The following is a 137032-nucleotide window of genomic DNA, read 5'->3' as shown; positions in this document are numbered from 1 at the left end:
GTTTTTTTTTTCTTTTTACTTCTTTTATTTTTATATTGAAAATTTTGTTTGGTTTTGGTGTTTTTAAATGAAAACAGGCTCCCCTTACATTTCAGCTGTCCCCCTTGGGTGAAACAGCCCAATGAGTACATTTAACACGAGGCTGCTGTCCAGGAGTCGGGGCTCTGACAGGTGATGGGGTCCCTGGGGCGGCGTCCAGAGGTGAGAGGTCAGGTGGGAGGTGGGGCTGGGCTGGGGGAGGGAGCCTCTGAGTCCTGCCCTGGTAACGGTCTTCCCAGAGGCAGAGGCCAAGAGGATGCTGGTGACCTGTGGGCTGGTGGAGAGTATGTGCGCCCCCGCCCCCTCTCAGGGCACCTTCTTCTGTGCCCCCAACCCCGTGCCTTTGTGACGTCAGCAGCTTGGAGGCTCCACCTAGGACGGGGAAGCAGGGAGCATGCAGGGTGTCCCGAGTCACATCTAGCACCACCGGTGGCAGGACACCCCACACTCGGGGTCGGGGAGCGTCCCGGAGTGCTCCCTGAGGGGACCCTGGGAAGAACAGGTTGGGGGGCCAGAGCCCAGGGCCCAAGTGGCCCTCTGGGGATGTGCACCCCCGGGTATGCAGGCAGGAATTGCAGCGGACATCGCCTACTCCGCGAGCCTGGAGCTCGCACCAGCGTCTCCCTGTGACCAGGTGTCCTGTGCGGCTGTGGGGTCGTCCTTCTCTCCCTGGGCAATGCTACCCACCGTTGAGGTGCAGGAGGAGCCCCCCACCGAGACCCTGGCTCCTTTGCTGAGGTTGAGCTGGTGCTCCTGCTGGCCAGCGAGGTAGCCTGTGTCGCAGCAGGACGAGGACAGGATAGACACACCCGTGAAGGACAAGGGCCCAGTGCAGTTCGCGGACCGGCCGCCAGGCCCAGCCTGCTCCTGGCTGTCCTCAACTGCCCAGAGCTGCCTTATCTCCCCAGGCCTGGCTGCCAGCACGCGCGAGCACAGCCCCGCTTATCTGGGGGTGCCCGTGTGGGGAGCCTTCCCAACGGCACCTCTGCCCCTGTCGGCCGGCCTGCTGGGGCCGGGCCCTGTGGCCGCCTTCCCGCTGCCCACTTGTGGGACACAGGCCCTGGAGGGCTGCGCGTCCGTGAGGACAGTGGCCACACTGCTGACCCTTGGCACGTCCTCCCCTTACACCCAGGGTCCCAGCATCCCCACCAGACACCCGGCCGCAGCCCCCCTTCTGCAGGTGTCCGGTCCTCAGGCAGAGCAGCTGAGATGCACAGCCAGCAGCGTGGGTCCCTGAGGAATGCGTGTGTTTACTTCAGATTATGTCTCGTTTTGAAACTTTTTACGAGAGGAACGCCATGGAGAAAACTAAAGCATTTGTTTATTTGTCAGCGAAAGTCAGGGAACTTTAAAGTTTCATCAGATACTCAGTTTTTCTTTTTATAAAAGAAATGGATGTTACAAGGTAGCTTTGTTCTGTGAGCAGGTCCCTTCCCCTCCCGCTTGCAGCCCACCTTGCCTTGCCTGTCGGTGCCCTGGGTGCTTTCAATGTGACCTAGAGCTGCGTGTGTGTGTGTGAAGAGAGGCTCTCCGCGCCTGCCGGGCCGGCTGGGGAAAGGTCAGGTGTGGGCACCACGCATTCCTGATGGAGGGGCAGTGGCGTGCAAGGGGAGGGACCCTGGGCCTCTGTCCTGCCACGGTGACCGCCGAGACCAGCACAGCAGTAGCGGGCAACGTGGTAGGACTGACTGCGAGCCGGGAGCTCCGGGCAAGCCTGTTTTACTTCCTGGAGCCGGATTTGTCCCCTGTGAAATGGGGAAAGGGGTGGGAAGACCCCAGAAGAGCAGGGGTGGCGTGCAGGGCTATCCAGAGCTGTGCCCACGTGCCGCTGCCAGGAGACCAGCTTGCCAGGAGCCGCGTGGGGCAGGGTGTCCGGCCTTCCCAGAGCACTGCCTCCCCGTGCTGCTGGGCCACACCTCCCCCACCGGCCCTGCCTCCCTGGGGCATGAATGGGGGTGAATGGGGGAGTGATGCTGCCGGCTGTGGGCCGCCTCCTGCCCGAAGTGCATCTGCATCTGCGCAGAGTGCTGGCCACCTGTGCCTGGCGAGGGGGGCCGGGCCTCTGCGCCAGTACTGGCACACTCCCCCCGTAAGGAAATGTGACGCTGTCTCAGAAAACCCCGGCCCCGCTCTCTCGCTGTGCTGAGGCTCCGGGAATCCGGTGGCAGGAAGGCACGGCCCCAGCCTGGGCTTGCCCTCCCAGGCCCTTCCATGCCGGATCCCAGCCGTGTGGCCAGAGGAATCCATGAGCACAGGACTGAGCGCTCCCCTGGAATCCGAGGACACGGGAGTCCCGCTGCTTCTCCCCCTGCCCTCCACAGTGATGACCGTGGGGCTGCCAGATAGACCGCAGAGACCTCGGTCTCTGTCCTAGGTCTGCCCCCACCATGTTGGGGGCAGGGGGCCACTCTGAGCCTCCGTTTTCTCTTCTGTGTGGAGAATGGCAGTGCTGACGTGGCTGGTACAGGACAGCCATCTCCCTGCTGGTTCTGAGAGCCTGGACCGAACACTCCTGGGGCCACACTGAAGGTCCCCCGGGCCGTCTGCCGCATGCACACTTGAAGCCTTTCCTGGCCAGGCTCAGCTCCTCCTTCACCCCTGTGGTGTGGACACTGAGTCTGGAGCCCCACCTCCCTGTGGCAGCTCCTTTTACTACAGGGCCTGGGAGGGGCGGGTGCAGACCACGGCCCGGGAACCCGGGGCTCCTCCAGGGTCCACGCCGGGCTCAAACACCACTGCTCTTCGCTGCCCTGCCCAGCTCAGGGCACTCCTGAGTGTGTCAGCTCTGGAACGGCAGTGGCTGGTGCTGGACTCCGCTCAGCGTCAGCGAGAAGCACCGTGTCGGTGGCCGTTGAATCAGCCAGAGCCCGGGCGGTGAGGAACGAGGCTGGGGGGAGGGGCGCTATTAAGGCGCCAGTTAATTTCCTGGAGCAAAGAGCAGATGGCAGGGTGAAGCGCCTGGGACAGCTCCTGTTCTCTTCTACCTGAGCTGTTGGATCTTACCCACTCATTAGGGCGGGTTTATTTCTTTGGGCCTTAATTGCTCTAACTGTAAAATTTACCGGTTCACTGTAGTTGGGGAAGAAGCCCCCTGGGGTCTGCCAGTCCTGGGCGGGTTCTGTGTTGGGAAGAGAAAAGATGTGCAGACCTTTCCGGCGCTTCTTAACCTTAACTGCAGCCCTTGGAGAAGCAGTGGGTGTGGGGGGCTCGCGGAGGGGCCCTTCCGAGGTCCAGGCCCTGCGGGTTAAAGTCACAGGACCAGCCTCCAGGAAAGAAGGGCCCCGCTCCGCGCCCTTGCGGGTTTCCTGGTATGAAAGCTCCCTGGCAGGTCACCTCGAGCGGCTTCGGGAGGATGCAGCCCAGCGAGCTCACCCCTCCACCCCGTGCACCCCGGGCGTCCTCCCTCCCGCAGCAGAGCGGCCGAGCGTGCCAGCCACCACTATTGTGCCGGAAGGCCTGAGTGTTGGGGATTTGTTGCCTTTGTCTTAATGCAGTTTGGCTCCATGGGAAGTGGCCACGACGACGGCCAGCTCCCGAGCTCCCTGCACCCTTCCTGCGTCTCCCACACACCCGCTGTCTCACCACACAGATGCCTCCGCTTCGGGTCAGGGCCAGGGGTCTCCCGGGAGCCAGGCAGGGCCTGCTTGTGCACATCTGGGCATATCGGTAGAGCCGGGCTTAGCCGCCCGCCTGTGCCCCCCGACCCCAGTACCACCTCCTCTCCTGTCCCAGTCGGGCGACCCACTGTGATGGGTGTGATTTCCAGTTTTCAGCACATGCGGGTAAAATCCCCAGCTGGGTCTGCTGATGTATTGCCTCTTGCTGACCCCCTCCATTGGCCTGGCCTCTCCTTCAGTCTCCATTTCATGTGTCAGAATGGCCCCCCACGGTCCCAGCACGTGGTTTGTCATATGAATTTATGCTAACTGTACCTCACTTACCTGTTTCCTCTGTGGGATTCTAGAAGGTTCTGTCTGCAGAAAGGGTTTCCCACCTTGGGTAGGCGAGGTGGACTGTGTGGGTTTCCCACCTTGGGTAGGCGAGGTGGACTGTGTGGGCACCTAAGTTGGGCTGAAATGGTGGGAGGAGCCTGTAGGAAGGTAGGATTGTGTCTGTAACCTGCACTCTGAAGATAGGGCCCCAGATGTGCCACAGGTGCAGCAGGGGTGGGGCGGGGCTGTGGGCAGAGGCTGGCAGGGGGTTGAGATTCATTCATTAAAAGTTCTTTGTGGCACAGGGGTTCCTGGGGGGCTCAGTCGGTAAAGCGTCTGCCTTGGGCTCAAGTCGTGATCCCAGGGTCCCAGGATTGAGTTCCGCGTCAGGCAGTGGGGAGCCCTCTCCTTCTGCCGCTCCCCCTGCTCCTGCTCTCTCTCTCTCTCTCTTTTTCTCTCTCTCAAATAAATAAATAAAATCTCTGTGATAACCCAAGGGTGGGTGGGACTGTAGCTGTTCTGGGAGTCAAGAAGCCTGTTCTCAGCCTCTGGCCTTGAACTTGGAGAGCCCAGAGCAGAACCAGGCCTAGAAGCTGGGAACTGCAGAGGCTCTGGGCTCCCCTTCCTGGGGGTGCCGGTGTCCCCTGAGGCCCTGTCCCGTGTCACTCACTGTTGCCCTCTGTCCACAGTGCTGCTCACGGCCGTGAACTGCTACAGCGTGAAGGCCGCCACCCGGGTCCAGGATGCCTTCGCCGCGGCCAAGCTCCTGGCGCTGGCCTTGATCATTCTGCTGGGCTTCATCCAGATCGGGAAGGGTGAGTGCAAGCCCGGGATCCCCGTCCCTAAGTGCCCCTGCCCGGAAGGTTCGGCACTCCAGCACGCACGGTTTCACTTGAGCCGGTCATGCTGTCCGGCAACAGGCACTGACGTCCTTATGGAGACTGAGCAGCGAGTTAAATCCTGAGTGATGGGGAGAAACAGACCCACCCTGGCCCCTCCGAACCCCACTCTCCTACCCACCTGCGAGGGCGGGCGTAGGATGGGGACATGGCCATTTGCAGAGGGGCCTCAGGGCTGCGCCTGGCACACGGAGAGTGAGGGGGTGGAACTGTTACCAAGACAATCACACACGGGGGCCCACATCCCACGTGCACGTTCGGTGGGGGTGGCTGTCTGCCAGGGAGGGTATAGGACCTCCCCCAGCCCCAGCATCTTGCCTGCTGACCCTTCCTGCTGTGGGCCACCACCGTCTGACCCTCTAGGTCGCCCACGCCATGTGCTTGGTGGCAGCGTGTCGTCTCCGTGCTGGGGAGGGACGTACACGGTTTCCCCGGCGGGGTGGTCTCTAGCTGATCTCACAGACCAGTGCCCCGCAGGGTGGTCCTTCAGAGCGGGTCACCACGGGGACGCACAGCTACGTGCACGCAGAGGACACACAGAGGCCCGGCTGGTGCCCCACGGCCTCTGTGGTGGCCTCGCTCCGTGTCCAAGCGCTCTCCAAGCCCTGGGGTGCCGGAAGGCAGCACCTGTGCCTCCGGCTTAGTGGGGTGCTGGTCGCCTGCTTCACCGAGTCTCGGGGTCAGTGGGAGAGCCGGGGCTAGGGCCGGGTCTGTGCCACCCATGGTCGCAGGCCAGCCCAGGGCTGCCCCTCATGCGCAAGCTTCTCAGGCCTCTGTGGGCGTCTTCCCCCCCAGCCCCCACTCTTCACGTGCAGGTTAGCTATGAGTCGAGTGGGTAGAAACCCCGGAACGGCCCCGTGTCTGCCGTGTCCTACAGGCTTCTGCCTGTGATACCCAGAAACCCATTCTTGCCGTTCTCAGCGCCCCTGCTCCCTTCCTGTAGCGGCCACGCAGGGCACCCCACTTTACAGGAACCCAGCGTCCACAGACCATGGCCCATGCAGGGGGGATGTTTGTGATTCAGGAGAATTGGGTGCCCGTGGGCCATCTCTGGGGCCAGAGAGAAGCCCACGTGCTGGTCTGTGTCGGCCTAGTAACATGGCAGGGAGAGTCGGGTAACTGAGGCAGACCATCTTTAGCGGACACGGCCCGGGAGTGAAGGCTTCTCACGTGGCCCCTGCCCCTCACGAGAACCCAGCACCCACGAGCTACGATCAACACCTGATTTCCAGACCCCTTTCTGGAGCAGGTGGGTCACTGCTTTGGGGGCCAGACCTCCTCCCGGGAGCCCGTCTCCGATCACCCAGGAGATCCTTAGTACCCTCCCGGCCTCAGGGGCGCCGACCAGGCAGTGCTGGGGGGTGGGAGCGGCCCCCAGTCGGGGCCGCTGCTGCTCTGGGGCTCCCACCGCACCCCAGGACTCCAGGGTCCAGCATCTCCTTGATAGGACCGTATCTTTTTCCTTATTCCTTGAGTTCTGAGGACCTGGTCAGGGCTTCCCTGTGCAGCATCGTGAGACAGGCCGGGCGGGACCCAGCGGGCCAGACTGTGCGGCTGGGAGACCTCTGATAGATCTGCTCCGGAGGGGATTCGCTTGGCTGCTCTGATTAGCCACAGGCAGATGAGGAACGTGGAGGGGGTGACCTGACTTTTGTAAAAACACATTTTGGTCTGAAAAGCAAAGAGCTTTTGTTGGGCTGGAATACCTAATGTGTTTATGATGTTGATGCTGTTGAAAACACCTCTCCCCGCCCCGGCCCCTTAAGCAGTTCCTTTCTGAACTCGGGATACAGTGCGGCGTCTGCAGAATTCTGCCTCCTGGTTTTCTCCAAGAGCTGTGTGTGTTCCCAGATGAATGCCTCCCCTTCTGGGGGACACATGGTTGTAAAGTGGACCCCCTTCTCCTCCAAGGAGTCTGTGGTCTGACTCTTCTTCCCTCGGGCATCCTGCCCGTCTTCCTGGGTCCCCTTGCTGATGGCTGGCGGGAGGGCCTGGATCCTTGGTGCAGGGGCTCGGCTAGACTGCTTGGCTGTCCCCGGCTGGGTGGTGTCACAGCACAGACCCCACATGCCCTGCTCCCCTAGGCTCTGAGTGCCAGTGTTCTGCCCCAGCCCACCGAGCACCCGGGGGACCCAAGAGCTGCAGAGGGGGTCTGAGTCCAGCTCACCTATGGTCAGCCCCCAGGCCTCAGCTGGTCTCATTCCCTCGAGACCCGTGAGCTGTCTGCCCTTGTTCTTCCCTCTGCCCTTCACTGGAAATCTGAGGCCCCCAGTGTGACTCAGTGCAAAGCCCTGACAAGGACTTGGCCCTGCTGGCCGGGCTCAGCTCTGGGACGGGGGCACCAGACAGCGCAGAAACAGGAGAATTACAGACAGGCAGATGGGGCGCCAGCCCAGACCAGGACTGAGGGCGGGGTGGGGGTGCTGGAAGAAGGCACAGAGCTAGGGAGACAAAGGGGCAGCTCTGCATGGCCCCAGGCTGGGATCTTGGTGTGGGCGCGGCTCAGCTGCCCTGCGGCCGGGGGTGGGAGGCCGCCCTCGGTGTCGGGCATGCGGGCCTGGCGCCACGCAAGGTGCCTGGATTCGCTCCCAGCATTTTCAGGAGGGGATGGAGCTCAGGCCAGCGTTTCAGACCCAGTGGCTCCCATACAAAGCAGGGCAGGCGTCCGACGAGCAGGCAGGCAGGGCGGGCGGAGGCACTAGAGTCCCCTACACGCCCGCGGCCTACACCTGCCTTTGTCCTTTCGGTCTGTGGATTCCTTCTGTGTGTCGCCCCACAGAGACCATGGCCCCGAGGTCGGGCCGTTCCCAAAGCCAAGTAGGCGTTTCTTAGACCAGAGGTGGGAGTGGGGTGCTGAAGGCGCGTCCCTCTGCCCAGGTCCCTCCCAGAGGATGCACAAAGGGACCTTGTGGTTCTGCTCGGGCCGCGGCATGGGTGGGAGAGCGGTTTCAGTGCGGACCGCCCCTCGTGGACCGCCCCTCGTACAGATAAAATGGCCCGCGGAGTGCTGTCCGCCTCCCACGCCGCGTCTGAGCAGGATGTCCTCTGCTGAGGGAGGTCGTGGCAGGCAGAGTCTCCATGAGCCAAGCCCGAGCCCTGCAGCAGCTCGCACGGGTTCACCCCGCTGCCGGGACGTTGGCCCCCAAATGCTGGGGGACATGGGTGTGGTTTGCACGGTGGGCGGAGGCTCCCAAACCCGGCCTTGATTATCTCATAGGCCCGGGCACTGTCCCAGCATGATAGGGGCATCTCGAGCAGGGGACGTGTGGGAGATGGCAGGGCGGGAAGGGCGAGCCCTTGCAGTGAGCAGCACCGAGTGGCCTGTCGCTTCTCTTTGTGCTCCCGGGCCTGGCCTCCCCCGACGGAGACTTCAGGGCCCATTTCCCCAGGGTCGGGGTCCTGCCACGGCCGCAGGGCACTGCAGCGGGGACCGTGCAAGGCTGGGGTTCGGTTCTCTGCTCGGGGCAGCTGGGTCCCAGGACCAGGGAGGGGTCGGGCAGGGCCCTGGGCAGTGTCTGGAGCATCAGGTCACAGGGCTACGGAGGGAAGACTTGTCGTGAAGGGGCCATCGGGACTGGCGTGGTGGTTTTCCCCTGTGGTCGTTCTTTGATAATTTTTTTAGATTTGTTTGAGAAAGGAAATGTGTGCGGGAGAGGGGCAGAGGGCGAATTCCCAGCAGGCTCCCCCCGAGCGCAGTGCCTGTTGCCCGGCCCCATGCCACGACCCTGAGATCAGGATCTGAGCCGAAATCATGAGTCTGATACTCAACCTACTGAGCCCCTGGGTGCCCCATTCTTTGGTCACTTTTACTAGAGGCCTTTCCCCTGGGCCCTCGCGCACCTGCACTAAGTCAGCGCCCGGAATCGGGACAGACTGGCGATCACGTGCTTTGCTCCTGCCATCCAGCCTGAAAGCCAAGTCGGGGCTCTCCCGCCGCAGCCCTCCGCCTGCCCGTGCCCTGGGCCATGGCAGCCCTGGAGGCCTGTGCTGGGCACACTGGTTTCTCAGAGGTCTCTCGCAGCCTGCTCAGTGGGGAGAGGCCCCTCTGCAACTGGGATTTGAGATTCGAAGTAGACCTTGAGGCCAAGGAGCCCATTCCTCCGAGGGTCTGCAAGAGGGTCCCAGGGGCAGACGCCGGCCCGGTGAAGAAGCACCGACCAGCCTCCCAAACCCGGGTTCTTGCCCGGACACCAGGCAGAGACAGGACAGCACCGCCTGCCGGACACGTCCCTCTGGGGGGGGGGCGGGGATGGGAGAGAGGAGCCCACGAGCCGGCTGCAGAAAGCCCCCCTCCTAGCGTGCTGGGCTCTGGCTAGAGCAGGAGACCCATCGCGGTGCTTTCTGCCCAAGCCCGTTAAGGGCACCGGCCACACACAGCCCACTCACCAGGTGGGACAGCCCCAAGGCCCCGGGGCCCCACGCAGGACAGCCTGTCATACAGAGCAGGAGCCTGAGGCCAAACACCATTTACTTGGCCAGTGATGGCAAAGGCGGGACCCAAGGCCACAACTTGTCCCAGTCACGCCCGTGAGGCACAGAGTGGAGACCAGAGCATCTGACCCAGACAGAGTGAGCCCATCAGTCTGTCAGCAGACAGTGTCCTGTTGTCCCCTCGTGGTTCTGGGGAACAGAAGTCCAGACATAGGGCCATACTCTCTCTGAAATTTGTTTGGGGAAGGGGGTCCCTCCTCGTCTGTTCCAGCTTCTGGCGGTCCCTGGCCTTGTGGCTGTGGCACTCGGCCATCTCGGTCTCATCCCTGTGGCCCGTTCCTGTGTCTCTGTGTCTTTCAAGGACACTGGGGGGCTTCGGGGCCTACCCTTATCCGTGATCTCATCTTGTCCTCACCTTGAGTCCGTCTTCAAACCAGGTCACGTTCGGACGTGCCGGGTTAACAGTTCTTGGGGGACCCTGTTCACATCTCATGACATCAGTGACTGCCCCACAGAACCCCGGAGGGATCAAGTGGGAAAAGAAGCAGAAGCTTCCAGCATGGTGGACGTTCCCCAGTTTGGGGCTAGCTTTCTCACAGTGTCCCCATCCCAGGAGGGGTGCCCCAGGGCTGCTCTGCCTGTGGGAAAGCATGGCGAGGGGGTGGGGCCGTCCTGAGGTTCTGGGATTCTCTGCCGCTGCCCCCAACTGTCCATCTCCAGATCGCGGCGTAGACAGGCTCCCGGCGCCCTGGAGAAGCCGAGGTGAGTGTCTGACCAGACCTTCCCCCCTCGCAGAGGCCAGGTCTCAGGGGACACAGGCACTGTGGGTAGCCCTGGTCCTCCCAGCACAGGAGCTGGAAGGCTGGCACATTCCCCTGGTGGGAGGAAGGACCACGCCTGTCCCCACGTGCACAGAGCTGCTGCTGCCTGTGGCTGTGTCTGTGGGACACTGGGCTTTGGGCTTTCCCGGATGGCTGCTCCCTGGGGCCTTGAGCTTTCCCACCCCCGTTACCCCGGTCCGCAAGGGGTCCCAGCGGGTGGGAGGCAGGCCCAGCTTCTGGCTTTGCGCTGACATTCCTGTTCCCAGAGGCCCTTCTGGGAGGGTGCGGTCAGGGGCTGCGTTTGGGGCTAGAATAGGCCAACATGAAAGGCCACGGGTTTGGGGGCTCCTGCAGTGCGGGCAAGCCGAGGGCCGGGACCCAGCCTCAGCTGGCGCGCCGCCTCCCCTTGGGGCAGCAGTTAGAGGTACCTCTGAGGTGTGCAGAGCAGGGGTGGTCCCAGGGTGCCCGCGCCCCCAGTCTTGGAGCCTGCGGGAGGACCTACGCCGTGTCTGCCTGTCACCGTCGTTCTCTGGCCTGCTGTCGGGGATCAGGTAGCTTGGCACATGGTGGCCCTGGAGGACTGTCGTCATTCATCTGTGTCTGAGACACCCCGTCGGGGGCCCAGCACAGTCCGCGTGTCTGCTCTAGCAGTGGGAGCGGTGCCCGTGGGCCCAGCATTGGTCACCCATCTCGTGAGCACAGTTTTGCCCCGTGTCGCTGCCATCTGGGGGAGCCGTGCTCAGCGTCCCAGCGTGCTGAGCGGCACTGCCTGCTCCCCCCACCAGACAGCCCCCACCCGGCCCTGACCAGTCCGCGTGTCTCCAGACACTGCCGCACGTGCCCCGCTGCAGCTGGCGTGGGGGTGGGGGGGGGATGTTGCGACCACACGGAGTCTCCACGTCTCTTCCACGCCTAACCCTCGCTCACCACTGCTGCGACGGCTGGGCAGCTGCTAACACATCCCGACACGGCGGTGTGGCCGTCTCACCCGCCTCCGGCTGGAGCTGGTGGAGACGGGCAGGCGGGCCCTCCTGCCAGCTCACCAGGCCTCCCCGAAGACCACCTGCTGTTCAGGCTCCAGCCCCAGCAGGACCCCAGGATGGCAAGGGCGGGCGCAGCCACGGTCCCTGAGCAGTCACCCCAGCCACGTGGCTCATGGAGCCAGCAGACCCAGTGCCTGCTCCTTGGTGCCCATCAAGAAGGAGGGGGCAGCGTGCTTGGCCGACGTTGGATCAGGAGCCTGGAGAAGCTGCGGGTTTCCCTTCTGGGCTGGCGTCCAGCGCGGTCTGAGTCTGAACAAAGCCGGGAGCCCTGCTGGGGGTGCATGCACACCGCCCACTCAGGACAGGTCACTGTCAGGCCCCTTCCTCTGTCCCCGATGTGCAGTGGGGCACGCTGCATCTAGAGAAGGTGGCAGGGGGCGTGACAGCCCCGAGGAACTGAGCAGAGGGTGGGCTGGCGGCCAGGAGCAGTAGCCGAATCCTTGGCAGAGCTTTGCCAGCTGCCCCCATCCGCCCCAAATCCTCCGCACCAGGAGAGAAGCTGGGTCTGGGGACACTGCGGGATCCGGGTGTGCCGTCCCTCTATGAGCCCGATGTCTGCTTTCCTCCGAGGGACCCTAGGCACTTTGCAGGCAGGAATTGAGGTCTTAGATGGCCAAGGGCGGTCCCAGCAGATGGCCCAGCACACTTGTCCTAGGAGGAGAAGTCTTTGCGGGCTGTTGTGGGGGGCCTGGCCGAGGTCCCCAGTGAGACACTCATCTGTGTTTGGTCAGAGCAGTAGCATCTCCTCGGACTCGCAGACCCTGCAAAATCAGGCTGTAGATCCCAGAAAACGCTGTCGTATGTCAGGAAGTCCAGTCGCTGCATGACCGTCTCGGGGAGATGACCGTGTATCCATGTCCCAGCTTGGAGCTGGTGGCCACAGCGGGAGTGGCACCTGAGGAGGACGTCACGGTTGCGCGGGACTTCGCAGGCTGAAAGCCCCTGGTTCTCACCTGCAGACCACAGGCCGCAGGTCCCACCTTGAACTTTGTCCCCGTCCCGGCACTGCACCCGCAGTTGCCAGGAATCCCGAGCGCCCACATCTCACCCTTCCTGTACCAGCCCGGGTGCTGGCCCCCAAAAGTGACCTCTGCATGGAGTGTCTCCAAGCCGCACGTGTGTGCACAGTGTCACTAACTCTAACGACTGCACCTGCCCGCGCATCTGCGTCACAGCGGAGGGAAGATCTGTAGTTTGAACCATACGTGACACACGCGCGTATGTTCTAGTAGGAAGAGGGGCAGGTTCGTGAGACGGTCTTAGGTTCCAGACACGTGTGCGCCACATGTGAGGGGTCCTTCCGCAAAGCCTCCCGTGCTCCAGAAGCAGCTCCGGGGACCTGCGACCCTCACAAGCTCCTACGGAGGGAGGGTGGTCTCAGCGGGCTCCCCAGGCTCTTAGGGGCACCTCCAGGAGGTGCCGGGTGGTGTGGACTGCACACGCGGTCCCCAGAAGGGAGTCTCCCGTCGTGGTCCTAGATCCCACTGTGGGGATCCGGGGGCAGGTGGCCTGAGCCTCTGGGTCCCTGGCTGCTGGCCAGCAGAAGCACGTGGACAAGGCCGTGGGGTGTGGTGGAGCTCTGCAGACGTGGGGTGCATGGCAGAACCTTCCTGTGGGCGCCACCAGGAGGGAGCCGCGGGGGGCTCCGGGCACTCTCCTGGGTGCTGTTGAATGAAAGGTGTGCCATCCTGAGCCCACTCTCGGCACGGCCCCCGCCCACCCAGCCTGCTGACCACCCTGGGACCAGGCAGTCTGAGGACCTGGGCCTCCAAGACAGGTCACACGCGGGCAGGGGGTGAGGGGGCGGCCGCCCCAGGGCCAAGCAGTCTATCCCGAGACCTCGGCCAGGTACCCCCCCACACACACCTGTGGGGTCAGGACGAACAAGGCCGAGGGCGGAGTCCGGAACATGGAGGAGGTCGGAGCTGCTCTGAAGTGCAGGCTTCTACTGGGTGGGATGACAGGGTGCAACAGCAGCTCCCTTCCTCAGTCCCCTCCACAAGCCCCCTCCCCTGCTGTCATTGTGTCCTGTTCCTGGGGTGACTGAGGCCCCTGGTGGGAAGTGTGGGAGACCTTGGGCTCCTGGGGGTCTGCAGATCCTGGCTTTGGGCTGGGGCCACATCCCTGCCTCACCCTGCGGTGCCTGGGCCGATGGCTTCTTAGCTGGCAGCGCACGGGCCTTCGCAGGCAGAGCCATAAGGACTCTGTTAGAAACGTCCCCGAACTAACGAGCTGTCCACATCCCACCAAGAGTGCAGTACCGCCCCCAGCTGTGTGTGCCTGGCAGGTGGCCACAGCCGGGTGGGCTGAGTGACCGGCCATGTCCCGTGTCCCTGCGGCAGCTGTCCCCAGAGCCGGGGCGCTGGGAGCACTGGAGAAGCATGGGGCTCACAGGCAGTCTGGCCCCTCATTACGGAGCAGGTGGTTCTGGGCCTGAGCATACTAGGCTGAGCGTCAGAAAGAGCCTGATAGCCAGGGTCCCCCCCAAGACCCCCATTCCCTTTCATGTGTGCCAGTGTGGGTGGTGGACCCAAACCACTGTCCCCTGAGACCTGGACCGTGCCCTTAGGTTGAGAAAGGGTCTTCACGGTTGTATTTGAGGAAGTGTGAGACGGGACCATTCTGGTTCGGGATGGGCCCTAAATCCAGTGACATGCATCCCAGTAAGATAGAGGGGAGACCCAGCAGAGAAGCCACAGGAGGATAGGGGCAGACACTGGGGTGGTGTGACCGCACATCAGGGCCCCCTGGGCTGCTCCCGGTGGAAACGGTCAGCAGAGAGGTGGATGGAGCCCCACTGGGCCCTGCTGTCATCTGTCTGGGCAGACACCAAGGCTGCGATGACCCCAGGGATGGCTGTCCGGGAGGTGCCGGCCCTCACAGCCCCATCACTTCGTACCGTCACCATCTCTGGGGCGGGCAGGTTCCAGGGACACATCTGAGTCATCGGCGAGAAGTTTTCTGCTGATGCTTGCCACCAGGTCACACTGTGAACGCTGTCCCACTGCGAGGAACCTGGCTCTAGGGTCAGCAGCCCAAGATCCTCCCAGCACGAAGGGGGCGCCAGGACTGCAGCCCAGGTGTCCCTGACCTGGGGCTCGTGTCATGGGCTCTGCGGGGGGTGTCCTCCGAGATGACCTTGGCTGACCAGCCCCACTTCTGCCCCGATGAACCACAGGTGGGCGCACACGGGCCCCCACCTCCGCTCGTGGGCGTCCTGCCCCTCAGCACATAGTCCACTGGGCTTGGAGTGATTGAGGGTCTGCAGCACTACCTCCTGCTCGCGGGGCGTCTTGGGGGCCATCCCCTGGGTCCCCTGTGCCTGCTCACTCCCGGCCCGAGTGTAAGCGTGGGAGCACTGGCGAGGCAGTTCAGCAGGTGCATCCAATTTGCTGCCCTGGAAAGCCTTCACTCCAGCATTTCTGTTTGTGCCTGAGTTTTGCTCCAGGAACATTCCAGAAGTTGCGGTGTGACCTCCTTGCAGTGCTCTCTAACCCAGCATTCCTTTGTCTGTCGGGCCTTTGCCAGGTGACATGTCCAATCTGGATCCCAAGTTCTCGTTTGAGGGCACCAAGCTGGACGTGGGGAACATCGTGCTGGCGTTGTACAGTGGCCTCTTTGCCTACGGGGGATGGTAGGTTCTAGAATGTCCGGGTCTCTGGGCTTGGGACACACCGGCTGGGTGGGCCCCCAGGTGTCCAGGAATCAGGTCTCTCGGCCGCCCGAGGGCAGTTCCGGGGAACACGGCCAAGGCCGTGGAGCTGCTGCTAGCCCTGCGCGCCCCGGAGAGGCACAGACATGCGCCCGTGCAGCCGTGGGCACTGCTCATGGCGAGCCCACTTCCTGCAGGCGGCCCTCTGCTGACCGGCGTGGAGCACTCAGGCTCCAGGTGCTGGGCTTGGTGGTTCTTGACCGCTCCCCACCAGGAGCGAGGTGCCTGCCTGCAGCTCTGGCCGACGCCTTCTGTCCCCTTGGGTCCCCAGCCATGGCCTCTGCTCTCGGGGCAGGCTGTCCTGAGCCACAAGAGTGGCCGCGGTGGGCGGGCAGGCACAGAAGGTGCCGGAAAGGGTCAGGTAGCAGCCAGGGAAGCCGTGGAACCCGCTCAATGTGGCAGCACTTCCCTGCGGACACGGAGGCCCGTGGGGGCTGCCCTTCGGGTCTCTTTCCCCACGTGGCCCCTGAGCCTGCCCGTGCGTGCTTGGAGTGGACGGAAGAGCTGCAGGTCTGTGTGGGGCGAGGTGCACGGGGTTCCCCTCCCGCCTCGGGCCAGGCTGTGCCTCTGCCTCAGAGACGGTGCTGGCTGCCTGGGGCGGGGAAACAGACTGCACTGGAGGACAGGCCCTGGGGGTGGGCAGTGCTGGCTTCGCTCAGGACCCGGGCCCCCTGCTGCTCACCAGTGGGGGGCCCCGCACATGGGTTGGGGATCCCCACTCCACGGGCCCAGAACAGCCAGGAGGGGCTCCCTTGGGATCGGTGTTGTTTTCCCTAAGCGTTGTGTGAGGGACGTGTGGTGAAATTCTGCTCTCAATTCTAGGAATTACTTGAATTTTGTCACAGAGGAGATGATCAATCCCTACAGGTACGAGCACGCACAGACTTGTGTCACCGTAACGCGAGAGGAGGAGGAAGCCTGGTTATGTCTCAGCCAGCTCCGGGCCGGCCTTGGAGGGGCAGGAGGGTCGCTGGGGCGGGGTGCCGTCCTCACGGTGGCGGTGTGACCTGGAACCAGGCTCCCCCGCGGGCCCGGGGCTGGAGCAGCGGAATCCCTGGCCCAGGTTCACACCACCGCCCGCCTGCCAGTTTCCAGCCCCTTCCACATGCTGGCAGCCGCCTTCCCCGTGCAGCGAGGCTCGGGACCCGGCCCCCCATGTGGTGGAAGGGGCACCCGCTCCTCACCGTCCGGTCCGGCCTGTGCCAGGCTGCCCTTGGATGATGTCCCCCTCCCCTTCCTTGCAGAAACCTGCCCCTGGCCATCATCATCTCCCTCCCCATCGTCACCCTGGTGTACGTGCTGACGAACCTGGCCTACTTCACCACACTGTCCACAGAGCAGATGCTGACGTCGGAGGCTGTGGCCGTGGTAAGATGCCACCCAAGCAGACCAGGCCCCTGCGAACCGCTCCCTCCTCGGGAGGGTTGAGTGGCGCTTTGCCAACCCCCGGAAAGAGTGGGCGCTGGCCCTTAACCCCGGGTCCCCCTGAGACTCGGGGGTCTGCCCCACGCCAGGTCCCGGCCTCCCCCAGGCCACGTGTGGGCCAGCACGACGGAGCCGTCTGGGCGTGGGGGAGGGGTGAGTCCCCGGTGAGCGACACCTCCAACCCTGAGCGCGGGGCGGAGCTGCTGGGAGCCTGAGCCTCCTGCACGGGCGCCGTGGACCCTGGGCTTATTGGATGTGGCATTCCCGGGCCCAGCAGAGGTGGCCCCCAGACCCAGTGGACTCAGCTGTGGCAACACGCAACCCCTTCTTCTGAATAAACACCCAGTTCTGCTCTTGGGCGGCGGGACAGCGCTGGGGGCCCAGCCAGAGATGGCCGCGCTCCTTTCCCTTGAGCGGATGTGCTGGTGTGGGGACACCATGCCCAGGGACCCCCGGCGTCCTGTGGCGGGGACAGGTGCCTGAGGGTATGGATGAGGACTGAGGCGCAGCGCCCCATGCTGACCCAGGTTCTGTCCCTGGGGCTGCCCCCAAGGTCCAGACCCCAGGAGGCCACTCTGAGTACAGACATCTCACGATGAGCCCGTGGGAAGCTGTGTAGGCAGAAGCATGCCGGGGCCCGGCTGTGAGGATGGCCGCATGGCCTGTTGTCCGGGCAGAGAGCTGAGGGCGCTGGGCTGGGGCCCTGGGGCTGAGGGGCTCATGCTCCCCGTCTGCCTAGGACTTCGGGACTTACCACCTGGGCGTCATGTCCTGGATCATCCCCGTCTTTGTGGGCCTGTCCTGCTTCGGCTCCGTCAATGGGTCCCTCTTCACGTCCTCTCGGTGAGCCCCCCCCCGGACCCGCCGCATCCCCCGGGCCCTGGGCGCAGGGAGGCCACCGCATACCACCTTCTGACGTGCGCTCCGAGTCTCACTCTGGCATGTTTGAGGGGTGCAGAAACAAGGGAGCCACGAGCCCCCCTTCCCCCAGCCCCCAGCTAGAGGTAACCCAACCATGTCCTTCTGGACTCTTCCTTGCGTTCATTTAGAAACCCTGGCCAGCTGAGCCCCTCAAGGATGCTGGGAAGCCCCCGCAGGCAGCCCGGCACTTGGGCATGGGCCCTCTCCACTCCCTGCCCTGCCCGGGGGTGTGGGGGGAGGGGGCTAAGCGCCCGCTCCTACGTCCACAGGCTGTTCTTCGTGGGAGCCAGGGAGGGCCACCTGCCCTCCGTCCTCTCCATGATCCACCCCCAGCTCCTGACGCCCATGCCGTCCCTCGTCTTCACGGTAAGTGGGCCGCGCCATCCGCGCCCTGTCTCCATCCGTCCGTCCGGCTCCGCGTGCTGTCCACAGCCTGCACACTTGCCAGAGTGGAGACGTGAATAATTAGCACGAGTGCTTCTTCATGTCACGCTTCGTACATTTTTCTTTTTGAGTTTTTATTTCAAAAATTACGCATAGTAGTTGTGAACCAGAAGGCTTGGCAACGGTGTGGAAGCGTGTGGGGCGGGGTGTCGGAGCTAGCTGTGCGCGGGCCGCTCCCGGGAGCCCCACGCCGTGTCCGCGGGGAGGGGTGTCCACAGGCGGGGAGGGGTGACCACGGGTGGGGAGGGGGGTGACCGCGGGCGGGCCGCGCGCTCCGCGTGTGCTCGTGTCCCAGCCCGGCCTTGCTCTGTTCGCAGTGCATCATGACGCTGCTGTACGCCTTCTCCAGAGACATCTTCTCCGTCATCAACTTCTTCAGCTTCTTCAACTGGCTCTGCGTGGCCCTGGCCATCGCCGGGATGCTATGGCTCCGCTACCGGAAGCCTGAGCTGGAGCGGCCCATCAAGGTGAGCGGCCCACCGGCTGGGGCTCTGCAGCCACGTGGCTCCGTGCCTAGTGGCCCGTGGCCAGGCAGGCTGCCATCCCCCCCTTCTCTCCACCAGTCAGGGGTGAGGGCACTCTCTCCAGAACACCCCGGAGAGGCCCGAGTCAGATCTCTGTGCACGTGCTTCTGAGCTAGACAGGGAGCTAGTTCACGTGGCCGTAACCAAGAACTCTGGGGCCGACCGCGCGCTTCCAGGTGCGGCGGTTCGTCACTGAACAAATGAGACCGTACGTGCCCTAGAGCTACTGTTCCAAGGAGGGCAGAGTGATAAGTGAGACCCCCACATGCCAGGTGGGGGGCTGCCGAGCACCGCAGGGCAGGGGGCCAGGTGAGGCCCCGACCAGCCTGGGAGGACGGGCCCCAGCGCAGGAGGGGAGACCAGCTGGGGTGCGGGTGGAGGTGCCTGCCCTGGCCATGGCCGTCCCAGGAGAAAGCAGGGTGCTGGCCTTTGTCTGCTTAGGCCTCGGGTACGGCTTCCCAAGGGTGACCCTGTCTCTCCCAGGAGGGTAACCATGAAGGCCCCGTGAGCACGTCAGCCATGGCCCAACCCTCTTGTGGCCATTGGGCAGCCGCCGGCCAGCAGCTGCTGTCCCTTGTCCAGTGCGTGCTGGTGCGTGGTCCTCGCAGTGGGCACCTGTCCATGAGCCTCCTCCTTGGCAGAGAGCCTAGCAGGGCCTGGGACGGGTTCTTCTGGGGGGACACAGGCAACCTCAGTGCCTGGGATCAGCTCGGCCCTCGCTTGTGGTGGGGGGCGCTGCCCCACTGGGGCCAGGCGGCCAGGGTGGCATGCCCCGTGGGCTGAGTGGGACCCTCGCTTGTCCCTCATGCTCTAGAGTTTCTTTCAGTGTGTAGACGCTGACGCGTAGACAGCCTGGCAGAAGGCTCGGGGAGCAGACGTGGGGTGAGAGTCCCGGGAGCGGCGGCCAGCTGTGGGTGTGGCTGCGGCTCTGCGGCCTTGAACGCTGTTTGTGGGCCGCGTGCCCATGGGGCACAGACCACAGCCCACCTGCCCACAAAGGGCTCTCTGAGGAGGCGGGTACTGCTGTGGGATTCATGGGCGGCCACGGTCTTCCCAGAAGCGCCGGGCCCCTCCCTTGGGTGACCGTGGGTCAGGGGCTGAGCCAGGCCTCCACCCTGTGATGGAACCAGGAGGCTGACCTTCCCTGACCTCGGGAAGCCTCAAGGGCCCGACCTGGCTGTGTCTGCGCTCCGTGTGCTCGGAGCAGTTCCTGTGTGGCTCTGCACTGAGGGCGGGTGGAGCTCCCCATTGCCGACTCAGAAAACCGTGCAGGTCAGAGCCAGTGGAGGCTAAGGCCAGAACAGGCCCCAGAGGTCAGAGCTGCTCTGAGCTCGGCCGCGACCCAGCGGCGCAGGAGTGACTCAGAGCAGGGCATGCAGGGGGTGCCCGGGGGTGGGGGTCCCAAGGGAAAAGACACCTCCGGCGAGGGTGTGCTTTCGGCAGGGTGGACGGGACTCGGGGCAGCAGGCAGTGGGGGGTGTGGGGTGGGAGGCGGGGGCACAGGCGGCTGGTGTCAGGGCCTGCTCCGTCCCCTTCCAGGTGAACCTGGCCCTCCCGGTGTTCTTCATCCTGGCCTGCCTCTTCCTGATCGCGGTCTCCTTCTGGAAGACCCCCGTGGAGTGTGGCATCGGCTTCACCATAATCCTCAGCGGCCTCCCTGTCTACTTCTTCGGGGTCTGGTGGAAAAACAAGCCCAAGTGGCTTGTCCATGGCATCTGTGAGTGTCTCTGCACCCCAGGGCACCAGGGCTGGCCTCAGCTCCCCCAGCCCCCTGCCCCCACCCCAGACCCCAGAGCAGGGCCGTCTGCAGCTCTGGTCTAACCCCCCCATCCAGGAGCAGAGGAGCTCCCACTGGGCCAGGGTCAGCCAGGGGCGGTGAGGGGTGTGTGAGGCCCTGGCTTTGGGGCCAGCAGTGAGGTGTTCTCGGAGCTTTGGGGTGCTGTGGCGTGCTTGGCGGTGGCGTCCGGCCCACGTATCGCAGGGATTAGGCGCTCAGCGCAGCGCCCGCTAATCTCAGAACAAGGGATTCCCGGGGACGGGGCTGCGTTGGCCGAGTCATGAAATCCCACCAGCTTAAGCACAGCCGGCTGACCTAGAAAGGCAGAGAAGGACAGTGTGGGACCCTGGGATGCTGTCCTGGGCTCCCTTCACCAGCCAAGCTCAGGCCCGTGACTGAAATCACGTCGAATGTGGCGGGCTTCGGGAAAGTCAGGGCGTCCGCAGGCCTGCGCCCTAGTCACCCTGGGCCAGGCGGCCGTTCTGCCTTCTGTCTGGCACCGCCTGCTGGTCATTTGGTGAAGCTTTGCTTCCGGCCCAGCCCATTGGCTCCCTGTCAGTCATCTTCCAGAACACGCCACCCCGGGGGCCTGGAGCAGGAGCCCCCCCATCCAGAAATGAGTGCTTGCAGAGGCTGCGGGCAGTGGGTGTTGGCTGGGCCCCTGGACAGGCCAGCCTGCGAGTGGCGATCACCCCGAGGAGGCCGTGCCCACCCCCTCCACCCCAGTGTGGCTCCCAGGAGCCCCGGGCTCGGACCTGGGCTGAGGCTGAGGTGCCTCGCACAGCATCCTCCGCCTCTCTTCGGGCTGGCGCCCCACAGTGGGGAGACCCGTGGGCCCCGGGCAGCTGTGCGCGCACTAGGAGGTTCCGGAAGGAACTCAGGGTCTCCGGCTGCTCGTGCAGCTGTGGGAGGTGTGGCCATGGGGGACGGGGCGAGCTGCAGCCCATGCCGCCCGCGCCCGGTGCTGTCCCCGAGCTAACTCACGTGTCCCCCGCCTCGCAGTCTCCGCGACAGTCCTCTGCCAGAAGCTCATGCGGGTGGTGCCCCAGGAGACGTAAGCCAGAAGGACCTAGAAGCTGCCGGAAAGAAAACGCACGAAGATGGTGTTGGAGCATCTCACCCCTTGAACAGCGACTCTGGTCCCGTCATCCAGGCAGCTCAGCTGAGTGCCCCACGCTGCCCCTCCACCGGGTCGCGGGCTGGGGCCCCAGTGCAGACTGGTACGACTTTAGTCCCAGAAAGCGAACTTTCGTCTTCACTTCCACGAGCGTAGCGCCAAGAAGAGGCCGGGCCCCTGCCCCACCACGGGCTGTTTGTCCGCTGGGGCCTTGTCCTTTCAGCCTTTGTTTATTTGTATTAATTTTTTAACTTAAATTTGGGGTCAAGTTGACACCACCAAGATGATTATTTTCTAAAGAAATGAGGGGAATGGTGAGAGTTTTGCCCTCCGGCCCCTGCGGCTTGACTTGCCTGCGAGGGCCCCGCGCGTGCGGTGGGCTGCGGTGCCCGGCCCAGCACAGCTTCCAGGAAGGGGGGATCCTGAGTCCGCAGCACTCCAGGCCCAGGAGCAGAGCCACCGAGACTCGGGCCTCACTGTGCAGACCTCCGAGTGGCACTGACCGACGGCAGCCCAGACCGCACGCTCGGCTTTCTTTTGTTGTTGTTGTTGTAGACGTAGTGACTTTAGCAAAAACTAATCTCGGGACTTAGTCTCTTTGCCTTAAAGATCCAAGGGTGGATCCCTCCCCGACCCCCAGAAGAGAAAAGAGAAGGTCACTCGAACAGCTGCCTTCCGAGAGTAACCCCAGCCCCGGCTCAGCGGAAGGCAGGTTCCTGCACCTGGTGTCTGCTGCTGGTGGGGGCCCCGGGCAGAGGTCACGGGCGCCCGGACAATCCCGAGCTCCCACCCGTGTGCGCCGCCTGGGACGGCAGAGCAGGGCCAGCATCTGGGCTAGACCCAGTCACCCGGGACACCCTGGGCTTCCGGCTCCGTACGTCCCGCCCTGGACACCCCCGTGAGCTGAGGCATAACACGGGATGACCCTGGGCTGTTCCATATCCGGTACCGGGACTGAACGAGAGGTTTTCCGGGCAAAGACTCGCCCTGGAAATCTAGAAGTGGCCAGGCAGGAACGGCAGACACCATGATGGGAACGCTGAAGGGCTCTCTAGCCGGGTAGTCCCTCAAGACAGTCTCCTCCCAAGGCCTGAAGAACCAACCCCAGGAAGGCTCCTGCAGCTGGCTGGGGCTCCTGGCGCGGGAGCCCCCCACTCCCCCCTGCATGGCCCTTCCCAGGCCAGACTCCACTGCTGCGAAGCTGCTGTCGCTGCACCTGCTCCCGGGGCTGCCCTGCCTCCTTGGGCTTTTGTCTTTGTGGTGCCCATGGTGCTTTCCAGGGGCGGCCGCTGGGGCCAGTGCGGGCTGTAGCCCAAGATGCCGCTTCAGCCCCCTAGGGCCGCATGAGCTTGGCGTGGTCAGCCTGCCGCCATCTGTCTGGGCTCCAGGACCCAGAGCAGCCTGAGCCGCCCGGGAGGCCGAGAAGTCAGCCTGTTGTCCACCTGTCCTGCTTTGTGCCCGAGCACAGTGCTGGCTCTGGGCGGGGTGCAGGGAGCCCATAGGGGCCTTCCCGGGGTGGCCTGCAGGTGGGTGTGGGGAATCGGGGCATGGTTGCCCCTGCCCCTGGGGGACCCGCCTGCCCTCAGACACCAGGTGGTGCTTCCACGGCGGCCTTGGGCCGAGGCAGAAACTCCACTCCTCCTGTCCCCTTTCTACTGACAGGCGTCCCGGGCACGTGTATCTGTCCAGCTTCGTTTTTTTTCCTTGTAAAGCAAACCCTGCCGTAAGCAGCAAGTGTTTGTCCGTGGTCCTGCTGTTTTCTTCTGTCCTGATGTGTCACTAACTTAAAGGATGCTGTGGCACCTTGTGTATCTCTCTGTGGGGCTGAGGACCAACCCTGCCGCACGGCGTTCCCGCTGTCCTGGCGGCCACGTCAGCCCGGCCGGGACACCTGCTGCAGATCGGCGTGTGTGGCTAACGTCCCTTTTCCCGTCGGTGGCTAACCTTTTGCACTTGGTGGGGAGTTCTAGAGATTTTGTGTGTGGGGTTTTTCGTTGGTTTTTGAAGAAAAACGATCAGAATCTTAAGTTCTGCTTGTGGTTTCCTGTGTCCTTTGTTCGGCGTCAGACCCTGGGTGCGGGGGTGACCCTGGGTGTTGTCCCCACGGGGGTGACCGATCGGGCACCTGTTGGCACACCTTGTTCATTCGCAGACGTGGCCGACAGCATGGGAGGGCCCACCACAGTGGCCGTAGCCCCCTGGCTTGGGACGGGCGGTGAAGGCCAGGAAGGAGGCCGGGGGACGCTGAGCCAGAGTTTGGAGGGGCTGTTGCGGTCGAAATGGGGGAGAGTATGGCCTCCGGCCTCCAGGCGGCTGTGGCTATTGCCAGTCCGACACCGGGAGGGCAGGGGAGGCTCTAGCTTGGGGCCAGGAGGGAGGCCGAGCCCTGGAGCAGAGCAGGACTGAGGGCCGCGGCACTCTCCACGGACCCACGGATGACACGCTGTGTTCTGAGCATCAACATTGGAACAGGGCCTCGAGGACAGGCAGGCGAGGGTCTGCCAAGGTTGAAAGGGCTTTGTGGGGTGGCCACGGCCAGAACCTTGGGACTGCAGGTCTGGGTGCTCAGTGAAGTGTTTCTGCCCCATTCCTCAGACGGGCTCAGCGAGGGGAGTGCGACCCGATCCAACCCAAGAACACCAGGGCTTCCTGACCCCGTGTGGACAGGGCTTCCCAGAGCTGCTGACCCTGCCAGACGCCCTCCCACCCTGCCCCGGGAGGCCAGGTGCCCACAATGGTCCATACCCCCCACACACACACCCACACAATCACTGTGCCCCGCCATCTGCTCCAGGGAGCCCCGCTAAACTCAGCTCATGATGCATCCAGGAGCGCACAGAAATCCCACATCCCTTGCCAGGGGAGCAGGTGGGAAACCTGTGGCTCTGGCCCCAGCCCGGGGACAGCTGTCCTTCCACTGAAGGATGGTTCTCAAGCCAACCCACCACAATGGACCCCACTCTTCCTCTGAGGGGTGAGGAGAGGGACGTGGGGGCAGGGAGACCAGAGGGCAAGGGTTGGAGCAGGGAGAGAGGTCCACGGGGTGGGGGGAGTCCTACTAAGCATCCCCTCCACGCTGGACTTCCTGTGGGCCCCCAATTCCTAGGAAATCCTGCTGGCTCGCCAAATTCTCCAGGTGCTTGTATGGAGAGCTGGCGAGGGGGTTCGGGGGGTCAGACCCGCCTCAGCGAGATGGTTACCCATGCCTGTGGAATTGGCCAGAACCACTGTGGGTGTAGGGTTTCCGCAGGCTGTGGAAATAGGGGTCCGGCGAGGGAAATGGGGATTCTGAGCCAGGTTGGAGGAGATGGGGTGACCTCAGGGCCAGGTGTGAGAGCTCGGGAACCTCGGGGTATCCCCAGGACCCCAGGGAGGGAGTGTGTGCCTGCATCCAGACAAGACCCTTTCTGAACATCCCAAATACAGGACCCTTCTGTGGGCCTGAGTCCCGCAAATCCTTGCCCTGCCCCACAACACCCCCAGGGAACAGGCTCCAGAGATGGCGACGGCGGGTGCGGCACCCATGAAAGCGGCGGACCCTGCCCCCCACGTGCACAAGGGTTGTCCGCACCAGCGGTGTGGCTGGGGACCCAGGCGCCCTCCCGCCGCAGAGCAAAGGCTCTGCATTCCCGCATGCCAAGCACACGAGTGCTGCTCTCTGCGCTACCTGGGGTCCGGTTCAGGCAAGACCCAGAAGCTTCTCTCTCCGCCTGAGGGTGACTTCCTGCCGCCAGCAGGAGCCCGGCCGTGTGATTAAAGTCAGGTTTGCAGCACACACGCCTGCGGCGCCCGGCTGACCCGGTCACTCACAGAACAAGCCTCTACCCATTCCCCCGTCCAGGTCAGAGAGGGCACAGAAGGCTCCAGAAGCTCCCTCTCCCTCAGCAGCCTCTGCAGTGTCTGGAGCATGGTATGAGGCCCCCGGGAGGCTCTTCCCCCCCAGAGGAGGGCTCGGGGCCCAGAGTCAAGGTGTGGGTCCATCCCTGCCCACGTGTGGTCCCACCAGACCCTCCCGGGGGAGGTCACCTTCTGAAGCCCTTTGACAGCCTCCCGCTTGAGGTGGGGAAAGCGGCATGTGGACGTCGCCGACCCCGAGGTCAGCCAGGCCCACTGCCCATCCTCATGAGCCGCTCAGACTGTTAACAACCAGGCAGCTGACTTCAGTCGTCCGGGAGCACTTGCCTGGCCTTCCTGGAGGGCCCAGCTCAGTCCCCCCGGGCAGCCAGGGCAGTGGGAGGGTGTTCCTGGACAGACGGCCGCCCCGTCCCGTTCCTCTTGCCGTGGCGACCTCTCTCCAGGCTGCAGGTCCGTCTGTGTGGAAGGCTCGGCCTCGCTCTCGGGGATCCACTGTGGGGGGTAGGGGACTGCATCCAGACTCCTTCCATTGAAGTGGCTGCTGTTTGATTTCTGGGCTCCACTCAGTCCCTGGCGGACGGCAGCAATCCCACACGGAGGGATTTGTTACATAAAACCCACGTCCGGACTGAGGGAGGGACCGTAATTGGAAGGCCTGCACTGTCGCAATTGGGACTGTGAGCTTCCCGGTACCCAGGGGACAGGCCAGGGCTTCTCTTCTGGAGGGTGACCCCACACCTGCAGGCCGTCCGCTGGCTCGTCCTGAGGAGGACCAGGGTCGGTCTGAGAGGAGGCCCAACCACAGTCTGGTTAAGGAGTTTCGTCCACTGGATCGGTGGGATCAGTACTGCCGAGACACAGAGGGAGTTTGGGGACCTGTGTCCGGCCCATGGGGCTGCGGAGTCCCCCACGCCATGAGCGTTCAGGGCTGAACTGAGAGGCACACGCCCCGCAGGGGAGCAGCAGGCGGGAATCCACAGAAGCTGGCGTGGGGCAGCTCCAAGCACACAGGGGAGGGCAGTGCAGCTGGGACGGCCGACTGTGGGGACAAGTGTGTCCTCACCTCAACTGTGGTGGTGGCGGCACGGCCCCGGTGAGTGTGCCAGGAACCACTGAACTGGGCTCTTTACGTGGTGAATGGTACAGCCTGTGAACAGCACATTGCCGTGTGGGACAGGCAGCCCAGGGAACAGCGACACAGGGTGCCACCAGTTTGATTGAAAAGGTGGAACCAGGGACGCCGGGTGGCTCAGCCAGCGGAGCATCTGCCTTTGGCTCAGGTCATGATCCCAGCGGGACGGAGCCGCACGTCAGTCTCCCTGCTCAGCGGGGAGCCTGCTCCTCCCTTTCCCACTCCCCCTGCTTGTGTCCCCTCTCTCTCTCAAATAAATGAAATAAAATCTTAAAAAGAAAGAAAGAAAGAAAAAGTGGAAAGAGTGTACAAATATATTTCCCTGAGGTCGGAAGATCTCTGGGAGAGTCTGCGGGAATCAGCCAGCCCGGGGAACCTCCAGGTAGGGAACCGGAGGGGCTGGGCGTGCGGCAGGAAAAGGGATGGTCGCCTGCGCCCTTTTGCTCCTTGTGGGACTTGAATCACACGGACGATTCACCCGTTCACAAAAACAATACTTTTTGAATGAGCTTTTACAAATCAAGAGGCTCTCTGGGACGTAGACACTGCTCTGTGTAGTGATCTGGGGGGTGCAAATTCATTGGGCTGTGAAGGATTGCGCCCTTTGTACACAGTGCCCTGGACGTGCGGCTGCCTGGGCTCTGCCTTGGTCTCGCTGCGCCTGCTTGATGTGCCCGCAGACCACAGGATCCGCACCCCCACCTGTGAGGACGGGGCGCTGTCATCCCTTCCTTTCCAGCCCTGGCCACGAACTCCTCGTTCCTCAGAAGCTAGGGGCTTCTGGGGCCTGGGAGGTGGGGTACAAGGGACTCGCTTATGTTGACAGACCCCCAGGCTGGTGGGAAACAGAGCCAGGATTCAGCCCTTCGCAGGTCCTGGGATTCACGTGTGCATTGAACCTTTCTCCCGCTTTCCGAGGCTTGGCTCCTCCCCCGGCAAACCCTCTCCTCGAGGCTGCACCTCTGCTTCCAACCTGATGAGGCCTCCTTGGAGGGGTGGGGAGGGTCGGGACCTCTCGGGGACCTTGCTACGGCCCAGGAGAGGGTCATGGAGCCCCGGCTGGGATGACCTCCAGGCTTCACACCTGTAGGCCCCAGCTTGCCATCCCGGGCAGTCACCCCGGGCCGATGCCTCCGCCTTCTCCCCAAGCGGCTGTCAGCCCTGACCGGACTTGCTTCTGGTGGCCTGACTCATCGGGATTTGGCATGCGTCGGAGGAGGACAAAGATGGCTCCAGGAACTGGCTGCCTCCCCAGGCTACCATGGGTCAGAAGCACAAACTCGGAAAGTCAGTGAGCTGCACCCAGACTGTTTCATGGATGGAGACACTGAGGCAGCCGCCAGAGAGAGCGCGTGACAGCGGGAGGCCCTCGGTCTGGTGAGCGCAACCTCGGCTGGGAGTCAGTCCTCTCCACCCAGCGTGACGCTCCCACCGCTTCCACTCACGGCATCTTCCGGAGCAGCTGCTGGACGCAAATGTGAGCAACTCGGGGGTCCCCAGGTGTGGATGGAAAGCAGGTTCGCAGCCCTCTCCCCGGCTCTCTTCCCAGGATTCCGGGGTCCTTACGGCCTCTGCAGAAGGAGGCAGAGCACACCGGGGGCCACTGACGAGGGACGGTGATGAGGTCAGCGGCGGGCTCTCACAGGCACCTCCCAGGGTCCAGAGAGAAAGAGCTAGAAAGTGCACTCGCCTGTGGAAGGCCGGAAGGAGGGGAGCCGCCCCACGCCGCCCCCCACAGATGCTCTTGGGAAGGGAAGGGGGAGGCCACACCAACCACCGCGTGGGGTCTTTCAGGCGGGGGGAAACGTCCAGAGTGGACTCACGGGGGACAACTGTGTGAGCTCTTACAAAAGGAGGCCATCTGACCTCTAGGGCCAGACCGGGGTTCTCTGTGGGGGCGGGGCGGGTCTGGGGCGGGATTTGTTAGATCGGCGGGTCCCAGCCGTGAGGTAGGGTTAGGTAGGGCGGAGGCGTTCAGGACGCTGGTTTCACGCGTCCTGGTTCCCGAAAGTCAGGAAGACCAGCAGCTGGAAGACCAGGGGCTGGTGAGTTACTGTCAGTCCGTCTGCGGGGTGTGCGGTGCCGGAAGCAAACACGAGGGGTGCAGGATAAAGCACTTTACTGCCTCTGACACGGAGACCCGACTCCTCGAATGCTCCCAGGGCCTCGCACATCGGCCACCTGCCCACTTATCTAAATGTTGCCGGACGACCTCCCCCCCTCTGCATTCCAGCCCATGATGGCCTTCTCTCATTGCTACATTGTTCTGTGCCTGGGGCGCACCTCAGGGCCTTTGCACGCACCGTTTCCACACTAAGCTGCTCTTCCCTGCCTCCTGCCTGCTAAGTCCTGCTCTCCTCCCACCCGTGCGCCTCCAAGGCTCACTGCAGCTGCTCCCCGGATGCAGAGCCTTCTCTCCTCCCCTCCAGCTTTACTGGGTTGTTGGGAATTGGCTTTTGGCTTCTTTTCATTGCTCACGTGTAAGAACATGTTAGATCCTGGAGATTCCTGGAGATGCTTAGATGAAAGCTATAGAATGGGGTAGGCAGTCCTCCCGGGATCTGTGAGGGTCCTGGCCCACCGCTGTCCTGCTACGCAGCTTTGAGCACGTGGCCCCCTCTCCGAGGCTCAGTTTCCCCAGCCGTGATCTCCTAGGTGGTGAGGGTTAAGACAAGAGGTCTCTGCCTCATCCTTCCTCCCCCTTCCCTTCTAGGACATTCTGAGGGCCGCTGACAGGGTGGCCACTTCCCAGGCCTGCTTCAGGAGCCGAGAGCGCGTGGTGCGGGGAGAACTCTGAGGGAGAGACACAGCAGCCGCTGGGGAAGCCTCCCTGCCCGGGCACGTGACTGAGCACGGCAGGAGCAAGAGGCCGATATGCACACAGGGCAGGGCCCAGAGGGGCAGGAGGGGTGCGGAGGGCGGTCAGCAGGGGCACCCCTCCCTCTGGACACAGGGGACAGTGGAGACCGGCTGAGCTGCCGGACGCCGCAGGGCCCTGAAGCCGGGGCTCCTAGTGTGGCTTCGAGCACGAGAGCCCGGCCCAGGACGCTGCGCTAGGAGCCTTCACCATGGCTGTGGAAGCCCCCGCGTGTCCGGGACTGCACGGGGATGACAGGGCTGGTGCCTGGCTGGGCTCGGCCTGCTGGAGTGGACGCTGCCTGGCATGGCCCAGATGTCTTGCAGGGACCGGGTGTCCCCTTCCCGGGGGGGCTGCAGACCGCGCTCACCAGACACATGGACTCGCCCTTGTCCCAGGGTCCGCTTGCTTCTTTGCAGATCGCTGGCGTCCACAGGTGGCCGGACATGCTCGGAGGCCCCTCCGCCCCACCAGGGGTGACTCCTGCAGCCATCCCAGCCCCGAGCTCCTGTGGGGTCAGCTGCAGCCCCTATCATGACCGTGTGCAGCTCAGCATCCCCCTCTGCCCAGCGGAGCACCCCCCCAGCAAGCCCTCCCCTCACATCCCTGTGTCAGAGGCTGCCTCCTGGGAACCCACGCACAAGGGGCCACGCGGGCCAGGGTCACCACCGCGGGAGAAGGGGGAGTCAGTGCGATCCGTCCCTGTACTCTGTTATCTGCTTTGCTAGAACACTGGTACGCTCTGTGTGCAGGAGAAGCCCGAAAAAGCCAGGGAATCGGGATGAAATGGGGTGCCTGATACCACCCTGGGCATAGCAAGGGTGCCGAGATTCCTGGCCTCTCAGACACCAGAGCCGGCGTCCCGCTTCCTTGCCTCGTAGCGGCCTGTTGCCTCCTGCTTCCTCTCTTGGGCTCCAGAGAAACCCGGCCTCGCCCACCCAACGCGGGAGCTCAGGCCCATCCCTGGGACCCCGCAGAGGACAGAGCCCATTCCTGTGGACATTCCGACAGTCCTCCTGCACGGCCTGCGGCCCAGGCCATGGTCGGCATCGTAACTCTTCTAAGCGGGTGTAAACACTCTAGCCCAACAACCTGGACAGCCTTAGCCCAGCTCTGTACGTATTTTTAGAGCTCTGCCGGCAACAAAACCCCATTTGGATGAATGTCCCCTGGGTCCCCGAGTTTCCTGACCCCTGCCCTGTCCCACTCTGCTTTCTGTCCTTGCTTTCGGCCAAGAGGACAAGCGGTGTCAGGTATCAGCAGCGGCCCTGGTTTCCATACCGTGCTATGGGAGGGTGTGTAAATGAGTTCAAGCCTCCAGACATGTTTAGGCAGTGTTTGCTCGCCTGAATCAGCAGTCCCGTCTCTGGGTGTGCGTGTACCCCAGGGCATGTGCGAGACTGTTTGCAGCCGTTCCGGTCCCAGCGGCCCAAAGTGGGAACTGCCCACAAGACCATGAATCCCAGAAAGGAGACATTGTGGTCACGCACTGGGACGATGAGCATTGGTGAGGGTTGATGGGCTGTAGCTAAGCACAGCCATGTGGAGTGCCACAAACCCACAACCCGGGAGAGAAACCTTCAGCGAGAGCTGCCCGCTGCACTATCCTATTCCCAGGACGTCTGAAACTTGGGGCAGAATTAGGGCGTCTGCGTGGCAGGTGGTAGTGGTGGCAGGTGTCAGGGTCCTGGGGCCGCTATAACACATCAGCCCAGGGAGGGGCTTCAGCAACAGATGCTTATCCCCTCGATGTCCTGGGGGCGGGAGCATCTGCAGGGCCGGACTCCCTGCCAAGGCCCAGGGAAGGGACCTTCCTACCTCTTCCAGCTCCCCGGGGGCTCCAGGCATCCCTAGGCGGTGGCCACATCCCTCCATCTCTGCCTCTGTCTTCCCGGGGCCTCTCCTCTGTTCAAATCTCCCTGGCCTTGGGGGGCGTTGGATCTATGGCCCACCCAACCCCAGCAGGACCTCAGTGTATCTTAGTCACGTCTGCGAAGACCCGTTTCCAAATAAGACCACGTTCTGTGGTTGCAGGTGGGGGCTGCCCTTCCCCCCGACACCAGTGTGGAGGACGGCTACGACAGGGGAGCTCCCGGGGGCTCCCGATAGCAGGTGCCAGTCCGGCTCTGGTTCCACAGCCGCGACCTTGCGGATCCCGTCTGGCTGTGCGTGCCGAGGGGGCTCGGAGGGGACAGCGCGTGCGCTACGCTCCAACGGCGCATTCGCAGTGAAGGAGAGGGTGGCGGGAAACCTCAGTCCACAGAGCGGCACCCCATCGTCACTGCTGCTGTAACAAGGGAGCCTGAAACTCGTGGCTTAGACAGAAAGTTCCTATCTTGCAGTCCCGGTGGCCGGGTGTCTGACGCGCGGCTGACAGGACTAACATCAGGGCACGCGCAGGGCGGGCTCCTTCTGGAAGCCCTGGGTGTGGTCCATTTCTTCGCCTCCCAGCTTCTAGAAGCCTCTGGCGTTCCTTGTCTTACAGCCCATCTTCCAAACGCAGAGTGGGCAGCATGGCCCCGTGGCTCCTGTGTGACATCCTGCTTCCCTCCTAGAAGGACCTGTGCAGACACTGGGCCCACGTGGACACCCCCGGACCATCTCCCCATCTCAGGGTTCTGACCTTAATCACACCCGTAACGTCCCCTTTGCTCTGTACCCTACCCCGGGCTCCGGGGACTAGGGCCCGGCTGTCTTGGGTGGGTTATTCTGCCAACCTTTCCGCTACCCTGGGGCCTCTGAGAGAGGGGGGAGTCTGGACAGGTGAGCCACGCCTGAGCCGCCCCTGGCTGGGTCTGGGAGGTGAGGCTGTGTCACCCCAGGGGAGACTGAAGGGGCGGGGCCCCCAGCGGCTCTAAGAGCGGGAGGCGGGATGGCTCTGGATGGCTTGTTACGGAACGGATTCAAACGTCGCGGCCGGGAGCTCTGGGAGCTGTCTGGACCGTGTAGGGCAGGGAGGGTGTGTGCTGGTCAAGGTCCGGATGGTGGGCGCTGGGTCCCTGCCGCTCCTTCTCTTCAGGCTCCAGGGAAATGGGACGTGACCGCTGGGCCGTCAGTGTCCCACCCCACGGCCCTCTGTGGCCGGCCTTCCGTGGGCGGCATCGTCAGTCCTCAGCCGGCCCCTGCCGGGGCTCCCCAGATGGGGCAGAGGGACGTTCAGGGGCAGTGTCAGCCCCCCGAGATGGACACGGACGACGCTGTAAGTTCAGATTCAAGCCACTAGGAAGTGTTGAAACTCTCCCTTGGAGGAGATGGGCAGATAAGCGATGTTTGAGGTGAAGGCGAGAACGTTCAGTGTGTTCTGCTTGTCAACAGCTCCCTTTACTGGAACAGGAGCGTGGACTCATCCTGACCCAGGACGTCTGGCCTGCCCCTCGGCACAGCGGGGGGTGAAGGTGACCTGCTTGAAAATGTCAGCCAGTGAATCCAGACGAGCAGCTCTGCTTGGACTGGGAGGCTGAGGAAGTCACACAGGGTTTCCCCACATGCTCCGGCCCTGCAGGGCAGCCTCGACCACAGGAGAGACCGTCCTGCCAGGAGCTGCGTCCAGGATTGTTCTACGCGGTCAGGCCCGTCGCAAGGACAGCAGAAGAAGCTTTGTTTGCTCTCCGTGGGGAAGCGTAGAGGCCCCGTTGGTCTACACACCCGGTTCTGCTGGAACGAGGGACCACGCACACGGCACTCAGCCCAGACCCGTCCTCGCCTGGGTCCCGCAAGACAGGTCTGAGGTCGAGGTGTCCCCAGGACTGCCACGGCCCCTCAGGATGCTGGGTGGGTGGTCTCAACTGTTCACTGGGGAGCGCGCTGTCAGGCGTGAGCCCTGCAAGCCCGTGTGGTTGTGGGGTGTGGGGCAGCCTCCGCTGACCTGTGGGGCCCGGCCCTCGCCTCCTTTCCACGTGGCTGCCTCTTTCCAGCGGGGATAATGCTTCCGTCCGGCCGGAGGATTAAGGGAGCGCCTGTGACCCGCAGGGGGCAGCAGGCAGCGGGGGCTCCACCGAAGCCAGAGAGAGTTGTAGGCGCCCGTGATCGGTAGGGAGCAGCTGATTCCAGACACGTCCCCCTCTCGGCCGGAGATGTGCTGACCCCTGCCCGGGGCTCTTCCGTACCCGCCACCGCACACAGGAGAGCCTGGGAGGTGGCGAAGACGGCCTGGGCCCGGGGCTCTCCCCCACGACCCCGGGGCCTAAGCAGGTGGGAGGCGGGAGCGTTTTCTGCACGACAGAGCCCTGGGCGTTGGGGACTCCCTCTCCCCTGGTGGGGGGCACCGCCCACGTCCTCCTTCCCCCCAGCTCCCACCGTTCTTGTCTGAGGAAGGGGTCGGGGCATCTGCTGGCCAGAGTCTCAACCTCACGCCTGCCGTGCCCTGGGCTCAGCCTCACGCACGGAGCCATCCCTGTCCCTTCTTCCCCAGTTTCTTTTACAAATATACGTACATATTTTTAAAGGTTCCTTTTAACTGAACTATAAGTGACACAGCACTTTAAAGGGTCCGGCTCCGCAGTACTTAGGAGACTCACCCCCGTGTACCCCCCACTCTACCCGTTGCCCGAGCGGTTCCCTCCCTCCCCGCCAGCCCGGAGCCGGGACCATCGCGGCCTCCCCTCCCCCCGCAATCGAGCGTCTGTTTCCACGGAATCGCCTGTTCCAGACACGTCCTCCGGGTGGAATCACATCCTCGGTGGCCTTCTGCAACCAGCTTCCGTGACTGAACGACACGTGGTCCGAGCGGGTCCACGCGGCAGGTCGTAGCGGGGCTCCCCGCCCCTCCTGCCCCCTGGCTGTGCCCCAACCCACTGCGCGGAGGCGCCGCGTGGACGTGTGTGCCACGGGCACTCCGAGGCCGGTTCAAACACGAAGGTTCCTCTCCTCGGGGCCCGCGCCGGGGAGCGGAGCCGGTGGGTCCCCGGCGTTCCCTGTGGTCTGACTGACGGCCTGGCTCGCAGGGCCAGGTCCCCAGCTGCTCGCTCGAGACCCCGCGGCGGGGAGGGGACATCTCTCACACACAGCCAGGCCGCGGGGGGCAGGGTGTCCCTGACACACAGATCGGGGCCTCGGAGGCGATCCCCAGAGGTGCATCAGGGTCCACAGACCGTGTGTGGACTGGCGCTGAGGGGTCTCTCCAGAACCTCCCGCCCCCGTGAGTCCCACTTCGCCGCCAGTCTGTTTCCAACACCTCCTGACACTCACGCTGTCCTCTGTCTCCGTGGCCCGGCGTTCCCTTCCTTCCATGAACAGCCAGACCCGCGACCCTCTAATGTGGCGTTTCTCCTTGTGTTCACGGCTGGTTTTCCCATTAAGTGAGTCCATTTTAGGAAAAGCGGTAAAAGGACAGCGATGGGGAGCCCCCGGGGTGGCTGAGGTTTGAGACACCTGCAGGGCCCAGGAAGTGGAGACGTGGGCCCTACTTCCAACCACGCATTGCCTTAGTTGTGTCTCCCTTTCCTTCTTCCTTGAGAATGACTCTCGGTGGAGCCCAGGCTTGATGACTCTGGCCGAAGAGAACACGTGCCCTTGGGGACCTCGCACCCCATTGTGATGGAAAACGTTACTACAGAGTTTTGGGGGGGCACCTGGGGGGCTCCGTCAGGTGAGCGTCTGACTCTTGCTTTCTGCTCAGGTCGTGATCTCGGGGCTGTGAGATCGAGCCCCGCATGGGGCTACGCGCTGTGCAGGGGTCTCCCTCTCCCTCTGCTCTTCCCCCCACCCCTCGGGTCAATAAATACATCTTTTAAAAAAAGGTTTTTCGGGGGCGCCTGGGTGGCTCAGTGGGTTAAAGCCATGATCCCAGGGTCCGGGGATCGAGCCCCACATCGGGCTCTCTGCTCAGCGGGGAGCCTGCTTCCTCCTCTCTCTCTGCCTGCCTCTCTGCCTACTTGTGATCTCTGTCAAATGAATAAATAAAATCTAAAAAAAAAAAAAAAAAAGGTTTTTTGGAAAACAAATTCCTGGTCACACCTGCAGGATTCTGGTCTCACAAGGCTTGGGCAGAGTCCCAGGGCCCACAGTTTAAGGGGTTCCCAGAAGGGTGCCGTGGAGAAGCCGGTTGGGAGGTTCTGGTTTGGGGTCGGGATCTGAAGTCCCAAGCAGGGACTCGTTCCTGGGTCCCGTCCCTCCCCCATCCCACGCTGTGTTATCTTCTGCCTCAAGCCCCTCGAGTGTGGGTCCTTGGACAGGTGGGGACTATGACGTCACAGTCTGTGGGACCGGAGCCCGTGCGGTGCCATTTCTTGAGCGGGTGCACCTGCCTTAGGAGCTGGGCCGTCCTCTGATGAGGCACAGAGGCTGCGGGGGGGAAAGCTGGGGCTGCCCGCGCGCCACCGCCAAAACTGTTCCCCACCCCACAGTACTTCCAATTAGCATTTAAAAGTGGGGGATTTCGCATTAAAAAACGACAACAAATTTCTGACTTCTCTCTTTAAAAGAAAAGTCAGCAGTCTAGCAGTTTTGGGCTCCTGGTCCCCTGGAGCGGCCTAGCAGTGGCCCAGGTTCTTGGCGGACCTGGGCGCTGAACCATGGCCTCCCCCTGCCCCTCCCACTCCCCCTCTTCTAGGTCTGGCCCCTGGAACCCTTTGAGACGGCAACTCCTGCCCGTCTAACCACCTTCCCCGAGGAAAAGCCATCCGCAGAAGGCCACCAGATCGCGGAAACCCTGGTTTGCACAGGGTCCAGCGAGCGTCTCTCTGTGCCCGGGGCGAGCAGCACAGAGGCTGTGGGAGCAAAAGGTCTGGAGAGAAACAGCGGAGAGACGGAACGGATTAGCTGCCTCCGTGCAGGACAGTTTGCCAGGTGGGTCTGGGATCAGGTTGGAGCAACAGAGCCTCACTGCACCCCTCCCGGTGCCAAGGGCACACAGAAGCCACAGACGAGCTGCTCCTTTTCTCTCTGATCCTGGGGCTGTGGACGTGTGGGGCCAGATCATGCTTTGTGGATGTGTGTGCTGGGGGCCGTGCGTGCTGGGGGCCGGGTGTGACTTGAAGCGCATGAGCAGCCTCTGGCCCGGCCCCGCGGGACGCCGAGGGCGCCCCTCCCCAAGCTGTCCCCAGACGTGGCCAAGCATCCCTGCTTGGAACTAAGGCCCCATGCCGCTCAGGGCCCCAGCCCGCCAGGTCAGCCCCAGGGGAGCCCCTCTGCCCTCCCTGCCAGGTCCCGGTGTGTGAATTCTGTGAATTCTCTCTCTAGCACCGTGACCCTTTCCAGAACCCTGCTGCCTCCCATGGACGTGCAGATGCCGCACCTCACTCCCGGCGCCCCTGCCCTGGGCCCTGCCTATGCTTCCTCCGGGGGCAGGGGGCGGGGTTACGTGACTCCCAGACCCAGGTTAGGGCAGGCAAGTGTCAGAGCAAGGGTGGCAAGGAGCATCTGGCCCGACCACAACGGCAGCCTCTGGTGACGCAAATGCCCATCTGGGCAGAGAAGGCCGCGGGCTGTGTTGGGAAAGAAACCCCAGGGGCGCTTTCCTTCCCACGCATCTGCGAGCCGGCAGCCAGGTGGAGGCTCCAGCAGCCCGTCCGTCCTCCCCCCACGCCTTGTGCAAAAGGGTGGCTGATGCAAGAGGCCCCCCGGAGTGGCCTGTTCCCCAGAACTGCTGCTCCGGCTGGGGGGAGCGGAACGCAAAGGACAAGTCGACGAGTCACTGGCTCAGAAGGCGGAGGCAGCTGCCAACATGTGGCCGACAGTTAGAGACAGAGGGGCTGTGCCGGGGCTCTGCCGACAGGGAACTAGAAAGGGACCAACGCTGTGGGCACAGATGGCAGGAAGGAAAAGGAGCACCACACACGGCCTCCCCAGCCAGAGACTGCGCGCGCCCGGGTAGGGGGCGGGGCCAGGAGGAGGGGTGACAGCCTGAGGAGGCCCGAAATAGCACGGCCAGTCTTTGGCGGGACCCAGCACTAGGGTTCCTGCCCGGGAACCCCGGGGAGGCTCTGAGGCCCCGCAGCTGCTGCCACAGGGGCCGGCGTGCCAGGAAGGGTGGCCTGGGAGCTGTTTGCTCAGCCCCCGCCTCCTAGCTCTCCGCTGAGTGGGCACCTGGGGGCCGGAGCACAGGAAGTGGCCTCCCTGTGGTCTCTGCCTGGAGGAGGAGGGGACAGTGACGAGGAGGAGGGGACAGTGACGCACAGGAGTCAGGCAGCCGTGCCCTTCGTCTCGGAGTCGCCACACTTGGGGCCAGAGGTCCTCCACGGCGGGGCTGTCCCTTGCGTCGTAGGTTGCCCAGCAGATGCCAGGGCACTCACTTCTCCCCATATTGACGGACGTCACCAAACATCCCCAAGTGTCCCCTGGAGGCACCTTCAACCTTGAGTGAGTGCCAGCCCCAGGGCCCTGAGTGGAGCAAATCCCCAGAAACAGTCCTTCTGTCCTCTGCCCAGCTGAAAGTCCTGTCCCTCCTGTCCCAGCTCTGACATCCGCCGGCCACACCCACCTCTCCCAGTCCCTTGACCCTCTTGGCCCTGGGCTCTTTGGAGGCTGGCCAACCCCTGCCCCCGCTTCTGGTACCCTCTGCTGGGTTGGGCTCCCGGGAAGGACCCCTGCCAACGTGTCCACAGGAGCAGGGAAGCCCCCCCAGCCTCGTCAGACGTGAAGACAGAATCTCCAAGTAGCAGGTGTCACCTGGTCCCTTCAGAGGTCTGCCGGGAGGCCCTCCGATGAGGGGAGACGCACCTGCTTGGGTGTCTGGGACAAAGGGAGAGACTCACTGCGGAGGAGAGGACGGTGTCGCGGCAGCAGGTTCCAAGCAGCGGCTCCCATGGGAGGCTTGGGGTACGAGCCACGCATCCCCCTTGTCACAGCGGGGTGGGGGGAGGCAGGTTTGTGCAGGACGTAGGGCCAGTGCAACGGGGCTCCGCCTGGGGGAGAGAGCTGCGCGCTCCAGGATGGCAGGGGCCCTGGGGTCAGGAGCTGCGAGTTGTGAAGATGAACATGGCGGGGAAGGAGGTTCCAGCTGAACAGAGGACTGGAGAGTCAACATGGCAGTTCTGGCCAAACCGACGTGGCCGGGCTCGTGCTAGCTCCAGGCTCCCGGGGACGGGCCTTGGCAGAGGCCTAGTTGGGAAAGGGTGCAGAGGAACCTACGAGACCCGGGTCAAGGAGCCTTCATCACAGACCGGGACATTATGTTGGTAATTTCTTATTATCCTCCAGGAGGGACTGGGGGTGTGGAGAGGCCCGGTGCCTTGCCAAGTCCCCAGCGCAGGGTCGGGCAGGTGTCAGAGACCAGCACGGCCACATGGGGCCCAGACGATGACCCTGACATGTGGGAGTCTGGTGAGGGAGCGTGAGGCATGGTTCCCCTTTTCTGCAGCACGTGCTGTCCCCATCGGACCCCGAAGACATGGGGTAAAGGGGTCAACTGTCTCTGGGGCAGTGCCTTTCTGAGGCCCCTACTTTTGGGGGATTTTTGAGTCAGAGGAAGGATGGAAGCCTTCTCATGTATTGTTCAAACCAGCTTGCTTTCCCTTTAATCCCGCGCCGGCGGGGTCTCGGGGGACAGGCAGCCCCCAACGGCTGCTGAGGAACTAGTCACCAAGATGAAGGTCGTGACGCTGGCAAGGCCAGGAGCCGGGACCGCCCAGGTTAGGATCGCCCCGAGATTCCCGTGGCTGTGGGAGGGCTGCCTGGTAGTGCTCCCGGGGACACGCAGCCCCACCCCGCAGGAAGGGCCCCAACACGTCTTTCTCTGGCATCCTTGTCCCTCCAGCATCAGCCTCCGGGCTCCCGCGGTAGCGTCCCCATTGGTCGAATCCAGCCGGCAGCCAGAGGGCAACAGAGTGGGGAGCTGGCCATCCAGAGCAGCCTTGGGGTGCAGGACGGGGGACACGTGGGGGGGGGCACGGCAGAGGGAGGCCCTGGAGGGGCCCCAGGCGGCGGCTTGGGTGCTTTCAGGCCCGGGCAGAGCAGGCTGGATTATGATGGTAGGTGGCTCCAGGCAGGCTGGGGTCACAGCGGAAGAGGTGGGAGAGGCCCATCCGCTTCCAGCAGAGCCAGCCAAGGATTAGAGGGGCGGGGGTGGGTGCTCTGTTCCGGATCAGGGCCCAGGGCCCTGTGATCATCCCCAGCCGCGGACTTCAAAAGGGCTCTTGTCAGGTGAGCTCTTGTCAGGTTGCTCCCGGCTAGACAAGCAACGACTAGAGACCGAACCCGGGAGGTGGGGTCAAGACCCGATCCTAGAGCCTTGCTGGCACCTACCCGGCACCTCGTCTGAGCTCTCCTGGCACCTGGACCTGCTTCTATCAGAGCATTCCTCCAGGTCCCTACTTTGCTGAGCTCCCCAGTAGCCAAAATTGGCCGGCTGGGGGAGGGGGCCCACTGCGACTGAGCGATGAACACAAGGTTGCTGTGAGGAGGAACAGCGGCGGATCACGCGCCTGAAATAGATACTTCCTACCTCCTCCTGTTGGTAGTGAGGCCTCTGCACAGGGCTGCCACGTACAGTTGCACAGTTTGTACACTGCACAAAGGCACATGGCACTGGCCCATGCTCCATGTGCACCCTGTGTACTTGCCTAGGCCTCCTCCAGCTTGAAGACGGGGCATCTGCTTCTTTGCACAGAATCCCATCCAATAGCTGAGACATCCACTGCGCCCACCCAGAGGGAATACTTTTGAACAGTGTGTCCCCCGCCAAGAGGGGAAGACTTTTTTCCATTCTCGCCAAACCACCTGCTCCACCAGTCGCTAGGCAACAAGTCAGCCAAAAGTTAGTGTCTTAAGACAATTCATCATGAGGCTCACGGCTCTGGAGAGTTGGATTCAACTGGACGGTTCCTGAAGAGGTCTCACAGGCAGCCGGGGTCAGAGGACAGCTAGGTCTAGAGTTCAGGTCAGGGACTCTTGGTCTCCACGTCTGGCCCCTAGGCTGGAATGGCTGGAGCTTCGAGGGCCGGTCAGGCACGTCTCTGTCCATGCGCCTCTCCATGGGACTGATGCGGGGAGAGCCTCAGCCTGCCAGTTTCTCCGTGGTTCTTCGGTGGGAATTCTAGGCTCCGGGAAGGACTGTTCCGAGAGACCAGAAGGGGAATCTGCCAGCCTCCCGAGGCCCGGCCCGAAGCTGGCAGAGCATCGGAGTTGTGGGCCGCACCCCTGGATACGAAGAGCCCCAAAGCCTCTGTCCAGCCATTTCAGTCCACGACAGTAGCCCAAGGCAGGACCTCGGACTTGGAGCTGGAGGGACCCCCAAAATGAGTAAAATCCCACTCCTGCTTTCTGGGAGCACCCCCCAGCCTTGTTGGGCAGCTGAGTGAAGCACACCATGGGCAGGGCTTGGTGACCCATGAAGAGGACCCCAAGGAAAGTGAAGCGTATGTCCTATCTCTAGGCTTTCCACATCTGCATGGTCAGCTGGGAGGGACTGAACCTCACACCTTCCCATGTGTCAAGGGCATGGCTCAGGAGCTGCCTCCCATGTGCAGAGTGTAGTGGAGGCTTTGCAGCAGACAAGTCCGGAGCCTTAGGGAGCCACTCGGAGGGTCAGCCTTCAGTTCTCTTCAGGCTTTCAACTGATTAGATGAGGCCCACCATCATTACAGAGCACAGTATGCGTTGCTCAGTCTACCGATTTTAACATTAATCTCACCCAAAACTTTCCTCACAGAAATGCTCAGAATATCGTTTGACCACCTATCAGGGCACCCTGTGAGCCTGCCACGTTGACACATAAAATATATCACACACCTCTTGTGTCTTCTAGGGTCTGGTGGCTCCGGGCCCCCCCAGGCCTGTGGTCACCTCCCTCCACTCTCTGTCTCTGTTCTCCCATGACCTCTCCCTGTGTCCCTACATCCCAGATCTCTCTCTCCTGTCACCTTCAAGGAGATTCAACATCGATTTTTGTAAACTAATCACATCTGCAAAGATCTTATTTCCAAATAAGGTCATATCCATAGGGCGCAGGAGTTAGGACTTAGACATATCTTTCTGGAGGGTCGTTTTTCAACTCACCACTTCACACTGGATGAACATGGCCCTAAAGCCAACCACGGCTGTCTTTGTTTTTTTTTTTTTAAGATTTATTTATTTATTTATTTGACAGAGATTGCAAGAGGCAGAGAGGCAGGCAGAGAGTGGGGGGGAAGCAGGCTCCCCGCTGAGCAGAGAGCCTGATCGGGACTCGATCCCAGGACCCTGAGATCATGACCCGAGCTGATGGCAGAGGCTTAACTCCCCAAGCCCCCCAGGCGCCCTTCCACTGCTGTCTTCGTATGAAGACACGTGAAGACACAGAGAGAAGCCCATGCGAAGGCAAGCAGAGCCGGGCATGAAGCTGCCACAGGCCAAGGAATATCAGGCACTGCCGGCCACCACAGGGTTGAGAGGAGAGCCTCCCAGAGCCTTCGGAGGGAGCATAGCCCCACCAGCACATTGATTTTGGACGACTGGCTTCCAGAGCTGTGAGACAATAGATTTCTGTGTTTCGCCCCCTTGCCCTCCACATACACTTTGTGGCAGTTTGTTATCATGGCCCCAGGACACTTGCACACCCTGTTGGTTCCTATCTCTAATACACTGAAGCAAGGCACCCACCTGTTTGTCCCACATTTTCCTTGCCATTGGTTTCTGTCTTGATTTATCATGAAATCAGGCTACTAGGAAAGTAGCTGCAAAGTCCCCTCTGTCCCCCCAGTAGGGTCACATAACCACAGAGTCCTCCTGGGAATCAGAACCGGGTGACCCTGCTGCCCTCACTGTCTGTCCCTCAGCTCACAGGGGCTACAGTGCTCTTTCTCTAAAGGGTGGGTCTCTTCCAGTCACTGCCCTGCTTAGTACCCACCAACAGCTCCTGTGGTGCTTAGAACAAAATCCAGATGCCTCCCGGTGCTCACAACCCCAGAGGAGGGGGCCCTGTCTCTCCACCCACCCTCCCCCACCCCAAGGCAGCCCTAACACCCTCAGCACTCCGCCCCTCCTCCAGAGTGTTCCCACCCTCCCACGGAGGAAGCTTTCCTGCATACCGCGCTGTCCTGCTTAATTTGTTCACACACTTGTCATTGTCCAAACCCATCCGTGATTCCGTTCACTTGTCTCCCGTCCGTGTCACCTCCAGAAGCAGAGTTCCCCAGCCGAGGGTCCGGGGACCCTGAGCAGGCCTAGCGCACAGTGGGCACTCGAGGATATTTGTTAAACGCCGAGGCATTCCGGGAGACGCCAAGGAGTTAAAGCCAGCCCTGTCGTCTGTTTCTTGGCACGGGCTCGTCGTCTAGTTCCCAGCCAGGGATTCAGACGCACAAAGCGCTCTTGGCCTGGGCTGGGGAGACAGAGGGCACAGTGTTGTGGCAGAGACGCCCGAGTCTCTGGGCTCTGGGCCCCCATTGTGTCCCTTGAGCAGATGAACTTCCTGCGACGGTGAGGAAGCGGCCGCGGATCAGGGAGCTGGGCTCCTCTGCGGGCCCTTCTCCACCCGTGATCTGGGAGCCCTGCTTCTGGAACCCCCACTTCCAAATCCCAGTCTGGCCTTGGCTTTCGGCCACGGGGAACAGTATTCGTTGGCAGGAAGCCTCTGCCTGGCTGGGCTGTGGGACCACAAGATAAACGATGCCCCGAATCTTGGCAGGAGGGCATGGATTGTTCCTTCTGGGCCGGAGAGCCTCGGGGAACGAGGAAGGTGCTGACACAGAGACCAGCACAGCCAAGCCCGGGGGGCAAGAAGCGCAGCGGCATCTTGGCCCATTTGCCGGCCTGCGCCACGCGGCGGGATCCTCTGCTCGGTGCTGGCGTGGTTGTTAATGACAGAAATCCGCAATGATCTCCGGAGAATGAGAGCATTGCATGATTTTGCCCAGGGCTGGAAAGATGCATCCACTCACCAAGTAGAAAGAAGGCCAATGGAGCAAGAGTCTTTTCCGGATGAATAAAAAAGGTGACCCTGACATGTGTTCGTTTCCATTTGATCCCCCAGGGAGGAGCCCTCTGAAGACCCCGGAGACCCCAAAGACCAAAGCAAAGAGCCAAAAGCAAACACTCGAGGCGGGGGCAGCGGCCCACTCTATGGGGAAGGGTCCAGAGTGTCCACAGGGTCACACAGAACTTCTGCAACCACAGCCATGGGATGGGGCTGCGGTGGGGCGTGGACCCTCAGGAGCCTCCCCACCCATAACACCCTTCCTGGCGCCCGTGCCGAGCCACAGTTTGCCCGGCAAATTTCTGCACATTTGTGAAGCCGGTGTTTGTATCAGGCGACGTACAGTCCAACCAACTGCTGACCATCCCGGGGGTGGAGGGACCCGGCACGGCAGCTGGAGCCTTGTGTGCGCAGAGCAGCACGCCCCTGTCCCATCCCCGGGACCGCGGCCCCGGACGCTCAGGGCACATCCCGTCCGCTCTTCTGGATTTGTTTGTCGAGACCTGCAGGATCCTGTATGTTAATTCCCAAGGAATGAAGCCGCTGGAGCGACCCAAGAATTGCTGGGCTCCTACTCCACCAGATTAATGGGTTCCCTAACACGACCCAACAAGCCTAGGGAGCTGCTTCCTACCAACCTGACTTTCGTCCTGGCCTTTCATTCATCCTGTCCTTTTTTGACAGCCGGCCAAAGCTTTCCGGTGGTGCATGCATCTCGGTTCAGAAAGAAGGGAAAATGCCAAGTGCCGACTTGTGGGCCATTTCCATAATGCCTCCCCCGAGGAGAGAACACCAGCAGCTCCCGACCTGGCTCTGTGGCCCGAAGATTCATTAGTCATTTGTTTTTTCAAATGGATACGGCAAACAAGAGCTCGTTCTGCTTTGCATTTTGCCTTGTCCTTCTCAGTCCTTGGCATTTCCGTTTACGTGTTAGAATCAGCTTCTCGGTTTGTGAGCGCACACGTTTGGGTCCGCAGAAAGCCCCCTGGGATTTTGAGGAAATGTTGCTGAATCTGTAAGTCATGGCGGGGAGATTGAAACCTTTCCAGCGGCGAGTCTCGCCTCGTCTCTCAGACCTCTGTCTCCATATGCGGGTCTGCTAAGTTTTCTCCTCAGTGGTGCCCTGTAGTCTCCAGGGCAAGGTCTAACCCATCTCCCGCTCCCTCTGCTCCGAGGTATTTGGTCGTTTCTGGTGCTCTAATTAATGGTAACTTCTAAAGATTTTTTATTTTGTATTTATTTGTGATTGGTCTGTAAAAAAAAAAGAAAAACAACAAAAAACCACCTGTTTCTGTATGTTGATCTTGTATCCAGCAACCTCGCTAAGTTTACCTCTTTAATTTGAATAGATCATTGGGAGATGCCTTTGGCTTTTTTTTTATTCCATGCTCTGTGTGAATAAGGACAGTTTAGCCTGCCCTTTCTCAAACCTTGTGCCTTTTGTCTGTTTTCTCCCGCCTGTTTGCGTGGCCGGCCTGCCTTTGCCGTGTTAGAGCGACATGGTGAGGGGATGCTGGGGCTTCACCTCCTTCGAACCTCCTTCCTTCATCAAAGAGCCTACGAAGGATTCTGGAGAGATGGCCATGGTGGCCTGGTTTTCGGCTATTCCAAAGCCCCACGTAAAACATGGCACCACTGGAAAGAAAAGTAAAATTTCCAAGAACTCTCGTAAGTGTGCAGTGGAGTTTTCCAGAGGCCAGGGACATGCTACGCCTGACAGATGAAACGCACAGGCAGGAATGAGAAGTTCATCCGTTGTCTACGAAGCCAGACACCAAGACCTCTGAAGAAACACCAAATCATGTGAGCTCTGTCTGTCAAATAAATAAATAAATAAAATCTTAAAAAAAAAAAAAGAAACACCAAATCATGCTCGTCTTTTCACAGAACGTTGTCACTTTTGATTAAAAAGAAATACAGGGGCATCTGGGTGGCCGTCGGTTGAGTGTCTGCCTTCAGCTCTGGTCGTGATCCCAGGGTCTTGGGATTGAGCCCCACATAGTTCCCTGCTTGGTGGGAGTCTGTTTCTTCCTCTGAACCTCCTCCCTCTCATGCTCTCTCTCACTCACTCACTTTCTCAAATAAATAAATAAAATCTTAAAAAAAAAAGAAAAAAGAAATGTAGTTGCTTTTCATGAATAGTAGGTAGTTTATGTTAACGGGTAATAAGATGATTATTGCTGTTTTAAATGAATTAATAAATAAATTGTTTAAAATAAGGAATATCCGGGGCGCCTGGGTGGCTCAGTGGGTTAAGCCGCTGCCTTCAGCTCAGGTCACGGTCTCAGGGTCCTGGGATCGAGCCCCACATCGGGCTCTCTGCTCAGCGGGGAGCCTGCTTCCTCCTCTCTCTCTCTGCCTGCCTCTCTGCCTACTTGTGATCTCTGTCTGTCAAATAAATAAATAAAATCTTAAAAAAAAAACAAAATAAAATAAGAAATATCCACAGACAACATCTACACAGAACTAGGAAGTGTGGTGTCTGCACATCTCAGAGTCCCAGTGGGTGGGGCTGAGTCACGGGGAGGCACCGAGTGCGGGTGTTGGGTCTGTGTAGGGAGAGTGGGGGATGTGTGTGTGACAAACCTGAGTGTCAGGGGGCATGAGTGCCCACAAGTATGCCCTGGACGGCATGGAGTCTGACGGCAGCAGGTGAAGTGGACAGCGGGTTGTGGCAGAAGGAGCGGGGCAGGGTGACCTGGTCATGTCTCACGGGGATGGACAGTGCAGCCTCTGGTGGTTCTTTCAGGACAAAGCCCCACACAGAGGGAAAACTGCTGGGTCAGCACCAAGCAGGACAGGGACAAGAGAGACCAGCGAGGGAGAGCTGCGGACAAGCGCAGGAAGGGGGCAGCGTCAGTGACCCTGCTCGTTAAAGCCCCGGGGGTCACAGTGTGCTCGGGAGAGTGACAGGAGAGGGCTGTCGGGGAAATGAGAAAAGCTGTAACCCGTGTTCTTCAAGAGGCTCAAGAGCCTTAAATTGACATTGAGCAACAGAAAAGCATCAGGGGTAAATCCCATGCAAAGCTACTGCCAGAAACATGAGAGTGTGCCACAGAGCGGCGCTCCTTACAGAGAGGAAGCACAGCAGAAGGACGTGCTCAAAACAAACAAAAAAAGGAAACATCAAAATTGCAACATGCTGTTCCAGAATAAACTAAAAATGAGAAAATGATAGAAAACCTAGCGGGGGGAAGCCGGCACCACGAGTTAATGTTTAAAACTCAGAAGTGAGGTGAGACACTCAAGCAAGGAATGGAAAACAAAAGAACGATTATTTCATAAATGTAGATGAAACAGAGAGAACTCAAGAGTTGAAGGCAGCACGAGGACATGATGCCTTCAGGGGTTGAGGAGATGAAAAGGAGAAACAGTTTAAAATTCAAAAGAAGAAAAAAACCACGATTCGAAGGATGTCAAAGAAACTTTGAAATTGTGAAAATTGGCAAAAAAATTCCAACAGACAGATAACAGGGCTCTTTGAGGAAGGCGCCAACGCAAGACAGCAGAACAAATTCTGAGGCCCGTATTCAAGGAAAGTTGCCTGAAATCCAGCCCAGAATGACCAATGCCAAGACATATGTTAGCAAAATGACTGGTACTTGAAGAAAAACAAAAAATCCTTGGGGCCTCTAGGTAAAAAGAGAGCTCTGGCTTAGAAGAGACAGAAACCGAGATTCTCACACAACTTTTCCACAGCAGCCCTTGATGCCAGGACAGGGGAGTCACGCCTGGAAGGTACTAGAAACCAGAGCCTGAGATTTTTATACCCAGCAAAATGGATCTTCCCACGCAGAGCACAGAAAGTGCTTGTGCCATGTAAGAACGCAGGCTCGCAGGAGCCTCCTGGGACGCCTGCTAGACGGGGTTTCATGTGCCCCACACAGCATGGACACACATCATACGAATGTGGGCAGCGTGGACTCGGCTGTTCTGAGAGCACCACATGCAGGGTGTGGACAAAGCCGATGGGTGGCCAGGGAGAGTCTAGCTCTGTCATCCCAGGTGTCCTTACGCCGCACCATTCCCAGGGATGAAGATGGGGTATGAAGGAAGTCAAGGGAAACCTTCCCACACGCACCGGGTGCCACTACAGCCTGGACCGTGGTCTTAAGGTACCATGTTTGCTCCCAGCCCACTCCTCCTCTCACTCCCTCCCCATAAACCAAAAAGGCAGGGCTCGGGGAAGTTGTGGATTCTAGGTCTGGGCACAGGCAAGTCTGAAACATCTTGACACACCAGCGACTGAGGCGTCAGACACTGCAGGAGCGGGGGGCCGGCCCTGGGGGGCTCCTGCTGGCTGAAGTTGGGGTGATCGGACCTTCAGTAACGTGAAGACGTGCACTGACACCGACACCCCTCGGATGCATCTGAATCCGTGCATTCGTGAGGGCATGAAGGCAAATGGATGCGCTCGTCAGTCACACTCTGAGGATGACAGAGAGCCTGTTATCTCGCACACCAGGCAAATAAAGCAAAGCACCGAGAATATGTCCCGGCTGTCCTCAAAGAAATATACCCCCGTAAGCGAGCAGTAGACCAGGCCTTCCAGAGAGGTCCGGCTCGCCGGGCTTCCAGCCTCCTGATGGGAACGACGTGATGGGATTAGTGAAGAGAGCAGGAAGGCCCCGAGCATTCCGGACCCCGGCATCACCTAGAGAGAGAAAGAGAGAGAGAACATGAGCACAAGCACAGAGTCATGTGGCTCCGAAGGCAAGAATTGTATCTCTGCAAAATTCACACGTGGAAGAGCCAAGCCCCATCTCCTTCTGCAAGTCCCCTCCATCGGAGATAGGGTCCCCCAAGAGGGGTTGGTTAACATGGCATTAGCTGATCCCTTAACCTGAAATCTCACGGTGGCACAGAACAATGACTCCGTGAAGCCCTGGGACTGGGCAGGCCAAGGAGGGACCCGCCAGAGGACCCGCCCACAGCTCGGCCTCAGCCTTCCTGCCTTCAGCCCTGGGAGAGCGGGTCTGTCCCTGCTGTGGTGCATGGCCCTGGCAGCCTGAGCAGGAGACTGTGCGGTGGGCGTGGGGGGACCCTCAGGCCCAGAGGGCTGCATGGGCCCTGCCAGCATGTGGTGTCCTGCCCTTAAAGAAACCGTGCTGTCCACCCCCTGCGGGCATGGAGGGGGAGAGAGGTGACGTTTGCCCCAAGGGCACAGGACCCCCAGCCCCATGGGAACAGCACCAGCCAAGCTACAGAGACTTGCCTTGATTTTTTTAATTTTTAAAAAAATTTTATGGACTTTACTTTTTTGGAGCAGTAACGGGCTACCGTCAGAGCCTACAGCAACACGTCGCCGTCGCCCAGCCCCCTCTGTGCTCCCAAGAACGGGTTTACTCTCCCTGGGTTTACTCTCACACCGCTGCTGGGGCCAGAAGGCGTTTGTTCTGGTCTCTTTGTGCAGAACACGGAGCGGTGATGGTTGGAGAGGGTTAGCCGTGGGGGGAGCCCGAGGGGACCGTGGGTGCTGGCAGGGAATGTTCCTGGGTGGAGGGGACACAGCCACCTGAGCACACGCGGCACGTCTGGCCTGAGGGCTGGGAGGAGGTACAGGACCCCTCCCCTCCGCATCCCCGCTGCCCGCAGCCTCCTGAAACCGCGCTTCCTTTCTTTGTGCTCAGTCCCCTGATTTGCAAAACGAAGCAGGGGCTTTCCGGAAGCCTGCAAGGGGCCTGGGGTGGGGCGGGGGGAGGCCGAAGGCACTCGTCTAGAACTAACTGTGTCTCTGCGGGGTTGGGAGCGGGGGAGCAGGGAACCGGCCTAGCCTAGGCCAGGGACAGGGACAGGGAGGCCAGCCCCCATCGCCCTGGTGCCCCATCAGGGCCATGAGAGCTCACACTGGTTGTGGGTTCCCTGTGCCGGGCTCTCCGGACAGCGCATCCCCCTTGTCACTTGCTCCAGGCTCTGCTCTCAGATCCTCCCTCAGGCTCTTCAGCGACCCTGTGACCCTGGGGGTCAGGAGGATGTCCTGTTTTTGCACTTGAGGCCGGCAGGGCGGGGCAGCGTTGGGTACACAGTTCTGCCCTGCCCAGGGATGGCCCCACGGGTTATCGGCTTTACTGTGATCCCTGACTCGGACAGCAGTCTCCTCTGGTGACCGGCACAGCTCGGAGCCCCAAACGTTCTGGCCCCATTGCGCTGTCATGGTGAAACAGAGTGACCTCGTGAACGAAATCACGGACCCGTGTGCTCCGGGGCCCCTGGGAGCAGAAACCAGTGCTGGGAGTCCTGGGTGCACGGCTGGAAGACATTCGGGTTTCTGCATCTTACCCCTGAGTTCCTTTGGATGTTTTGAGCTGAACCCAATGATTTAGGGGTAGTTGGACAAAGACATGGGGTTGCTAGGATACAGGTCCTCAGGATGGCCCGGCCTCTGTACGAAGAGATTGTCCTTAGTCTTTTGGAGCGAAGAGCTCCTCCTGCCAGCCTCTATGTGGGGCTTGGAAGGGAGTCTCCGATGACATCCTGCATCAGTGCGTTGACTGTGAGGTCTGGGGAAGCATCCAGTGGGTAGGCAGCTGCTAGCCAAAAGTTCTGTAGGGAGATGCTTTGATATGTTACTTTGGGCATCCTGTGGGGCGGAAAAGGACAGTCACAGAAGGACAGAGGGGACTCTAAGTAAGGAGAGTCTCAAAGAGGCTTTAATCCCTACTTCTACGCAGGATTCTAGATGAGTCTCACCCCCAGAGGACTCTGCATCTGCCCATCTCAGCGAGGTGAGGCTTGGTAGCCTGTGGTTTATATACTAAGTAGTGAAAGACTGATACTTCGAATCTTGAGAGCAGGGCAACTGGCGTGATAAGGACGCCAGTGGTTCCCTAAAAGGATGGAGGAAAAGTTCTTACAGGGGAGAGGGTAGGGAGAATGGCAAATGAATGCCCACAGCCACCTTCACCCATAGCCCAGCAGCACCCAAGGGATGCTGGGAATTGCCACGCAGGGGGATGTTGTCGCCCAAAAGCGGCAGTTGGAGCCCCCAGGCCCAGGACCCACGCGGGGTGGGACGGGTGAGGGGTTGCTCTCGGAGAAGCGAGCTGTACCTGAACATAGTGCCGTCTCCAGCGTGGGGTCGCAGTGGAGACCAGACCAAGGACGTTTGTGGATGGGCCAGCAACATCCAGATGAGGTCGGGAGTGCGGCGGACAGTCAGGCCCCAGTGGGCGTTTCTCCTTCTGACCCACTCACTGTGGTAGAGGGAGATGAGCACACAAGGACTCTTGGAAGGTCTCAGCAACTTGTCGGAAGTCTAAAATGACCGCAAACGAGAACACGGGCATCTGATGGGAAACGAACGCAGGGCAGCAGGAACAAAAGCGCTGGTGGAGCCGCAGGTGGAAGTGCTGGAGGGCTGGGGCAAGGGGAGGGGGCCGGCGGGCGAGCAGAGGGCGGAAGGCGCCAGAAAGCCCCGGGAGGCGGGCGGAGAAGGGCGTGTGGCTGCCGCTGGGAGCTGCGTCCTCCCAGCAGAGCCGGAGCACTGTGAAGACGGAGACGCTAATGGGGACGGTCAGGATCACCCCGCCAACAGCCTCGGGGAGCCCTCGGCCTGCGCTCTCCTCACCGGTTGGGAGCCTTTCTGCACCGCTTGGCTTCAGAACAGTTGAGCAAACAGTAATCCACAGGCTTGCACAGCCACCGGGCAGTGGTGACGGAAGGGACAGCAGGGACGGCAAACATCCTGGGATCTGGTTGCTGCCCTTTTCCCAGACGCTCCCCGGGCCCAGGGCTGCAGCCAAGCACCCCCTCCCCCATCCACCACCGGCAGCCTCTACTTCCTCCCTCAGTTAACCCCGGAAACGCGGGTGAAGTCTGCCCCAAGCCCCTCTCAAAGCACAAAGGGAAACCGAGATGCGGCTTCTAACACACGGTTCATCCAGGAGGTCCAACTCGGACACTGGGAAAAGCCACTTTTCCTGGCTATCCCCGGCGGGGACCCCTCCCGGCCGGCCTGCAGGTGAGGTCCCCGGGCGCACCGAGGACCTCTGGCGTGAGTGCCACCGCAGGCCGCACGCGCACCCGGGAAGGCTGCACTGGCCGGACGCCTGTCCTGCTGCGGGGACAGCGCACGTGGGAGCTGATGCAAGGTTCGCAGCACGCGGTGCCGGGGCCGCCGTCCGCGGCGCAGGGCCGCCCTCTCGTGGCCGCTCGTGGCGTTGCAGGCTTGGGGCTCATTAGCAAACTTGAATGGGTGTTGCATCATCTGCGGAGGGCGGGGTGGCGCGGCGGGCTCCAGGCGCGTGTGACCGGGACCACCGCCCCCCGCAAGGGCCTTTCAAGGCTGCTGGGTTGTAAGGTGCAGGTGGTGGGGTGATGCTCGCCTCCCAGGCTTCTTTGTCATTGTCGTGGGGACTGTGTCCACAGTCCCCTAGCCCTGGGCCTGGCTGGGAGCCGCGGGAGCAGGGGGTCCACTAGGAACATGGCCTGCTCATCATCTCCAAGGAAGCCCTATCTGCTTTTGCTGCTCTACCTCTGCTGACGTCCTGTCCCTCCACCCTTTTTGCCCACGACCTTGGCCCAAAACGGTCAGGTTGTCTCTGGGCAGTGGCCCCGGGGGTCACAGACCAGAGTGATCTGACGTCAAGAGGAAATGAGACACCCCACCTTCCACCTTCAAGAACGCTGGGGCAGCAAATGCAGACCCCTGGGACTTCCCTGTGGGAGCTGGGGCCGGGGGACTGGGCAGGGACAAGGGTCAGAAATGGGGAGGGGTGGGGCAGAGACAAAGATGTCCAGTTCTCATAATCCCTGGTTATTTTATTTCATTTTATATTGTATTTGTTTGGGAGAGAGCAGGCAAACCCGTGCACAGGGTGGGGGGGGTGAGGGGGGAGGGGAAGCTCTCAGCAGGGAGCCGGATGGCGGGCTCAATTCCAGGACCCGGGGATCATGACCTGAAGGCAGACGCTTCACTGACGGAGCCACCCAGGTGTCCCAGTCCCGGGTAATTTTATTTTATTTTATTTATTTATTTTTTAAAGATTTTATTTATTTATTTGACAGAGATCACAAGTAGGCAGAGAGGCAGGCAGAGAGAGGAGGAAGCAGGCTCCTTGCTGAGCAGAGAGTCCGATGTGGGGCTCGATCCCAGGACCCTGGGATCATGACCCAAGCGGAAGGCAGAGGCTTTAACCCACTGAGCCACCCAGGCGCCCCCCGGGTAATTTTAAAGTGAGGGCATGCTTTTTTCTTCTTTGCTAGTTTTTATATCTCTTTTTTCTTATTGTGTTTATTAAATATATACATTTTAAGTTTTATTTTTAAGTAATCGCTACGCCCAACATGGGGCTTGAACTCCCCACCCTGAGATCAAGAGTGACACGCCCCACTGCACGTCCCTACGTTTATTAAATAGAAATCAATGTGAGCGCGGCCCCGGTGCCTGCGGGCAGAGCCGGTTTTCCCCGGGAGGGGTCGTCTTCGCCCCCTGCTGGCCGCGCAGCCTGGCGGGCGTTTCCTTGTCTGGAAACCTCAGCTAAATCCGGGACGCGGGCTTTGCCCGCCGGGAAGCAACCTTTAAGACGCATGAGTAACAACCGGTCAGTGAGCAGCTCGTAATGACTCCAAGAGCCTTGCGTGCCGGCCCTGGGAGCCTGCAGTGGGACTGTGTCCCCTGACCCTACTTTCCCGGATCCTGGCACTGGCGGCTGAGCCCCCACCTGTTGTACCCCCACCTGCTGTACCGACTCCCAGCCCTGGTCATACAGGCCGGCTACTTGGTTTTGAATGCACTGGGGATAGTAACGTTAGCTGCATCGCTGCCACGCAAAGGGGGCTCCGCATCCCTGCCGGCATCTGGTGCCGGCTGTGTCTGGATGCTGTTCTAATGGGCGTGAGATGATGCTGTCTCCTCGGTTTACTTTGCATTTCCCCGATGACCTATGACGTGGGGCAATCTTCATTATGTATAAAGTCCTGAACTAACTGTGTCTTTGTAGAGAGAGGACATTAAGAGCCTAAGACCTGGGACCCGCTTGGAGGGGATGCAAGGGGCCCGGAGCGGAGGCCCTCGTGGGAGGGTCCCCGGGGCAGAGCACGAGCGTGAGGACCTCATGTGGCTTCACACCGATGTCACTGGCATTAGGGTTTTGTCTTGGATCTGCTTCCACCCATTTTCCAGGAGGACTAATTGGTGTGTTTGTTTTCAGCACTAACCATCTCCTGTTGCTGCTAAATTCCCCTCTAAGGCCTTCCTTCTCCCACTCGGGCAAAACATAAACAGGGAAGGGGGGGGTAGAAAGGAAGGAAGGGAAATGAGAGGCCTGGTTCAGAGAGCTGACGGCAGAGCTGGCAAGGGATGGAAATAAAGGTTGGAAACCATCAAGTCTCACGCAAAGTCCATTCACGGGGAAGATGGGATTTGCATTTTACTCAAAACTCAACAGGGTTTTTGTGGGCTTCTCTCTCATTCTAGCAACTGTGAATTCATTCAGTGACCCTATGTTCCTCTGCTGCACCTTCCTAAATCCCCACCCACACCTCACCCGAGTTCCCAACATGGGCCCTTCTTATTCTTCGGGAACAGATGATCTGTGTCTAGTGCGGCTTGCTATTCTAGAACGTTTGAAATCCTCCCCTCGTCTGCCCGAGCTGGACAACGCTTTCCGCAGCCCTTGTCCGTCACGAGGGGACTTTATGCATTCACCGTTTACTCAGTTTGTGAACATTTAACAAAGAGTGTGACCTTGCCATCTGGGGATAGGAAAGTGAACAAGGCAAGGCAGAAGGGAGATTAAATCTAGGGGAAGAGAGCTACAGCGTGTGGGTGATTCTAACACAGTGGGTTTCTAGTGAATTCTCAGGACCATTGGAGGAAGCGCGATAGTGGGAAAACCCTGACTTACCTGGAAATCAGATACTCTGACTGTTATTCCTGGCGTGTCATTGAGAAACTGGGCAAGATGACACCAGTTCGCCGGTCGTCACGGGGCACATCTTAGGACAGACCAGTCCTCAGAGTCTCTGACGGAGAAGGCCTTTCTTTAATCGCACATGTTTTCTATGAATTGCATCATTCACTAGTGTGGACAAGGGAAGGAGGATGTGGTGAGCTCCGTGCCCAGAATGCAGTTTTCACAACCATGCTTCCGTAAAGGGTGAACACCTGCCTCTGCCAGATGGCCTGAGATCAGAGCCATGTGGATGAACAACGACAGAAAAAGCCCTTCTTGAGAGCAAGGAGGTTTTAGTGGGTGTGACTGAACTTAATAGCCAGGCAGCTGGAATGTAAGGGGATACCACGAGCAGCCCTTGGTATAAGTCGTTGCCTACGAGGTGAGTGAGTTTGCAAACAGCTGGTTCCTGGATTCAAGGGCCAGACGCTCAGCGTAGTGATATTACCATGATTTTATTTTTATTTTTTTTACTGGGATTTAAAAAAAATCAAGTTCCTTTAGGAATCACCAGTGTCTCCAACTATTTGGCAAAGGAGTTTTACCTTCTTAAAATCAAATATATCACTAGGGACAGATTGGCACTGTTTTCTCTGACTGTATTTTCTCTTGTCTGCTGTCTCTGACCACTGTGTTCAGGAAAGCTGACTCTGGGCTGTGTCTGGGTAGGCTGATGGGACACACTCACCACGGAATGGATGGGACTTACAGGCTCACGTGGGTGACATGCACGGGCCTGCTCGCCGACCCCTCGCTGCCCCTGTGATGTTAAAGTTGCTTCCGTGCTTGCAATGACCATAGCCAGCGTGACTGCCGTCTTCTGTTCCATTTCCTGTGCTATCGTCCAGGTTTCCGTGTTTCCTTCTCCCCGGTGTCTACATCTAACGACTTACGGACCGTTCTAGATCTTCATGTGATGCTCTGAGATCCAGGGATAAAGAAGACACGGGAAAAGCAAGAGAAGCAAGAGTGAAGGAGGTCTCCCACACAAGAGCTAAGCAGGTGAGGGAAAGACAACGAAGACCCTTGCTGGCCATCAGTCAATAGGAAAGTCCACAGATGCAGAGAGTGGTTGCATGTGGGAGGGAAGCCCGTGGGCGACTTTGAAGTTTCCTTCTTAGACCTGTGTTTTCCAAATTTCAAAAATCAGTATGTGTTAATTACATACTGAAAAGTACCATTTAAAAAAAGGAAGCAAGGCTGTAACACGGGAGACCGGGTTATGTGAACCAACCTTCCCATTCAAAGCGACTAAAAATGCTGGATCAGTTGTAATGAGTTTCTTAAAGACACTTCAGAGCTAACAAGTAGAGCGCCACCAAATTGGAACCCAACAGAAAGAACAACAAAAAAACTGGGTAGAAACTAGGTTCTGTGAATGGCTTTTGCTTCCAGGCATGAGCAAGGGTTGCCATGTTTGACTTTGGTTTTGACAGCCTCAAAGGGTAAGAAAAAATGTCATCAAGTCCAAGGCTGCCCAGGTGGGATCTAGAAGGGTAAGAGGATCTCCGATGAAGCTCAGGCCCTAAGGGCTGCGTCTGAAGGCGAGAGTAGAGCAGAAGCAACACCGCCCTCTGGTACTTGGGGCCACAAGGACATCACCTTGGTGCTGAGCAGGGTGAGAATGAAAGATCCTGGGGTACTGGAACTATATCCCAGCACTTCCTTGGACTTTCAGCCTAAATTCTCACTACCTGGGCTGTCAGAAAGACATTGGATGGAGCTGGGCAAAGAGCCTACGGACTAGTATGTAAAGCAGAAAGAATTATCCAGAATGCAGCACAGAGACAAACAAATGGAAAATGGGGAAAATTGGTGAAGAGACCTGGAAGAGAGACTGAGAAGGGATGTCATGTAGTTAATTAGAGCTCCAGGAGAAGAGCAGTGAAAGAACTGCATTCTCTGAAAACGAGAGAGCCATCCCTAGCTTCACGAAGCCTACTGAACCCCAAACACGATAAATAAAAAGAAATTAACATCCAAATGCACCTTAATGAAACTACAGGCAATAAGATTGAAGATAAAATCGTATAAGCAGTTAAGAGGAAAAACAAAAACTTTTCAGAAAGATCTTCGGAAAATCTCCAAATATCTGGAAACGAAAGAGCACATTTCTAAGTAACTCGGGGATATGAGAAGAATTCAAAAGGGAAATTAGGAAGTATCTTGAACAGAATGAAAAATCAAAACAGAGCATATTAAAATTTGTAAGATGCACCTGAAGCAGCATTTAGAGGGAGAGCGAGAGCACTAAACTCTCAGAGATCTCAGGTAAGTGAAATAAATATTAAAAAATAACAAAAAGGTCCCCAAACATTTGGAAATTAAACACCACATTTTAACTCCAAAGAGGAGAGAATTTTGCATTCAAAGCAACATTCAATGTGGCATTCAAAGCAAAGCATTCAATGTGGCAACGACACTGGGTTTTTCCCCTTGGATGTCCGGATCGCTAGATGAATGTGTGAAACAATGGTTTGATTTCCCTTATTCCCTTCCTTCCTCAGTCCCTCCTCATTCCTTGCTTTGTTTCAAAAAGCATCTGAGGGGCGACATCACATGTATCTGACGTTTATCTGTCTTGTTAGAAGGACGCTCCTGGAAGCCAGTGGCGGGTTTGTGTTCCGATACAATGTTCGTGCGGAAGTTGACATTGTTACCTTACCTGTCCTGCTCTCGGCCGCTCAAATTCATGACTTCACAGCACAGGAATCTCCTAAATTTGTATTTTGCTAAACTTTTCTAAGCTTTTTTTGTTATTTTGCTTGATTCTTCCAAGAATGCTGTGCAGGAGGAAGGCTGGTAAACACTCATTTTTCCGGATGGGAAACAGGCAAATAACCGCACCATCCATTCCACACGTGGGAGAATCTCCCAGGCACACGGATTATTTGCGGCCCGCGCCCGGGTTCGGCATTTCTTCTCTCCTGGGTCCTGGCTCGAAGGCCGCAGAGGGCGCCTGACCGCAGGAAAAGCTACACTGTAACAGTTCACGATCTCTTCGTTGTTACGATAACCCATCAAAGTTTCAAAAACGCGATTTCTCTGAAATAGGACCACGTAGTTAATCTTACTATTTCCGGATTCTGGTCTCCTTTCAAGTGTTCCGGCTTCTCTCCGGGTAACGAGAGCTTCAACCTCCCGTTAACCACCGAACCCCACCGGGAGCTTCAACTCGCTTCGCGACGCTTTCGGGTGACAAAGCATTAACCCTGCATCTACCGGACGCTCCTGAGTTCCAAGAGCGACCGCGCTCCCCTCCTCAGCCCCCTGGAGCCCCGCGGGAACGAATGTCCCACAAACGCTCCGCGACGCAAGGGCCACTCGGCCGCGAGCGTGTCGCCTCCAGGGTGCTCAATCTCAGGAAAGCAGAAGAGGGTCGGGCGCGCTCCTTCCTGAGTCTCACTGACGCGTCGGACAGACGGATCACACGCCGGCAGGGGGACGCAGCTCCCCGTCCCAGCAGAGAGCCCGACGCGGGCTCGACCCCCGGACCCGGACCACGACCCTAGCGAGGGCGCCCCGAGGCCGGGGCGCTCCCAGGGCCACGCCGCGCGGGCAGGAGACGGCGACCGCGACACCCCGCGGCTGCTCCCCGGCGCCCGCGCGTCCTCCGCCCGCGCGCTCGAGGCTCCTGCAGGCGGCCGGGCCCCGCCGCGCCTCCCGCGCTCCCTGCACGGCGCGGGGCTCCGGAACAGCCCGGAGAGCACGGTCGTTCCGCGGGCCGCGGCGGAGGAGCCGGCGTCCCGGACGCGCAGGCGGGGCGCGGCGAGTTCCGCGGGCGAGGGGCGGGCGCCGTCCGGGGGGGCCGCAGGAGGCCGGGACGGCCGTCCGCCTCGGGGCCCGCGGGGGTGAGCCCGGAGCGCGGGGGACTTCGCGGCGGCCGGCGCCCTCCCCCGTGGGGCCCCGGCGGCCGGCCCTTCCGGTGACCGCGCTTCCAGCCTCTGCGCCGCGCTTCGGCGTTTCCCTTCCGGGATCTCCACCGCCCGCGGCCACGTGAGTGCGCACTCGCCGGCCAGAAGAGGGCGCGCGCGCGGGGCGGAAGTGACGCGTTCCGCGCGCCGGCCCGGCGAGCGCGTATTTCCGGCGCGCCGCGCTGCGCTGCCCGCCGCTCGGAGAGTCCCGGTACCACCGCGGACCGGCGCGATGGGCAAGAAGGGCAAGAAGGAGAAGAAAGGCCGCGGGGCCGAGAAGACCGCCGCCAAAATGGAGAAGAAGGTGTCGAAGCGCTCGCGGAAGGAGGAGGTGAGCGGGGGTGAGCGGGGCCGGCTGCCAGGCTCCGTGCGCCAGCCGCCCGCCGCCGGGGTCCCGGGTCCCGTCGGGCTCCGTCGGCCGGGAGGCGCCGCGCGGTCTGCGGCGAGGGTCGCAGTCTCCGGGCCTCCTTCCCCATCCCTCGAGAGGGGGTGGGCGAGCCGCACTGCAGCCGGAGCCGCGGGCTTCCGAGGGCGCGTGCCGCCAGGTGCCGCGACCGCCGCAGCGTCTCTCCCGCGCCGTCTCCTTTCCGTCTCTCCCGGTCTCGGCGTCCTGCCCCGGCCGGGTCTGCGGAGGGGCCGGGCTGAGCTCAGCTCCCCGCGCCCCGCTCCCTGTGGCGGTGCTTTCCGACGGCCCGGGCTTCGGTCCGCACCGCGAGCTGGCGCGGCAGCTGGGGCGCGCGGGCTGACGGCGGGACTCAGCGGCGAGTCAGCGGGGACGCGGCGCCCAGCGGCCGTGCGACCAGGTGTCCCTGGGTCCCAGCTCCGACTCCGCGCTGCCCCTTCTTCAGAGCCGCTCCTGTCTGCGTCTCCCCGTCTGTGGAATAACGGGATCGGCTTTTCCTTCGGCCTCCGCCGCTTTTGGCGGACGGTTCCTCGCCGGTCGCCTGCACGGGCCCTGCAGCCCCAGGCATGGGTTTGTACCTCCTCTCCGCCGCAGCTGGCTGGAAAGCCTCGGAGGAGCATGACTGTCGGTGCAACCTACGCGTCTCAGTGTCCCACGGGGCACCGCACGGGCCTGCATGGGGTCGTGGCACGGAAGATAGTTAGGTTGTGGGGCACCTTTAGAGATTATTTATTTATGTATTGGACAGAGAGATCACAAGCAGGCAGAGAGGCAGGCAGAGAGAGAGGAGGAAGCAGGCTCCCCGCTGAGCAGAGAGCCCGATGCGGGGCTCGATCCCAGGACCCTGGGACCATGACCTGAGCCGAAGGCAGAGGCTTCACCCGCTGAGCCACCCAGGCACCGCATGTGGGGCACCTTTATAACACTGCTTGGCACAAAGCAAGTGCTGTGACTGGTGGATGCTTTTCGCTCCTGTTCCCGTCTCTCTGCGGAGCCCCGTACTTGGGGGATGACAGTGGCTCCCCTGTGGACAGAGAGAGCCTGTCAGGTCTGGGGCCATGGGACTTTGCATGGTGCCTTCGTCCGTCCTCAGAACAGATCTTGAAAATCGCTGGTCATCTGGTTAGGTCAGGCCCACAGAGGATCTTCTCCCTTTCTTAAAGTCAGTTGTGTTACATACATAATCTCATCACGAGTGTGCGTCCCATCATTTCCTGGCTGGGGCCTGAGGGGAGCATCTTGGGGACAGCTGGGAGTTCTGCCTCCCGCAGAACTCATGTGAACCTGGTGACAACTTCACTTGGGTCTCACACACATTCCTCCCGCTTCTACGCTGCGTGTGTTGAAGGTGCTCTATGAAGGACACTGGGCCAGGTGCTCTGGAGTAACGTGACTCCCGACGGGCAGTCCCTTCAGCCAGCTCTCCGTAACGTCCCAGTGGGTCAGCAGTTTGCCCTGCCGGCCCACGGCACCGGTTTTGCACAGGGGATGTGGTGGTTGGTAGGAGGCCTTCAGGCATCTGCTCACATAGACGTGGCGGGATAGTGGGTGCTTCTGAAGACCGCCGTGAGGGCGAAAATTGGCAGAGCCCCTTTGGACCCTAGTTTGTCTCTATCGAGAAAAGTGAGCTGCCACGAAGCAGTTACGCACTTGAAGGCTTACCTTGGAGAAACTTCCAGCTACACAAAGACATTTCACAAAAATGACCACGGTAGTGTTTGTGAAAACAAACCATTGGATTTGCCCCAGATGTTCAGCAGCAGCAGGATGAGTGGAGAAGCTGGGCTGGCGCGGTACCTCTGCCACAGTGAACAGGAATGCAGTCGGGGCGTCCGACTTCATTCCGCAGCATCGAGCCACGTAGCAGGTTGCAGGCGAGTTCGCACTCTGATGCTGGTGACGTGAAGTTGAAACGTGTGAAACGATAATTCATACATGTCACTTTGGGGTGTGTTTACGTACCGTAAGAGTATAAGGAAATGCGTGAGAGTAAGGCGCCCTCTGTCCCAGAAAGTGGGTGCTTCCTTGGGTTCAGGGGTACACACAGGGGAGGCGGAGGGCTGCAGCGGGTGTTAAGGCTGAGGAACGTGGCGGTTTTTTTTTTTTTTTTAAGATTTTATTTATTTATTTATTTGACAGACAGAGATCACAAGTAGGCAAGACTCAGGCAGAGAGAGAGAGAGAGAGGAGGAACAGGCTCCCTGCCGAGCAGAGAGCCCGATACGGGGCTCGATCCCAGCATCCTGGGATCATGACCTGAGCCGAAGGCAGAGGCTTTAAGCCACCCAGGCGCCCCAGGAACGTGGCGTTTTGATGAAAGGAACTGAGGCAGCCTGTGCACTTGGAGCCAGGAGGTGGGGTGGGAGATGAAGTGGGCAGGATGGGTTTTAGGTTCAGGAAGGACATTGTGGAAGCTGGAACTGGGGCATGAAGGCTGGGGGTTGGAGGGAGAGAGAAGCAGGGAAGGAGGAGGCGGGGACACGTAGATGCCTGCATGAGCGAGGGGAGGAGAGCGCGTTGAAGAAGAGCATGAGGATGGAAGGGAGCTTCCCCATGATGCACGGGTCACACTCGCCCGCGTGTGTGACCACCGGCAGATGCAGGGTGGGACTCGACTGGGCGTAGGAAGGCCGGGTTTCGGTGCCGTCCTGCCGGGCAGGTAGATTGGCGTCCTCCCTTCTAAGTCTGCTCCGGCAGCTGTAGGAACGGAGCCCTTCGGACCCAGCTCGGCAGCGGCTGCGGCGCTCGCCGTGCAGGCGCGGTTCTCGGTAGACGTCTTGCTTGCAGATTGCCTTTTATCACTTGGTGGGAGGGAGGCGGGGGCAGAGTGGGTGAGTGAGCAGGGGGCTCTCAGACGCCGCGTGCGGCGGGGTGGCCAGGCGTGGCCGTGTGAGAAGGTGCTGGCAGAAGTCGGGGAGGGCTTGTCTGAAGGGGAGGCCCTTGGCGGGGACTCTGAGGGTTTGGAATGAGGTGGTACATGCAGTGTGTGTGCCTCTCTGTGTGCTTCCGAGACAGTTGCCCGTAGGGTCAAGCTCTGAGTGTTTTTGCAGGTGTCAGAGTCCGTGTCCCTGATATGGGGGCACGTGTTCTCATTTCCGGATGTGACTGGACCCTGGGCGGGTCAGACGGGGCGGGCAGGTTGGCGCGAGTTTAAAACCATGTCTTAAGTGGGACTGTTTGTCTGTCTACAGGAAGACCTCGAAGCTCTGATCGCCCATTTCCAGACCCTGGACGCCGCAAAGACTCAGATCGTGGAGACCCCGTGCCCCCCACCTTCACCAAGGTACGTCGGCAGGACTCTTCGAGCAGCTGACAGATTTCTTGCCTATATTGGAAAATCACTTTAAATTGGCACCGTGTTTTCTTTATTTTTTTAAAGATCTTATCTATTTATTTGACAGACACACAGCAAGAGAGGGAACACAAGCAGGGGGAGTGGGGGAGGCAGAACCACCCAGCGGGCAGCCTGACAACACGGGGCTCGATCCCAGGACCCTGGGATCGTGACCTGAGCTGAAGGCAGCCGCTTAATGACTGAGCCCCTCCAGGCACCCTGGGACTGTGTTTCCCATAAATAACCAGGCACGTGGAATGTTTTCTTCATTAAACCTGTTCCCATTCCAGACAAGTTCCCATAACACGGTTTTTCACTTTCCTCCTGAAGAATGGGAGTAAGGCTTTTCAGCTCTTTTGTCACAGGAAACACAGAAACGGGGTCCCCCCTCGGCTGCTCTGCAGGGAGTGCCACTAGAGAGCTGTCCAGCTGGTCAGAGTCACGCACGGGAGCGTTGCCCCAGCGAGCTCTTAGGTTCTTGAAACGTTGCAGAAGTGTCACAGGCATAGTCTCTTGTTGCTGTTTGTTCGTAACAACAGGTGTGATTTTCAAACATAAGCGTGTACCAGCCATTTCAAATGAATTTTTTTAAAAGATTTTATTTATTTATTTGACAGACAGAGATCACAAGCAGGCGGAGAGGCAGGCGGAGAGAGAGAAGCAGGCTCCCCGCGGAGCAGAGCCCGATGCGGGGCTCGATCCCAGGACCCTGGGATCATGACCTGAGCCGAAGGCAGAGGCTTTAACCCACTGAGCCACCCAGACACCCCTTTTTTTGGTTAGATCCCCTCTCTTTTTCTTGCCTGATTGCTGTGTCTAGAACTTCTAATACTATGTTGAATAGCAGTGGAGAAAATCGGCATCTTTGTCTTTTTTTTTTTTTTTTAAAGACTTCATTTATTTATTTGACAGACAGAGATCACAAGTAGGCAGAGAGGCAGGCAGAGAGAGAGGAGGAAGCAGGCTTCCCGCTGAGCAGAGAGCCCGATGTGGGGCTCGATCCCAGGACCCTGAGATCATGACCTGGGCCGAAGGCAGAGGCTCGACCCATGGAGCCACCCAGGCGCCCCCAAATGAATTTATAAATTATGTGGAGAACTCGAGAGTCTTCTGCAGGATTTCACATACTTGGAATGAGCCAGAATGAGCTTTGGTTTTCCTCTTTCTTACTCTTTGGTGTCAGTTCTTGTCCTGCTGGCTTCTGAGCTGCAGCTCTGTTACAGGTGGACTTGGGGCCTGTAATTCTTGTATTTGCTGCTGACGCGCTAGCAGGGAAAACCCGGAACGCATTGAGTCAGGAATTGGGAAAGGCCAAACAACCCTAGAAGAGATGCCATGTTCTTCAGAGAAGGGGAAAAACGTTAACTTCACAAGCACACGAGACTGTTTGGTTTGGTTGAAAAATGATTTGCTTCCTTTCTCTCAGAATAAAAATTAATCTCACTAGTATTGTTGTCAGAAATGAGATTAATCTTGGGGCGCCTGGGTGGCTCCGTTGGTTAAGCGACTGCCTTCGGCTCAGGTCGTGATCCTGGAGGATCAAGCCCTGCATCGGGTGCCCAGCTCCGTGGGGAGTCTGCTTCTCCCTCTGACCTTCTACTCTCTCGTGCTCTCTCTAACTCACTCTCTCTCTGAAGTAAATAAATACGATCTTCAAAAAGAAAAAAGAAATGAGATGAATCTTACTGGAGCTGCCACCAGCCCGAGCAGAGGCCCGGGGTCCAGCACATCAGGAGGGGCCGCCGGCTGTGCCTCTGGGGTTAGTCTCCCCCTGTCCAGCAGCGCCCCGAGTTGTGTGATGTCCCTGTCTTCATCTAAGAGCAGCATCAGGGAGCGGGGCGCACTCTTCCGGTGTCTGGCTTCTTACCCCAGGGCCACACAGCACTTACCACGTGGTCGACGCACGCCGTCCTCGGAGTGGCAAAGGCGAGTGAGTCCGAGAAATGGTGGAGGCTTCATGCCTACGGCACCCCCGAGGGAAGCCATTCTGAATGTGAATCGGCTCCCAACCCCCCGCCTTTTGCTGACCATTAAAAACTGTTCCTGAGGTAATGTGCCTAAAAAGCCAGGTTTAGTGTTAGGATATAATTAGGAACCTTGGTGCTTCCCTGTCAGCCGGGAATTGTTTGTGATGGAGCTGGGATAAAGTGAGACTTTTCAGTCAGTCAGCGTGGTAACGTCCCTCCTCCTCCTCCATCACGTTCTAGGAAAAACCGTAAACTTGCTGGGTTTTGTGAGTGCACGTGTCCCTGCGTATTGGCGGCAATGGAGTTGAGTGGGGAAGCAAGGGCTGTAGACCAGGTGCAGCAGAGGGGCAGGTGCAGGGCTGAAGGGGTGGGCGTGGCCTGCTGTGGGGGGCAGGGACCCTGCGGGCACCCTGTGGCCGCTGTGGCCCTCACTTGGGTTATGGTTTCCCAGCTGTGCTTGTTAATTTTACGTAGAAAATTTTAATACGTGTTAAGGGAAAAAAGATTTGGGGTTAAATACCTTTAGGAAACAGATGGTTTTCTTTTGAAATTAAAAAAAAATTGTGGTAAAATATATCTAACATAGAATTTTCCATCTCATCCGTTTTTAACTGTGCAGTCACTGGGATTCCTTACAGTCACGATGCTCTGGACCCAGGGATGTCTCTCCCCACACGCCTCCTCTCGGACCCCGAGAGCCCTGACGTCCCAGTTTCTGATAGAAGTGGGATCACACAACGGCCCTCCTTTTGTGTCTGGCTTCTTTCCCTTAGCGCAACGTCCTCAAGGTTCATGCTGTCGTAGCGTGAATCTGAACTCTGTTCCTTTTTTTTTTTTTTTTTTTTTTAAAGATTTTATTTATTTATTTGTCAGAGAGAGAGAGGGAGAGAGAGCAAGCACAGGCAGACAGAATGGCAGGCAGAGGGAGAGGGAGAAGCAGGCTCCCCGATGAGCAAGGAGCCCGATGCGGGACTCGATCCCAGGACGCCGGGATCATGACCTGAGCCGAAGGCAGCTGCTCAACCAACTGAGCCACCCAGGTGCCCTGAACTCTGTTCCTTTTTAAGACTGAGTAGTGTTCCGCTATACGGATGTACCACGTCCATGTGTTGACAGACGGACAGGCACGCTGTACTGAACGTCGGCGTGCAGGCTTCTGCTCCGGTCCACGTTCGCAGGGTTCTCTGCGTGTACCCAGGAGTGGAATTGCTGGGTCGTGTGCTAATTCTGTGTTTTTAACTGTCAGACTGCTTTCCACAGCATAGTCCCCACCCCCCTTTTTTAAAGATTTATCGGGGCGCCTGGATGGCTCAGTCATGAGGCGTCTGCCTTCAGCCCAGGTCATGATCCCAGAGTGCTGGGATCGAGCCCCACATGGGACTCCCTGCTCAGCGGGAAGCCTGCTTCTCCCTCTCCAGTCCCCTGTGCTTGTGTTCCCTCTCTTGTGGTCTCTCTCTGTCATAAGCAAATAAAATCTTAAAAAAAAAAAAAAAAAAAGATTTATTTATTTTAGGGAGAGAGAGCATGAGCAGGGGAAGGGGCGGAGGGGAGAGAGAGAATCTCAAGCAGACTCCACATGGAGCACAGGGCTCGATCTCACAACCCTGAGATCGTGACCCGAGCTGAAGGCAGACGCTTAACAACTGAGCCACTGAGGCGCCCTGTCGAACAGTTTTGATTGTGACTTAAGGGGACGGGCCCGTGAAACGGGTCAGCTGTGGGAAACGTGGCACGTACGTTAGGGGCACCTGGACTCCTCACTGCTTGATGGTTTTTACCCAAAAGCTGTGTGAGTCACCCAGCTCGGGGGGGCCCCCTCGTACTGTGGCCGCGAGGTTGATTTTAAGGGATGGGGGCCTTAGTTTCCATTCCCGTTGCCAGGCTTGTCTTTCACAGAAGTCTGGGGAGGTGATGCGGCCTCTGGCGGGAGGGAGGCGGCTCTGGGCTGGGCACTCGGGGCCGGATTGTGTGGTGAACCGCTGCCTCTGTCTCTCGCAGGTTACACGCCTCCCTCTCTGCTCATCCCGAGAAAGACGAGTTAATCCTTTTCGGAGGTGAATATTTCAATGGCCAAAAAGTAAAGTATATATTATATTTTTTTTCTTTCCTCCTCAAATTTTCGCGGGTCTCATTTTGAGTAAAATTAGTTTAAAGTGGTGATAGCAAATTTGCACTGGTCCCACTGTCCTGAGCCTGCAGGACTGACACGTGACCTTGTCCTTGAGAGGCCACCAGGCTCCTTCCGCGAGCTTCCAAGTCTCTGCTCTGCTGCCCCTTTGGGTTGATGATTCGTGAGCTCGTGATGGGGCTCAGAGTTGTTTGGGAAAGTGGAGGAGAGTGCGGTAGAGTGAAGAGCTCAGCTTCATTTCCGAGCGGGCCAGACAGGCCTGCGTTTCAGAATCGCGTGTGAAGCCTTAGGAAAGCGCGGGTGGGCTTCCTCTGCGCGAGGATCCCAGTGAGCCCGACTCCTCCTGCCCGCGTCCGCTCCGAACTCGCATGCCTTTAAGAACCGGCTGGACTCTGAGAGGCGACTTGCCGGGCAGCAAAGGATCTGGGTACCGTAGGTGCTACTGGGCATAACTGTCATTATCCCAGGGACCCAAGGGGCCCAGCCGCAGGCTTCCCGCACTGGTGGGATTTACGTGGCTTTAGGAAATGCGTTTCCTGGGGAAAGCTGGTGATTGAGGTCCCACTTTCCACTTACTGTCGCTTGGTTGGAGGCTTCACAGATGACACGGAGTCCCTCTTCCTTCGCAGACGTTTATGTATAATGACCTGTACACCTATAACATCAGGAAGGACGCCTGGACCCGAGTGGACATCCCCAACCCACCTCCAAGACGCTGTGCGCACCAGGTATGTGTCCGCACTGACGCTCCGCCTTCTTCTTTCCCTGGGAGCCTTGTGTTTTGTGCTCGTGGGGTTGGCGGACGACACGCGGCCTGGTTCGGAAGGGTGGGGACTGACACGCGGGTGTGCTTGCTGTCACCGTTTGGACGCGTCGAGAAGCTTCTGCTCTTCGGCGTGTTCACTTATGAGACGGCATTGAGCACCTTCTCCAGGCGGCCGAAGAGCTCGGGAAAGAGGCCTGGTCGGTCTGCCTCGTGTGGTGCCCAGCACGCCGCAGCCACACGGCAGAACACCCGTCCTCTGTCGGAGTGAGAGGCTCCCGCGGGCCCCAGACCTGGTGGCCAGAGAGAGGAGTTCCTCGGGAGAAGCCGAGTGTTCCGACATCGTTGCTGAGGAGCGAATCGTAACCAGAGATCACGAAGCGGCTGACGTCGGCTTGTTGTCACTGGCTTCTGCTCACCCCGGGAGCTCTGCCAGAGCTGCTGCTGTCCGGTTCTGTAACTCCACGAGCAAGGGCCCTTGGTCTTTCCTGTTACTGTCCTAAGCCCGGACTTGGACCAGTGTCAGGGGGCAGAGAATAATTTGAATGAGTGATGTGTTTTCAGCCTGGAGAGAGAAGGTTGTGCAAGCCTGCCATGGTGCGAGGGAAGCATCCCTCACAGCACGTGGGGGTCCTTTCTCGGGTTCTCTGTTCACGGGCACCCGCGGGTCTGAAACCGGTTCTGAGAGGAGGACTTGGCCACCTGAGCTGCACCCGAGACCTGTAGGCGTTTGGACGGGTCCGTCTTGTGGAAAAGAAGGGTGTGCTTGCGGGTTTAGCTGTCAGGTCTTAGTAAGCTTGGGTTTTAATAAGGAATGCATTTTTTTTTCTTTTGAAGCTTTTATTTATTTGGCAGAGAGAGAGAGCACAGGTGGGGGAGTGGTAGGCGGAGCGAGAAGCAGGCCCCCCGCTGAGCAGGGAGCCTAAAGCAGGACTTGATCCCAGAACCCTGGGGTCATGACCTAAGGCAAAGGCAGATGCTTAACTGACTGAGCCCCCCAGGCACCCCTAGGTCATGGATGTTGACGTTTGATCCGTTTGCCAGAGACCCTCAGTTCTTGAGAACGCGTGATCTGCCCCAGGCCTCCAGGCTGAGGACGAGTCCTGTCCCGTCCCAGCCGTGGTCTCTCCATGTCCCCAGCCCTCCCACGTACCTCCGTGGTTTCCTGAACCCGCAGACCGCTCAAATTCTGATGGGGCAGTCCCACTCTGGCCCGCATCCCGTGATGTGGGCTCGGGCTTCTTTTGCGTTTGTTTTCTTAGCTGTTTTAACCACAGTTATTAACGGCATTCTTGAAGAATCAGTGTAAAAGCCTTCGCAATTTTTAAATGCAGTGACTTGGCCGGAGTGCTGGGCAGGCTCTGATTCATGTGCGTGCCTGAGGAGGACTTTGCTAGTCTGGGACTAAATAATGTCTTTGTAGTTAAGCTTGGTTTGCTGTTTTCTCCGAATTTCCCAATGAAGTAGAGCCACAGGAAACAGAAAATTGGTTGTAAAGTCTTTGGCCTGAAGGTCATTACAGTCCGAGTTCTACAACATTGAATTCCGAGACCTAGAACCTTCCTTCTTACAGACTCGTTCGGTGTGATGTCAGAGGCCACGCTCTTTGTCTTCTTTTTCACTGTGGCAGGGAGTGTGGGGAGAGGAAGGCCGCACACACACTCTTCTTTCTCTTCTCCTGGGTTCTGGAGTTCTGCAGGGTGAGGTTGACTTCAGTGTGTAATTGGAGACCCTGTGTGACTTTTCTGTGGGAACACAGCCCAGCGAGAGGTAGGAAAGGGCTGTGGTGCTGCTGGGTGTGTGGCCGGACGTGTGCAGGCTTCAGTGGCTCACTCCTCAGCACCCCGTTCCCTGGAGGAGGGGAGGGCGCATTCACACGGCTGCGCCTAGACCGTGAGGCTGTCACCGCCAGCAGGAGGGGCCACTGAGAACTGCGGGGACAGGTGGCAGGGAGGTGGCGGTCGTGAGATCATGTCTTCTTGGTCCCCGGCTGGTTTCTGCCAAAGTCGTAGCTGAAACGCACACAAAACACAGGTGTTCTCGCCTAAAGTAGCAGACAGAGACGGTTAAAACGTCAGCCTAGCGCGCTAGTGAGCAGCAGGTAATTTCTGGAGAGAGGTTAATACACGGGAAGCCTTTCTCCTGAGACGGCCGAAGTCACGTTGGCCCCTGGAGCTCAGAAAGGGCCGGCCTCCGTGTGAGTAGTGGCCGCGTCCCCGACCGGGTGAGCGGGCACTGCGGGGGTCCCGGCTGGCTCCCACAGGAAGCAGGAGGCGTCTTTCACCTGCGAGGCGCCCTTCTGGGGCTGGGATGCGGCGACAGAAAAGAACAATCTGCCTTTCCTGATGATGATGTCCTGTGTCTCGTGTTTCTCTGATCCTGAGGGCGTCGTGCGTTTTTCGGACTCGCGCTTTCACGAAGCCGAAGCTGCTGTAACGTCCCTTCGGAGTCTGATCCTTTGGGTTCTGACGGGCTTGTTTTTGGCATTTGGAGGTGGGAGAGTGGGGAACTCGGGGTTTTCCCGACACGACTCCCTTCCAGGTAATGCAGCAGTAAGCATGCCTCATGGGACAGGTCAGAGCGCGGTGCAGGCAAGGCCGGCCTCGCCTTGCGCCCGGAGCAGGGTGCCGTGCTGTCCGCCCGTCAGCGGCCCGGCTTCGTCTTCGTGAGGCCCGGGCGACGGCTTCAGCAGTTCCCTCCGGGCCGCTGTGTGTATGTGCGCGCCAGCCGGCCAGGCCTGTCCTGAGGAGCTGCCCGGCGGTCCAGCCTCTGCCTCAATGTCTTCCGTGAGAGGACTCCGTATCTTAGGCTGTCACAGGAGGTCATTTCGTTAGTGCTAGACTTCTTTGCAAAACGTAAACTCTGGAAGATCTCCTTACTGGGTACTGAACATACTATTTTTGTGTTATGTTTTGTTCTTTTTTTTTTTTTTTTTTTTAGATTTTTTTTTTTACTTGACACAGAGAGAGAGATCACAAGTAGGCAGAGAGGCAGGCAGAGAAAGAGAGGGGAGGAGGCAGGCTCCTCGCGGAGCAGAGAGCCCGATGCGGGGCTCGATCCCAGGACTCTGGGATCACGACCTGAGCCAAAGGCAGAGGCTTTAACCCACTGAGCCACCCAGGCGCCCCTGTGTTATGTTTTGACGTGAATGTGCATTTTATGGCTGTCTTCTGGGAAATGCATTTTTTTCTTCTGCTGCGGGACATTTTAGAGTACGGCGTGTTTATTCTGCGAACAGCTCTAACTGGCAGTGACCCTCACGAGAATCCATTCTTGGGGAGATGTGGCACAGATCGTGACCTGGATTAGACCCCTTTCCGAAGCAGTTTCCCTGTCACTCACTCAACAGTTACGAAACAGAAAGAGATTGGAAATTTGACTTGATGAGACGGAAACTTCTGGGCAGGAATTGTAAGATCCTGTCGCGAACTCCCGAACGAGCCACTTCGCTCCTTACTCTTTCCGTAGCCAAGAAACTTTTCTGTTTTCATTTTTCCCTGGTTGCTTTGATACAGACCTGTGGGTTGTTCTTCCTCACCATCGATGAGAATGTGCGAGTGCGGCAGGTTATTTGAAACGACGGGACTTGTGAGCACGCCTGGCTGAGGGTGTATCTGTGCCGTCGTGTGACTTCCTTGCTGTGCACTTCGGTGCAGGCGTGCCCTCGGGTCGCCCGTAGAAAACCCTGTTAGGATGGTTCGGTCTCAGCAGCATCAGTAACGCGCCGGAGCACCTCCCGACGGCACTGCACAGACTTTTTTTCTTTCCCAGAAGAGGGAAAAAAGGAAGATGAATTTAGTTTGCCCTAAAACCCATTTTCTTCATCTTTAGGGGTGGCAAGCGAAGGGAGATTTTCTTTATTATCTTTTTTCTTAAGAACCTAAAAAAAAAGTAGTTCAGCAGGAAGTGCAGATGTAGAATTGACCTTGCTTTGTCTGTAACTGGTGCCCTGGAAGGGCTTCTCTCTGGGGCTGCGCATGCTGGTGGGAGCCGGCGGCGCGGGGCCTGCGTGTATGAGCGGCAACCCTGGGACTTGCCCTTTGCTTCTTTTCTTTGACTTGAATTTCCTCATTTTTTAGGATGACTGGGGTTGTGTTAGGTTCTAGTCTTTGAAGGCTGGGTCTGGTTTGAGGTTGGTAGGAAAGTGATTTGCTTAGTACTTCTCATGTAGTCATTTTGAAATCATCCTTAAAAGGTGGGGAAGGTTTGTGTGACTAAAGGAATCTCACTGATTTGTTTCTCTTAATTTACACATTTGTCTAAATGTTTATGCGTTTTTCTTTTTTTAAGATTTTATTTATTTGACAGAGAGAGATCACAAGTGGGTAGAGAGGCAGGCAGAGAGAGAGGAAGGGAAGCAGGCTCCCCACTGAGCAGAGAGCCCGATATGGGGCTCGATCTCAGGACCCTGAGATCATGACCTGAGCTGAAGGCAGAGGCTTTAACCCACTGAGCTACCCAGGCGCCCTTCAGCTTTATTTCTGAGTGGAAATGTCTTTGTTTTACTTTGGTTTTACACGATATGCGTGCTAGATACAGAACTCTAGGCCGAGAGCCCAGAGAGATGTTCCGTTTTCTGGCTTCCATCGCTCCAGCGAGAGGTTACTGGTCATTTTTGTCTTTGCTCTCCCGTAGCTAATGTGTCTGTTTCCTCCTCTAAGTCTGCTTAAATGATTTTCTCTTTGCTGTTGGCGTTTTAACAGCTGGGTTTGGAGGTCCCTCGTGGCGCTCTGGGGGTCCGGTGAGGTGTGCGTTAGGCTGCTTCCCGCTCCTGGCGGTCAGTCAGTCTGTGCCTCTGGCAGCCTTTTTCTGTTTGGCTTCATTTTGGGTCGTGGTTCTTGCCCTTCCCAGTGGATGTGCCGTGAACTTGAGCAGTTTTCGTTTCACAAATGGTGTTTTTCACCGAGAGGGTGTTTGGTTTTGATGACCTTTCCCATGTCTGTTTGTTCTGTTCGTTTTTCCTTTAAATCCTTGGGCATATTTGTAACTGCTCTGCGTCCTCGGGTACTCATTCTCTCATCTCGCTTCCGGGCCTCTTTCTGCTCTGACTTTTCTTCTAACGGGTTCCGTTTTCCTCCTAGGAATGTGTGGTCAGCTACTGGTCGGACGCCAGAGGGTGCTCTTGGCGCGCGGCAGCAGCTGGGTAGATGGGCGCACGCTACCCGCTGGCTGTCTGGGTTTTGTCCTCCTGTCAGTGAAGGACGAGGTCGGTCCTGGCCCGTGGTTCTGTCACCCGCAGATCGCCGTGATCTTTTGAGGCTTTCCGTCTGGCTGGCCTAGCTCCAGGCTGTGGCCTTTCCGGGGTCTCCACTGAATGCCCTGGTGTTCAGTGACATGTTTCGCTCTGTCTGGTTGGAACTTGCTGGGCCCCGAGCCCCTGGTAAGCTCAGGCTGTTTGCAGGCGTTCAGCTTTGCGGCTGCCCGGCCGCCTGCGGTCTGGCCCTGCAGCTGTGCTGCTTGGGTTGGAAGGCCCCAGTGGGGTCCCCGTGTGGATTCACAGCGTGCTCTCTCCCCAGCTCCCTGCCCTGCAGACCAGCAGCCCTCAGCATCCCTGAACTCTGACCTTTGTCTCCTCGGCTCAGGAAGACCACCTGTCCTGGTGGGCTGCTTTCCCTGCAGCAGGGGCAGAAAGCGCCCCCAGAGTCGACGTGCTCGTCCTGCCTGATCGCAGACTCTTGGGAGCACAGCCTGCCCCTCCTGTCGCCTGGTTACAGCTGCTTCGTGGATGGTCCAGTGCTTCCCTTGCGGATGGCGTGGGGGAAGTGGGACTGCCCCGCTGCACGGTGGTCCGTCGGGTTAGAAGGGCGGGTTTAACACCTGGGTGGTTAGAGCCGTAGCCTGCTCTTGGCCGTGTGCGAGCTCTCCTCGTGGTGCCCACAGTCTTCGAGGAACGGCTTAAATGTGACTCCGAGGTCACGGACCGTGAGCCTGCCTCTGTGCAGCCTCCAGGGTTCCCACTGGGCTGGGCCTGCCGTCGCGGGTGAGTGGGGACACGGCGTGAAAGACTGAGCTCTACTTGCCCGGACTTTGACTTCTTTTTCTTTCCAAAATGGCAGAAAAAAGTGAGGCGCCTGGCTGGCTCAGTCGGTTAAGTGTCTGACTCTTGATTTTGGCACAGGTCATGATCCTTGGGGTTGTGGGATTGAGCCCCTCATTGGGCTCTGCCCTTGGTGGGGTCTGCTTGGGATTTTTTCCCTCTGCCCCATGTGCACAGATGCTTTCTCAAGCAGATGATTTATTTATCAACACACCATGTATACTTGTTTCAGGGGTACAGGTCTGTGATTCACCAGTCTTACACAGCTCACGGCGCTCCCGATAGCACACACGCTCCCCAAAGTCCCTCCCCCATCCCTCCCACCCCCTCCCCTCCAGCAGCCCTCACTTTGTGTCCTGAGACCAAGAGTGACTCATGGTTGGTCTCCCTCTCCAGTTTCCCCTTGTTTCATTTTCCCTCCCTTCCCCTGTGACCCTCTGTCTCTTTCTCAGACTCCGCATATCGGTGTCAAATAGATCTTTTAAAAAGTAGATTAAAAAAACTTACTATATAAGTAATAAAGATACGTTATGAAAAAATGAAAAGAATTAAAAAGTTGAGTAAGTCCATTGTCCATTTTTGCATCTCTTGTCTAAACACCTGACTTGGGGACAGCTGGTGGCTCGGTTGGTGAAGCGTCTGCCTTGAGCTCAGGTCATGATCCCGGGTCCTGAAATCGAGTCCTGCGTCGGGCTCCCTGCTCCGCGGGGAGTCTGCCTCTCCATCGTCCCGGCTTGTGCCCACACCACGTGTGTGCGCGTGCGCTCTCTCTCTTTCTCTCAAATAAAGAAAATCTTTAAAAAAACAGACACACGTTCCTGCACATCTGTACTTCCTGTTGGCTGGCCCCGCCGTCAGCCCCGCGGGGTGTGCACTGTCTGTAATGTGGAAGCTCGAGGCGCTGTTGTGATGTGCAGCCTCACGGGCCCGCTAACCCCACTAACTCCGAAAATTGTCAGATTTGGGCCTCAGCGGATCAGGACGTCTGCTCTAATGATTGGAAACGGTCAGTGTCTTCCCCGCACATGCACTGGTGTTTCAGAGTGTGAGGAAGCGGGCTTGTCTCTTCACACGGTGGTCCTCTGTGTGGAGACGGGTGCTGTGTCGCCCTAACTACGTCCGCAGGACTCCCCAGTTAGTGCAGGGCCACAGTGGCTTGGTGACAGGGCCACGGCTCTGCTGCGTCCTGGAGTGGCTCAGGGCGCTGCCGCAGGAGCTCTGGGGTGCTCCGTGGGTGCCCGGGGACAGAGCCTGCTGGGAGCCACCGCCCGACCCGGCCAGTGAGCGCTTTCTTTCCGGACCTAGTCCCCCCTTGCCGCATGGCCTGCCACGGTGGCCCCTGCTTTGGAGCTCCCGGGCCAGAGAGCCCCCCTGGTGTGACGGATGCTCCTGTGGTGTCGACTTTGTGGCCGAGTGCCCGTGGTTGGTGATGGCAGGAGACCGGCCCGGCCTCCGCTCTGCCACAGCCCAGGTTTGCAGGGTGTGTGCACAGCCTGCTTCTGGGAAGTCGTCCCCTCAGCCACACTGTTTGCAGACCGGCGCACCGCACCCTGCAGTCTGCCGGGTCGCCACGGTCCTTGGAACCGTGCCGCCTCTCCGGTGGAGCGTCATCGGACTAGAGCTCAGGGGGGCAGGACTCCCCGTCACTGGGCGGCCACGGGGGTGGCTGTCGCGGGTTCAGGCGGTCGTGGTCGATGGCACGTGGCCTGCAGCAAACTCGCAGAGAGGCCAGGCGTTCTGAGGTGGGGCGCGGCTGTGGGGGCAGGGTGTCCCCCGGGCGAGAAGGGGGCGCGGGTTCTGGGCTTCTGGGCTCCGGCTTCTGGGGTCACTTGCAGCGCGAGTCCGTCTGCGCCGGAGCTTGTGTTCAGAGCGCGGCCCGCTCCCTCGCGCACAGCCAGCCCAGAGCTCGAGAGCCCTGGACCACGTCGTCCAGAGACCGCCTTTAACCCTCCGAACTGGTGTGCGTTTGCGTCTGTACGGGTCGTTTTCCAGGGGCGGTGTTCGCTCTTCGTTTAGCTACCTGGAGCACATGCCCTTCCACGGTCGAGTCCCTTTTCTGGAAAACCCGAAGGCGTGGACTTGCTTTGACACGTGCTTTCTAATTACAGGATTTGCCTCGCTTTTTCCGCTCTTGTGGGGGGGCCCAGGACGGTGGTCCCGGTCTGCCGTGGCCGAGCGTGTGCTTTCCTGCTGCTATTTCGGGGTGCTGGGTATTCCTCGATGTCGTTGAGGTGGTGACCTCGGGCATGTGAGTGACCTGAGCCCTGGAGTTCGCGTCCTCACTCTGCTCTCCCCTCAGCTGGGCACGTGGGTGTATGAGATGTGCCCGGGGACCACTGCTCTGAGAGCTTTGATACTCTGCTAAGCCCAACCACGCTTTTTTTTTTTTTTTTAAGATTTTATTTATTTATTTGAGAGAAAGCAGGTGGGGGAGAGAGAGAGAGAAGGAGCAGAAGTGGGGAGAGGGAGAAGCAGGGAGCCCAGTGCGGGGCTCCATCCCAGGACCCCGGGACCTCAACTCTAGCCGCAGGCAGACGCTTCCCCGACGGAGCCGCCCAGACGCCCCAGCCCAGTGACGGTTTGAAATACGCCGTCGTCAGTCTTCTTGCGTCGTGTCACACTTGCTCCCCTCGCTCCGTCCTCTCCCGGGCCCTTGGCTGTGCGGCTGCCGAGCCTCTGGGATGTGCGGCCCCAAGGGCACCGTTGTCCCCGCTTTCGCTTGCCTTTGCTGTTGTGTGTCTGTCCCTTAGAGGTACGTGTCGGTAAGCGGTGGGCGTCCCGCGCGGGTTCGGTTTGTCGGTGGGGCTGTAGATGCTCGTGCCACACGGCTGGGGAAGGGGTTAACGCGCACGGCCCAGCAGCTTTAGCATCCGTATTTGAGAGGGAGAAGGTACTCTGTCCGCTCAGGGTAGGGCCCTTGCGAGCATCTGGCGCCGCTGGGTCCGCTTGAACGGGACCTGGGCTTGCCTGCGTCCCTTTTGCCTCCTAGGAATTCCCGGACGGGAGGTGGGTGTGGCACTGCGGAGGATCTGCCGAATGCGGGGTTTCTGAGGCTTCCTCCCTCAGACCGGGGAAGAGGATCACTGAGCACGGGGGTTGGCTGCGGCCACCGGGTGTGGTGCTCTGGGCCGTCCTGGGGACGCGGACCCAGCTGAGAGCTGCACAGCGGCCCTGACCTCTCTCTCTCTTCTGCCAGGCGGTGGTGCTTCCTCAGGGCGGAGGACAGCTGTGGGCATTTGGAGGGGAGTTTGCTTCCCCCGACGGAGAGCGGTTCTTCCACTACAAGGACCTGTGGGTGCTGCACTTAGCTGCCAAGACCTGGGAGCAAGTGAGGTGAGGTGCTGGGTGGCGAGCTCGACCTCTGGGCCTGGCTCCGGTCCTGCGCCGGCGTCCTGCGCTCACGGTGATGCGGCTCCAGCCCTAGGAGTTCCGGGGTTCCGAGCAGCATGACTGCAGAGCCGCGAGCGGCCAGTCCCGCTGGTACCTGAAGGCAGGCAAGAGCTCGCCTTTTCCGTGAGCCGTTCTCGGAGAAGCCCGGCCCGGCGATAGCTCCCTGACCGCCTGACTTTGTTGAAGGCGTTGCTGGGCTCGCTGGGACAGCGCGGTATCCCTGCTTGCTCTCCTGTCTGCCCTCCGGGGCACCTACGGCAGCGTCTGGCACGCAGTCCCCCTCCCGGGACATCTGTGGATCGCCTTGGAGGCAGCACTGGGTGTCTGCTTGCTGGCAGTGGACCGTGGTCATCACTACAAGGGACAGTCTTCTTAGGTCTGGTGGACCTAGACGTAGCGGAGCTCGGATGAGGGGAGGAAGGACGGGGAGAGAGCGTCCTTGCTGCTCTTCAGCAAACCAGGCTCCACGGTCGTTGGTGTTGGGTTTCTGCCCCGTCGGGGACATTGACGATGGGTTTGTCGCATCTGGACTGCACGTTCACCGCCGGTCAGAGTTGCACGTCGGCAGAACAACCGCGGGACGACAGATGGGAAGTAGGGTGCGTTGGCTTTATTCTTCGGTGTCGGGGGTCATGTGCCCCGTGGCTGGGGCCATGCACAGCGCAATCTCCGGGCCCTGGCTTTGCTGTGGTAGCCTCGGGCCAGAGCTCCCTTGCGTGCCGGAGCAGGCGGCTGGATCGCAGAGTTCAGTCACGGGGCAGCACCCTTTTCGGGGCCTGGGACTTGGATGGGAAGGGAACCCCACTCCCCAGAGGCTGTGGCGAGTGGTGTGAGGAGGCTGCTGATGGGCTGTGCAGGCCGGCTCTGACCGGCTCCGGGCCTGGGCTGGTAGCTCGGTGGAGGCTGCTGTGTGCGAGGAGAGCGCGTGTGGCCCCGGCTCAGCGAAGCCGCCACGGGGTTCGAGTTCATCGTACCGAAGTGGGAACTGGGGAGCCTTGTGAGCGCGGCCGAGGACTGATGTCCTTTCTGGTCCCCTCGCTTGCTCTGGGAGATGTTCATCGCCTCGGCGGGCACAGGGTTCAGTCACGTTCGTATCAAAAGTGGTTTTGTCGGGCACATGTGGAAACTGGTTATTTGTCCTCAGTTTAAAGCGTTTTCGGGCCCAGGGTGCCCGCCCGTGTTCCTCGTGCCGGCTCGGTTGTTAACTTAACGCTCGTCTGTCCGTCTTTGGGGAATTGATTCACCATATTTTCTTCACCTTTTTATCAGTTTGAGTAGCTTTTTGTCCATAATTCTTGGCTGGGTGAGGGGCAGTGCTCAGCTCCACGAGAGAATGCGGCCCCCTTGGCGGGCTCCGCGGGGCTGGGGCTGGGGCTGGTGGCGGGGGTGGGGCCGTCCTCAGCTGCTTCGCGGGGTGCGCGTTTTCTCGTGGCCTTCAGCCCTGCCTGCTTCTGCGGCGTGTACTGTGGGTGGAACACGGAAGCCGGGGCACTAGGGACACGTGGCCACTCGGGGATGTGCCCTTTGAGGGGCTCGCTGTGGCCACTGTCTCCCAGCCAGCCCGGGACAGCCACCCTCGCCTCCGTGCGCCCCGGGCTGTCAGCCCCAGCACATGGGCATGGCATTCGCGGCTTGTGTCCTGGGTCGGAAGTGGTCTCTGCGAAACAGGCGCCCGCGGTTTGGAGGCTTTCTGTGACCGTGATGCCAGAGTTTGTGGAAAGCGCGTCGCAGAGCGCGTTAGAGGCGACAGGGAACTGCGCGGTGCCTCCCGTTGGCGTTCTTAACCCGTGCTGGTCCGGGGGGAGTGGCGGGCCTGGGACAGGCCGGGCTGCTCTGTTTTACTTCGTGTCTGAGTTCATCCAGCCTTCCTCCCGGTAAGGGCCCCGGGTCTGGCGGCTGAGCGTCGCGCAGGCTGCCCGACAGGCCGTGTGGGAGTGTGCTCCTGACTAGGAGGTCGGCCTGCGAGGCAGGAGAGGGAGGCTTCTGTCCCCAGCCCTGCTTCCGATTCTGTGTGCCACGAGCTTCTGAACGAGTGGCTGGATTTCTGTGTTTTGCTGCTTCACGCATTTTTCGTTGAGCTGTTTTCTGTCCTGAGTGGCTGATGAGAAGCAGAAAGTCCTAAGTGGCGTTCAGGAGGCATTATGTGATGGCCGTTGCCCACATCCGTGTCCTCGATGGCTCCCATGCTGTATCATCTTGGGCACTGAGCTCTGCCTTCCTATAACGCTGGGTGCTCTGACCGCCCGCAGGCTGCAGCCCTGCCCCCGCCCTGCCTGCCCCAGAGGTGGTTCTGAGACGAGGAGGGAAGTGCTCCCTGAGCCGCCCCCTCTCCTGCCCTCCCGGCTTCCCACAGCCCTCCGTGGGGCGGGGAACGCGCAGATCTGCAGAAGGGTTTCCCACTGCTCCAGAAGCCACGAGAGCTGACTCACGTGACCATGGGACCCGTTGGTTTTGCAGGGGAGATGGTGCCACGAGGACACAGAGGGCGGGGACCGGCAGGGAGACGGGGCACGAGTGCGTATTCCCACGGAGACCGTAGAGGAGCGAGCCCAGAGCCCCACGCGGCCCCGGGGGAGGCTGCGCAGGGGTGAAGGCAGGTGCCGCTCAGGGGGCGGGGGGGAGGCGGACGAGCAGGACAACCCCCCCCAGCCAGGATGTCGATGCATCGGTCAGCCCCGTGCGGCTTTACATGGGCCTCGGCCCCAAGTGCATTTCTAGGAACGTGCTCTAAGGAAATACTCTCGTTTTATACCGAGAAATGTACCAAAAAACCACGTGGCGGAACAGTCCGTGCCTGAGAACAAAGCCCGAGTGTGTACACACGCGTGTGTGCCCACCAGGAGAGCCATGCCTGCGCCGGCCAGGTCTGTGCTTGTCTGGGATCGCTCCCTGTCTTCGTCCCTGCAGCCGTCCGGTGTGTTCTGAGAGCCGGAGGGCTTTGCTCATTTACTGAAAACCTTGCTTTGCTGTGTGTTTTTTCATACGAATTCCAGAATCAGTTTTTCAGGTGGTATTTTTAAAAAATCCCGGCAGGATTTTGATGAGGCTTCTCTTGCTTGTAGCCTGCACGCCGGGGAGCAGACGTCTTTCCGATGCGGTCTTCCCACCCGCAGCGCTGCACTTGTCTCCAGTTAGGTTTATGGCTCGCCCGTCCGTAGAATTTGCAGCCACCTCGGAGGAGCACTGCGGAGTCAGAGGCCAGCTGTGCCTCCGGGATTCTCCCCTCGTGTCTGTTCCTGCAGAGACTTGAGCCACGCTCCCTCCTAGCTGGGAGGACGCCTGTCCCTGGCGCTGAGCGGGTGCTCCGTGTTTGGTGGTCTCTGGACCCTTCCTTCTCTGTGGAGCAGCTCCTCAATGGCGGGCAGCAGCCCTGTAAGTCATTTCCTGTCCGCACTTGGACTTGGGAAGGGTTCCCCAGAGAATGGTTGTGGTGTCCCAGCGAGACTCGGTGGTGTCGTGGCTGGGAGACCTGTGGCCCAGAGCTGAGGTCACACCTCTGTTCGTGCTTCTCGGGCTCTCACCTCCCTGCCCGCCTCTGGTTCAGAGCACGTTTCAAATGGGGCTTGGGAATCGGCCCTTCACTTAAGTCCTCCCCGCCCCATTCAGTGATCCTGACCGAGGTGGGCCTCGGCCACAGTTGGGGCCACTGGCCTTGGTGACTGGTGGGTTTAGTGCTTATTTAGGGCCCTGCTCGCGGATGTGCACATGGAACATGTCAGTTGCCGTTTCCGAAGTAAGAAAACTCGGGTAAAATTTCTTAGCTCCTTTTTTTGTTTTTTTTTTTTAAGATTTTATTTACTTATTTGAGATACAGAGGGAGCACGAGCAGGTGAAGGGGTAGAGAGAGGGAGAAGCAGGCTTCCCGCTGAGCAAGGAGCCAGACGTGGGACTTGAGCCCACAACCCTGGCTGGGATCGTGACCTGAGCTGAAGGCAGACGCCCAACTGACTGACCACCCAGGCGCCCAGTTCCTTAGCTCCTTAGGCAGTAAAATGGACCAGCTAGTGCTTCTGTAATGTATCGCTTACGGCAGACCGCGAGCACCCCACGGCCTGTTTGCCGGCCTCCCGGCTGGGCTGCGCACACCTGCCGTGGCCGCGAAGGAGAGCCTGTCTGCTGAGTCCCCGGGGGCCGAGGCGCTGCTCCTGGGCATGGGACTGGGCTGTTCCCGCCCAGGCACAGTGGCTGCTGTGGAGCGGGGACCCCTGGTGGCCGTGTGGCCTCCGTAATCTCGTCTTCTCATCTCAGAGAAAGGTGGGGAGATTCATTCAAAATGCGGACTGAGTTCCCCTTTCCCGGGAAGGCCTCTGAGGCCAGGAGAGCCCACATCGCTCGGGAGACACAGGCAGAGCCCGCGGCGAGCTCGAGCGAGCTTTCTGCCCAGGATTCGGCCCAGCGCTTGGTTCGTTTCTCACTCCCGTGGGGGTAGCTTTCTGGTTGGGGCTTCCAGAGAAGGGTCAAGGCCGGCTTTGGCTGTATTAAATCGGCATGTAGCGTGTATTGAACCCTTCCTGGCTTTCCAGCAGGTTTTCCCTTTGGGAGGGCAGGGCGATTCCCTCTCGCTGGCCGACTTCTGACGATCTGAGACAGCGGGTGTGCCGGCCCATCCTTGCGTGCAGGGGCTGGTCTGGAGAACGGACCTTTGGGGAAGCGAGTTCTGCTTGCCGGGGAGAAGAGTCGGGGCCTGCAGAGGGTCAGGGAAGAGCCGCTGTGCCGAGGTCTGCAGTCAGGTCCCTGAGAGGGGTGCCTTGATCGGCCAGCGTCTGCATGTTCCCTTGTCTCCGGCCGTGCTGTGCCCCGGACGCCCCGGCCCGGAGTCCCGTCCCACCACGCGCCTGGTTCTGCCAGCCGAGGCCGCGGGGCCTGAGCCGGTGCACCAGGGCCCCGCGTGCTGTCCGTACCCGCGGTGGGGGCGCTGCTGGGGACCGCCTTGCAGCCACCTCTGCTAGAGGACGGCCTCGCCGCGTGCTGCTGCTGGCTCCAAAGGGACCGAATGCCAGCTTGGATTGGGGAAGGTGCCGTTTTAAAAATGATGCTGGGATGAATTTACATAGTTCTGTGCAGCTCGATGAATCCGTGGAAGCAAACACCCTCTGCGCTTAGGCCCAGAAAAGCGTGTTATTGCTGTGCCCGCAACCCCTGTGCGCCCGGAGTGCAGGGAGGGAGTCTTGCCTCCCCTGGCTTCCTGAGCGTCGCTGCCAGGAGCCCGGGCCGCGCGGCTTGCGGCAGAAACCGGCTCACTGGGAGCTCTGCGGCGCGCTCAGAGGGACACAGGGCGCTGCGTGGGCGCTGGGCGGGCGTCAGGAAGCCACCGGGTTCCGGTAGGTGCAGAGGGGTCTGCCGTCCGCACGCCCGCACACATGCTGGGACGCGCGTCCGTGTGTTTCTGTCGGGTGTGTCGAGGCGGAGTGAGGTGGGGGTGCCTGAGGCTCGTGCACGTCCAGCTGCGGCCCACGCTGGCGCACGCATCTGCACGCTGTGGCGCCGCTTCCGTCGCACACTGGACACCGAGTGGACTCCACTGTCGTTTCGGGTCTTGCCTGCTCCCATTAGCGTTGCTAGCGGCAGACGCCCGCTCGACCTCATGACGGTGCGGGACGAGAAGACGGCAGGGTTGCTGACCTCAGGAAGGCTGCGGTAGGTGGCCTCAGGGGCGCGTGAGACCAGCTTTCCCAGATGTTTTGAGATTTCCTTCAGTCTCTGTCTTCCCCGGGGGATGCCTGCACACCTGCTCTGCCCCCGAACAGAATCGTCACCCTCTTGTAGGATGGGCGCCCACGGTGGGTCACCAAGGGGACAGAGATTTCGGCATCCCTTTTCTATTGATTTCTGAATCTGGGGCCGCCCCAGCAGTTCCCTGTGACTCGAAACCCAGAGGGAGGCCGGGCTACTTAGAGCTCTGTGTGTTCAGAGGTCATTCGCGTGCCAGGAGGTCACCCTTTCTCCACGTATGGCTCACAGAGTCGTGCCGCCGTCGCCGCCAGCTCACGTAGAGCAGAGAGAAGCTCCGCTCCCGTTACCACTCCCCCCAGTCAGCCCTCATCTACCCTCTGTCTGTGCGTCTGTCTCTCTCAGGTCTTTCACACAACCGCAGGCCTGCAGCTGCTGCGCTCTTGGGACCGACTTTCCCTGCGCATAGTCTCTAAGGCCCACTCTGTGTCGGTAGTTGGTGCTTTTTTTTATTTTTTTAAGATTTTATTTATTTATTTGACAGACAGAGATCACAAGCAGGCAGAAAGGCAGGCAGAGAGAGAGGGAGAAGCAGGCTCCCCGCTGAGCAGAGAGCTCAATGTGGGGCTCAATCCCAGGACCCTGAGATCATGACCTGAGCCGAGGGCAGAGGCTTAACCCACTGAGCCACTCAGGCGCCCCGGTTGGTGCTTTTTTATGACCAAATAATATTCCGTTGTACAGACGGGGAACATTGCGCTCATCCATTCGTTCGTGACGGACGTGTGGGCTGTGGCACTTTTCCATTCTGCGAGTAATGCTGCCAGGAACGTTCGCGTACAACTCAGGCACTTCTGTGTGCGTCTGAGCACTTAGTAGATGAGCAATAGAAATGGTTGAATGAAAAAATAGAAATGTGTGTGCACATTTTCTCTTGATTTGCGAACAGCACGGACATTGGTCCTCAGACCTCCGTAGTGTGTGTGTGTTAATGCTGCATCTGAGACACACGGGACACATGAGCACCCCAAGAGAGGAGGACCGTTAGCAGCACTTTTTGTCTGATCTGGTTGTGAGGACCATGCCGTGTCGTTTGGAAGAGTGTGAGTTTTGGGACCTGAAATGCATGTGGAAGTGAACACACATGTCTCCTGCTCTCCAGGGTCTGCTGGGAGCTGTGAGCTTGGGGGCTGCACGCTCTCCGGCCTCCTTCGCAGCTGGGTGTGAGCCCGGCACCTGGAGAACTGGGAGCAGGAGTGCGTGTAGACTCCCTGCTCCTGCCCTGCTGGCTGACTGTCGCTCTGGACCTGCTCGGGCAAGGAGGAGGGTCCAGCACACAGAGGGTGGGGAGTGCAGACACTGTCCCGGGGGTCGGTGCTCAGGTCTACTGACGCATAGATTGTTCTGTGCTCAGACCTCCGGCTTCATCTGGGGTGGCTTTATGTCTTAACTGGTGGTTGCACTTGTGCGTTCTGGGGCAGACCGTGTCCTTTCAGTTCTGGTTCTACCATTGGCCAGCCTAGTGTGTTTCTTGACTTCTAGGTCTTGTTGTTCTCATCTGTAAAATGGGATTGAGGATGGTACCTGCCCATCTGGTTGTTGTTACGAATGAGAGCCCATAAAAGGAGCATGCCTAGTGTAAGATAAACACCGCAGAGACAGTAGTTTTATCATTCATAGTAATAGTTAAAATAAAAGTAAAACAAGGATATAGTGCCTTAGGTTGCCTGGGTTCTAGAGACTGGTACCGATTCTTCTTTTTTTTTTTTTTTAATATTTTATTTATTTATTCGACACAGATATCACAAGTAGGCAGAGAGGCAGGCAGAGAGAGAAAGGGGGAAGCAGGCTCCCCGGTGAGCAGAGAGCCCGATGTGGGGCTCAATCCCAGGAACCTGGGATCATGACCTGAGCTGAAGGCAGAGGCTTAACCCACTGAGCCACCCAGGCGCCCCTGGTACCGATTATTCTGTACGATGCAGCTGAATACCTTATACTTACTTTGCCCAGAATCTGTTGATCCTTGGAAAAGTGGGGCCGAATTCCAGAGGTACATTGTTTGAAATGAAAAGGGAGATGCTCTTGTACGTGTTTCATTTCCTCCTCAGGCCATGTTATAACCATTCTTGGAGGAGGGGCTTTTTCTATTCTGAGGATGAGTCACGAGACTAAGTTCGCTGTTGGGTCTCCCTGTGTGACCTTGAATCTCAGGGATTGTGAGAGAAATGGTTCCTTTGCTTCCCAGACTTTGCATACCAGTCTTGGGGCTGCCTGGTATGGCGTGCTGCTAGAGCGTATCATTTCGCAAGGTGTACACTTTAAAGTAACTCAGGGAATCACTGGCCTACCAGGTGCTTAGCACTGTTTGTGCTGGAGCTGCGGAGTGAGCTGATGCTCGTATGTGTCCTGGAGACGTCACCGCGGCGGCCTCCGGAGGGTGGGTGACGAGAGCGCCGGCTTGCCCTGTTGGATGCCGTTCTGCACGGAGCTCAGATGCGTTTAAAAGCACTCACTCCCACAGTGTTACACACGTGTTTTTGTGCCACATATAGATCTGGCTGAGTAGGACTTGTTAATTTTCTAAGACTCCATATTTAGGAGTGACGGCAATTGAAATGTGCCCGTTGGAGATTCAGATATAAACAGGCTCTTTTGGTTGCTTTATTTTTCTAAAGGGGTATATAGAGTCTTTTTATAGAAAAATTTTCTCTTTTTGGTTACAAAACAGTGATACTTGGCTGCTGCCAGAAAAAGGGAATTGGTGTTTCATGCCTGCCTCCCCAGAGGAGCAAGCACCCCTGGGATGCGTGGGCAGGAGGCTGAGCGAGGGCCTTGGACCTGCAGCCTTCCAGCTGCCGGGCGTCCTCGGGCCATGACAGCCGTTAGGTTCACGTAGCATTCGGGTCTCCACGTAACTCTTTTTAAAGTAGAATCGGAAGCACTGTACTGGCTTAGTTGTTGAACGAAAATTCGTTCCCGGGGTTGTACTTTGAAAGTATCGTATGAGAAGATCTCTCAGAAGGGAGAGTCCTTGTCCCCAGCGTGCAAGGTGTTTTTCTTCTTACTCGGCTTCTGTCATGTGCTGCCGTGCAGGGTGGCCCATCTCCTCAGCAGCCGGCACAGTGGGGACAGAAGTGGCTGCACGCTGTTGCCGTGACGTCAGAGTGCCAGTCGAGGTCGGTGCCCAGCCACTGCAGGCATCTGTGGGTGGCGGCATCCTGGTGGGCCCAGACCCCCCTTCAGAGCCGTGTTCATTTGGTATCTTTATCAGGAATTTGGACTTAAAAATATGCTTACTAAATTTGTGGGTGATACAAAGCTGGAAGGGAGAGCAAATAAGTTGGTTGACAAAGTCAGCATCCAAAATTAACCTTTGTGGACCAAATCCAGCAAGATGAGATTGAAGTGGGAGAAGTGTCCCTTGTGGGTTGCACGTAAATATAGGATTAAAACAGTTGACTATAAAAAGCTGCCCCTGCTAGTAGAAGAGGAGGGTTTAGTGATTCGGAACGCTGGTTGGCATCAGCGCATGGCGAGGCTGCCCAAAGGCTAATGCGTAAAGGTTGCATTAACAGGGTCTGGCCTCCAGGAACAGGTACGGATTACTTGTGGTTGACTTTCCCCTGACGAGTATGGTGGTCGTTGTAAGTAACACGTTCCCTGGGACGTTAATGAACTGAGGGCCTTAGGGGAGAGAGACCCCGTGACCAGGCATTTGGGGAAAGTGGGGAGAACGGAATTGGTTCTGGATTGGAATAGGGAAGACCCTGGCCGTCCTCACGGCGGTGTGCGATGAGGCTCCTCATCTGGAAACACGGGGCCGTTTGAACATTGTTTTCATTTTGAGATTCTGTGTGTTGATGGTTTTTTCGTTTGTTTGTTTTGTTTTTAAGATTTATTTATTTAGGGGCGCCTGGGTGGCTCAGTGAGTTAAGCTTCTGCCTTCGGCTCAGGTCATGATCTCAGGGTCCTGGGATCCAGCCCCATGTCCAGCTCTCTGCTCAGCGGGGGGCCTGCTTCCCCCTCTCTCTCTCTGCCTCCATGTGATCTTTGTCTGTCAAATAAATAAATAAAATCTTAAAAAAAGATTTATTTATTTATTTGAGAGCACGTGGGAACATAAGCAGGAGGGACAGAGGGAGAGGGAGAGAGAATTGCAAGCAGACCGCACGCTGAGTGTGGAGCCAGATGTGGGGCTCTGTCTCATGACCTTGAGATCATGACCTGAGCTGAAACCAAGAGTCGGACCTTAAGTGACTGCGCCACCCAGCTGCCGCTGTTAATGTATTTTTTGCGGCACCTAGTTTTGGGGGAAACTGTGTATAATGCACAAAAATAAGCGGAAAGAACACGTTGTATAGGAAGTGCTGGGCTGCGTGGTTCAGGTCGCAGCCGTCCTTTGCAGCCTGGAGCTACCGAGGCTTTGTGGGCTGGACTGGACCGAGTTCTCTCAGGTCGGGGAGCCGGGCCGTGGGAGCCACGCAGCAGCGTGCGGGAAGCGGAGGCACCTAGAGCCCAGTTCTCACACAGGAGCTGAGCTTGTAATCGGTAAGAATCCAGGAAGCACACCCACGCGTCAGCTCTTTTACAATCCGGTTGTTTTCTCGTTGTCGAGTTTGAGGAGTTCCTTGTAGATTTTGATCCTTTCTCAGATGTGTCACCTGCAAATGTTTTCTCCCAGGCTGTGGCTTCTGGTTGTCCTGTGAGCGCCTTCTGCAGAGGAGACGTTTTAAAGGTCAGCGACGTCCAGGTTATCGGTGGTTTCACAGCTCGCTCTGTCGTCCACGCCTGTGGAGGACAGACGGGCTGCCTCTAGGCTCGTGTTTTGACACGTGGGTGTCCGGCCGTTCTAGCGCCGTGTGTCGGCGTCTTCTCGTCGCTCTGTCGCGTGGCTTTTCGCCTTCAGTAAAGAACGGTTGACTGTGTTTCTGGGTGCCTGATCCCGGGCTTTCTGTGTTCCCTGAGCGGCCTGCTTACTCCGCAGTGGCACGACGCTGTCTTGATTACGTAGCTTTATAGCAAGTCTTAAAGTCAGGTAGGTCAGTCTTCGACTTTGATCTTTTCAATATTGTGTTGGTTATTTGGGGTCTTTTTAAAAAAAATATTGTATTTATTTATTTATTTGACACAGAGAGAGAGACCCGGCGAGAGAGGGAACACAGGCAAGGGGCGTGGGAGAGGGAGAAGCAGGCTTCCCGCCAAGCAGGGAGCCCGATGCAGGGCTCGATCCCAGGACTCTGGGATCATGACCCACGCCAAAGGCAGATGCTTAACGACTGAGCCCCCCAGGCACCCCTATTTGGGGTCTTTCACCTGTCCGTGTGAACTGTAGAATCCGTTTGTCCGTACCCATAAAGCAGTTCGTGGGATTGTAGTTGAGGTCGCGTTGGCTCCGTAGATCCAGGTGGGAGGAACTGGCATCGTGACGATACCGCGTCTTCCGTACACAAACGTGGACTGTCCCTCTGTTTATTTAGGTCTTTGATTGTGTCTGTCATAGTGACATAGTTTTCCCCAAATAGATTTATAAATCTCGTAGACTTACACTTGGTGTTTCATGTTGGGGGTGTTAATATAAATGGTAATTTTGTTTTTAATTTCAAATCTCAGTTGTTTGCTGCTGGTGTGTAGGAAAGTGGCTGACTTTCGTGTGTTAGTCTTGTTGCCTGCGGTGCCGCTGTCGCCACTACTAGCTCCCGGAGCTTTTGGTTAGTTCTCTCGGATGTTATACATAGATCATGTCAATTGCAGACACTTTTATATCTTCCTTCACAATATTTATAGTTTTTATTTCCTTCACCCCCCGTATCTCATTATGAGAACTTCTAACGCAACGTTGAAAGAGTTGGCAAGAGGGGACATCCCTGCCCTGTACCTAATCTTCGTGGGAAAGCTTTCAGTTTTCATTATCGAGTACAGTATTAGCTGCGGGTTTTTGCAGATCTTTATCAAGTTCAGAAAACTCCCCTCAATTCCTAGATTGCTGAGAGAGTTTATCCTGAATGGGTGTAAGATTTTGACAAAGGCTTTTCCTCCATCTGTTGGTATGACCGTGTGACTTTTCTATCTTAGTCTGTTAATGTGCTGGGTTATAACCATGGATTTCAGAATGTGGAACCAGCCTTGCACATCTGCATAAATCCCACTTGGTCACAGTGTGTACTTCTCTTTAGACTTTTCTTGGATTCAGTTTGTTAATATTGAGGATTTTGTGCATCTGTGTTTGTGAGAGGCACTGATCTGTAGTCTTTTTTTTTTTTTTTAAGATTTTATTTATTTATTTGACAGAGAGAGATCACAAGCAGGCAGAGAGGCAGGCAGAGGGACAGGGAGAAGCAGGCTCTCTGCAGAGCAGAGATCCCGATGTGGGGCTCGATCCCAGGACCCTGGGATCATGACCTGAGCCGAAGGCAGAGGCTTTAACCCACTGAGCCACCCAGGCGCCCCGATCTGTAGTCTTTTTTTGTAATGTCTTTATTTGGTTTTGGTGTTAGGGTAGTGCTGGAGGGATGACAGAAGCTGTGCTCTGAAAGAGATTATAGAGGATTGGTATCATTTTTTCCTTAAATATTTGGTAGAATTTGCCAGTGAACCCCTCTGCATGTGGTGCTTTCCGTTTTGGAAGATTATCAATTATTAATTCAATGTCTTTAGTAGATGTAAGCCTATTCAGATTGTCTACTTCTTACGGATTTTGGTAAATTCTCTCTTTGAAGGAATTGGTCCACTTTATCCAGGTTATCAAATTCGTGGGCATAGTGTTGTTAGTAGTATTGCTTTTTAAAATCATTTTAATTTCCATAGGATCTGTAGTGGTGTCCCCTCTTTCATTTTTAATTAATAGTAATTTGTATTTTCTCTCTCTCTCTTTTTTTTTTTTTTAGCTTGGCTAGAGGCTTATCAATATTTATTTATTTGACAGATTTTATTTATTTATTTGACAGACAGAGGTCACAAGTAGGCAGAGAGGCAGGCAGAGAGAGAGAGGGAAGCAGGCTCCCTGCTGAGAAGAGAGCTCGATGTGGGGCTCAATCCCAGGACCCTGAGATCATGACCTGAGCTGAAGGCAGAGGCTTTAACCCACTGAGCCCCCCAGGCGCCCCTTCTGCTCTCATTCTTATTATTTCTTTTCTTCTGCTTACTTCTTTTTCAAGTTTCCTGGGGTGGAAAATTAGATTATTGACTTGAGATATTTTTTCTTTTCTAATTAGTACATTTGGTCCTACAAATTTCCTTCTAAGCACTTGATTTCACTGCATCCCACAAATTTTGATAAATTGTTTTCATTTTCATTTAGTTGAAAATAGTCTTAAATTTTTCCTATTTTTTCTTTGACCCACATGTTATTTTTAAGAATATTGTTTAACCTCTGTGTGTTTGGGACTTTTCCCAGCAATCTTTTACTGGTTTCTAGTTTATTCCTACTGTGGTCTAAAAGCAGACATTGTCTTAGTTCTGTTATTTTCAGTTCATTATGGTATGTTTTGTGGCCCAGAATGTGGTCTCTCATGGTGAACGTTCTAAGTGAGCTTGAGAAGAATGTTTTTGCCCATTGTTGGATGAAGTGGTCTATGGATGTCAGTTATATCCTGTTGATGGATGGCGGGGTTGAGTTCAGCTCTATCCTTCTCGGTTTCCGCTGCTGTGTCCATTTTTGAGAGAGGGTCATTGAGTTTTCCCACCGCAACAGCAGATAAGTCTGTTTCTCTTTGCAATTCTGTTAGTTTTTGCCTCACATAGTTCGACATTCTGTCGGTTGGCATTCTGTTGTTGGATTTGTACGTGGTAAGAACCTTTCCGTCTTTTTGGAGGGTTCATCCCCTGTGTACTTAGGTGGCGCCCGCTTAAATCCCTGGTAACTTTCCTTGCTTTGACGTCTGCTCTCTCTGAAATGCAGTTACTCTGGTTTTTCTTTGGTTGGCTGGGGGCGTGTGCGTCTTCTCCGTGTGTGTCCTCCACTGTGTGTGTCTCCATGTTTGGGGTGGGCTCCTTGTACAATATGGCTGGGGCTTGTGTTTTGATCCGCTCTGGCGCTCTCGGTCATTAAATGGTGGGTTTAGACCTTAGCGCTCACCGTCGTTGTCGGCAGACTGGATCACAGTCTACCGTGTTGTCACTGTCCTGTTGGTCGCCCTTGTCCTTTGTTCTTGTTTGTCTTTTGACTTTTTGGGGTGTTTTTTGTGGTTTTAATCGATCATGTGGTAGGATTCCAGCTTTCTCCTTTCTTAGTATATCCGTTATACCAGCGTTTCTGCTGTTTTGGGTGGCTGCCCTGCGGTTGGCCGTGTACGTGTACAACTGACCCAAGTCCACCTTCCGATAACGTGGTACCACTTCATGAGTTGTGCGGATGCACTGAGATAGCGACATAATCTTAATTCCTTCCCTGTCCCTTGTGTCATTGCTGTCTTCTCTCCCCCAAGAGCGAGCTTAAGAACACGTGTGAAGCACACACAGTCAGACACGTCGCTGCTGCTGTCACTGTGTACCAGTTGTTATTTGTGAGGTGAAGAATCCGGAAAAGAAAACTTTTTTATTTTACCTTCACTTTATCCCTTCTTCAGTCCGTTTCCTTCCTGTGTGTGGATTCGAGTTTCCGACGCACACACACACGGTCTTTCACTCTCTCTCTCAAAGACTGTCAAACATTTCTTGTGAGGCAGGTCTGTTGGCACCAAGTCCGTTAATCTTGGTTTGTCGGGGAGAGTCCTGCCTCTCCTTTGCTCGTGAAGGACCCTCTCGCAGAGCGTGGAGTCGGGTGCTGGTGGGGTTTTCTCCCACCGCTGTAACTCCTTGTCCACTGTCCTTGCTGCCCCGGTTTCTGAGCAGGAGTTGGACTGGATTCTCATCTTTGTCTCTCTGTAGGTAAGGTGTCGCTTCCCCATGGCTCCTTTTGGGATTTTTTATTTACCTTTGGTTTTCTGTAATTTGAAAATGACAGGCCTTGGTATCCTTTCTTGGCATTTAGTCCACTTCGTGTCCGCAGACCTGCATCGGGCTTTGATGTCAGAGTTCAGTCTGGGGAACTTCTCACCGTTGCGTGTTGTTCTTCTGTCCCTCTGTCTTCTCCTTCCAGCCCATCCTGCTTCTGTTTTGCCTATAACACAATTGCCCCACGGCCCTTGGGTACTGTCCTCTGTTTTTTCCCGGTCTTGGTTCCCCGTGCTCTGGGGTTTTCCAGCTTTTCCTTGCTGTATCCTCTGGCTCTGGGGCTCTTAGCCGTGTCGGGCTGCTCGTGAGCCCGTCGGAGCCGTTCTGGGCCCCCACGCTTCTGTTAGTAGTTTGATCTCTCGTATTTCTTTCTGGTTCTTTCTTAGGCTTTGTGTCTCGCCGCTTTCGTTGCCCGCCTGTCCCTGCATGTCGTCTGCTTTACCCGTCGCAGCCCTAAGTGTGTTCCTCACAGTTGCTTTAAGATCCTGTGTCGCGGTCCCAGCACCCCTGCCTGTCTGCTTCTGGTGCTTGCTCTGAACCCGCGGGCAGATTTTTACCTTTCGCCGCGCCTCGTACGCGTCCCCTCGCTCGCGGGCTGGGATTATCGGCCGGGATGAGGCGTGTGAGCGGGCCGGTGCGCGTCCAGGGAGGAGGGCTCGGCTCCCTCCTGGAACTTCCCAGGGCTTCTCGCTTTCTCTCCTCCCTTCGTAGGTGGGCCGCAAGCCCAGACGGAGCTGGAGCCGGCCATCTCCCTTCCTCGGGTCCGTGCGCCTCTGGTACCACTGCACCCCGTGGTGGGCCCTGGGTCGCTGCTTGCCCCTGAGGGTACAGATGCTCGGTGCCCCCGTCCCCTGCCGCTGTCGGAAGCACGAGGGGTTGTTCGGTGGCACTTCCGTGGGAGGACGATTGAGCCCCTCGGGTAAGGGACCCTGTGACCAGGTCCCCCTGGAGCGTCCCACCCCGTGCGTGGCCGCACTGAGCCTCCTGCAGAGTGTCTGTCTGGTGCAGGTTTTCCTGACAGCATCTGCCCGCGAGCTCCTGCTTCCAGAAGCCTCCTGTGCTCGTCCGCTGGCCTTTACTTCGGGGCCCGCAGTTCGACCTGTGTGTGAGTCAGGAAGAGTGGCCGACTTGCAGTCTGCTCAGCGTCCCGCTTGCTGGGACCGCGTGGTGCCTTCCAGGTCCTTTGATGCCAGACCAGAGCTCAGAGGCCCCGTCTCTCGGTGCTTTATCACGTGTGTTTGTATGTCGGGTTTATTGAGATGAAATCACATTCTGTAAGATGACGGCCTTGTAGCTGGACGGTTAGAGAGGAGTTTCCGCTAATACACAGACCTGCCTGGCCACCGCCGTGCTCGGGACAGATGAGGTGTGCGTCCGTCCTGAAAGTTCTCTCCTGCCCACTTGCTGTCAGTCCCCTTGTACTCTTTGGCCCTAGGCAGCTACTCTCATCACCATGGATGGACTTTTGCCTTTTTAAGAACCTCCTAGGGGCGCCGGAGTGGCCCAGTCAGTGAAGCGTCCGCCTTCGGCTCAGGTCATGATCTCGGGGTCCAGGGATGGAGCCCGGCGTCTGGCTCCTGGCTCAGCGGGGAGCCTGCTTCTCCCAGTCCCTCTGCCTGCTTGTGCTCTCTCATTCCGTGTGCCAAATACAGAAACAGAATATTAATAAAAAAAGACTCTCCTGGGCACAGAATCCCACAGTACGCGCTCTTCGGCTGCCGGCTTCTGTTGGGCGTGGTGTCTGAGACCTGTCCACGTGGCATGTCTCGGCACCGTCCTCCTCTGTTGCCGAGAAGTAGTCCATCGTAATGAATGCACCACGCTCGATGCACTCCCTTGTCGAGGCACATCTGGGCCGCTTCCGGTGTTTGACAGGAGTAAAGCTTCTCTCAGTGTATGTGTAGGTCTTTGTAATCACTTGTGTTTTCAGATCTGAGTGAGGATCTGGCATCCCATCGCCAGGTCATGGGCCAAGCACGTCTCCTGGTATAAGGAACAGTCGCGGTGGTCGTGCCACCTTGCCCCTGCCGCTGTGCTGTGCGAACGAGCCGGCTCTCGGCCCGTGGTTTCAGGAGAACTTGAGCCTGTCGTTGGGTTTTGGCTGCTAGTGGCCTGGGTAGGGAGCACACTGTGCTTTGGGCTTTCGCTCCCAGCGACTGATGGCGGAGGCAGGTGACCGTCTCTTGCTGTCTTTGTTGGCTGTTCGTGTGTCTTTTCTTTCCTGTTTTTGTCTCAGACTTCTGTTCTGTCTTCGCCTGTAATTGTATTGGGTTTATCTTACTCAAAACATACAAGAGTTCTTTCACATATTCTGGGCACAAGTCGTTGGTCCGGTGAGTGCAGAAATCCCCCCCCGACTTTCCGTCTCCTGTCGTTTGATTCTGTAATGGTTTATTTTGAAGAGCTGAGGTTTTCGGTTTTAACCGAGTCCAGTTTCTGTTAAGGCCCTGTTTGTGCTCAGCTGGCTTTACTCCAGGGTCATGGAGACGGTCTCCTGTTTGGTTCTCCATGTTTGTAGGAGCTAGTAGACTCAGGATGGTCTGGGTTACCTGTGGTCAAGTTAGATGGTTCTCGGTAAGTGCTCAAGAAACAGAACTCGGTGTAAAAAGTGGTCTCTTTCTTCCCCATTTCAGAGCATCGGGAGGCCCTTCGGGCCGGAGCGGACATCGGATGGTGGCCTGGAAGAGACAGTTAGTCCTCTTTGGTGGCTTCCATGAGAGTACAAGGTTGGTACCACCCGGAGATATCTTTCTTTCCTGGGACAGTAAGGAGCGGACTTTTTGTGGGAAGAACCACTCGGAACACGCACGGGAAGTGCTGCCCGTCCCGAAAACCGGAGCCAGCTCCATGGATACGCAGTGAAGCAGCAGCCCCCGCGCTCTGCTCTCAGTGTCTTGAAGTCCGTAGTACTGAGCAGCAGCTCTGCGTCCTTGTTTTACACTGAGACCTGGAAGTGATAGGGCCGATCCTGTGTAACTCAGGATGTTCCGCCTTTACCCTGGTACCGACTCGCCCGGAGGACTTGTGGAAAGTCCGGTTGCCGGGTCGCCCCTCTGCTTTCCGACTCGGTAGGGGCGGGGTCTGAGAATCTGCCTTTCAGCAAAGGTGCGGGTGGCGCTGGTGCTGCTGGCCGGGGGACCCCACTCTGAGAGCCTCTGGGCTAAGATTGAACTTGTCTGTGTTGGGGACCATGGCGAGAGCAGTGCTGTCTGAGAGGGGCCTCCCGTGTGCCTGTGTGGCCATGTTGGTACGAGCAACCGTGATCGTGTGTCCGTGTGTGCTCACGCCAGGCTGTGGCTGTCCATGACACGACGCCAGAACACCGCGTCCTCGAGCCGCTGCTTCCCCTGCACGAGCTCCTGCTCACGGTCCTGTCTGTGCTCAAGTCCTTTGCCACTAAAGTCCCAGGAGCACTAGGCAGGGCACAGCGGCAAGGCCCCCTTACTGCTGCCCAGCTGCTGGGCTCCGGGCACGGGCCTGTAGGCACGCCAGTTTCAGGATGCTCAGCCTGGCTCAGGGTTTCCACCCAGCTCTAGCGCAGCTCTGAGTGTCTCCTTCCTGAGTATGCACTTGGCTCTGTAGAATTACACACATGGTAACCTAATGTAATGATTTGCAAGATTGTGATTTTGTAAACTTTGTAAGGAAGTTTGGTATGACTTTCGGGCTAAAAAGGCTTTCAGCTCTAGGCAAATTACCGTGTTTCCCTAAGGTGGCATTACCTCTAGTTCCCAGATGCAAACTCACATATGCCCATGGTCCCTTTGTGTGGATTTAAACTTTAATGAAACCAGTAACTTACTACAAATGGCAGAAAATTTACCTTTAATTTGAATCAGGTTCACTTTCTAATGTCCCCACCTCCTTGTTTCTGTCCCTGTGTTATAACCAGAGATTACATCTACTACAATGACGTGTATTCCTTTAACCTGGACACGTTCACGTGGAGCAGACTGTCCCCATCAGGGGCTGGGCCCACACCTCGATCGGGCTGCCAGATGTCCGTCACCCCTCAAGGTAGCATTGTCGTCTACGGGGGCTACTCGAAACAGGTAAGGATGCGGCAGGAACCAGGAGCTCCTCTCTGGCCTTTTTCACTGTCACCAGGAATGGAAACTTCCAAATAGGATTGTGAATTGGTTTATTAGAAACACTTTCTGTTGAAGTGGAAATGGATGCAGTGTTCCCCTGTTCCCCCGTGAATGTACGAAGACTCCTTCAGCCGTATTAAGCCACACTGTGTGGTGACGCACGTGGCCGGCTTGCCGCAGCGTGCGTGATTCCGTCTGGGGGGTGCGGGGGCTCTTCATGCTGAGCCCCAGACGCCAGCTCCTGCGGTCCAGCAACTGTGGCGGTAGAGCCGCCGGCGTGGGCAGTGCAGGTGGGCAGGCGTGAGCGCCCCTGTGTCCCTCTCGGGGACGTGCCTCCCGCCTGGCATCTGTGCCTGCCCGAGGCCCCGCCCCAGCTGGCACGTGCCTCGGAGCCCCAGAGGGCTGAGCCGGTGTCTCACTGCAGACTTTTTCTTAGTCTTTAGGGTTTGAAATGTCTCCAGCGCAAAGTGACTTAAAAGAATTAGTGAGCCCTTAACGCCCGCCCACCCAGACGTCTGTAGTTAGCGCTCTGCTGTCCTCGCGTCCGCCGCCATCGTTCTGGGCCTATTTCAGGGAAAACTGCAGCATCAGGCCCTTCCCCCTGAACGCCGGAGCGCGCATAGCAGCGCGTGGAGGTCAGCAGTCAAGTTTGTTTAACTTTATTTATTTTATATTCTCTCTGCATCTGTCAGGGGCTCGCACTCGTGACCCCGAGATCGAGAGGCACATGTTCCTCTGGCTGAGCCCGTTGGGCACCACTCCAAGTCCCATTTTGAATGTATGGTTTCTCTGCCGTGATGCACTCGTTTTAAGTGTGTACCTGCCGGTCGCAGAGGCGAGCGTGTCGGGGCTGGGGAGCCCTCTTCTGCTGTGCCCTTCCCCCACCCAGAGGCAGGTGCTGGGGTCTGCTTTGTCCCCCCCTTGTCCTCAGTGTGTCTGTTCTGGGACTTCCGACAGATGTGCTCGGTGGAGGAAGACATCCTTCCTTCATCGTGCTTTTGAAGTCCGACCCTGTGGCACATTGAGTCACTCACTGCTTCATGCCAAGCAGGTCCCACCACGGCAGTTTCTCGGCTCTCTGCTGGTGGCCACCGGGCAGTTTCTCGGCTCTCTGCTGGTGACCATCAGGCTGTTTCCAGCTTTTGACCATTAGGAACAAAGCTGCTCTGAGCGTTCTTGTGCAGGTCACTGTGTGGCTCTGCCTTCTGGTTTCTTGGGAAAATATCCAGGAGTGGGACTGCTGGGTCACAGGGTGGAGCGTGTCGCGGCCTTTCCTGCACCGGTCGCCCACACCCTTGGCCACCCTTGATGCTGCCAGTCTTTTTTGTTCTTGGCCATTCTGGTGGATGTGTGGTGTCTCACTGTGGTTTTCGATTTCATTTCCACACGATGGAATGGGCCCTCTGACTTGGGGGCTGAGCAGGTCACCTGTGGGTGGTTGGGATGGCACAGGCAAGGAGTCTGTCCCGCAGTGGGGCAGCGTCCCGCTTCTGCCTTCTTCCCCCCGCCTCGCCCCAGTGAGTCACGGCTCTGCCACTCAGGTAGTGGTCGGCCTTTGTTCTGAAAAGAGGGCCTAGGTTGGTTCTCTGGCCTCAGCCAGGTGGTCGACGGGAGGCCCAGGAAACAGGTTGTTTCGGCCGGAAGCTTGCGCCCACGTCGTGTTCTTCACGGTCGCCTGAGTGGGATGCAGAAGGGACTCACGTGACTCTCACGACTCTTGGAAGAGCCGCGCTGCCTGCTCCCAGCAGGGCTTCTCAGCAGCCGCTTTCTCCACGGGTCTCTGTGGACCCGCCAAGGCCCTTCCCTCAGGCCCCTTGCGCCAGGCCTCTGGGGTTTGCGTCCCTGTGGAGAACTTCTGTTTGGCCACGTGGGGTTGATCACAGTCGGGGAAGACTGAGTTCTGGCTGCTGTGAAATACTAGAGTCGTTCCGAGTGGGTGGCGGGCTGCCTGAGCCCTGACTGGAGCCCACGTCCAGGTCCCGGAGCCTGCACTGGCGGAGTGCTCCTTCCTGCCCCGAGCCCCCACCCCGGGCAGGCGCCGTTGGGCACCATGGCGGTGAGCTGAGCGGACAGCGCAGATGCCCTGGAGCAGTTTGAGGCGGCCTGCGGACAGGCTCTGAACTTGTGTGGTGGGAGAGACGGCCTCTTCGTGGTTTCCTGCACTGCAGACGGCCACCTGAGCACCACAGCCATTCCCGGACGGCGTCGAGAGCTCTTGGCTGTTGTGAATCCGGGGAACTGGGATGAGTTTGCGCTGACTTTATGAAGGGACCTCCCGTTGCCTCGATGCTGAGGCGGCCGGTTGGCAACCCTGGCTGCTTGGAGGGGGCAGGGCCTTCTGCCCCGTGTCAGGCCGGTGAGCCGGCCTTTGTGCCTGGTTTCAAAGTCGCTCCTCCTGCCGTCGGGGAGGATAGCTCTGGACACGGGCTCGTTTCTGTGGTGGTTCCATGCCGGTTCTCCGCCGTCGGGGCAGGAACAATGAGGCCGTGGGCCCCCCTGCCCCGCTGTGCCCCCCTTCTCCCTGGGAGCTGCGGGAGCACCTTCTCCCAAGGGCATGTGGGGTCTTCCTTTGTCTCCGCAGGCCCAGGTCGGGGTGTGCTGAGGAGACTGTGGCCCTGGGAACACGGGTTCCTTGAAGGTGCTTCTCCCACGTGGTCCTTTTCATGTTGTTTGACTCGCGACCTGGTTGCAGGCACTGTGTGGACCCCTCCCCACCTGGGGACAAGCTGTTTTACGGGAGGAATCGGGGAGCTGGTGGGGCGGGCAGCCCCAGGGCCAGTGCGCTCTGATCCAAAGGCGTGCGACGCATCTCCTCCAGCCAGAGCCCTGGCCTGTGTGCCGGCCTGCCCCAAAGCCGTGGCCCCGGGCTTGTGGCTTCACCCTTCTCGGGAAGGGATCTGGCTGGGGGGTCTGGAGAGGAGGCATTTAATCGGTGCAGCATGGAGCAGGTTCTGACCACTGCCGGCAGCCCAACGGCACGCAGGTCAGCAGGTACAGCAGTGCGGGGGCTGCGGCCCAGCCGTGGTGTGTGTCTGCCCCAGGTGGAGTAGTCCCTGAGCTCCTTCCAGGTCCCCCCGGCGGGCGGGGCCTCTGCGTGTGAATGCCGCTCCTGCGGGTGTCGGGCCTTTTGGTGTGAAATGACGGCCCCTCCTGCCGTGCAGACCGGCTTGAGAAAGGGAGCGTGTTGCCTGAGTAGCCAGCGTGCAGACATCGCCTCACTTGAATCCTGCGCGTGTGTCTGGAGGGAGCACCGGAGAGGCACACCCAGTTCCCTTTTCCGGAGACGCGGGCTGGTTCCCTTGCACGGCTGATCCGAACCTCCTGCAGGTCACACGTCCCGTCTGTGGACAGTTGGATCGTGGCTTTGTCTCCCAGAAGGAAACCAGCTTTTCCCCGCTGTAGTACACGCACACCCGTGTTTGAGAGGAGAAGGCATGCACGTGTCTCCTGATCTTATCTTGCATTTGGTGGAGAAGTTGGGGTGTGTGTAGCAGCAGCAGCGAGCACTCCTGGCGCCCAGATCTTGGTTTCTGACCATCTCCAGTGAAAGGACCCGGGGCTCCTTGGGGAAATGGCTGATTGTAGGCCTGGGTCAAAAAATGTAGGGATGAGGCTGGAGGGTCTTGTGCTCTCCCCTCCCATGGAAGGGCTCACAGGAAACCCGCATAAGGGGGCATGTCGGATGGACACAGGAGCCCCTGAAAGGATTCCCGTGGCCAAAGCTGGAACTGTTTAAGCAACAAAGGTAAGGAAAGCAGCTTTGATTATAGCTCAGGGTGTGACGTAAAAATCCGTGAGTCCGTTTGATTACATGTAAGCCGACAACTGAGTGAATAAACGAGTCAGGGGCGAGGGGCAATTCCTCCTGAGCTGTGGGGCTGACTCTGCCCTTGGTGGGGGGAGCATGCTGCCCTCTCCGCACCTGCCCTGGAGGACTGGAGAGCTGCAGGCTGGGGGCGTGGGGGGTGGGCGTGACAGCCCAGTGACCAGGATCAGCAGCAGTGGTGAGTCAGGGAGCCAGCGTGCCCCGCTGGCGTGCTGCGAGAGAAGGCGCGTCATCTGTGAGCGCGTAGCCCCGTGCAGTGCCGAGAGAAGTGTCGGGATGTGTGGGGAGACGGGAGACGCATCATACCAGCTGCGACCTCTCCACTCCAGAGGGTCACTGGAGCCGGGGGGGCCTGGGGCCGTACGGCCGATGGGGCAGAGAAACCTTGGTTTCGTCGTTGGAGATGCTCAGGAAAGTTGTGAACTGGTAGCGACTGGCTGGCTGGACGGTGTGTGATTTTGCGGGGAAGCCGGAGCACGTGGATTGAAAGATGGTGGTGCGGGGGACACGCGGGAACTGCGATGGAACTTTCCAGTGGCCTTGGGGGAGGGGCTCCTCCACCTACAACAGGGTCGCTGCAGAGCCGCAGACGCTCCCGCAAGAGCGCGCTGGAGTGTCCCTGCCATGATGGTGCTGGTTAAGAATGGGGAGTTTGTAGCAGAGTCCATTCTTGGTTAGTAAATCATACCAGCATTTTTTATCATAATCTGCTCCATGAGGTCAGAATTGAACTGGTTGTGGGTCCGGTATTTTGGGGTGCTGGTCCAAAGGAAGGCTCTGGAGGTATCCTCGCCGCACCCCGACAGGAAGCCAGACCGTGAGCTTGAGGGGGCTGTGCGGGGCGCCAGAGGTAGTGCCCAGCCGGTTCTCACATGGCTCCCTGTTTCTCTTGCAGAGAGTCAAGAAGGATGTGGACAGAGGCACCCAGCATTCAGATATGTTCCTGTTGCAGCCCGAGGATGGAAGAGAAGGTATAGGCACTGGGCCGTGGGCGTGGGCCATGGGCGTGGGCCCCAGGCTCCTACAGGAAGCAGGGCAGAGATTTGAGAGCCCGCCTGCCCCGTGGAGGGGGCACTGGGGTCTGGGGGGTGGCAGTGAGCCCCGCGCACTGTGCCGAGTCACGAGCGAGTCCTTGCCTGAGCAGGCAGGCCGGGGGCTCCATGAATAACCCCAGGAGTCTGCGTGGCGGGGACCATCGAGGTGTGCTTGCCCTCGGGTGTTGGGGACGGCCAGTACGAGCAGCGCTGACCCAGGAGCTCCCCTCAGAGCCGGTGGAAGCCATTTCCTATCTGCCGTTGCCTGGCTTGTCCTCACTCCAGAGCAGGGGCTGCCGGGATGTGGGATCTGGGCATGGTTCTTATGGGCCACTGGCCCCCACGTTTGCTTTCTAAAGCTCAGAAAGTCTGGTAGTGGCCTGTCTGTGAGTCTTGGGGTGAGCCGGCTGCGCTGGACCCCGGCGGTGCTGCTGGTCCTGGGTCTGCCCCCGGACTGGCAGGGCACAGTGCCTCTCCTTCCCCCCCTGTCCTGACTTCTGTGAAGCCGGGCGCTTCGCAGGAAGCCAGCGCTGCGGCCCCTCAGTGACCAAGGAGGACATCTGCCTTTTCCCCTGTGGGCACCAAGGTTTGGAGCCGAGGAGAAACCCGCCTGGTGTGCACATCTGGGAGCCAGAGCTGGATCTGGACTATGTTCGAGGCACCAGCCCCTGAGCCCATGGGCTCAGCCTGTGCACCCGGGCGTCAGGCTCCGGACCGCCGGTGTGGGGCACCGCGTTCACCAGGCGCTGAGAGTGAGCGTGTTGGCTGCGGGGGAGCCTGTGGTTCTGAGGCTCCTGCGTGGAGCAGCTGCCTCGGGTCCGCGGTCCCGCCAGGCAGGGCATGGCGCGGCGCGAGGCTCTCCTGTCACCACGGCCTGCCCGCCTCGCTCCGGTGCGGCCTCAGAGCCCCCACTGGGGCGTGCTTGGCTGGGGGGCTCTTGGAGAGCACGTGGGAATACTACTCAGTGCATGCAGGAGCGGGGTGAAACTCTGGGGCGTGATGAACTGTGTTGTCTCCACGGAGGGCTCCGCACGAGTGAACTGGTGGCCTTTTGCCTGCGGTTCTGCGTTTCCGCCTGTCCCAGTCACTGGGGTCGGGCGATCCCGGCTGCACCTGCGTTAGCTCCCCCAACCCCGCGTTCCCTCTCTTCCAACAGGCAAGTGGGTGTGGACCCGGATTAATCCTGCGGGGGCCAAGCCTACTCCACGGTCTGGCTTCGCGGTGGCCGTGACCCCAAACCATCAGACGCTGCTCTTCGGGGGCGTCTGTGACAGGGAGGAGGAGGAGAGCCTGGAGGGGGACTTCCTCAATGACCTGCACTTCTACGACGCCGCCAAGAACCGCTGGTTTGCAGCGCAGCTGAAGGTAGAGCCGGGCCCGGAGCGTGCAGCCCGTGCTTTCCCTCCGTCGCGTCGGCCGGGTCTTCTGGCGAGGCTTCGGGTTGCCGGGGCCTCCCGGGTCCCATGGTGTGTGGGGCCCCGTGGGTGCTCCGCCCGCCCATGCCACAGTGGGTCCCCAGGTGGCCATGCCCGCGGTGGGGTCCCCCTGGGGCTTCAGGTCTAGATGAGTGCATGGGGCCGGCGGCCCACTCCGGCAGGGACTCCCTGTGGTTGCAGAGCCTCTGCAGCTGACTGCGTAGACGTGCGGCCAGTGTCTGGACGCCTGGGCTCTCTGCCTTTCTCTCAGGGGTCACACCCGGTCGGGGCTGCAGGCTGAACTACAGCAGGGGCTCTCCGGTGTGGCCCAGCCCCCCTTGGGACTTGAGGACGCTGCCTGCTCCCCGCTGTCTGTGGGTAAAACACATGGCCTTGCTTTTTATCAACAGGGACCCAAGTCAGAGAAGAGGAAACGTAGGCGGGGCAAAACCACAGAGCCCGAAAGTGCTGACAAGCAGGAGTGTGGGGGGGCTGGAGCCCAGGGGCCCCTGGAGGTGGTCAGAGAGGTGGTCACAGAGGATGGGACTGTGGTCACCATCAGACAGACGTTGGCTGCCCCGGGCTCGGCTGGACGGCCGCCGTCCGATGAGGAGGACAGCCCCGACAACGCCAGTGGCCCCGTGGTGGGGCCGAGCCCCCGCTCGAACGCCATGCTGGCCGTGAAGCACGGGCGGCTCTACCTCTACGGGGGCATGTTCGAGGCAGGTGACCGCCAGGTCACGCTTGGTGACCTGTACTGCCTGGACCTGCACAAGATGCAAGAGTGGACGGCTTTGGTGGAGATGGATCCAGGTGAGCCGGACCGGGGGGGCACTCCTCCTCGTGGTGGGGCGGGGACCTCGTCAAAGCGCCTCTGCCACCTCTGCCTGCAAGCAGCGCCCCCCCACATCTGCCCTGTGCCACAGAGCCCACCTGCCCCTCCCCTCGTTGGGCCCCAGTCACCCTGTCCTGGGGGCGGAAGGGGCTGGGCCGCCGGCCCCAGCGCTGCGAGGAGCCTCACATCTGTCCTGGCGCTGCTCCGAGGGGCGATGCAGGAACAGACCTCCCAGAGTCCCCGGTCCGAGGATCGCCGCGTCCCGGCTGTGACATGGGGGAGCCTCCAGCTGCCCCTGCTCCGGTCCGCACTGCTCCGTCCCTCACCTCCACGTCCTACACAGGCAGCTGCTGGACGCAAGCCGCTGCTCCTTTCTTTAAGGCTGGAGACTAGGAATAAACTTAAAAGTCACACTTTTGGGGAAGTTACTCCGTGGCTCTGAGACTCCTCCGTCTTCCTGCAAGACCAACCTAGACCCGGGGAGCACGAGAGAACGCGATGCGGTCTCGCATCTTCGCCGGTCCATCTCCTTTCACCCGCCTCCACTCGGACACCGAGAGACAACGCGTTTCCTCCGAGCGTACAGCAGTGCCAGGGCTCAGCCGCGTCTACACCGAGTCCCGTGAGCGGGCTGCCCCACCACGCCGACGCTCAGAACGTGCACTCTTGCTTCCCAGGAGCTCAGGAGTGGCTGGAGGACACAGATTCCGAAGAGGACAGCAGTGAGGGCGAGAGTGCTGAGGGCGGGGACGAGGACGAGGACAGCGGCGAGAGCGGCGCGGAGGCTGGGGGTGAGTGTGGCGTGTGTGCCGGCGAGGGGTGGCAGGAGGCCCTTGGCCGCGCCGCTCCAGAGCCAAGTGCCCCACGCCAGACCCAGAGCTCAGGGGTCGCTTGGCTCCCACAGTCCTGATTTTTACTGGTAACGAGAGACTTTCGTGCTTTACTCCAGCTGCAGTGAAGTTTGGTTTTGCTTCGTAGGTGCGCTCTCAGGGGACACCTGTTTGTGAAGGGACGTTTATGTGTGGAGTGCGGCGCGCTGGTGTCTGGGACGGAGTGAAGAGTGCCCTCGCCGCACGACGGCTGTACCTGGGGTGCTCCCGTGCTCATCCTGCCACGCGGGGAGGGCCTCTGGAGCTGCCTGACCCGGGCCTCCATCCTGGGCTCGATGTGCTTCCCTCCTGCCCCCTCCTGCCCCCTCCTGCCCTCTCCTGCCCGCTCCTGCCCCACGGAGCTGCTCCCACACGCACGGTGCTGCCCGCTGAGCAGCTTGTGCATGGCCTGCCCGGCCCCAGCAGTAGCGGGCGCAGCTCTCCCTGGACGACGCTGGGCCTCACGTCGAGAGGAGAGCCGCTCACGCTGTGGCAAACGCTTTGTGTGGCGACTCCCACGACGACCCCTGGAGTTAACCTGAGCGAGATGCGGTTCCTTCCCCTCCGTGTCACTGGGACTGGGTGTGATTTCCAATATGCCAGCCTTGGGGTGAAGCCGCGGCAGAGGTGATGTTCTGTGCGGCCCCCGGGGGTGCCAGCGGGGCCCCCACGCTGCAGGCAGCACCTAGAAGACGAGGTAGAAGGCGGGGTGCGGGGTGGGTGGTTTCCCCCTGCGAGACTAGGGGCCGCGTGCTCCGGCGGACGCCGTGTCGTCGGCCTGCGGGCCCCGCTGTGATTTCCGAAAGTCATCGGTGGCATCCCCCCAGCCACCTTCACGCTGTCTCTGCCAGTCTTCGAAATAAAGTTGTGTTGGCCGGGGGGCTGTGCGTGTTCTGTGCTGCTGGCTGTGCTCGGGCCTCGGAGGGACCGTCCCCGACTCCTCAGACCTGCCCCCCCGTGGGTTTCAGGAGGAGACGCTAGAGCCGCCCTGCGCTCTTTCCCTCTAGGTTGTTGTTGGCAGAGGGACAGGAGGATGGGAGGCCCGGGCTCCGGGACTCCACCGTCTCCACGTGGTGTTGCTGTCTGGCACCCGTGCGGCGTGGGGCCACCGCGGTGGCAGCCTCAGGCGCCTGCACGTCCACACTGGTGCCCGCTCCGGGCTGCATGGCTGGAGACCAGTTCTCATTGTGTAGTTGGGGTCAGAAGTTGGGCCTTGAAGTCCCAGTGGGCACCTTTCTTCATCTTCAGCATCCCCTACAGCGAGAATGCGGTACTGCTGGTCTGTGGAGACACGGCCGGCTCCTCTTCGTTCCCCGCGGTAGGCCGTCCCCATCATTGCAGGGACGCTGACAGACGAGAGTGGCGCTGCCCACCTGTGGCAGAGCGGGACCTGGCCCGGAAGGTGTTTGTGGAGGGTGAGGGCTGACCTGCCCCAGAAGCAGCCCCTTGCTCCCCTAGCCTGCTCACCTGCTCAGCCCCAGCAGCTTCGACAGTGGGACCTCAGCCCGTCAGACTGGCGCGCCTCTGGAACGGAGCCTGGGGGCATTTTAGCAGACAAAAATCGGAAGCTGTCCCCTGGCTGTAGTGTGTGGACAGGCCGTCGCAGGGGCCGGGCCAGGGGCCGGGCAGCACAGTACCCTTCCAGTCGATGTGGGGTGGGTTTGGAGGAAAAGCTGAGCGCTCCGGCCCCAGGGGCGTGTCTGTGCCCCTTTCCTTGGACGCTGGGGCAGGCCGGGTCTTCCTCGGACACACGGGGGGCAGTCCTGCTGGATGGCCCTCAGGCACGGCTGGTGGGGGGCCGGGGCTGGGGTGCGGGACCTCCCGGGTCCTCCAGGTGCCCATTGTGCCCTCTCCTGACACGTGGCCCTCGGCCCCGGCTGTGCGGCTGCTTTCCGGGGAGGTCCTCGAAGAGCTTGTCAGCTGTGCCTCCGCGTTCTGTTGTCAGAGACCAGGGTGTTCTTTCTGATCGTCTCTAGGATAGAGCAGGTCTGGGGGAGGAGGCTGTTTTGCAGTCAGCCCAGTCGAGAAAGAAGTCCCAATCCCCCTGAAGAAACTGTGTACAAACAAGTCTCCGTTTCTGCCGTCATGTCCGCAGGGTCATTGCTGGGACACATGAGTGGACCAAGAGGATGAATAAAGAAGCTTCCGGAGAAGGAGCCGCCCCCGCTGCTGCATTCCTGAGCCTGGAACTCCAGACAGACACACCCGAGGTGTTCAGCGGGCGGAGAGGTGGCCGTGCGCTCTGGGATGGCGGGGGCCCCCAGGAGCAGGACCCGCCCGCCCGCCCTGCTCTCTGTCGGTGACGGCTGTGCCCCACCGAAGGTTCTGGACACCCTGATGGCCGCCACGGGCAGGAGTGGCCGGTACGAAGCCCAAGGGCCCCATTCCCCGTGTTGCTGGAGCCAAAACAGCTGGAAACAGCTGTGTTCCGGGTCAGCAAGGACCCTGCGGTTACACCCTGTCTCGTCTGCTCCTCGGATGGCTGAGTTGTTGGTGAGCCCCGTGCCGCGGCCCGCTGCTGGGTCTGCGCCTTTCGCGCACGGTGCTCCTCCGCTGGCTGTGCCGTCTTGGACGCCTGCAGAGCTCCTTGAGGGGCGTGGGGGGTGTGGGGTGTGAGGACTTCTGCCGAGCCCCGGGGCGGCCCATGCTGCAGGAAGGCGGGTTCCAAAGGGCTGCCCCGAGGGGGTAGATTTCTGGGATTGGCTTGAATGGAACAAATGTCCTTACGTTCACAGTGGTTTTCCATTTCTCTCTAAAAGGCTGGAAGAGTGGTATTTATTGCAGTTGGACACGTTTTGCGTTTTTTATCAAGTTGTACAGGAGGGAGTCAGCGGCTAGCTGGCAGTAGAGACACACTGAGGGGCTAGAGGCTGGCCAGGGCCTGCTGGTGACAGATGGTCTCGTCAGGGCTGTCCCCTGGGGCTCAAAGGGACCTCAGGCTGCCACCCAGGGGAGTTCAGGCATAAGGTTGGGTTTAGATCGGGTGACCCAAGTGAGGCTCCCAGTTGGGAACTAGTCCCCCCACGTGTGTTGGGGTGAGCAGGAGGGGACACGGTGTTGCCTGGGGGCTGGGGAGGGGCAGCTGCTCCCTAGTACGGGGCCGGGGGGATGTGACTCCCTTTGGCTCATGTGAGCAAGAAACCCATCTGCTGTCCACTGCTTACTTCCCTGAGCACTGAAGGAGCTTTCTAGAAACCGCTGCTTCCCTGTGCGCTCTGAACCGGGAGGCAGGCTGTGTGCAGGCCTCGGCCACCATAGGCCCGTGTTGTCTCACGGGCCCAGGCAGCTCCCGAGTATGGAGCAGCGGCGTCTGCGTTTCTGTTTCGCGAGAGCCTTGGCAGTGCCGCGTTCAGGTGGGGCCTGGTTGTCCACCCGTGGTCTGACCGTGGTGTCCCGCGGGAAGCTGCGGTGCCGACCCGCGTAGCCAGTGGCCGCGGACATCAGGCAGCGGGGCCCGAGGAGCCTCCGTGGGCACAGGCCGCGCTGGGCCTGGTTTCCCCTTGCTGAGTGGGCGTGGGACCTTCGGGACCAGACCTGCTTGTGGAGCTCGACAGCCGTGCGCCAGGGCTCTGGACCGGGGAGGAGGCCTGGAGAGACTCCAGTGTGTCAGGAGGGGGTCCTCAGATGGGAAAGCTCTCTCGGGGCCCCCCCAGGAGAAGTGAGATCCAACTAGGTTGAGCACAGAGGTGCCGTGAGGCCCTTGGGGCAGAGCCCGTGGAAGGGAGTGGGCACGGCTGGCGGGCCCGGCTCGGGGTAGGGGTGCGCTTTGGGCTGGGCTCCCAGAGCCCTCCCGCCGGGGACCAAGGCTGCAGGGCTGCCATCGAGGCGACACGGGCTCTGCCCCGGGAAGGAATCCGTTTCTCTGAAAATTTGGGCTTGAGGAGGCTTCAGTGAAGACCCTGGGCTGTAATGACACGATGCAGGGACCCAGAGTTTTCACACGATGACGTTTATTACTAAAAGGAGCAAAAGTGTTGTAAATCTTGACAGTGTCCCTTGCTCTCACAGAGCGAGATACATAATAATGGTATGACTTCGAGTGTTACATTCATCAAGGAGAAGGTCTTAATTTTCACTTTGTGAGTGAGGAAGCTATTTTCCGGCTAAAAGGTAAAATAGCGAGGTAACATACTTAGCTGCTTCATCGGTCAGAAAAATCAAAACACAGTCAACATTCCCTTTTTGTCAATGCACGAACGATTGCGCTGTAGTGACGTTTACATGCACCGGGGGGAAGCGTGGGAAAGCAAAATGCAGACCGCGACCGATTTCCGTTAGAATTCACGGAAAGGCATCTCTGTCAGGGTGCGCGGCCTCGGTCTGGTGGGAGGGCGAGTGCACACAGCTGCTCCCCCGCCCGGTGAGGGCCACTGGGACTTCCATCGGGCTGCGGCGGGCCTCGTTTCTCTGGACACGGTGCAGGTGAGCTGAGTCCGGCTGTCGGGGTTGGCCCTGTGGTCAGGGGGACCCCGGCCACACGTGAGCTGCCGATGCCCGCCGCCTGCGCCCAGACCCGTCTTCTCCCCGAGCGGCACCCCACCCCGCCGTGTGGAAGCCCCCGCTGGGTGACTGGAGGGCAGCCCTCTCCCTCGCGAAGGGCAGGCGGGTGGCGTGGGTGCCGCTCGCTGAGGAGCACTGGGCTGCGTGGTGTGGGCTGCCCCGCGCCTGACGGTGTTAGGGAGGGAGACCCCCTTAGTGCGCTTGGCCTCGCGGTTGGCCTCGTGGTGGAAAGCCCTTCCTCTGTGACTTGTGTTCTCTCGAGGGAAGCCCTGGGGGCGGTGACGCTCATCTTACGGGACTGGGACGCTCCAGCCGGCTCATCTCTTGGTAGCAGGCGTGCGAGGGATCGCCGGGGCAGGTCAGCCAGTGTGCTGGGGACAAGCAGGGGCCCCGCCAGCACCTGTTCCGCCACCCCTTGGGGCCTCCTGCCCTTCATGGGTTCAGGCTGCTGCTGTCCCTGTGTCCCCACGCAGTGGCGGCACAGCCAGGGCGGGCGTGCGCAGACGCAGCGGTGAGCTGTGTGTCAGGTCTGCAGCAGGTGGGAGTGGTGGGGGCAGACAGAAGTGAGGTAGGTATGCGGTGTGCTGCTCTCCGCCTTTCCTGCCGTCCCTGAAGCCCCGGGTCCCGGCCGCACACCCCGACTGGCCCCGGGCTGCTCGCGGCCGGGCCGCCTGCTTCTCGGAGGCCGAGGAACAAGCTGGAATGACGCGTGTTTGTCCTTTTGTATCTCAGGCATCTCCGTGTTGGGGTTTCACGCAGAGGCACCCTTCCTCCTTAGTGGGTGCTCTCGTGGAGAAGGCGCAGCCGTCTTGGGGGTCTTCTGCGTCCAGGGGCACGCGTGCTGGTGTCTTCTGTCTGTTGCTTTTTGAGGTGCCCAGCGCTCCCCCCCAACCTTCCTCAGATGCTTTCAGTGCCTGCGACCCTCGACTCCCAGAGCTTTCAGACTGTAAAAATGCAGCGCTGTTCTTCTGTTTTGGAGCAAAGGTAACTGCACTTTTTCCTGATGCTCTTAAGGCTGTTAGCGACACTTCTTGGGAACGGATCTCGGGGGCAGATCATGTTCCCAGTCTGCTTGCTGGCAGTAGCGTGTGACACGTGGCCGGGCCTGGGCAGGGGAGAAACTATAACAAGACCCCTTGTTTGCCGAGAGCACGTCACCCCTACTCCTTATTTCTCGTCTGGAATTCTGGTCTTGTTGCTTCTCGTTTATGCTGGACTGACGTGAGCAAGTCCTGTCCCAGGCAGGACACCACGGAAACGCGAAACGTCCGCGCTCCTCAGTGCTGGCTGTAGAGTGGGGGGCCCGACAGCACGTGCGGCTGTGGACTAGAGGCTGAAAATCTAGTAGGCACCTTTATGATAAGTTTCTGAGACCGAAGGCAAGAAAAACCGGAAGACGAGACCTGCGGGAGTCGAGGAAGGTCAGCTTCATCCGAGCCGAGGCTGGCGCTCTTCGACCGTGAGCCGTGTCTTCCTGCGCCCTCCAGCGAGCCCCTGCCCCTGGAGGAAGGCACCGCGGGCGTCCGGAGCGTGTCCCCCCGTGGGTGCAAGTGAAACCTGCCTCAAGAGGGACCCCAACACTAGTGCTGATTCAGGAGGGGGATGAGAAAAGGTCAAAACACCCGAACTAAAAAATGCGAGAAACCACTTCCTTCAGTGCCCAGATGTTCGTCTGCGTCAGGCTGTACATAGCGTCTCGTCCCTGCCCTGGGCTTTCGGTGACATCCCTTGGCTTAAAGCGGGGACGGATTGTCCCCACTTAATGGATTATCCAAATGGGGACGCTCTTGAAAGGGAAAGGGAGCACCTTTAGGACCAGGATGTGGGGCTGCCCTTTGTGTCCCCTCTTGGTGTGGGCACCAGACATGGTTCCCGAGGGGTGGCCGTGGGCTGCGGGACCCGCCCGTGTTCTTCCTGCTTTGCTGGGGAGTCTGGGTGGTTCAAGTGGCAGGGAGCCGTTACCCTACAGTTACGTGTGCGCGCACAGCCCTTGCGGTCATTTCGACGCAGACGGGAGCTTGTCGGCTGTAACTGTGGTTGTGGACTTCTGGGGACAGCGGTTTTGGTAACGGGTGTTGTACTTCTGTGGCTACCGGAAGTTTCCTCCACATCCGTCCTCTCGCTGCCAGTCACTTAGGCTCCTGTGTTGCCTCCCTGCTCTGTGTCTTTGGGATCCCGTGTGCTAATGATTAGTGAAGCTTAGACATGTGGGTGACTTTCCATGTGCTTGACATTGTTCCAAGCACATCACAGGCCCTGAGCAGGTTTCGGAAAGCACAGCCCGCCTCCTAAGTTTCCTCGGCTTTCTGGTAATGCAGCAGGTGCTTTGTGTGCACAGACGAGCGCACCTACGGACCCCAGAGGGCAGTGTCCTTCCCAGGTCTTTTGGGGTGAGGTGTGAGTGCAGGTTTCCCAGCCCGGGGAGGGGGGCAGCAGGAGCTGGGCATGGACCGGGGACCTGTTCGCCCCACCTCCCCATGGTTCCCAGGCTCAGGGCTCCGGTCACTCAGTTTCTCTGCCTCCGGCTTTCACATCTAGAGTGTGGAAGCAGTTGTCATGGGAGAAGAGGACTCTCGCGAGGTTGCTCTGGGAGTAATTAAAACGTGTCAGCACTTCGAACCACGGGGGCCGGCCCTGACCTGCTCGCCTGTGCTTCCCGATGGGCCTGTGGGGCCTGGTCTAGCTCTGCGTGTGTGCCCTCCGGGAGCGCTCAGGAGAGAAGCGGGTTAGCTGCCCTGGCCCCATGGTAGGACCGGCACCTGCTGGGGGAGCTGGAGGCTCTGGGCCGGGAGGAGAAGCCAGCCCGGCGAGCAGAAGTGCCAAGCTGACTGGTCCTAATCGGTTGGGAAACCAGGGAAGCAGCAGCTTCTGGAGTCCCTCAGCCCAGGACATTGTGGCTGTGGTGGAATCCACGGGGAACCCCCGGGTGTGCAGGGAAGGGTGGGCCGTGTGGTGTCACGGCTGTGGTCACAGGGCCGGTGTGTAATGGGATACGAGCCCCTTGTCATGACACCAGTCCTGCCTTCACGGGGTGGCAGCTTGTGTTTCTCCGCTCCTCCCCGGTCAGTGCCATGTGTGTGTGCGTGCGTGTGTGACCTGCCGCTCCAGGCCCCGTTTTGTGTCCTGCTGTCCCCGGAATGTACGGAAGTCTGTCATCTTTGCCAAGAGGCACAGACAGAACTCTCAGACCCACGTCCCAGCACGGAGGGCTCTGAGCCGCCAGGAACCGGAGTCTCTGGTTCACCTCGGGTCCGAGCAGAAAGCACGGAAGGTAAGATGTGCAAAAAGATGTCATTTCCCATTAGGAAGCGACATCATCAGCAGTGCATTTCTTAATGGATCCTTGCTCTCCTCTGTCCCCAGGCCCCCAAGAAAGACTCCCGAACTAAGACAAGATGAGAAGAAAGGGGGCGTGAATGTGGGACGGAACAAACGATGCTGGGTTTAACTGGAACATGCTCTAATCTTGAGTTTATTTCTGGTTAAAAATATAGCAATCCAGTGCAGTGTAGTAAAGAAATCTGCTCGAAAGGTAGCAGAGAAACAGCTAGAGATAAGCAAAGCAAGGCAGAGTCCATAGCCGGGCTGTGTCCAGGACGGCTGTGGAAGCTCACGGTCAGGACCGTCCCACGCGGGAGCGCGGCGGCCTGTGTATGGACGTGGCCGTGCCCCACAGACACGTCCATACCCACGGGCTGGGGCTGGCTCCGGCGCTAGGACCACAGGGCGCCCAAACCTTCCGGAACCTTGTTCTTTCATTTGGATGACGGAGCGACACCGGTGGAGAAGGCAGAACTGACTGAAACCAGTAACGTGGTGTGGGGAGGGGGAGGGGACAGGCCACAGCTGCTCAGGAATTTTAAGCCACTGGGTTTCGCCCACATTCCTGTCCTGGGACCAGACCAGCTCCGGAGCATGAACGAGGCATCTGGAAGGAGTGTGCACATCTGGGGGTGCGGAGTGGAGGCTGGCACAGGACAGAGATGTGAGAACCCGTGTGCTTAGTGACCGCGAGAAAGGATGGTGTCGCTGCCATGACGTCTGAGGGGGACAAGGGGCCTGGGTACGCTTTCTGCATGCCACGTGTACAAATGCCACACTCCGAGCCAGCTGTGCTGGCTGCGTGAGCCCACAATGCTCCCCGCCCTCTGTCCCCTCCGCAGCCCTGCTTCCTGGGGTCGGGGCGGGGCGGGGGCGGGGCGGACCGGAGGCGGGAGTATTAGGACTCTGCATTCAGACTTGGTGGGCAGCTGGCCTCGCTGTGAAGGCCAGAGGAAGCTGAGGGCCGGGGGGGGAAGGGAAGGGGCGGCAGGTCCCCGCTTCCTCAAGCACACGGCACAGATTCCGACAGAGGCCCAGCTGCTGCTGGGGTGGGGGACGGCGCGCCCTCTTCCCCCGCCGCGCGCCCACCCGGTCACTCGCTTCTCCCAGGACCCGGGGGACAAGCAGAGGTGGCAGATTCCCGCGCTCAGCCTCGCAGCAGCTGCTTCCCGGTCTGCCGGGCGCGGCTGGACGCGCAGGGGCTTCCTCCGGCAGCCTCCTTCTCCAGTCCCAGGCGGGGGGTGGCGGCGGCGAGGACCGTGGCTGTCTCAGTTTGTGGCCATTGATTTGCTGGGATCCCTTTCCTTCCACACCAAGCTGGAGGGTCGGGGTGCTGGCCTCCTTCTGCCATGCCACACAGCATCGTGTTATACAAGCAAAGAATTTTGGCTAAAATCCAAAAAACATTACCCAGAAAAAAAGGCAAACTGTGAGTAATACCCAGTCACGTTCTGTGAAAAGACTCAGAGTGGTGGTCGGGCCGTCCGAGTTACGATCCTTCCCTGTTGTCGTGGGTTCGTCCCTTTTGTACACCAGCCGTTGTCTTCGTAATGTGACGTCCCGTCAGATGAAAAAGTTAATAAACAAAATGGCGACTCCGATGTTGAGTAAGATCACCATGGCCACGAGGATGGGGGCGGAGCCCTGCGGCGGGAGGGGACAGGAGAGGTGAGCCCGCACCCCGCCCGCCCCCCCCCCCCCCCGCCCCAGCCAGGAGCCGGTCCTCTTGCTTCCCGGGCTCCAGTGACTGGTCCTGGAATCCCCTCCCAGCACCGGGTCACCTTAAGTAAGTGTCCTCTGCGGCTGGGACAAAATACCGTCCCTGGGGTTCCCGATGTGGCCCACCCAGAAAGGCCCCAGCCTGAGGGCCAAGGCCCCAAACCTGCTGACGTCCAAGCCCTCGCACAGGCGTCCCGTCAGCTGCTCTCGTGCCCCTCTTGCTGTCCCTGTGCAGCCTCGGGCTGCCTCCGAGCCTTTGCTGCCCCTGGAGTGGAGGCTGCAGCGAGCCTTCCTGGGGCTGTCCTTGGAGCCTCACTGCTGAGGGGAGCAGAGGCCACTGAGCTGCACCTGGGGGCGGGGTCAGCGGAGGAAATACAGCCGCACCCCCACCCCCAGGGCTTCATCTCACAGCACCAATTTAGGGAAGGAGGACACGGGTCGAACCTTCTCCCCTGTCTCCCACCTGTCCATCTTCTAGCTTCCACCATAAACCACACGTGCCCCGTGCACATGTGCGTGCACATGGGTACACACACTGTAGGGCGTGCACGTGTTTCTGGCTGCTGGGATGGGACACGGGGCTGTGCTACAAGCTAGTCCTGCCCCAGTGGGCACTCAGAGGGCTGTGCTCTGGTGGGATCTGGCATGCGGGGAGCAGGAGCACTAAGGAACCGGCCCACTGACCGGAGGCTCACAGTGGTTTCAAGGGGAGGGCCCCTACCCCCAGCGTCTCTTCCCAGGAGCATGGAGCCCTGACCTGCCAGACGGTGCCGCTCCTGCAGGGTACAGGCATGGACGCTGACCCTGCCCGGCCACACTGCTGGGTCCCAGAGGTGGCCGAGGTGCTGCGTGCCCTGTGGGGCCGGTGCGTGGCCCTCCAGGGGCAGGGAAGCAAGCCCTCGTGGGTGGGTGCTGCAGGCTATGGCATAGAGTGTGCAGGGGCGTGAGCCCGGGCTGGGGCTGAGAAGCTGTCGGGCCAGGGACGCCGGCAATGTCTGTCCCTGGTTTGCAGCCTCCAGCTGAAGGGTCCCAGAAGGTCCCTCCTGTGTGTGAGAGCTCATCCGGCCCCACAGTCCAGCCTAGGGGCCTCCATTCTAAGCTCCGAACTGCCTGCCATGGGAGGCATACGCACATACGAGGACCCATGAGTGAACCCCAGTGCCCCCTGCCCCCGGTGACCTGGAGCCCGGCTGCCCCCATGTGGCTAAATTCCCGAGATGGGTGAGCTAGAGAGGCTGCAACTCTGCGAGCGAGGGAAGCTCGGTGTGGACGCCTTCACCAAATTTTATCCTCTGTCCATCTTGCCTGTGAGTGGGCCTCGTGGAGAGCCCCAGCGCCTGGCCCTCAAGTGAGAGGTGTGGCCGGAGCCAGTTCCCAGCCCCATGCCCCAGTGGCTCGGGCTGACCCTCCGTGCTCTTCTCCGACACCCGGGACCATCCTTGAACCCAAGGACGGCAAGGTCTCCTCACCAGGGCAGGGGAGGACCTTCCTGGGCCCGGGTCGGGGAGGACAGGGTCCTGCTATGGCCCAATTTCTTTTGGGAGCGTCCAGAATGGTCCAAGTGCGTTCGCTGCTAGGGTCAAGCCTGGGAGTGACCCTCTCTTGGTTCTAAAGTAAGGGGGACTCTGTCCCCCACAGAAGCTTCCTATGGGGAAGGTCCCTTTCCTCGGGAAGAAGTTGCTGCCCCCTCGCCAGCGGCCGGCGACCACTTACCGTGCTGGCCTTGAGCTCGTCCCCGTTCTCCTCGTCTGACTCCAGCGCCACTGGTGAGGACTTCTGCGGCGGGGAGAAGGCCAAGTCCCAGCGCAGCAGCCGGGGCTCAGCCCGGTCCCCCAGCCGCAGGCTCTCCAGCCTCTGCACCGCGGGCTCCGCGCAGGGCGCCGGCCGGGCACTGTCCTTGTTCTGGGACTTGGACCGCAGTCTCTGTGCCCCGAAGCCCCGGTCGTCGGTGCGGTGGTCCTCCCCCAGGCCCCGGCAGGCCGCCCCCTTGCTGTAGCGTCTCTTCTGGGGGTGGGCCTCCTGCGCGTACGAGTCTACCCTCAGCAACGGCTTCATCTCCATCTCGTAGTTGCTCAGCTTCTCCTCATCCAGCTCCAGCAGCTTGGCGCCCCCGGAGCTGGGATTGCTGGCCCGGTGGTGCGAAGTCCAGGAGAACGTCGGGGGTGACTCCGTCCGCCGCTCCCGGGACTTGGGGTTGCCGGGCTGCTTGTGGCCCGAGCCCCGGCAGCGGAAGTCGTCCGTGGGCTGGCCGCTCCGGAGGCCGCTGCCGCGGATGCCCCTGGAGCCGCCGGCCTTCTCCTCGCCCCAGCTGTTGCGGGCGTAGTCCCCGCCCCGGCCCTCCAGGAGCATCTGGATGTCCCCGCTTCGCTCCTCGTCCACCGAGACCTGCCGGGAGAAGTGGGCAACCTTGTTCCGTGAGGCAGGGGCCGGGGGCGGGGTGGCCGTAGGGCTTGCGGGGAAGCTGTGCAGGGGGCTGTCGTCGGGGGTCAGGTCCGAGGGGGTGGTGCCTTTGCGGTACAGCTCGGGGCTCTCCTGCTGTAGGGGTGTCCCCGTGGAGGCCGCCTCGATGTCACTGCTGGAAATTGGGTGCTTCGGCCGCTGGTACTCGAGCCCTTTATGGAGGGGCAGGAAGCACACAGAGGTCGGGTTACTCAGACCCTCTGTGTCGCATGAGGCCTGATCTTACCAGAGGAGCGCAGGAGACCAGGACTGGGCCTGGGCCCTGGAGGGCAGTGGCCAAGGCCAGGGCGCTCGCCGTTCCCCTGTGGGGTGCAGGCACGGTGGTTCCCAGAACCCTTTGTGTAGAACCCCAAGCCTCCCACCGGAAGGGCACTTGGAGGGTGACCAGGTCCCCAGGCGCAGCAGTGAACAGAGGCTCTGGGCTGCCCATCCCTCTCCCTGGCTACACCGGAGCCCCAGGCCTCAACATGCAAGTGCGTGCACCGGCCTGGTTCCTGCTCTCGGGTCCCCCGTCCCCACCCAGTTCCCTCCGGAAAGTGGAAGGAAGCCTCTGGTTTCGGGCAGCCTTCTGCAGGGCCTCGGGGCCTCCCCGGGGGCAGTGTGTAGAACAGGGGTGGTCTCCCCTCTCCACTTCTCTGCTGGGGCTTTGAGCTGGGGCAGGAAGGGCTGCAGGGGCCCCGGGCCCCACGGCCCAGCAGGGAGAAGCGCACCGTGCTATTGCCGCCGTGCACGTGGCGGCCCCAGGGTCCCCCTCTTGCATCTGGGGATTCCGAGACGGGGCCGTGAGCAGCACCAGCCCCAGCTTCGGACGCCTGGCTGCTCATGGAAGGGTGACGAAGGGAGGCCCATGGGCCCCAGGGAGTAGGGCTCTCAGACTGGTGAGTGACGGGCTAAATGGTCAGCCCTCCCCGCCCCCCTAGTCCATGCACACTCCATCCGGCATGTGAGGGCCAGGATGCTGGGGTGGCAGTGCACCCCTTCAAGCATGGGGTCAGAGGCACTGGGTGCCCGACCACAGGAGGCCAAAGATCACAGCCTGACCTGTCCTACTTGTGCCTGGGACGTCCTCGGGGCCAGTGCACGCCCATACACCACACCCCCTGGACAGGCCAGGGGGTGGCCAGTCCAACTGCCGTATGGACTCCGCACACTGCGGGAGGCCTGTGCCCTCCTGTTCGGCGCCAGCACCTCGACGGCCAGTGCCACCGCCCGGGAGCTGATGCTCAGCCCAGACCCGTTCCAGATCACGAGCCCTTCCTGGGGGCGTCACCGTCAAAACCACCGTCAAAAAATGGGGCGGCGATGGCAGTGGGACTCCAACACCTGTGCCCTGTCTTGGGTTCTGGGCAGGTCCAGGGCCACTCAGGTCCCCCTGCCCCCTGAGAGCAGGCCTGGCGTCTCTGGGCCGCCCAGAAGGCCAGAACCCGTCCCAGGGAGGCCTAGAGCCATGGGCTCCAGGAGAGCCTGGGGTGGTCTGGGAACAGCGGCTTCTCTCTTCTGGGCCCCGACCTTTCGTGGCTCTGGAGCTTCCAGGAGTGGAGGAAGCTCCCAGCTGGGGATGAACGGGTGACAGGGGAGGGGGTGACGGGCGACAAGTCCTGCCCGAGGGCCTCCCCAGCCTCTGGTCGTCACTAACACGCTGCAGGCCTCCCGGCTGGCTCTGCTTGTTTCGAGGCTGACGGGGCTCGCCTGAGGGAAGGAGGAGGGTCGTGGTCTGGCTGCTGTTCCGGGGGCGGCTAGCTCCTGCCAGAGTGCCTGGCGGGAGCGCCTCCCTGGGGAAGAGCCGCGCTGTCCCGCCCGGCCAGCCATCCCGTGTCTCCCACAACAGTCACGCAGTGGAAAAACAGAGCCCTCGTTCCTCAGTGGGCCGGAGAGCCCCCCATGGGACAGAGAGGTTCAGCAGAAAGCTCTAGGCCACGGGAGTGGACGGTCCCCTGGAGAGCAGGACAGTCCCCTGGAGAGCAGGAGCAGCGCACAGACTGAGTGTGGGGTGCGGGGTCGGAGCTGCTGTGGCCCCGCAGCCCAGCGGGCGCCGGAGGGAGGCGCCCACCTGGGCAGACGCGCACTCACCGTTTTCCCGGGGCCGGAAGGAGGGAGAGAACTCTCTGGCAGTGATTCTGGCGACGCGTGCCTCCTCCTGGGCCTTCTGTGCTGCGGTGAGGGCCGCCTCAGCCTTGGCCCGGGAGTGGGAAGTCCTGGCAGGGGGAGGCAGGGCGGGCGGTCAGGGTGGCGGAAGCCTGGCTGAGGGCCGCAGGCTTCCGGATCTCATGCTTTCGTCTCTGCAGCCAACCTGCCGCCCAGCGGGTAGCCCGCCCGAGTGCCTGCCAGGGCCTCGGGGCACAGGGCACACCCTAGCGAGGGCAGGGCCTGGCCGAGGACGGACGTCTGTGCCCACAGGAGAGCTCTCAGCCCAGGCGAGCCCCAGGTCCTGTTGAAGGAGCTTCCCTCCCCCCGGGGTCACGTCCACACGCCAGAGAACTAAATGCACAGCCGTCTCGTCTCTGAGCCTCCAGACACAAGCAGGAGCTTGATGCTGCTCTGCCCGGGAAGGAGGAGTCGGGGGGCAGCTGCGCCCAGCCCCACATGTGGGGTGAGCAAGTGGCTGGCCGGGCTCTGGAGCAGGAATGGGGCCAGCTAGATGCCCGGACCAGTCGGCTGTCTGAAGGTCCAAGGGCATAAGGAACAGAAGGCACCTTCCCCAGGCCCAGGGCGGACACCGGCTGGCCGTGCTGGACACCGTGTCAGAGCCGGACCTGCCTCCCAGGACAGCGCCAGCCCAGCAGCCGCTGGGCCGCCCAGTGCCTCTGCCCCCTGCCCTTCACATGGCCCGTTGGGGCCCTGGGGAAGGATGCCGGGGTGCAGGGCTGACATGCTGTGGCTGGTCCCTCTTGCCCGTCCCCGGCACCTGTGGAAGCTGCTGGCACAGGCTCTGTACTTGTGGAGGAGACCAGCACAGAGCGGAGAGCTTTCTCCAAGTCAGCACGAAGCGTGGCCTCCAGATGCCGCGAGAAATCACGTCTGTGTCCCATGGGCTCGCCCAGGGAGGAGGCCCTGCTCCCACTGTCACTTAACTCAGGGCGACTGCCCGACGGAGCAGACATACTTCTCTGTGACTTGGTTTCCCCCCTTGGTCCCACGGATGCCAGCGGCACTGACCTCATGTGTGGGGCCTCGAGTCGCTAAGCTCAGGCACGACTGGGAGACTCCGCACGCGCTGACAGCCCCTGCCCCGAGGATGCCACCCCCCAGCGAGGACGCTGCCTTGCACCTGCTAGCAGGACGACCCCATGGTGTGTCCATGCAGGCCCACACGAGACCCAGCCCCCTCGGTGGGACGGGGCTAGAGCCGCTGCCTCTTGCCGGCCCGGCACCCTGGCTCCAGAGCGCCGCCTCCCAACCCCGGCAAGACCGGCGTGCCACAGCCTGTCCCTGAGAGGGGCCGCGTATCACCAAGGACAGATCACATGATAAGTGGTCGCTGCTGCCCGGGACCCTCCTTGTGCGCCGGGGGCTGCCAGGAGCCCCGGAGAAGCCACTTCCGCTCCTGCCTGCCCAGCCTCTGGGTTGCAGTCCCGGCCCCCGACGTCCCGGCCCCGACGTCCCGCCCCAGCCGCGTCCATGGCCTTCACCAGACTGTGACCCGTGGCCCGAACAGACGCACAAGCCAGGCCCCGCCACCGGCCCGGCGAGGAGGGGCGCTCCTCTCGGCACGAGCCCAGACCGGCGCAGTGGTGGAGTGAGGCTCTGGGAAACGGTGCGGATTGCCCAGAACGCCCCGTGGGCTGGGGTGCTCTGCCGCGGTGACCCTGTTGTCAAGTGGTAACTCACGTGCCCAGCGGGTCACCCCGGTAACGCCCAGCGCAGTGGTTTCTGGAGTCTTCATGGCACGTACCCGCACGGCGCTCCTTCTAGAATGGCTTCCGTGCCCCCGCCCTGCACCTCCAGTGACCCCCCTTGCCCGGCCCCGCCCACAGACCTCGGCAGGCCTGCTCTGACTTCCCTGCCCAGCTGGTTCTCGCTGAAGGTCACACACAGAGTCAGAAGTGTGCCAGTGGCCCACGCACGTTCCCAGGCCGCGCAGCAAGTGTTTCCAGCACCCGCAGGAGGCCCAGCCCCGGAACAGCGCCCCCCCACTCCCACCTTGCCCCAGCGCGGGGGCTTCTCTGCTTCTCTGCGGCCACTGGGTGTTGACCAAGCACCGGCCCTGGTCGCGGGCCTGGCTGCACGTGGCCGCTGCAACACTGGTGCCCCCGTCCTGGGACCGGCGAACTCGGCTGGCCAGCACGCACGTCTGGAGGGGACCCGAGCAGCCGGCGACCACCCTAGCCCCCTGGACACCTTCACGCACCAGGTCTGGAAAGGCCCGTCCCTCGGGCACGCCACACGCTCCATCCTCGCTGGAATGCTGAAGGAGGAGTCGTGCGGGCCGCGGACGCAGGGTCCCGCACCCAGCGGGCTCGCTCACCAGCCGACCAGATGAAGGGGACGCTGAGCGGGGTCTGACGCACGGCGTGCCGGAGGGCTCGGGCTCCCTGGAGGCCAGGCCAAGCAGGGGAACGTCATGGATGCCCTTCAGGGCACACGTGAGACACCAGCCTGGGGCTCAGGAGAGGGACGGCCAGGCTCTGGACCTGAAAGCTCCTTCTCAGCCTCACAGGGGGACCCTCGATGCAGGCTGCTGGGGCCGTGCAGGGTGAGTTCAGGGAGAGCGGCCCGAAGACCAGCATCGAGGGTCTGGCACAGGGCCCAGTGCTTCCGCCGTGGTTCCTTCTCCAAGTTCAGCTTGAATGGCTCAGGGCAGACCCCTCCCCGGGAACGAGGGAACGGGCCCGCTCACGACGGCTCGCCCCTTCCTAATTACACCGCCGACCAGGTGAACGCGGGCGGCGTGTACCCACGCGCTCTCGACCCGGAGACGCGGGGCAGAGTGTGGCCACGCGAGGAAATGCCGCGAGGGTGAGGGGCGGTACGGGCGGCTGTCGGAGCAGAGCTCAGCCCTTTCGGAGCCACAGCCCAGCGGACTGGAGTGGACAAGGCTGCCCAGAGAATGGAGTTGCAGGAGGACACGCGTGAGGCTCGGTGTCGGTTAAAGCAGCAAGTTCGGGGTTCCTTGTCCCAAGGAGCAGCGTGAGCGCGCATCTGTCCTACGGGCGCCCCCCCCTCACGTCTGTGCTACGGGCGCCCCCCTTTGCAGGACCCCGCCTGAGTCGCCCCAGCTGTCGGGCTGGAAGCATTTCTGCCCACGCAGCCCTGAGGGCGTGCGTGTCGACACAGGGGGCCACCCCTCCAGGGCCTGACACATGGCTCGGCCACGGCAGCCTCTCCCACGGGGGGGTCTCCCTTCTGTTTCTGTCCCAAACCCAGCAAACAAAGTCACTGGGCTCCCAACCCCCTTCCCCACCCCCGCCCTCCCCTGGGGAGACCCGGCTGCCGCCACGGAGAATCTGCACCTCGCTGGTGGGGCCCGGGCCCCGGTGGACGGCGACAGCCAGGTCCCTGCCTTCAGACTGTGCCGTGGGCACCGCGGCCGTCCTCTAGGCCACATGGTGGGGTACAGCGCCCTGATCCCACACGGACCCTCCCACGGCGGGCGGGCTCCCGGGAGCCGGGCGCACGCACCCTGGAGTGGCCACTGTTCAGTTTCCACATCTTCGCTTTGTAAAATACCACAGACGTTAATTCACCAACATCGTACGTGTGTTTACATACACACGCTCACACATAGGGAAGGACGGTCTGTGCCAATCCTAAAATAAACCTGAATCAAGGAGAGCGCGTTTAATAGGGAAGGAAACCTCACGGCACCTCCCGAGGGCTGAATGGGACTCGGACTCTCTGGGGGAGGAGGTGGGGGCTGCCTGAGCCCGACAACCCATGCAGGGACCCTAAGGCATGGCGGGCAGGAAGCCGCGGCCCCGGGCTCCCTCCCACACGTCAACCACGGCGGAAGCCCAGGACAGGACATAGGGTGACCTGCCCGTGTCCACCCCCTGTCCCCAATTCCACCGCTGGCGCTTGTGCTGGACCCTGTCCCCGGCCCGCCCCCACCCGCCCGGCTCTCTTGGCTGGCCTGGAAGTCTGCATTCCCGATGCTCCCAGGTGACGCTGCGGGTGCTCCTGGGACCTTGCTCTGAGAACCCGCGCGCCAGAAGCTGGACGCCCTAGATGACCACCTGACCTGGGCCCGCTGCCCCCGTGCCTGGCTGCTGTTCTGCGTCCAGCCCTTCCTCCTGGATGGTCCCCACATTCCGTCCCCTCCGCACCTGATCCACAGCCGGCCAGCGGCCCACTGCCCTGCCCTGGATTGAGGGTGTCCTGCGCCCCAGCACCGTCCCAGCCCAGACCAGTGGGGGCGTGTGACCCAGTGCAGGCTCCCCCGCTCTTGGGTCTCCAGCCATGCCAGACCCTCCCCACCCAGTTCAGAATGTGGTTTTCTTCCCAGTCCGCTGTCCCTTGTTACTCCCTGAGGGCAGATCTCCTCACAGTTACTATCTCGGGTCCCCATAGGGTGTCACCGCGGGGCACCCAGCTGTCACCAGCGCTGGTAACTGGGGAGCTAAAGTGGGCCTCCGTGGGGAACGAGGGGCCCTGGGGGAGGTCTTTGTTGGTGCACAGAGGTGGGCCGAGGGGGCCGTGCTACAGGGGCTCTCCCCTTGCCGGCCCTTGACCAGGGGTCAGGGGCCTTACACATCACCACAGGACGCCTGCCTCGTGTTTATAGGGGTTCAATGTCACATCCCGGACAGACGGGGACACTGAGGCACAGACATCTGGGCTTCCACACGCTTTGATGGTCTCGCCCGACGACCCTGGCTCCCCAGCTCAACACCGCACCACGAGTCTCTGAGAAGTGGCTCAGGCTGCCACCTTCCTAGCGCATCCGCTTTGGGAAGGGGCCTGGAGGGGATGCACGCCACCCCCAGCCCCAAATTCACATCCACGCAGAACCAATGAATGTGACCTCCTCCGGAAATATGGTCTTTGCAGGGGTCTTTAGTTCCCAGGAGGTCCTACTGGATTACAGGAGTCCTACGTCCCATGAACGGAGTCCCATAAGGGGGGACACAGCCCATGGTGCAGGAGGCCACGGGAGGATGGCAGAGGGATAGGGCAGCGACAGAGGGATGGGGCCAGCAGATGCCAGAAGAGCCGGGACGGACCCTCCCCTCCAGCCTGCGGAGGGCACAGGTACACAGGACTCCGAGCTGGACGGTAAATGTCCCTTGTTTTTGTCCTTGGCTAGCACTGTCCCAGGACACTACGTCAGGCCAGGGGCAGGTCCTGGGGGTGCTACTGGAGGGCTGTAGCCAGAAGGGAGTGAGACACACACGTTCATTGACCCACATGTGAGCTCGTCTTTCAAGAGGGGAGACGCCACGGGCACCTTTAGGAAGGCTCCAAACGCGTCAGGTGCTAACGAGACCCTGAGCTGCCCAGTCCCTCCTCGCCCGTGGGGACCCCGCAGGGACTCAAGCCTCGGTGCAGAGGACACCTCCCTGACACCAGGGCACCTGCCCCTCCCACTCAGGGCCACGTGTGGGACATCCCTGTGTGGACAGAGACGACACCAGCCCTGCCCCAGAGCCTGCAAGGTGGGGCCCCCAGCTCCCGATAGGTGACCACGGACAGGTCACGTCAGAGATGGCACCCAGCCACTATCACTGTTGCCCGCGCCGTCTCTGCCACCACATACCACACGGGTCACCTTTGTACAAAGCAGGGCCTTTTAGCACGTCCCCAGAGCTGTGCGACCGTCACTGCAAATTTGAATTCTTGACCATCTCCAGCTCCTCCAGACCCCCGACCCCGTCAGCGGTCACCCCTACCCACCGACCCCTCCTCCCCCCCCGCAGCCGCGCTCTGCCTTCCGACTCGGGCCCCTTCCGGTGACCGGGTCCGCAACACGCCAGCATCCGAGTCTGAGGTCCGCCGCGCTGGGCCCAGGGAAGGACGAGCATCTCTGGGGCAGGACCCGGAGCAAAGCTGGGGTCCAGGGATAAGCAACGTGGAATGATCACTTCACAGTCACGCCAGATCCCTCCTTCCCCAGGCCGCGTGCTGGCGCCCTGAGCCCCGTTCCTATGAGCCCGCCGGCCACTAGTGGGTCTCCACAACCAGTCCCAGTCCGTGAACGGACACGCTAGGGGCTGGCCCGTGACAGCAGCGCTCCCTCTACGGAGAATCCCGTTCCTGCACATTCCCCCAGCACTCCTGTCCAAGTTGGAGCACCACTCGGGGTCCCCCCCATGTGTGCCACCGCCCAGGGTCTGGGGTTGTGGCCTCCAGTGCGTTCGGGCTCCATGCACTGTCACCTGTCCCCCGACCCCAGGCCCCAGCTGTCCTTGTGGCCCTACACAGAGAGGAGAGGGTGCGCTGGGCCCCAGGTGGCAGAGACCAGGGCACGGATGATGGGGGGGGTCCTGCATTTTTAAGGAGGGGCCTGACGTTGCTGAACAGCCGCACAGTCCCACGTGCCGCATGGTCCGTCCCCCGGCCTGCCACGTGCCCCTGGCTCGAGGTCTTGCCCCCCTCCCACTCACGGCTGTGTCCCCGGCCCTGGAGCACAGGGGTGGCCGGGTGGCGGCAGGAACAGACAGGCCGTGGCACGGAGGCGTGCCTGTGGGGCGACCGGGGAAGCAGGTCCGCTTCAGACCCTGTGTGACCAAGCCGCTCTCCTGTAGCCCCCGCAGGCACGGCGGGCTTCCCTCCCGGTGCGGACACGCAGCTTCTGTCTTTCTCGGGCCCGGGAGGCACTCAGCCCCACAGAGGACATGTGCATAGGCTAAGGGCTGAGTGGTGTCCCCAGGAGACGCACTGGGTCCTAACCCAGGAACCAGTGCGTGTGACCATGTTCGGGAGGATGTGGCGTGAAGACGTGGCTGTCGGCGTGCCCCCCGCCCAGGGAGCGGGCACTGGGGCACAGACACACGCCCGGGAGAGCGGCCTCAGGAGGAGCCGAGCTGCCCACACGGCCCTGAGGTGTCCGCCCCCGGGACCCGAGGTGAAACGGTCTGCTTAGCTGCCCTGGCCATGGTGCTTGGGGACACCGCCGGAGCTGACACGGCGTGTGGTTTCTTCCCACGCGCGAGCCCCTGCTGCGCCCCATCTCTTCTTTGTCAGCCTTCGCTGGTCCCCGAGTCACACTCGGGCCTTTGGTTCGAGCCAGGCCCACCAGTCCAGGGGCCCAGGGACGCACATCATGGGGAAGGGGGCTGCGGCCGTGAGTCAGCCCTTGTCCCCCGCTGCCCCAGGCCCCGAGCTGGGGGGGAGCAGGCCCCGGGCAGGCCCGTAGACCCCTAGGCCCAGAGCTGACCCTAGCCACTACCATGGTCGGGCCACCCACGAGGTGGGCAGGGAGGGGGTGTCAGAAAGAGCTGCCCTGGCTTCGGCAGAGAGCGAGGCCCCGGTTCCTGGCTCTGGCGATCCTGGGCTGGGTCCAGGGCCTGTCCTCCTGTTTGCAACCAGAACGTCCCTTCCTGCCAGAACCCCAAGGCTGATTTCGGGGAGCACACGGGCACCCATGCTGAGTGCAGCCCCAGAAACCAGACGAGTCCTCGGCTGGAGGCCGCTCCCACACGCCCTCCAGCGTGGACAACACTCGGTGCTCTCTGCGTCCCTTCCGGGGTCTCCAGCCATGGCCCGGGAACCCGCTCTCTGTCCCCAGCCACCCTGGGCCGCCACCCGTCAGCTGACAAACAGAACCGTGAGCCGCCCCTGCTGCTGTGCCCAGCCCGATGGCCCTGACCGCGTCGCAGATGGCACACTGAGGGACCACTCGCCCCCCCAACCCCAGACCCGCCCCCACCAGAAAGGGACAGGCCCGTGGGAGGACGAGCCGCCTGCCACGAGGTCCCAGGACCTGAAGCCTGTCACTGGGGGCCACAGAAGGGCCAATTCTCAGGCCCACCAAGCCCTGCCGACTCAGGGGTGCCCCGCCCGACTGCAGCCCTGATGAGGCCACCCGTGGGGCATGGGAGGAGCCAGCACCCCCGGGCCCCAAAGCCAGCGGGGCCGGAGGCTTCTCAGAGACAGAGACTATAAGATGCCCACGAGCGTGTGTGGTCAGGGCCCTCCCAGCTGAGCCTCACGGTTCCTGGGACCCGCCCCCAGGGCAGGGGTGCAGCGGGGGCCACGGTGGGGGGAGGTGAAGGCAGGCAGGGCCGTGGCGGGACCCAATCCCCGGATGGAGCTGAGCCACCAGGTTGCTGTAGGAGTCTCTGCTTCCCCGGGAGGGAGAGGGGCTGCCGCGGGTGGGCCCTGCGCTTCCCCAGGCTGGCCAGGCGCTCTGTCCAGGCAGGGCTGCTGAACACCACTGGGGGGACAGTCCCGCAGGCCTGGGGCTCTTCGGAGAGCTGGGTGCCTGACCCAGGGCCCCTGGCGTGCACCCGAGGGGACAAGTCACCACAGGCCTTCTGCATTTGTCCTACACGCCGTGTCGTCCCGCCCTGTGGACAGCCGTCCAGGAAGCCAGAGAACGTTCCAGATCAAACACAGCAGCAGGCTTCTCTTTCCCCATCATGCCTCTCCCTACCCCCATTTTTTTCCTATTAAAAATTCTCGAAGAAAGAAAAACACCCCAAGCTAAGGAAGGACATGCTGCCCCATGCGCCGAGGGGGTCGAGGGAGGCTGAGTCACAAAGGCAGCAGGACGCCGACGGGGGTCACAGAGGCGCCATCACAGAGGGACAGTCAGCCGCCAGCACTCTGCACACCAGCCCAGAAATGGCCAGTGCCTGATGCAGAGACTGTGCCCGGGGGGGGCTTGGGGCCGTGCCAGTGTCCTGGGGCCACAGTAACGACAAAGCCGTGTCCTCTCCCAGCTCTGGGGACTGGAAGCCACAATCGCGGGGCTGGGCTCCCAGAGGGCTCCAGGGAGGAGCAGCCCCCACCAGGCCCCAAGCACAGCGTCACCGCTGTCCCTTGTGCTCCTTGGCTGGCACACATGCCACCCTGATCTCTGTGTCTGGCTTCCCTGTCTCTCCCTTTCTCGTCGCTGCATGTAGGCCCATGTCATCCGGGAGGACCTCATCTCCAGGTCCTCAGTGACACGCTACCTCCTTCCAGACAAGGCCAGTCTGAGGCTGCGCTGGACAGGTCTTCTGAGGTCCAGCGCCCCACCTGTGACAGGGCGTGAGGGCTCCGCCCGTCAGGACCCTCCATCCCCGGCCAGATTCACCCCAGGAAGTGGCCCTGACCCCCCTCCACAAACAGCCCCCACCTTTCCTAGGATCACGTTCTAGGATCAGGAACCACGGGGGGCAGTGCGCCACCCCCCGTGATGTCATCTGGGCCCGGTTGGGCCGCTGTGAGCCTCCGTTCACTGCAGAGTGGGTACACTAGGGTCCCAGCAAGGGGGTCTCTCCGGAGCGGGAGGAGCGACGGCACACACCGCACCCAGCCCGCCGCTTCCCGCCGCTTCCCGTTAGTGGCGATTTCGTGGGCTTCATTTCTGAGCAGCTCTATCGAGATACAGTTCGTAGACCGCAACGCCCTCCTGTTTGAAGGGAACCGTTCCGTGTGTTTAGTGAGCGTGGAGCTGTGCAGCCGTCACCATAAGCTAATTTTATAACCTCGCCCCTACGAGAAAGCTCAGGCCCGTCAGCGCTCGCTCCCGGCCCCTCCCGCCCCAACTCCGGCACCTGCTCCGCAGCTCTGGCTTTGGTGGCTGTGTTGAAAGTACTTCTTGCACGCAGGAGCTGAGGGGCGAGGGCTGGGGCCGTGGTGCCACCTTGGAGAGCCTCCCACCCCACTGTCCCACAGCACCCTGGTCGCCTCCCACCTGGCGTCATCAGAGCTCCTGTTTGAGGTCAAAGCAATTCTTAGCCATAAAAGCAGACTAGACTCTAGAGAACCACCCTCCCGGAAGGGCTCAGAAGGCAGAAGGGGGGTTAACACTCACCCCAGACACAGAAGCACCCTGCAGCGGCGTGGGTCAGAGAGCCACCAGCCACCCCACCAGGCGCACTCATCGGCCAAATGCTGGTAGTGGGGACTCAGCATGAGGCGGGTCCTGCCTTGAGGAGATGGCACGTCTGACGGTGGATGGCTAATGTATTAACAGTGGCTGGGGAGGGGGCACGGGCATCCTTGGGGTGGATATGGGCATCCCTGAGCTGGAGGTGAGGAGGCGTTGGCCAGGCGAAGAGTTCCGAGTCAAAGGGAGAGCGAGTGCAAAGGCCCAGGGGCAGGAAGCGAGCAGCGACAGCATATCAGAAAACAGGGAGGTGAGGTGGGAGGCAGCAGCCTCTGCCGTGGAGGGGGAGAGGGGGTGACGGAAACAGCTCTCAAGCCTGCGGGTCTGAAACCCTCTGCGTCAGGCTTTGTGGCTGGATATACACATTTCTAAATTTACAAAAACAAGATGGATTCTTTAAGCAATCATTTCCCAGTGTGGACGGTGAATGTAAGTCTCCCCTCCCGACTGTGCAGCTCATCAGTGTCCCCCAGAAGACCACGCTCAGTCCTGCGGGCTCCCGTTCACCTCAAGGTCCATGTCCTCAAAGGCGCGCGTCTCATCTCCAGAACCTCAACGGCTCCAGCGTCTACGCGAGTTTCCCCCTCGTGGTGTTTGCCCCAGCGCGTCCCGGACCGTGTGCAGCTCTCGCCACCGCAGACCTCGGACCCAGATGTCCGCACTCCGCGCGCAGCTCTGCCTCTCGCCTTTCTGCCGTTGGGTTTTTTTTTTTTGTTTTTTTTTTTTTTACCCCAACGCTGTGTCTTGGAGATTGTCCCACACCAGCAAACACAGAGCTTGCTTGTTCCTTTTAATGGATTTTTGTTTCCCCGAAATAAACCACGCCTGGCCCGCCGATGGGCCCGGAGGCCGTTCTCCGCTGTTTTCACGCGCCACTGTCCTGCCGTCTGCTTCGCACAGACGCACATCTGTCTTTGAGGCAGCCTGTCTGCGCACATCTGCTCTAGTCCGGTGATGGTCCGCGTTTTAAAAAACCCTCCCCAAGCAGACAGTGATTCAACCTCGTTCTAATCTGCAGTTTTGCTACTGAGAGTGAGGCTGGGTTTCTCCCCCTTCACGAAGACAGAGGGAGGACGTCCCCCATTTCACAGGCGGGAACACTGAGGCTCCTGCAGGGAGGTGCCCCCCACCCAGGGCTCGCTGGCCCCCTGCAGGGGGACACGCTGCCAGAATGCCTTGGGGCGGGGGGGTGGGGGTTGTCGCGGTTGCCATGGCAACCCCCAGGCGCCTCTCCTCTCCCAGGGAGCTGGTTCTCCAGCATCACTGCCCTTCTCCCCACTGCCTCGCCGCCCCCCGGCCGTGGTCTATGTTTAGACCGAGCGCCCCCTCTTCTCCTCCCGCACCCCACACCCGAGCCCCCGCACGCCAGGAATAGCGCGCGAACCGCCACCCTGCGAGTAGCCTACATCCCCACTGAGCAAGTGGAAAGACGGCTAATTCAGGCGCTGCGGTTCCACCGCAGGACGGGCCACCTCTGCCTGTGACCGTCGGTGCCAGATGGGGCGGGGGCACGGGGGGGGGGGGGTCAGGGGGGGGGGGGGGGGCCGGGGGAGGGGGGGGCGGGGGGAGGGAGGGCTGGGGGTGGGGGGATAGGGGCCAGGGCTGGGGGAGCAGGGAGCTGGGGAGGCAGAGGGGTGGGGGCAGGGGGGTGGGGGGCTGGGCACGGGCATATCCCGAACACATGAAGAGCTAACACACGTGGTGGGGTCGTCCTTCCTCCTCAGGCACAGAAGGCCAGGCTGGGAGGAGCCTCCCCCCCAGACCAGATTTACCCTAAACCCAGCTGGAGAAGCTCATGCCTGGTCCTCTGTGGTTTGCCAACCTAAGGCCCTGCCCAAAACCCGCTCTTTGAAATAACGCTTGGGCATGTTTCGTTAGCAAAGGAGCCTGTTTGGCCGTGATGTCTGGGCCGGGCCCAGGACCACTGGCCTCGGCGGGTCGGGAGGAAGGGTGCGCTCCCCAGGAACCCTGGCCAGCAGCACCGCGGTGTGGGGGCCCAGCTCGGTGCGGTCTGGGGCCACGTGCGGCGTCCAGCAGGGCCAAGTCAACAGGGCAGCAAAGGGGATCATGCCCGGACGTCCCTGCTGGGGGCCCGTGCGGTCACTCTCCCCTCCTGGGGTCTGCGCTCCGGCCTCCAGTGGACTGGCGAGCGGGAAGGCAAGGCTCCTTGCTCCGATGTGCCACTATCTGATGGGGAACTAGGGACCCCTGCCATGGGGCCCCCAAACGTGCTGTGACCCCATTGGCTCATGGTGACCCCGAGTGCACAGGGCCCCCAAGGGCAGTGGTGGAACATGGGCTCCCTCACCCACACGACCTGGTCACCACCGAGGGGTCGGGGCTGGCAGCCAAGCCCCTGTCCCACGGGAGCCGAGGTTCCAAGACTGTGACTTGTGGTTCCCTCAGGCCACATTTACATGACACGGCCACCGAGGCTGGAATTTCAAGATGGGCAGCCGGGCCCTGAGCCCCCGGAGCAGGGCCCCTGTGGGCGTGGGGCTGCAAGGGCACCGTCCTCACACCCTGAACCCACCCCGATGACCGCCTCGCCACCCCCTGGTGATGTCATGCTGTCTCCGACTCACGAAGGGCCAGGATTCATCCCATGGGCCACTCCGTCTCTGAGCGGGCAGTTCTCCTGGCAAGTCTCTCCCACCTGATCCCCCTCCCAGGCTGGGGCAGGTCCCCGCCCACTCCCCACCCTGCTTAGAAGCTCCCAGACCCTCGGAGGCTCTCGGTGGCTCTCCCCGGCTCTCCCCAGCTCTTCCCTCCTAGCTCATAGTTAGCGCGGCAGGAGACCGTGGATCTCATCCGGCACAAGTGCAGGCGATGGCACGGGGCGGCCAACACAGACACTTGTCAAACCCACCAATGAGTTCATCTCTGTGCTTTCCCAGGAACATCTCCGTCCCTCAGCTTCTCTGGAGCAGGACTGGGACCGTCCAGGAGTAGGCGGTCTGGTGCACGGTGGGCACCCGCGAGATACCCGTGCCCGGAAGGGAGGACGGAACAGCACAGCCAAAGGCAGGCAGAGGCTGACGGGTGCTCACTGAGCTCGCCCTTCGCATGACACTTGTCTGGGATCCACCCACGCGGGTCCTGGCATCCAGCATCTCACTGCTCACACGGCACAATCAACACGCTTGTTGACAGGATACGTAAGGCCCGGCCAGGCCCGCGGGGATCCCTGGAGGCAGGGACACCCATTGGGGCCATGCTCTGGGCTCCCACCTGCGCCCCTGTGGGTCTCCCCCGTGGGCCAGCGGCTCCCAGCAGCTCAGCAACAGGACAAATGAAGGCAAAGGCCATTTACAGCCCGGCCCTCCTGCGGCCTCCATCCCTGCTGCAGGGCTCCCGTGGCGGGCCCCCACCCATGCCCGTCCAGACCCTCGTCAGCCCCGCATCCTTCCTGTGGGGGGGGGGCACTGGTCTTGGTCAGGGCTTCGGGCTTCTAGCAACCAGCTGTCAGGGGCGTGGGCCTGGCGCCCACTGACACAGCCCCGCAGAATGCTCTCCATGTCCGTGACCCCGTCCCTGGAAGGGCAGAGAGCTCTGGAGCCTGGCACCTGGGCTGGCCCAGCGGGAGCCCCAGGCAGCCCCGGGGGAGGCTGGGTTCCACATGCAGCTGGACGCAGAACACGGGGGATCCCGGGAGTCCGCACACACGGCCCGCAGCGAGCCCAGCCTGGTCTCCCCTCCCCACACACTGGGTGGTCTCAGACACCCGCCACTTGGCCCCAGCACACCCCCACCCCGGAGCCAGCCGGAGCTCTCACCCCAGGCCGCATTCCGCTAGCTCCCTGCCCTTTCCACATGGCCCCCACCTAGGCACCTGCTGTGTGATCATCCCATGTTATAGAAAAGGACCCCAACGCCTGGGTGGCTCAGTGGGTTAAGCCGCTGCCTTCGGCTCAGGTCATGATCCCAGGGTCCTGGGATCGAGCCCCGCATCGGGCTCTCTGCTCGGCGGGGAGCCTGCTTCCTCCTCTCTCTCTGCCTGCCTCTCTGCCTACTTGTGATCTCTGTCTGTCAAATAAAATAAAATAAAATCTTAAAAAAAAAAAAAAAGGACCCCAAAACACAGAAAGTTAGGCAACCTGCCCGAGGGGGCAGGTGAGTGGCCCAGGGGCCTGCTCTTCTCCACCACGATGGGGCACCGGTCCCAGCACAAGCATGAGCCCCAAGGGACCCAGCTCCCCCCTTTCTTCAGCCCTCCCCGAGTCAGGCAAGGAGCAGATCTGACACCTGTGGGCGCTCAGCCTGACCAGCCCACCCGGCCAGCAGGGGCATCACGGGTCCCACACCCGTCTCCCACTGACACGACAGGATCTCCTGCAGGGGTGGAGGGGAGCCAAGACCCGGGCCGCGCCGCTGTGGGGGCCCAGGGCAGACCCTCCGCTGCACCCCCCACCCCACCTGGCCCGAGACAGCAGTGTCTGCAGCACGCCGCGGCTCCCCGGCCCACCTTGGAAGCTGGGAAAGGCTTCTGTGCACGTCTCTGGATAACCTCCCGGGACACGGGGGTATCGAGGACACGTTTGCGAAGGGTCTGGGGCCCCCTGGAGACCGGGTCCGGCCGTGTGCAAGGAGCGAGCTGGATGGAGGAGCTCGGCCGAGCACGGCATCCAGGGTCCCTGCCTTGTGGTGGAGAAGGGCGGGGAGGGGCCCCCAGAGCCCAGTTTCTTGGTCTGCAGTGGGGAGAGCCTGATGGGCCGGCCACAAAAGACCCCTCAGTGGCCGATCATCGAGCCAACCGGACAGGGAAGTGGGGAACAGGCCCCGCCAGGCTGCGAGCGTCGCCGGCCCCGATCAGCAGCCGTGACTGCCCCAGACACACAGGGCAGGGCAGGGGTGTCCTCCCGCCTCACAGCAGGGGAAGCCCTCTGCAGGGAGGCAGGTCTGGCCTGTCAGGGCATGCTCCGCACAGAGGGAACCCTCCCCCACGCCGCGAGATGTTGTCTTTTCCTCCACCGGCATCTGCAGTGACACCGTTCAGGCAGCAAAGGCAGGGGGTCTGGGGTGGGGACACCAGGAGGACTTCCCGGAGGAAGCGTGGCTGATGAGGCACAGGCTGGTGTTGCAGGAGCAGAGGCGGCCTGGGTGCTTGGCTCGGGTGCGGTACAAGAAAGGGGAGCCCCAAAGCAAAAGTGACCCTCGGGGACCGGGCAGGGGTCTGCTGCTCCGGCTGGGGGCGGACGTAGCCCATGGCCTCGAGAGAGGAGTACAGCTCAGCTCGCCCTCTGAGGGGCTGTGGAAGAAAGGGGGCGTCCTCTGTACCCGAGACCCCAGAGCTGGCAAAGCCTGAGACGCTTCCCTCCATGCCCTGTCCAGAAGGCATGGACCCGACCAAGGGGCCCTCCGTGAGTCAGTGTCCAACCTCCGCACCTGTGGAGCTCCGAGAGGGTGGTGCCTCGGCCAAGACCACCAGCTGTCACCAGGCAGAACCCAGGCCAGGCTTCCCGGGTCCAGGCCCCGCCTGCGATTCCATCCTATGCCCCCTGTGACCACAAGACGGATCAGCACACCCTGACCCCAGCCTGGGGGGAGCACCCTTCCTTCCTTCTTTGCTGGGGTTTGGGGGGCGGTGGACAGGGGATCGAGAGGAGGCCTTTAGATCAGATGTGACCTCTCCTCTGCCCACACTCGGAGGGTGGGCCCTGGGCAGCACGCCACCACTGTGGGTCAAGGGCTGACCCCGTTTGGGAAGACGGTCTTTGCAGACACCGTTACGTTAAGGGTGTCGAGATCAAAGACTATCCTGGGTTACGGGGTAGGGTCCAAATGCCATCATGAGTGTCCTTAGAAGAGGGGAAGGACACACACGGCCACGGAGGCGAGGGTTGGAGGGAGGGGCCGCAGCCACGAATGCCTGGGGAGGGGCTGCATTTGGCACTCCGGCCCCTAGTGCCCCACCACGGGGCCAAGGGGACAGAGTCACTCACGCAGCTGTCACTGGCACCCAAGGGTTGTCGCCAGGCCTCCTGGGCTCAGTCTCAGCCGAGCAGAGCTGTCGGGGGTCCCAGCCCCCTTGGCCTCCGTTGCCCTATCTGCAGAATGTAATACGCTTCCTGCTTTCCCAGGGTCACTGTGACAGGCGGGGGAGGGTCACCGCGGGGGAGGGTCACCACGGGGTGGGTTCTTTTGAAAGGTGCACACGGTATCCTAGGGTTACGCCTGCCAGTTCTGCACCCGCGCGGCAGGCGGCAAGGGGGGCAGCCCAGCAGTCGGGGCCGGGCTCAGCTGTGTGATCCGACTTCAGAGTGGAGGCCGGAGTCATGGGGACCCACGCTCCAACTGGGGTCAGAACATTCTAGAGAACGAAAGTGGCCACATCCAAGGAGGGGACGTGGCCTCCCAGGTGCCAGCCGGGCTCGGGGGGACGAGGGGGAGCGGGACGCAGGGCGGACGGGAGGAGGGTGGCGGCGTTAGGGTCGGCCAAGCTGCAGGGACAAGCGCCCCATGCCAACCCCAGCTCCTGCAGCCGGGACTCTCAGACCGCTGGCCTGCGGGAAAGGGGCGGACAGCACCGGTGATGTGAGGCAGACCCCACAATGTCGCGGGGCTCACGGGAGACCGTGCCCAGGGCACGCCGGCATCTGCGGGCTGCTGTGTCCCATGGGCCCCACCCTGGGACAGGCCTACTGGGGAGACACCAAGGCCTCTGTTAGCCCCCTTCTGGGTCGCGCCCTGAAGCCAGCCCCTGAGAGAAAAGAGCAGATCCCCAGGCAGCCAACACTCGGGCCCCTGGTGCCCACCCTGGGGAAGAGAGTTCTAATGGGGCACACGGCAGAGGGCTGGGCGGGCAGGGCTCGGGGCTGGGCAGCAGCAGGCTGCTAGCTCAGGGCCTCAGTTTCCCCCGTGTGCCACCTGGACCATGACACCCATCTCACTAGCATGACGGGAGTGAGGGCGTGTGGCCGAGCCTGAGGCTTGACGGCTCTGGGGCCCTTCTGTCCTGCCAGCAGTCTCCCCGGGAGCCGCTCGCTCAGCGACCACCATGCATCCTCGAGGCGGCTCCCCGGGGCACGGGCCTGTCCAGCAGCAGAGACCGCGGCACCTGTGAACCACCTGCGACCCACCTGCGGGACCAGGGTCCCACCCGCCTTCACCAGGTCTCTGGCTCCTCTCCCTCGCGCCCTCCGGTGGCGGCACACGGCCGGACACCCGGGGGCAGGAGGGGAAGGAGGCCCGGGCCTAAGGCTGCACACCTGCGTATCTGGGTCCTCATCCGAGGAGTGGGACGGTGACAGCACGGAGGAGTGACACATCCCCGTGCCCTGAGACAGGGCAAGTGCCCCGCACAGCCGAGACGACGGTCAGCAGACCGGCAGGGGCTGCACAGCCAGGGCCGGGGGTGGGACCTGGCCCCAGGAGCGGATGCTGTGGGCAGACGCAGGTCTGTGTGGAGTGGGACCCGCCTGTGGGTGACCCTCTGCCCGGACCGCCCTCCCGTCAGCACCATGGAGCTGGGCCTGCACCCCTCAGAGTGGCCCGGGAAGCACCTGACCTTGTGTCCAGAAATTTAAATATTTGTAAAAATGTTCCATCGTTACACGTATTAACTGAAACAGCAGAGTGTGCAGGAAATCAACAGGTCAGGAGAGACTACTGTCCTGAAGAGGCCCCCGGGGGAGGCCAGGGGTGTGGGGGTCTCCCCACTGACGGCCCGAACCCCACTTTGGTTGGTCTCCTCACGAGCTGCCCGGGGAGGCCCAGCGATGCCAGCAGCTCTGCAGGTGTGGGGGACTGGGTGCCATGGTCCTCGCCTCACCTCGCCTGCCCCCAACCCCTGCTGCTCATGGCTGAGGAGCAAGTGCGGTTCAGCCCTGGAGAGGCGATAGCTTGAAGCTCTAAATCCTTCGGCGTTCCCTCCCGTAAAAATAAACCTAGTGTGGTCAGTGCTAGGACACAGCTCACAGGTTCCTACAAATCACCCCGCCACGCGGGATCCCAGGACACAAACCTCAGGGGTCGCGGAGAAAAGCCAACACTCACCAGCGACGGGGGGCCCGATGGGACAGCAGCCCAGCTTCGCCTACGCTCGGGGCTCCAGCGTGTAAGGCCCGCACTAACCACGGCCCGGCTCGCCGGGATCGCAGGGATCGCGGGGCAGGAGGGCGGCCGCCGCGGGGGGCGAAGGGGGGCGGCTCTCAGGCTCGGGGTGCGCCCTGCCCCCACACAGGTCCGTGGCTGCCTGTCTGCCCGTGTCTCTGGAGCAAATGTGCCGGCAGAACTTGCCCTACAATTACATCATCAAGAAGGCCGCCATCCCGACACCTGGTCTGCCGACTGCACGACACCCCCCTCGTGGTCCCCCATTCCCAGCGCACAATGTGTCAGCGAGGCCGTGAGTGCCGCCGTGAGCCGGGCCAGGAGCTCAGCGTGCCAGACTCCGCGGGGCCCTGACATTGTCGCAAGGGGCCTGTGCTCGTCCTCTGTGGGGCAGAGCACAGCTGCCCCAGGTCACAGGGCAGGACTTCCAAGGAGACCGGAGGAGGCCGTTGGGGCCTTGGGTGGCAGGTGATTAGGACCTGAGCAACACTTTTATTTAGGGGCAAATGAGGAAGAAGCAGCCAGCCAACCCTGGGAGACAGGGTGCCCCTCACCCCAAACCTTCAGCAAGACTCAGCAGACTCGCGGCCATGACCCAGGACTGACCGTGGAGGCACCAAGGCTCCCTTTCCTCCTGCTCTGAGCACCTGATAAGATCCGGACCCGTAACAGCCCAAACACAAACCGGGACACCAGTGCCCACGTCCACCAAAACCAGCCACCACCCAGGCCCGTTAGCAGATGGTCCCAGGAAATCAGACACGAGCCCAGCAAAATCAGGAGATGGGGAGAATCCAGCTGTCCTCTTGGTTTGGGGGCTGCCCAGCGTCTGCTGCTAACAGAAACAACAGACCTGCTGGTTCTCAGGCTCCCCCGAATCGGCGGGCGGCCACCAGGCCAGGCACCGCCACGGCACACTCCTCCCAGCAGGGCTCTGCCGTCCCAGCGACGCGGGGAAGCTGGGCCAGCAGCTTCCGAGCCACAGACTCAGCCGCAGCAGAGTTCCCTGTGCCCACGGGAGGCAGGCGAGGCCTGGGGCCCCTCTCAGGACGGCTGGTGATGCGTGAGTGCAGCTTGTGCGGCCACCGAGACCGATTATTTGGAAATGTTATTTACAAATCACATCTGAGAGCCAGGCCCCTCCCATGCTTCTCGGTGGACACGTGGAATGAGCCACGGTCGCAGCCCACACTGCCCCGTACAGTGGTGCTGCTTCATGGCCCGATGCTCCCCCCACCGGGGCCAGAACGCCCAGCTGGGAAAACACCAAGCTTCATGGAGACTAGTGCAAGGGCAGATGTGATCCCATCCCATCCAGCTGCTCGTGAGCCCTGGACGCCGACCCTGCTCTGACCCCTGGCGGGCTGGGGCACTCTGGGGGTGAGGGACACATTCCCTAGCCCTTACCACAGCCTGCCCCCCCCCCCCCCCCCCCCCCGCCGCAGAAGGCCAGGCCACGCTCGGGGCCGAGGCCTCGCTCCCTCCAATGAGAAGCTACCATCACCCACAGGTCCTGACGGCGGGCCCAGGCCCCAAGACGTCCACGCCCTACTCCCTGGAACCTGGGGGTGTCCCCTCACACAGCGAAATGGTCCCTGCAGATGTGGTTTACTTTGGGATCTGGAGGTGGGAGGATTTTCTGGACTTCCCAGGGGGACTACCTGTCTCCACAAGGTCCTTGGCAGACAAGAGTAAGAGGAGGGACCAGGGCAGCAGAGGTCGGAGAGCGAGCCGGGTGACCAAGCTGAGCTGCTTTTACTGCGAGGGCTGCGGCAGGGCCATGAGCCACAGGTGGCAGCGCCTCCGGAAGCCAGGAAAGGCAGTGAAGGGATGCTCCCAGCAGCTCCAGAAGGAACCAGCCCGGCTCACAGCTGATTTAGGCTTCAGATCTCCGGAACCACAAGATAACAAACGTGTTGTTTGAAGCCACTGACCTTTCCGTCTGTTGCAACAGCCATAGGCCGCCATAGGAGGGCCCAGAGCGTCCGGAGCTGTGGCCCCGCTGCGGGCAGGGGCCCAAGGACCCCCCAGCTCCCATCTCCTGCTCCATGCCTGGCACTGTTCTAAGCCCTGCCAGGCCAGTGCTGCTGTTGTCCCGTTTGACAGATGGGAAAGCCAAGGCTCAGAGAAGCGAGGACGGGTTGCACAAGGTCCCACAGATGTGTCCCAGGAGGACACAGGAACCCCCAGACATGTCCCTCCAGCTTCGTGTGGGCTGGTCACTCAGTACCCAGGACGCCGCATGGGGCAGGCACTGCTGTCCCATCTCGGCTCAGGGAGGGACGTGTGAGAGCTGTGTGTCCTGGACAGGAACGGACGGTGTTCAGCCAGAAGGAGAGGACACTGGGGCTGCGGGGGGCTGTTGGGGGGGCCAGTGCAGTGCCGCAGACGCAGCGCCCCAGACAGCAGGGCGGGTCCAGGCCCCCCAGCGGGTGGCGTGAACAAGGACGAGGGTCCACACCGCTCCCCATGGCGGGAGCACAGCCCTGTACCCCCCGCCAGCCGGCCCCATACAGGAGGTCACCTGCAGGCCTCCCTTGCCAGGCAGCCCTCGGGCCAGTCAGGACCCACAGGGGAGACACAGAGTCTCCGTCCGAATGCTTCCAAGCCCGTCCCTGAAGGCAGAGGAGGACGACTTCTCCATCCAGACATGCTGCACGTGGGTTCAAGTCCCGCCTGGGCGCTCAGGAGCTCTGCAGCCTCCGGGGTCAGGCGCACCGTCCAGCTCTCGCGCACCTGTGTGG

At 60.4% G+C, this 137032-nt stretch overlaps 3 protein-coding genes and 1 long non-coding RNA gene across 11 annotated transcripts in view; 2 read left to right on the top strand and 2 right to left on the bottom strand.

Annotated features, from left to right (window-relative positions):
* LOC111152998 (solute carrier family 7 member 5) overlaps positions 1–23112 on the top strand; it is a 31734-nt gene extending 8622 nt beyond the window's left edge. Inside the window, exons 2-10 of the mRNA XM_022511795.1 lie at positions 4661–4786; positions 14694–14799; positions 15700–15744; positions 16122–16245; positions 17042–17145; positions 17493–17589; positions 17985–18134; positions 19731–19908; positions 20971–23112. Coding sequence (XP_022367503.1) covers positions 4661–4786; positions 14694–14799; positions 15700–15744; positions 16122–16245; positions 17042–17145; positions 17493–17589; positions 17985–18134; positions 19731–19908; positions 20971–21026 — 986 coding nt within the window. The 3' untranslated portion in view covers positions 21027–23112. The remainder of the gene's footprint in view (positions 1–4660; positions 4787–14693; positions 14800–15699; positions 15745–16121; positions 16246–17041; positions 17146–17492; positions 17590–17984; positions 18135–19730; positions 19909–20970) is intronic.
* Positions 23113–44021: 20909 nt separating this feature from the next.
* LOC111152917 lies at positions 44022–50670 on the bottom strand. 2 transcript variants are annotated; one of them, XR_002640971.1, is made up of 3 exons: positions 48607–50670; positions 47000–47414; positions 44022–44574 (listed from the first exon to the last, which is right to left on the bottom strand). It is a non-coding gene; the product is annotated as an uncharacterized LOC111152917 (long non-coding RNA). The 2 variants fall into 2 exon arrangements; XR_002640972.1 differs by lacking the exon at positions 44022–44574 and having other exon boundaries at positions 45192–47414; positions 48607–49340; positions 49810–50670.
* A 3884-nt stretch (positions 50671–54554) lies between these two features.
* LOC111152878 (kelch domain containing 4) lies at positions 54555–103143 on the top strand. 7 transcript variants are annotated; one of them, XM_022511592.1, is made up of 12 exons: positions 54555–54657; positions 61164–61255; positions 65272–65350; positions 66031–66129; positions 75398–75534; positions 92826–92918; positions 94085–94244; positions 99005–99080; positions 100300–100508; positions 100969–101371; positions 102071–102184; positions 102372–103143. In XM_022511592.1, exons 4-12 carry the CDS (start codon positions 66037–66039, stop codon positions 102398–102400), a joined length of 1314 nt encoding a protein of 437 aa, XP_022367300.1. In that variant the 5' UTR covers positions 54555–54657; positions 61164–61255; positions 65272–65350; positions 66031–66036; the 3' UTR covers positions 102401–103143. The 7 variants fall into 7 exon arrangements, with proteins under 7 accessions (XP_022367300.1, XP_022367294.1, XP_022367295.1 ...); XM_022511586.1 differs by lacking the exon at positions 54555–54657 and adding an exon at positions 57802–57900; XM_022511587.1 differs by lacking the exons at positions 54555–54657; positions 75398–75534 and adding an exon at positions 57822–57900 and having other exon boundaries at positions 65272–65355.
* An 8487-nt stretch (positions 103144–111630) lies between these two features.
* LOC111153002 (junctophilin 3) overlaps positions 111631–137032 on the bottom strand; it is a 92543-nt gene continuing 67141 nt past the window's right edge. The window contains exons 3-5 of the mRNA XM_022511800.1: positions 116333–116457; positions 113516–114414; positions 111631–111727 (exon numbers count right to left, since the gene is read on the bottom strand). Coding sequence (XP_022367508.1) covers positions 111647–111727; positions 113516–114414; positions 116333–116457 — 1105 coding nt within the window. The 3' untranslated portion in view covers positions 111631–111646. The remainder of the gene's footprint in view (positions 111728–113515; positions 114415–116332; positions 116458–137032) is intronic.

Source organism: Enhydra lutris, unplaced genomic scaffold (assembly GCF_002288905.1).
Source record: "Enhydra lutris kenyoni isolate GAN:26980312 unplaced genomic scaffold, ASM228890v2 scaffoldscaffold30, whole genome shotgun sequence".
In the NCBI taxonomy this organism is placed as follows: Eukaryota; Metazoa; Chordata; class Mammalia; order Carnivora; family Mustelidae; genus Enhydra; species Enhydra lutris.
This window is presented reverse-complemented; position numbering and strand designations above follow the sequence as displayed.

Excerpts from the sequence above, each read along its gene's own strand:
- LOC111152878 (XM_022511586.1), top strand. The coding sequence starts at position 57,802 with ATGGGCAAGAAGGGCAAGAAGGAGAAGAAAGGCCGCGGGGCCGAGAAG. Across the intron at positions 66,130-75,397 it reads CAAGACGCTGTGCGCACCAG|GCGGTGGTGCTTCCTCAGGG; the intron begins GTATGTGTCCGC and ends CTCTTCTGCCAG. Across the intron at positions 99,081-100,299 it reads GCCCGAGGATGGAAGAGAAG|GCAAGTGGGTGTGGACCCGG; the intron begins GTATAGGCACTG and ends CTCTTCCAACAG.